This window comes from Plecotus auritus, assembly GCF_963455305.1.
Source record: "Plecotus auritus genome assembly, chromosome: 1".
NCBI lineage: Eukaryota > Metazoa > Chordata > Mammalia > Chiroptera > Vespertilionidae > Plecotus > Plecotus auritus.
In genome coordinates, this window is record NC_137770.1 from 99,862,033 (window position 1) to 100,006,211 (window position 144,179).

Below are 144,179 nucleotides of genomic sequence, written 5' to 3' on the forward strand. Positions count from 1 at the left end.
AACAAATAGCACATGAATAATTTATTAAAAGCTTTTGCTGTAAGCAGCTTTACTAACAGAAGTAATATTTATGAAATCCTACAGGACAATCTAACAATATAAATTATATGCAAAGGAGAAGAACACAAGACTAGGAATTCTTAATGAATCTTATAATATCAAAGCTATCTATATTAATAAAAGCATAATATGCCAATTAGACCAGACATCCTTCCGGACGACCTTCTGGACGAAGTTGGGGCTTCAAGGGAAGCCTGGGTCCCAGGTGCCAGAGGGAAGCCAGTGCTGGCAGCCAGGGGAAGGAAGGCCTACTCTTGCACAAATTTCGTGAATTGGGCCTCTAGTCCTATATAATAAAGAGATAATATCCAAATTGACCCTGACGCCCTCACGTCACAAGATGGCTGCCCCCACATCATCACAATATGGCCGCCACAAGATGGCCACCCCCACGTCATCACAAGATGGCCATCACAGGATGGCCACCACAAAGATGGCCACCCCCATGGCATCACAAGATGGCCACCCACACATCGTCACAAGATGGCCACCCCCACATCATCACAATATGGCCACCCCCAAGTCATCACAAGATGGCCTCCCCCTCATGGTCACAAGATGGCCTGCAGGGGAGGGCAGTTGGGGGTGATTGAGCTGGCAGGGGAGTGGTTAGGGGGCTATCAGGCTGGCAGGCAGAGTGGTTAGGGGCAATCATGCAGCCAGGCAGGAGAGTGATTAGGAGCCAGCAGTCCCGGATTGTGAGAGGGATGTCCGATCCCTGGATTGGGCCTAAACCGGCAGTCGGACATCCCCCAAGGGGTCCCAGATAGGAGAGGGTGCAGGCTGGGCTGAGGGACAACCCCCACCCCCAGTGCACAAATTTTGTGCACTGGGCCTCTAGTATATATATAAAAGGCTAATATGCTAAGTGTCCCTCCACCTGTCCAACTGGTCACTGTGATATGCACTGACCACAAGGGGCAGACGCTCAACGCAGGAGCTGCCATGACGCACACAGAGAAACTGCACCGCAGACCTGGCACCAACAAACACTCGGCTTCCCCCAGGTGGGGCACAGGCCCCACCACCACCCCAGAGTGACAGCCCACCAAATTGCAGCTGAGACCACATTGCGCAAAATGAGGCCCACAGCCCAGCCCAGCCCAGAAATGGTCACTGTGGGCACCAGGTAATGATGTCACAAAGCATAGCCCGGCTTCCTCTCCCTAGTGACTAGCCTCCTTGCAGTTTCTTCAGCCTATGAACACAACTTGCTTTACAGCCAGGTGCAAACATTTCACACTTTAACCAAATGTCTGTGAAACGTTTTGCCATGCCTCATCTCATTTGATCCTCACAGAAGTCCTGGAGTAGGTAGATAGGATACTCGATGGAATCCTATTTTCTTTTCATTAGCCAGAAAACAGAGATTTAGAAAGCTTAGAAACTTGACTGGACTGAAAAGAAGTAAGAAATGATTTCAGGTTTTCTCACTGCGCAGAATATAGTCAAACACTGCTGCAGTTAAATATTTTACCCTTTATTCTCCCTACATGATCTACAATAATAATCTGCTTCATGTTGATATTTACTGCTGTGTTACCTGAAAGAGAAGTTGGGGTGCTTCACTGGGCTGGAAAAAGTTTAGCTAAATCAGAAAGCAGGTCTAATTAAGCAAGTTTATTCTATATATCTTACTAATAAAAGCCTAGATGGTCCTCATGCCATCACAATCTATCACCAGGAGATGGGGCCCGGCGGCTTCTCTGTGAGGCCCGGAGGTAGTGCATCGGGGCAGCACTCCAGGACTCAGGTCTGTCCTGTGGCACACTGGCCCCATGGGCATGTCTCGGGACTTGGGGCCGTCCCACGGCACAGGCGGAGTCCCGGGTCTCAACCGATTTCACGTGGCATGTCACTAGTCCTATATAATAAAAGCCTAGGCAGCATCACGTCTTTATGTGACATTAATCACAAGATCACTGCGCACACAGCAGAGGCAGGGCCTGGTTGCCACTCTGCATGGTGAGGCCTGGGGGTCCCGCGGCTCTTCGTGGCACAGAGGAGGCCAGTCCTGGCGTCTCTGCCAGAGGCGGGTCGCAGCAAGGGAGGGCAGTTGGGGGCAATCAGGCCAGCAGGGGAGGGCAGTTGTGGGTGATCAGGCCAGCAGGGGAGGGCAGTTAGGCATCAATCAGGCTAGCAGGGGAGCGGTTAGGGGGCAATCAAGCTGGCAGGCAGAACCAGTTAGGGGCAATCAGGCAGGCAAGCATTTAGGAACCAGCGGTCCCAGATTGTGAGAGGGATGTCCAACTGCCGGTTTAGGCCCAATTGGAGAGGCTGGAGGCTGGGTTGAGGGACACCCCCCACCCCCATGCACAAATTTCATGCACTGGGTCTCTAGTGTATATATAAAAGGCTAAGTTGACTCACACATGCATGATACATATAAAGCTCTCACTGGCAACAATCGCATGCATGTGTTTCAATCTGTCATAGTTGATCATGAATTTGGTTGACACTTCTATTATAGAGAAAGGGCAAATAGCGATATTAAAATATTTCTTCTAATTAATTTCCTTTCAGTATGCATGAATCCATGCACCAGGCCACTAGTGTTCTATAAAGAATGTTGTACATGCACAAGCTCTCATTGCAAAATAAACATGTTTCAGAAAAAATCATGTCATAGTTCTGTTCAACTGCACAGTTAATAATGGAAATAAACTCAATTAGAAAGCTTGTTAACTCAAATCTGCATTAATTAGTTACAGACAAATTCATATTTCATTCACATATTTTGTAATCTCTTGATAACACACTTCTGATGTGACATAGTCTTGGGAGGACGGGAGACAGGAGGAGACTTCTAAAATCCAAGAAAAATGTTAATAATATCAGAAGAATAAAACACAAGCTCCCAAATACTCATAATAAAGCCATATCCTATATAATAAAAGCTTAATATGCAAATCAATCAAACAGCAGAACAACCGGTCGCTGTGACGCAGGTGACCACCAGGAGGCAGACGCTCAATGCAGGAGCTGCCCCCTGGTGGTCAGTGTGCTCCAACAGGGGGAGCACTGCTCAGCCAGAAGCCAGGCTCATGGCTGGCAAGCACAGCAGCAGTGGGGGGGACCTCTCCCGCCTCCGTGGCAGCACTAAGGCCGCAGGGAGCAGGCCTAAGCCATCAGTCAGACATCCCCTGAGGGCTCCCGGACTGCAAGAGGGCACAGGCCAGGCTGAGGGACCCGCCCCTCCCCGAGTGCACAAATTTTGTACACCTGTCCTCTAGTTAAATATATAACATCTATGCAGTTGTAAATACATTTGTGGAAGTAAATATAGTTAAAGGAGACAAGGATTCAGCTAGCTAAATAAGTCTTTTCCATATCACTATAAATTGCACTTACCATCCTCAAGACAATGAGAAATAAATGTCTGGGTTTTTTTTTAAGTTTTGTTTTTATTTTCATTTTTAAATCGTTTTTATTTTTCAATTACAGTTGACATATCATTGAATTGGTTTCAGGTGTACCCCACAGTGATTAGACATTACACAACTTACTGGGTGATCATCTCGATGAATCTCGCACCCATCTGACACCATACAGAGCTATTAAAAAATTCCACAAATGTAGAATTAGTTACTAAAATGAAATGGTCCTTAATCACTTTTAACAGATCTCAAGCTCACTCATAATAAGAGAAATGCAAATTAAAACCACACTGAGATACAATTTATTACTTATCATATTGGCAAAAATTCAAATATTTAACATATTCTGTAGGCAAAGTATAGGGGAAAAGGCTGATGGAAATGCAAAATGGTACCCACTATGAAGGAAAGTTGCAACATCTAACACAATTATATATGCATTAGCCCTTTGACTTGGCAATTCCATGTCTATGACTCTATCCCAAAGATACACTGGCCAAAATATGAAAACAGGTACAAGCAAGACTACTCACTCTAGTGCTACTTGTGAAACAATCAGGAAGCAAACTTGATGTCCATCAATAAGGGACACACTGAACAAACTATGGTACACTGACACAATGTGGTACTATGCAGTTATAAATAAGACTACAGAGCCCAGCCAGCATGGCTTAGTGGTTGAGTGTTGACCTATGAACCAGGAGGTCACAGTTCAATTCCTGGGCCCTGGTTACAGACTCGGATCCCCAGTTTGGGGTGAGAACCCCAGTGTGGGGCATGCAGGAGGCAGCCGATCAATGATTCTTTCTCATCATTGATGTTTCTCTCTCTCTCTCTCTCTTTTTCTCTCTCTCTCCCTCCCTCCCTCCCTTTCTCTCTATCTCTATCTCCCTTCCTCTCTGAAATCAATAAAAAATATTTTTAAATAAAGACTATAGAATAACTATATATTCTACCACAGAATGATCTCTAGACTGAATTAAGTAAAAAAGGAAGATTGGAGACAAGTGGGTATTTTTATCTAAGAAAGGTGGGATATTAATACACACACACAATTTTTAACCCATATTAAAAGAGAAAATATAGTTAAAGGAGAGAAGGATTCAGCTAACTATCTCTAAATAGAGCTTGTTCATAGATTTGACTTTGGGATCACGTAAATATTATACATAATTAAAAAATAAAATAAAATTTTAAATATTCCTAAAAATTAAAATAAAACCTAAATCTCTGGTTATCATAACCACAAAGACAAGAACTAGTCTAAGAGAATTTAAGAACGCAATAACCAAACTACACATAGTGGAAAATGCTTTAAGAACCAAAAGAACTGCATAAATGTTAACTATGTTAATAACCATTTTGTTGCAGTTACTATGAGATTGTGTGTGTGTGTGTGTGTGTGTGTGTGTGTGTGTGTGTGTGTTGTGGGATAAAGCAAATGAGTAATTTCATTGCCATTGTGGAGAACAAGATTCTCAATGTGGAAGAAAAGTGTTGTAGATGTTAAACCAACGAGATTAAGTAAAAACCATGTAGCCCTCAATTTTAATTGTAAACACCAGTATGAATTTATATTTTATTTATTTTTTTAAAAAATATGTGTTTCCTAGCTAACTTCACTGAAAAGGCATAGTAAAAATGACCAATCCAGTAGCAATGAGTACTTTCCATATCCAGATTTTGGCTCTAAATTTCATTTTCCGTATAAAAGAACCTTCAAAAAACTGGCTCACTCCAGGTCTGCAACTGAAACAAATATGAATCTGCAACATCTTGTTATACCAGAAAAATAATGTAATAAATTTAACATTCAAATATGTTGAATTCCATTACTTTATAATGACAAAAAAAAAACAAACACAAAACCTATTGGTCACGTTTGGAAAATGTTACAGAATCAATTCATTATGTTGAAAAATGGCATGTAATAGTGAAAAAACTAAGCATTCTTCCTAATCAAACTGTTCCTAATGACAATAAGTTGTTGATGAAAATAAGTTTCTGTTTATAGAAGTATTCCTCCTACTAATGAAGGAATGATACAATATCACCATTTGTAACCCTTAAGGAATTAACAGTTCTGAGCAATAAACATCAATGGCTCAAGGGCTGAAAAAATTTTTCTTTAAATGGGCCAGATGGTATATATGTTAGGCTTTGCAGGCTACATACAGTTTCTATCACACATTCTCCTTTGCTTTTAAACTTTTATTTTTAACATCACTTAAAAATGTAAAGCCAACATTAGCTCATAGGATGTGCAGAAACAGGCCACAGACCAGATGTGACCCACAGGCCACAGTTTACTGAACCCTGGTGGCTAGTAGCAACATTATATGCCTGTTGATGAAAGCGTGCGCCACAACCATCTATGTGGTGGTCCCACAGAATCCTGAAGTGGATTAAGCAAAAGTGCCACCAAAAATAAATGACTTAACTTAGCAAAGAGGTTTCTAAGTTATTTGTTAGATAATTATATGCTTTGCTCTTATTTTAATAGGTATCTAGAAATACAGCAGGTGAGCTTTTTTTTTAAAAAAAAAAAAAAAAGCTCTTAATTATCACCTCAACCCAACTAGAGCAGCTGACACTTGTCTAGTACCTTATTAGGTTCCTCTATTAAATAGATACCCTCTATCTCACAAAGATAAAAATGCAGTAACTAACACTGACCCACAGAACAGAAGAGGTCAGACAGCTATGTGGCCCCTCCTAAGTTACAAATGTGACTTTTATATATGAACCTTATTTAACATAAGCATAAATTCATATTTTAAAGACAAAATATTTTGCAATTATCCATATAATTTCTCTATTTGAGCAGATGGTTCAAACTTTATACACTTTTATTGAGTGATCACAAATCATGTTAAGTGTTTATTTAAATAACTTTTCTTGTAGATGCCATATGAAAGAATATAGCTCACTATGCACAAAAGCAGAATCTTTGAAGGCACCAAACACAGGGCTGAGTATAATTTTTATTTATTCACACCAGACATCTATCATGTTGGCTGTTGTCATTTTTCAATATATTTTATTGATTTTTACAGAGAGGAAGGAAGAGGGATAGAGAATTAGAAACATCGATGAGAGAGAAACATCGATCAGCTGCCTCCTGCACACCCCCAACTGGGGATGTGCCCACAACCAAGGTACATGCCCTTGACCGGGATCGAACCTGGGACCCTTCAGTCCGCAGGCCAATGCTCTATCCACTGAGCCAAACCGGTTAGGGCGCTGTTGTCATTTCTAAATTTGACAATCTAAGGAAAAAGAGATCAGTGCCCCTGCATGTTTTAAAAATTCTTGTGGCACACAGGTTGAAAATCACTGCTATAGAGAATGATTTAAAAAAATATATGAAATTATATATGTGATCTTATTATAACTATGTAATAATTATGGCATATACAGATACAAGAAGCAGAAGGTAATATGATAACCTTGTTGATTTATAATGGTGAAATGACAATGACGACTTTTAAAATTTATACAGGACATAGAACAATAAAGTTGTAATTTTAAATTAATAATAGTTACATAATTTATTAATCCTTTCTAGTTAAAAATTATAGCACCTGATAACAATCAACAGTTATCTTCATTTGTCACTGCTTTTATTAAAAATAAATAAATAAAGCCCTGGCCAGGTAGCTCAGTTGGAGTGTTGTCCCAATACACCAAGGTTGCAGGTTCAATTCCCAGTCAGGGATCATACAAGAATCAACCAATGAATGAATGGATAAGTGGAATAACAAATCTAGTATATAGATATATAGATATATAGATATATAGATATATAGATATATAGATATATAGATATATAGATATATAGATATGTAGATATGTAGATATATAGATATATAGATATATAGATATATAGATATATAGATATACAGATATACAGATATACAGATATACAGATATATAGATATATAGATATATAGATATATCCTATATAATAATAGAGGAATATGCAAATTGTCCATTACTCCATAACATCATGACCAATCTCAGGAGGCTGCCTGCGTGTGCTCAGCGGGGCGTTGCTCCAGAGACGAGGTGGAAGCAGGGAGGCGCCCAGAGAAGGCAGGGCCAGCCCTAGGCAACTCGAGGGACTGAGGGCAGGGCTTGAAGCAAACAGAGAAGGCCAGAGTGGTCGGGGGCTGGGCCAGGAGTGCTGGAGCTCTTCATGGAGAGGTTTGGGTGTCAAGGCAGGGTGGGGCCCTGCAATTTCACACACTGGGCTCCTAGTAGATATATAAATATCTATCTATCTCCCTCCCTCTCTCTCTAAAGTCAATTAAAAAATTAAAATAAATAAATATGTGCCCATCCATGGGGTTGGCACTTCTCTCAAGAGGTTATCATATTAACAAATTAGTGTAAATCCTTCCACATCCTCTCTGTGTCTCTTATTGTCTATACACACATAGAATAGGGGGTTTTATAGCATGGAGGGATCTGAAGACTATGCTAAGCGAAATAAGTCAGTCAGGAAAGACAAGTATCACATGATCTCACTTATATGTGGAATCTAATGAACAAAATAAACTGGTGGAGTAGATCCAGAGACATGGAAGCATGGAACAGACTGAGGATCCTCAGAGTGAATGAAGTTGGGGGTGGGGGTGGGGGAGGAGAGAGATTAACCAAAGAACTTATATGTATGTATGAATAACCCCTGGACACAGGCAATAAGGGGGTGATTAGATTCCACATATAAGTGAGATCATGTGATACTTGTCTTTCCTGACTGACTTATTTCACTTAGCATAGTTCTCTTCAGATCCCTCCATGCTATAAAACCCCCTATTCTATGTGTGTATAGACAATAAGAGACACAGAGAATTGTGGAGCTCGAAATTTGAACATCTTTGTGCTGATATAGAAATACTAGAGGCCTGGTGCACAAAATTTGTGCACGGGGTGGGGCATGTGTGTCCCTCAGCCCAGCTTGCACCCTCTCCAATCTGGGACCCCTCTCACAATCCAGGACTGCTGGCTCACAACTGCTCGCCTACCTGCCTGCCTGATTGCCCCTAACCGCTTCTGCCCTCCAGCCTGATCACCCCCTAACCACTCCCCTGCCAGCCTGATTGATGCCTAACTGCTCCCTTGCTGGCCCGATTGCCCCTAACTGCCCTCTTCTGCCAGCCTGGTCACCCCTAACTGCCCTCCCTTGCCGGCCTGGTCGCTCCCAACTGCCCTTCCCTGCAGGCCTGGTCCCCCCAACTACCCTCCCCTGCAGGCCTGGTTGCCCCCAACTGCTCTCCCCTGCAGGCCTGGTCCCTCCTAACTGCCCTCACCTGCTGGCCATCTTGTGGCAGCCATCTTGTGTCCACATGGGGGTAGCCATCTTTGACCACATGGGGCGGCCATCTTGTGTGTTGGAGTGATGGTCAATTTACATATTACCTCTTTATTATATAGGATTGGAGAAAAACAAATGTGAACTTAGTTCACAGCACAAGTGGTCTGCTTTGAAAGACCTGGAGAAGGAAGATATGTTGATTTTTAACACCTGGAATAGTATTCCTGACTCATATAATCAACTGAAAAAACTAGCGTTTGCTATTCTTTCCTTATTCGGGTCTACATATTTATGCAAACAATCATTTTCAAGCATGAACCTTATCAAAAGTAAATTGAGAAGTCATTTTATTGATGAGAACCTGGAATTGTGCCTAAAATTAAAAACAACAACATACAAACCTTACTTACCCAAACTTTCCAAGGAGATGCAAGTCCATTGTTCACATTAGTGTTTGTCAGTCATTGTCATGATTTAATTTTATGGATATTTAAGGTAAATTGTAAGGAATTTAATTTTATCAATAAATAATATCGTTATTAAGTATGATATCAAGTTTTATTCAACGTACCTATAGTTTAACTAAGACTTAAAACTTTAAGTAAAGTTTATTAAGTTAATTTTAGGGAATGTTGTGGAGTGAAAGAAGATGTAGTGTTGAGGATTGAGAAAGGTATGTTGAGATGGTTTGGACATATAGAGAGGATGAACGAAAGGAGATAGACGAAACAAGTATACAAAACGAGTGTGGATGAGAGAGTTGGAAGGGGTCAACCTCAGCGAATGTACCTCAATCAGATTGAGGACGTTTTTAGCAAAGGCCAGCTTAGGCGTACCCTTATTAATAACAATGTACCTACCTATATAGTTTAAGTTTAAAAAATTTGGCTCTCAAAAGAAATTTCAATTGTTGTACTGTTGATATTTGGCTCTGTTGACTAATGAGTTTGCCAACCACTGCCCCAGACTTTGCATATCACTAGCCTTTTGAAGATCCACAGCCCTTTGCTTACCTGTAAACTGCCCATTGGCATACCCTTTGGCTACTTCCCCATGTAATCTTTGTCATTCTACCCAATATAAGCAGCTGGCTTATGGAGGGGTGCAGAGAAGATTTTTGTGGATGACCTGCTGCTCTCCCATATTGCCAGCATTATTGGAATAAACACTCATATATGATTCAACCCTGTCTCTGCTTAATTGGCTCAAATAGTGATAGGCAGCATGGATCCATTGATTGTCCAGGTACAGGGGCACAATCTAGATTCTAGAGGGTTCCAACTGGGTCAGGCAGGAGGGCGTGGCTGGGGAGGGTAGTCGTGAGGGGATCGTACTGAAGGTGACCAGAAATGCCCTAGGTATTTCTGGGAATTTCCTAAGAAATGCCCCCTGAGAACCCCTCTCCTCCCTCATCTTGAGGAAGCAGCCCTGGTTTCAGACCTCAAAGCAAGACCACAGAGGCATTTTCTTCCTACTGTGGAAAAAAAGGGGTCACACGCTAACCTGACTAGCTCAGAGAAGGCCTCTATGGCAGCCTTGCAAACTCAGAAACTAAAGTAACCACAAAGGATGGTCTGAAATTAAAACTTTCTTTAATTAAAAAGCAGCTTATGATGGGTAGTCATGTCCTAGGACAGTATTTCCCTGACAAAGGTCAATCTTTACCTTAACTGAGCCTATTGTCTTTTTGCATCTACAATAACATAGCGTTGAGCCCTAACCGGTTTGGCTCAGTGGATAGAGCGTCGGTCTGAGGACTGAAGGGTCCAAGGTTTGATTCCGGTCAAGGGCATGTACCTTGGTTGCGGGCACATCCCCAGTAGGAGGTGTGCAAGAGGCAGCTGATTGATGTTTCTCTCTCATCGATGTTTCTAACTCTCTATCCCTCTCCCTTCCTCTCTGTAAAAAATCAATAAAATATATTTTTAAAATAAGTAAATAAATAACATAGCATTGGAATGTCAAAATAATTTTCCTTTTTCCAAACCACTTGTTACAGAATTTACCGGATGACTGAAAAATAACAGGAGTACTCGGAGATACAGGAAAAACCCATTTATTTCCAGATGTACTAGTACCGTGACTCAGGGGAGCCTGTTTCCAAATCCTGAGCAAGCCAACATGGAGTAAGCTTTCTCTTTATACCCTTTGGTTTCTTTGTCCCCCAAATAAGGATCAGATTTCTGGACCTTTCGTGAGCTTTGCAAAAAGCCCCGTGTGTTGGGATGGGGGACGTGAGACCACACCTAAAGGCCTGGCCTGGCACCAGCGCTGATAACCCCCTCCGGGGGTTGTGTACGGTTGATGGTTTATGGCCTCTGTAAAATGTGAGTATTTAGGTAAATAGGTCTTGCAAGACCAGATAATCAAGGAAGGGCAGTGACTCTAGACTATAGGCTAACAGGAATGTGCATTAGGGATACTGATTAACTAGGTACAGAATCAGGCTGCTAGGCCCACCCCCCCCCAAAAAAAAAGTTTTATTTTCCTCATCACACTCAGCAGAGACCACAAATTACCTCATTTTTATTGAGTTAATTGTTGACTGTTAACTATCCTGCACCCACCTAAGTAGCAGAAGTATGTCTCCATCATTTTACTTTTTATCCAATCCCAGAGGTTTCCCCACTTTGCTTTCTCCCACCTCCCTAATCTATCCACAATGGAGTTAGTGTAACCCACTTCCATCTCCTGTTTTTATTGTAATGCATTAAACAAGGTGCAAAACTGCCATTCTCTGGAGCATTATCTCATCAGTTGAGATTCTGCTTCCCACAATTGTCAATAGTTTGGCTCAAATAAACTCACAAAAATTCTTTACAGGTTTTAATGTTCCTTACGTTAACACTGTTAATGCCTCTGGGCACCACCTGGGGAAGGGAAATGAGACAGAGGCCCCAGAAGATGTCCCAGGCGCCTGCACAGGGACAGTGGCAGCAAGGAGGCTGAGCCTTGTGTCTTTGCCCTTTCACAGGCCAAAGGGTTCCCTCTCCACATCCAGGCTGGGGATGTATTTCTTTTGTTGTAGAAATTAAGGATCAGTATTTCCGGAGGCAGATACTCAGAATGTTACCTTCTTATGTATGGTTGAATATAAATTTTCAACTGCTTTATATAGTGAAGGAAAACGAAATAGGACAGATATTGTTCAGCAGCCATGGGGATGTTACCCAAAGGCAGCAAAGGCAGCTAACTTCTGAATGACACAATTTCCTCACTTGTTTAAAAGGGATAATATTGCCTATCAATAGAGCCACAACAAAAGGAAAATTTGAGAAAGTGGAATTATCAGTGGAATTACATTTTATTGTTGTTAATGGCAACAATAACAATAAAACCACATCCGCAGGTCCCATGTTAAAAATAAAGGGGTTCTCTTCACCCTCTGACCTTCCTGATTGCCGCCTGCACGGGTGGCCGTTGTCTGTAGACTAAATGACAAGGACGCTGCAGAAGGCACAGTGGCTTTTGATGGACCTATGTGAGTCAATACTTCCAGGCCAAACCAAGTCTAAAAAACAAAACTGTGAGACTGGAGGGACAGCTCTGAAAGAAGTCCATTTGCTTTGGTTACTGAGCTCTCTCCCTTGTGTAACTGCACATGTTCATTGGTTTACACACTGACCTCTTAGAGCGCAGATGCCTTACCTTGAATTGTCATCACCAAATGCTGGCTGTAACTTTTCAAGTTAACTGGAATTATTCTTACCAAAGTGGGCCATTAGCTTTCCATGTCCACATCATCGATACAGTTGTTCATTAAAGTTATTCAGTGGACATTGCCGAAACCGGTTTGGCTCAGTGGATAGAGCGTCGGCCTGCGGACTGAAGGGTCCCAGGTTCGATTCCTGTCAAGGGCATGTACCTTAGTTGTGGGCACATCCCCGGTGGAAGGTGTGCAGGAGGCAGCTGATCGATGTTTCTCTCTCATCGATGTTTCTAGCTCTCTATCCCTCTCCCTTCCTCTCTGTAAAATATCAATAAAATATATTTTTTTTAAAAAAAGTTATTCAGTGGACAAATAAGTAACCTTCCCAGCTCTGCTGTTTACACCTTTTTATTTTATTTTCTCAACTGGAAACATCTGTGGCTGAAGGGGGCCTGCATTTTCTTCCGGGCATGATTTAAAGGAACCGACGGATGAGCAAGGTCCAGAATATCATGCTGAAGTATTTCATACCTATTCTGAGGTAAGCCAGGCGGGCGGTTGGCATTGCAAACCTGAAAATGATAATTATGCACATTAAATGTGAATTAGGCTTCTAGTTACAGGTGCAGTTTTATCTATGAGACCTAACCACTGCAGAACTACTGAAACCTCTGTGGTCATTGGTGAATCCTTCATCCAAGCAACAATTTGGTTTAGACTTTTAAGAAGCGACCATAGTTTGCTATTGATATTGCGATATGCAAAGAAAGTGAAGTATATGATAAACCCTTCTGGAGATCAGATTGATAGTTGCCATCTCAGCATCATGGGTATGTCTTGTTATACATGTCTTAAGAGGTAAAGGGTGGACATGGACATCTTTAGAGAAAGAACCTAAGATTACAATTAAAAATTTTTTTAACTAAAACAATTCTGTTAATAGGAAAAGAAAGTGCATTCATAAATGGAATAACAATAATAATTTTTAAAATTATTTTCAAACCTTTCTTTCAACCAACCTTTATAATCACCACCTCCAAGTAGGAAAATTAACCTCTCCATTTTCACTTCTGTCTCTTTAACCATATTAAGAAGGGAAATTGCCAACAGATACAGAGGAAGAACAAAAAGTTTGAGATGATTTATAAATGTATCAAATCAACCCCTGAATAATAAAAAAACAAATATAGAATCCAATTTACATAACACATTATGTGTTTTTTGTTTTGTTTTTTATTGATTTCAGAGAGGAAGGGAGAGGGGGAGAGAGATAGAAACGTCAACGATGAGAGAATCATTGATCAACCAATTTACATAACACATTGTTCATTTCAGGAGTATTCATTGAGTACCTGTTGTATGTATGTATGATACTTCCAAGATATTGAGGGGAATAGAAGGAAAAAAGAGTTTCTTGCCAAACTAAAAATGGAAATCTAATTGAGAAACAAGACATATGACACAGTTTCATAACTTGATCCTAAGGTAACTTAGCCTAATTTTTCACTATTTATACACTTATTCATTTATTAATTTGATCATTTGTGGTTCAACAAATAGATAATAATACCTGCTGTGTAGAAAAGACAGAGGTGAGCACTGGGGGATGGGAAACAGAAGGTGAATAGGATACCTTCTTTACCATCCTTTGCTTTTCTTGCCTTTCCAGAAACCCTTCTGGGGATCAAATTATAGTTTTCTCACTTCTTGGAGAGACAAAGGGGAAAAGTGATTGGCTTGATGAGAGAGGAGAAAGCAAGCCAGAGCTAGAACTTAGGTCTTTTGTTTCACATTAATGATTGTAACCTTCTGCTCCTGTGTTTGCCAAGGCTTGGTGCTTTAAAAGTTATTTTTCTATGAATACCCAGTAAGTTTGACCCAAATAGAAAATTATCAAAGAGAACCAGTAGAGCCCTTCCATTTACCCAAAAGGACCTGCTTGTATCACTCTGTGGGGGGATCTGCATGAACTGGGATCCATACAAGTTACCAAAAGGCCACCAGGAGCCAGACTTCTTCAGAGGATAAAGACTAATTTCACAGCTGCCTCCAGCTCACTGAAAGGGGCCCAGTGCCTAAACATTGATCCAGTCAAAATGCATTGATATCTTTAACATTTTTTCCTAAGAAAATCAAATTGTCTGAATAAATATGAGTGCCATAAACTTGTGCAAGATTTCAATTTTCAAGTGTAATCAACAGGCAGATTGGAACAGAATGAGCTAGATATTTCATGTTGGGTTCATGCGTGAGGAAATTTGATTTCGGAAAGGAAGATGGAGATATCTGAAGTAGCTCAGTCTCTAAAATCTATAACAAAATTGTTTAGACCATGAGTACGGCATGATAGTTAATTATTTAAAAAATCAGAAATAGGGAAAATGAGGATTAGAAGAAGTACTTGATTATGGAAGAGTGATCGTAACCTCTGTGAGCTGATGCAGAACTTTCACTGGACACCTATTCTTGACTGTCTTCTTCAGGATCCTGTGAAATTTGACAGTGGAAACCCCAGTCCAGGAGATTCTTCCCTTTCTCCTCACACCCCACCCAGAAATGACAATGGGAAAGGCCCTCTGGCCTCTGGATGTAATGTGGACCCTCAGCAATGCTGTTCAGTGAGGCTAGGGCAGAGATAAATTCATGTCACATTTTGAATTAAGCTGGACCCTCAAAAGTGCTTCATTCAGGGGGTAAGATAGGAGGAATAATCAATTCTTGACTATTAAAGTCTCAATTATCTAGCTGCTTTATTCTCGCAATTGCGCTCTAACTTTATTTTAATTGTTTTCTAATTATAAAAGTTATAAATTCTTATTACAGAAAATTTTGGTAATCTAGAAAAAAAGGAAAAGTAAATTACTGATACCATACCATGATCATACCACCCAGAGAGAACTATCTAATTAATAAAAATATTCACATTTCTTTTTAATCATTTTTCCACATAAATATTTGTCTGAATAATCATACATAGATATGATTACATTGTAATTTTATCATATAACATTGACTGCTTATGGTGTCACAGGTAATATTTTGAGTACTTTAGACATATTAATTTATGTAAGTCTCATGTTCTGTAAAGTTGGTATTATTATTATGCCCATTTTACAGATGTGAAGATTGAGTGTTAGGCAGTCAGTGAGTCTATACTAGTCATCAAGCCCCAGTAGCTGGCTCCACTACACAAGGTCCAAATTACCATGCTGATGTTTCTCTTGGAAAATTTCATTTTAATGAGATGAAATTAATATAGTCTAGTTAACATAGCCATTTCCTTATTTTTATATACTTACTAGTTATAGGTTTTATTATTATAGAGTGATGATTTAGTTAACATCTTTGACCAGACAGCTTTTTACCCTTTCAGATGGTTTCTTGTTAGTACAATTCCTAGATCAAGGGTATGAGTAGTATTAATGTTGTTGATATATACTGGATTACCTAACTATTTTCCCACCAGATAGTATGAAATCCTATCCTTTCTTAGGTGGCAGACAGGAGACAAACTCTAATCACAGCCAGTTGACTTTTCATAAATAACTGAAGTTCATTAGGTGACAGGTGACACACAGAGCTAAACAAAATTTTGTCTTTCTTTGCAGTAAGATTTCTGAAGTTCTTGTGCGTTCTTCTCCTTGTTGCTGTAGCTCACTGTGAATGAGCTCTGTCACTGACCATCCTCATTCTCACCTATAGTACATGAACCCCATAATCCATGAGTTGCTTGGGGTACAGGAACATAAAAGTGCATTTATGAAGAGGGTCACTAGCACTTAGATTTTTCAAAGGTGACCCCCAAAAAAGTCAAGAGCCACTACTATAGAATATGATAGCATATCCTTAAATATAAAATTAGTTAGCCTGTATAATAAAAGGGTAATATGCAAATTGACCGAATGGTGGAATGACTGGAACGCCTGCAGCCCCTCGCCCCAGCCAGCCCCACCCACATCCCCTCCCCTCAGCCAGCCCACCCCCAATTGCCCCCATCAGGGCAGGCCGGCTGGAACCCACCAGTGCACGAATTCATGCACCAGGCCTCTAGTGTTATAATAAAGCTGACCAATATCAAATGCTTATAAAGACAAAGGTAAGTTCCTTGGGCAAAATCAATGAAGGTCTTCTTTCTTTGAGTTGCCATCATGGTAGAAAAGCCCATAATTTGTTTTTTGGATGAAACTCCTCTCTGCCTTCCCTCCTTCCCTGCCAAGGTTCAAAGAGCAACCATTAGAAATTACCATAACAACGCAATCTGTGTAGAGCAAGCATGTCAAACTCACAGCCCGTGGCCACATGAGGCCCACAATGAATATTTTTGTGGCCCAGCCAATATAACGATATAACAGTATGTAAGAAACGTTTTAATAAAATTTTCATAACTTAATTTTTACGATATCCTGTTATACATAATTATTAATAACAAACTGCAATGTTCGCTAATGACTGATTGCTATAATCGTGTTGCATTCATTTTCCTTACATGCCTTAAGCACAGGCGCACCATTTCTCACCACTAATACTAGCAGCAAATATTTTAGATGCTGATTGCCATTGGTCTTGTACTGACTTGTTTGGTGTGCACAACAGGAAATATTTCACTTTCGGATAGTAAGAAAAATAGGTTTATTTGTGTTAAGCTTATTAATTTGTATAGTTATTCAGTGTCTTGTAAGTTAATGTTCAAGAAAAAATATTAATTTTTATTAAAATGTTCTATTATTTTATGTTAATGATTACTCACTTATTTCAGGCTTTTGTATTCAGCATCTCTCTATCACATTAACCTATGTTCCTATGAAAATTGAAGCTTTTGTTTTTTTGCGGCCCATATAAACTTAAACCTTGTTTATTTGGCCTGTGTTAGCCTTTGAGTTTGACATGCTTGGTGTAGGGTGTCACAAAGAAGTATAGAAATAAATAAGTTATTTTGTAAGCTGCAAAAATAAGTTAAAGTTCTGGAGACTTATGAGAGGAAGGGGGTATCACATGAGCAAGATTTGGGCTGCTCTCTCTGTGCCTCTGTGCCAATGGTGCTGTTTAAGGAATTTTGTTTATTGAGATGACAGCAAGATGTTCCTTGCCATCTATATATATAAAAGGCTAATATGCAAAGTGCCCCTTCGGGCATTCAACTGGGAGACCAGAAGTTCAATCGCTCACTATGATGTGTGCTGACCACCAGGGATTGGCGCAGAACAAAGGAAGGCCCCGGCCGGCAGCTGGAAGACCCTGAGACCCTGATCAGCCCTGATTGGGGGCCAGGCTTAGGGACCCTACCCGTACACAAATTTCATGCACCGGACCTCTAGTTTTAATATAATTGAGAGAGTATTCCTGGTATTAATTTAAGAATTACTAGAAAAATTGCTTTCCAGACCCTTTTCTATCTTAATTTTTCAAGGAAGTTCCAAATACTTTTCAGACCTTTAACACTAGAGCACCACACAGGCTCAGAGAACAGAACTATTCCACAGAGAGGATCAGCTTTGTTCTTCTGTGGAGCCACTGGGAAAGCAGTCAGAGAGGAGGGGACTGCAGGCTTGAGGCCAGGGGCTGGGAGTCAGATAAATGTGTGTTCAGACCTCACAGCCACCACTTGTGGCCTTAGGCCAGTTCCTTCCTCCCGGGCTTCTCAGGAATCGAATGGCACAGTCTAGTCCACAGTCAGTATTCAATGCAAGTTCTCTTTGTGCCTGCTTCTGTCCTTTTCCATAGACTCTGATACACTAATGGGGATGAAACGTGCTCTGAAAGCAATCAAGTCATATGAAATAAACATTAATATTGCACCTCGCCCTTGGATGGATGTGAATTGTGTGTTTGCTCCTTCAGGTCATCATGCTGACCAGAATCACCCCAACCTGATGATTACCATGGTGAACTGCTTGGCCACCGCTGCTGGATGTCAGCTTGTTGCCGGCTATGACATTGGCGTGGCCAGTGAGAAATCCTCATTTGCCATTCCAGGTGTGAACATCGGGCTCTTCTGTTCCACCCAGGGGTGCCCTTGGAGAGAGTAGTGCTGAGAAAGGTAATCTGCCCGCCCCCCTCTCTATTTGTAACTCTCACATGCACTGGAGGGTTGGTTCCAGAATTCGCTTGTTAAAGTACCGTTTGAATCGGTACATTCTGCATGAAGCATACCTGCAGCTGTTCATCTTCAACACCTGACATTCTGGAAGGCTCCATGTTAAGAATCTATTCTCTCTTAACATAAACAGACTTTTAAAATCAAGGCTTATAATTGAGTCCTAAAAACTTAAACATTATATCATATTTGTCAAATTTTAAATTCCTTTAAAAAAGAATTTAAGAAAGAGAAGAAAGAGAAAATGTGGCAAAAACAGAACTTCAGTTCCCAGGAAACCCAGTTCTCAGGACCATGTTGCATAATTGTTCAGCAGGAGAAATTAAGGGGCAGGACCTTGTAAGATCAAAGTAACTGTTTCCTCCCACAGAAAGTTCTGGCAATGCCAGGCCCACTCAGAAGACGGGAGAGGATCTCCAGTTGTCCCACTCAGATCCCTGCTGTGTTCCTCCTGTCCTGATCCCAGGAGGCCTCTGAATCACTAGTCAGGGTAGCGTTCTTGTTTTGAAGTCTTCAGAGTTTTTTTCTATTTGTAACAGATGTCCCTGCACGTGGGGCTACTTAGAGCTACTTGGAGGCATGAGACAGAGATATGGTTTTGGATCAGTATTAATGAGCTGAAATTGTAGTGCTGATCATGGGAATTTAATGTAGTAAAGAGCCTTTTGGCACTCAAGGCCTTTGCCAGGTTTCTGGACTGCAGATCTTACCTGGGACACCATTTAGGAGGAAAACTGGGGATTCACAAAAATCTAAACCTGAACGAAACACACCTACCTGTTGTCATTGCTTGATTGCACCCACAGGAACACATTCATACACAGGCCCGTTGACTGTGTGTGCATGTTGGGCACGTGTCCCCATGCACATCCACAGGAAAGCAAACAGGTGCTTTTGCAAACTGGCCTAATTGGGAAGGTTGGCCTTTTTCATGCAGGCTAAGGCCACACATGTGGGTCACCAGTACTCTCTGCTGGTCTCCATGGGAAACTGCTCAGCTGTGCCAGAGGGCTGTAGCTGGCCCACTGGGAACAGAAATGATGGCATGAGGCCCTTGTGTTCAAGCCAGACTGAGCCTGGGCATGAATAATTTTCCACATTTGCAAAGTGTTTCTCTCCTATGACATGAGTTAAATAATGTGTCTTCATTGCACCATGTAAACAACCTGCCTGATGCAGCTGCTCCCTTCGCCTATCAGAAATGTGGAGCCAGTGTCTCAGTGAGTGGCACCCCCCATAGAGCACATGAAGATCCGAACCCCCTCATTCCTAACCAGTCATTTCTCTGCAGTAGGAACACTTGCTGCCACTGCTTACCCATGGTTACTTGTGTGTGTGTAGAATCTGATTTCTCAGTTGTGACTACCACAATGTGACTACCACACCGGAACCCGCCCAATGTGACTACCACACCAGATTCCTCCAAATGTGACCACCACATCGGATCCCTCCCAATGTGACTACCACACCGGATCCCTCCCAACGTGACTACCACACCGGATTCCCCCCATCACAACTACCACACCGGATCCCTCCCGATGTGACTACCACACCAGATTCCTCCAAACGTAACTACCACATCAGATCCTTCCCAATGTGACTACCACACCGGATCCCTCCCATTGTGACTACCAGACTGGATCCCTCCCAATGTGACTACCACACCAGATACCTCCAAACGTGACTACCACACCAGATCCCTCCCAGTGTGACTACCACACCGGATTCCCCCCATCGTGACTACCACATCGGATCCCTCCCAACGTGACTACCAGACCGGATTCCCTCCATTGTGACTACCACACCGAATTCATCCCGACGACCTGGAGAGAAAGACTGCCAGTGCACAAAGGAAACCAGTCCAAAATGGCACGTCCACAGCAACAGTTTTGCTTACCACAGAGGATTCGGAAAAGGGCAAAGTGGAACACGAAGAGCGCTGAGTCCCAGGTTTGCCATCATCCAGCTGTGTCACTGTGTGCAGGTGATGTAACCCTTTTTAGCGCTCAGTTTCCCGGTCATAACCATGGCACCACTGACACTTTCCCTCTTGGTTCTGACATTCCGACTTGTACAATACTGGGCTTGGAAACTTGCTGTGAAGCTTGAATCAGGAAGCTTTTGTTAGAAGAAAGTGCTCTTTTATGAATGCAAATATGAGCATATTATTTTTACATTGAAAACACCTGATTACATTTGAGAACGAGAAATCCATGACAGACACTTCGAGGTTTTCAGGCCACACCTGAACCTTCTGATGTCATGGCTGGGAAGACCCTCACCAGGCAAATCTCTACCAAAATGGGCAGTTACCTACCCTTGTCCAGGTGCATTACCCAGCCTGTCCCCCTCCTCGCTCCTTCCCCTGAAAACCTGCTGCGCTAGAGCATTTCCAAAGTGTGGCCTGTGGGAGGTCTGGACTGTCCAAGCGCAGACTCCCAAGCTCCTCACTAGACCTGCTGAATCATAAATTCTGGTTTGGGGGACCCCAAAATATGCATTTTAAAAAGAGATTTCCAAGTGAGTCTGCTGCACACTAAAATGCGCGAACTCCTGCACCAGGGCGGGTGTGACATATCTCTCTGGCAGTGTCTGTATTGGAGCACCGGGCCTTTGTGATGAATTGGGAGCAGTGGTGAGGCCTGGGGAGCCTGAGGAGACTTGACACTTGCAGGAGCCCTTCATCCTCCCCTTGCACGGGTTTCAGGGCCTTCCTCAGCCCTCGGTGCTCAAGCCTTTGGAAGCCCCACCTCTTGTCACATTAAACACCCAAAACACACCCATACCCCACAGTAAATATAATTCTTCTAGTTAAGGAAGGAAATAGAATTATTAGCTTTTAAAGATTTTTCAAAATATTTGATTAACGGTGATTATTTCTGGGCAATCATGAAATAGGTAAGAGTTAAATTCAACATTAATGAAGTTGACATTTTACAATTAGTAAAATGTTAAATTCCAATCAGTCTTGCAAGGGTTTTTCTTTTGCATTTTGGAGCTCAAAGCTTATTTTTCAGGTCCCAGCCAGAGCCCCCTGAAACGCTGTGCTTGCAGTGTCTCTTGACTGGAACACCAGCCCACCGGGTCCCAGTTAGGGAGGCGGCTGTCCCACAGGGACATGGGGGGAGGGGAAGTGGTGCCTGAGGGTTATGCTCCCAGCACGCAGCCTTCAGATGTCCTTACTGATTTTATGTTGATACTTCCTTCGAACCTCCCTGTCCTGCCCAGGAATGTTTAAGCACAAACCTACAAAACAATTTGCAAGTATTTTTTTACATGTTTAAGAAATATTTCCATTTTATATGTTTTCAGTATTGCTCTTACCAAATTATGTATGGAGAAGGTAATCCGCAGTTTTTAAAAATTTCTAGAAATTAGAAAAAGAGCCCTAGCTGGTTTGGCTCAGTGGATAGAGCATCAGCCTGCGGACTGAAGGGTCCCAGGTTCGATTCCGGTCAAGGGCACATGCCTGGGTTGCGGGCTTGATCCCCATTAGGGGACGTGCAGCAGGAGGCAGCCAATCAATGATTCTCTCTCATCATTGATGTTTCTATCTCTCTTTCCCTCTCCCTTCCTCTCTGAAATCAATAAAGATATATTTTTTTAAAAAAAAGAAATTAGAAAAAGACATTTGTCAAAGTAGAGTGTGACTTGGAGCTCCTGACCCTCTGTGTCAAGCACTGTGGTAAGCATTTTGCAATGAGTAATACTTTAATCCTCACAAAAGCTCCATGAGGCATGCTTTATGAACCCCTTTATACAGATGAGAAACAAAAACACAAGGTATTAAATGTCTTCACACAGCTAATGAGGAGCTGTGTTCTGCTCAGGTTTTGATCTCTCTAAAACTGATTTAGGAAATGCGGCCTGAGAATTTAAAGACCTATTGGCAGGTAGCCTGTGCAGGGAGCAGTCTGGCTCTGGACATGGGCTTGTGATTCCTGCACCAGGCCATCCTGCCACCCTCACCTGCTTGTAGGTGACTGCCACATCGCACCACTTTGCACATACATCTGTTCTGCATGGAGCACATTAAATTACTGTGTTTAATTTACAGTCCCACGTATCATCCTACCTGCCCCCCAACAAAAGTGTGCATCCCTGCAGGGCCACATCGGCCCTTATTCCTCTTACATTCTCAGAGCTGACACTGCCCAGCACCAGGCAGACTTGTTAGGTCCAGTTCAATGTGGCCAGGGTACATTCCCCCAGGCAGGCTACATAATACAGACAGTGTGTTTTTTATTCTCAGACCACATTTTCTAAATCCATTTTGAGAAGTTAAATGGCTGAGCAGAACATGAATTAAATCAGCATTTTCTCTGTAGGGCCACGGAGCTTGTAGCCATCTCTTTATAAATGTAGATCCATATTGGGAAGTGACACTGATCATTTGGATGAAATCAGATCCAGGGGTTCTCTAAAACCCGTTTGCTTTCTTTAAAGCATAGCAGGCACGTGTTTTATACCCAAATGATTGCACTTCTGGTGATAAACATTCTTTTCATGGAGAGACATGAGATATATGGTTGGTTGGCGTGGGGTGAAGATATCAAATATGTTTACTCTTCCTCGCATCTATTGAAGTGTTTAAAACATTGTTTGAACTTTAAATGGAAATTGTCTGGTTTGTTACTGTGCTGGGCACTATGGAATTGTGTAAGACAATTCTGACCCTCCAGGAACTTAGTCCAGGAGGCGAGATAAGTCATGAACCACATTAAAATTCAAATACAAAATAGTTGTCATGGGACAAGAGTCAGAAGGTTGGGTTGCCTCTGAGCCCACCTTTTATGACTAGCTCTGTGAGGTGGGGCTAATTGTTTGACCCCTTTGAGTTGTGTTTCTTCGTGGTTATAATAGGGATAATGATAACACCTACCTCCGAAGTGGCTGGGAGGATGAAACTGAACTATACATGTGGGGCAGTGTTGCTTTGACCCACCTCCCTTTCTCCTGCAGTTGTGGTGAGCGGTTTCCACAGGTAAGAGCTTCCCCGTGTTATGGACTGAATTGTGTTCCCTCAAAATTCATACGTTAGAGACCTAGCTCCCCCTACTGTGACTGTATTTGGAGAAAGGGCCTCTAAAGAGGTAATGAGGTTAAATGAGGATAGAACCCTGAATCCAACCAGACCAGTGTCCTTATAAGAAGAGGGAGGGACACCAGAGATGTATTGCACAGACGAAAGGCTATGTGGGGACAGAGAGAAGGTGGCTGTCTGCGGGCCAAGGAAAGAGACCTCAGGAGAAACCAACCCTGCCACACCTTGATCTTAGACTTTCAGCCTCCAAAACTGTGAGAAAGTAAATGTCTGTTTCAGCCTCCCAGTCTGTGGTATTTTGTTACAGCAGCTTGAGCGGCCTAAGTCACTCCCTCAAGCACTTTTGTCTCCCTGCCTCTCTGAAGGTGATTTTTGGCATCCAGGAGCTTGCTCAGCCTTCAACAGGGCAACTTAAAAACAGAGGACGCAGGGCCTCCAGAGACACCCCTCAGGTAACAGCAGGTGTGAGTCCATGGATAAATGCTCCAGCCCCCAGCGTCTGAGGGAACAATTCTCAGATGTGTTTCCTCAGAAGGCCCAGCAGAGTTGAGCCCCATTGCACACAGAACCAACCTGCTTTTTAATGCAAACCTCATCGGCTTTTCTCCTTCCCCGCCTGACCTCGGCCCATGCCCTCACCTGTGTTTCCTGGGATCACTTTCCAGATAAACAAGCTTCACACAGTCCTTGATTCGGGGTCTGCCCCTGCAAGAACCCACACTAAGTCAGGAGCAGGTTCACATTAGCCACTCAGTGAGCATCTCCTCCCCTAATGAAAAAGGGGAAATAAGATTTACTAACAGAAGACCTGCTGTCATGAAGCAATGGGATCGGTTTCTAAGTGAACACCATAGATAGTAAGTAATATGGGACGCAAGGGGAGCAATCAACTTTGACCCTTTGGTGAGCAAATGGGATCACCTACGTAAAGCTTTGGCTTTTCCAGCCGGACAGGGTCTTGGCTCTCAGTTAACTACAAACTGTGACATCACACAGACAAGGTACAAAAGATTCAAAAATATAGGCCTACCGGGTATTGGTACCAAAAACAGGATCCTCTGACCAAAAGCTGGAGCACCCTCCCTATTGATATCCCTTCAAAACCCTCAGGGTAAGCCACCCCTCTGTGTTCTAAGCTTCCCAGACATGCATTTAGCAACACTCAGGAAAAAAAGCAGGCGTGGTGTCCTAAGACTCACCTCCAGAGGCCCCTTGAGAAGGAATTTGTGAGCTGCTGCAGCTCTAGTTCCTTCCTTGACATTTATTGGCTTTTTGATGAATGTTGGAGCAATTTTTCTGTCAACAGCTTCTTATTACAGGTTTGGTGATGTCCTCGTGACCATTATTTTACTCAATACCATGCCCGGTCACTGTGAGGAGAACAGGTTCCACTCAGAAACCATCCATCTTTGCAGCAGCAAATAGCTCAGATAATCCTACTTAAATACTCCTCCTGCACTGGCAGCCGCTCGGGCACGCACAGAGAATTTAGACAATGGCCAGCCTTTAATGGATGGCTCATCTTCTGGCCTTGTGCCTCTCCATTCCTTTAGGACACAGTTCAGGCTTGATTCTCTCTGTTTCTTTTTAAAATAAATTGTGGAGAACTGGGTGAAATCAGCACTAGGACGTTTCTTAAACATAACACGTTCGCACCATGGATGACACGTGTGCCTTGGAAAGTCTGGAACTAGCAGCTGTTGGGAGAAGGCGTCCACTTTTCTTACTGGACTGTCTTCTTTGCCCTTCAAATGCACTGTCCTAGCACAGCCATGTCCCTGGACACATCTGGAGCCCCGTCATTCATAGCATCCATGCCGGTCTGCATGTGCCTCCTCCTCCTTCCTGCCGCCAGATACAGGACTCCAGCCTGGAAGAGAACCTTTCAAAGGGTTTTTATTGTGAACAGTTTCAAACATGGAGAATGTGTGATAAACTACCATGTTCACATTACTCAGCTTTAACAATTAACAATGAATGATTTATCAGTCATACTGGCCAATCTTGTGTTATCTGCCCCTTCCCACCCCAGACTATTTTTAAGTGAATCCCAGAGAAACCTTATTAGAATTTAAACCCCTTGGTGTTTTCACCCAGAAATATTAGAACAGATGCTCCTGATGCGCTTATCACTGAGGACACGACGAGGGTCTTGGGAGCCCTGCGCCAGGAGCCTGGGCAGAGGCCAATACATACACTCTCTCTTATCTCCCAGCAACACCCGTGTATGCCTTTCCCTCTGCTTCCTGTTCCTACTCCTGCTTTCTGGGATCACTCTCTGAAATAAACTACTTGCATGCAAGCCTGGGGCTCAGGTTCTGCTTTCTGGGGGAACTCGGGCTAAGATACCAGCTCAGGAGAGGGGCAGAGGGAGCCCCGAAAATGGCAGCAGAAGGCAGTCCCAGGGTGACAACGGGGCAGGAGCCAGGAGAGTATCCAGCCCAGACAGGAGAATGGAGGCCTCATGAGGGATGTGTCTCAGGGATAAGGTTGGAACGCAACAGACTTGCATCGGATGTGACTGAGCTTCTGGAAAATTGTCCTAAGAAGCTAAAAGAAGGGAACTGAACAGTACGTACCTATTTAGGTCGCATCAAAGGTCGTCACTGCTGACAAGAGGTGGTGGGAAAGTGCAAGGATGTGTTCCTGGGGCGAATAGGCAGCTCTGTAGGAGGCAAATATGGTACACGAATCAACACCCTTAAAAAATGGCTATGCCCCATACCCTCAAAAAAGAACCAGAAATTGAGAACAAATGTTATAAAAACAAAAAAACTGTGAACCAGTGTGTTGTTTGTATTAGCATTTTAAAAAAAGCAGAATTCCTTTGAGTCCAACAAACTGTGATAATTCTAGAACATTTGCTGGAAGGAGTATTATGAAGCCACTGAAAGTGATATGCTCAATGCAAAGTGGGCCCCACACTGTCAGAAAGAGGACAGCAATGGAAAACTGGTGAGATCTGAATTGAATTTGTAGTTTGATTCCCAGTATTGTGCCACTGCTCATTTCTTAGTTGTGCTGAATATGGTGCCGCAAGATGTTAACAAAGGAAGCTGCGTGGAGGAGATAAGGGAACTCTGTATTACTTTTGCAACTCTTCTGTAAATATAGAATTATTTCAAAATAAACATTTTAAGTACATGGATCTGTATTAGGGTTCTCCAGAAAACCAGAACCAATAGGATAGATGGGTGGGTGGGTGGGTGGGTGGGTGGATGGATGGATGGATGGGTGGATGGGTAGATGGGTGGATGGGTGGATGGATATCTCTAGAAAGAGCTTTGTTATAAGGAATTGCTCACGCTGTTATGGAGGCTGAGTCACTTGCAGGCTGGACATGCAGGAGAGCCAGTGGTGCAGTTCCCAGGCTGAGAGCCAATGGTGTTGACTCCAGTCCAGGAGTGGAGGCCTGGGAACCAGAAGCACTGAGGGCAGAAAATCAAGGTTCCAGTTCATACAGTCAGGCAGAGAATGAGCAGATCCTCCCTTCCTCCAGCGTTTTTTTTTTTTTTTTTTCTAGTCAGGCCCTTAACAGATTGGATGAGGCCTACACACATTGGAGAGGGCCACCCACTTTACCACTTCACTGATTCAAAGCTAATCTCTTCCAAAAACACACTCCTAGGAAATAATGTTTAACTAGCTATGAGGGCATCCTGTGATCCAGGCAAGTGGACACATAAAATTAACCACCACAGCATCCATGTTTGTATGTGTACAGCCCAGTCCTGTTAAGATACCCTCAGAATGGATAACAGTGTTTGCCTCTGGGGAGAAAAACAGGGGATGGGGTCAGGGTTAGAGGGAGACTTACTTTAGCACTGAAAACCTTTTGTACGGTTCAATTTTTTTTAAGCACGTGTACATATACTATATTCAAAAAATTAGAAGTCACAGGCACATAGGCTGTGCTCTCTAGGAGGCAGATGGTGAGAGGGAATTTGGTGAATTTGGGATGTATTCAGGAAACAGCCTCCAATGAACGCCACGGAAGGTAAGAGGGGAAGCAGGACTGGCCAGAGGCAGAAGGCCAGCCTCAGATGACCCACTGCGGAGCTCCAGAACCGACAGGCCACAGAGTTCTTCCCATTGGGCGAAGTGGCTGGGCCAGCTACCGGTCCCCGCCAGGCCCTGGATGTGGGCTGAGCTGGGAAGGCCATACCCTGGTCCAAGTGGCTCCCTGTCGCTGAGGCAATCCCTGAGGGTGGCAGCAGCTGGGGCTCCAAGTCCTCCCTGGGAAAGGGGGTCTGGGTGACACACACACATGTTCCTCACAGTAACAAAGTGTTCATTTGGACATGGGAAAATGATTATGATGTTTGGAGAGAAAAAAAATACAGGACATAAATTTCTATTTATAGCATGTAACAACTAGGCAAAACAAACAATAAAAATTTTTAAAAAACATCTTTATGTTCCTAGAAAAAGCACTGGAAGAAAACATTCCAAAATGTAAAAAGTCTTTTTTTTTTTTCCCCTGAAATGGGACTGCACATAATTTTTCTTTCTACTTCCATGTTTCTATATTTTTTTTCCAAATCTTCTATAATTTTTAAGTAATCAAAAATTTCAAGAGAGCACTCTAGGATCTGCTGCTGTTGTTTCTATCATTAAGCTTTGATACTGCTTCATAAATTAATTCTGTGCTTATAGAGAAGGATGAGGAATATTTAATCATTATCAAATAATGTCTAAAATTTTAGGGTTCTATATAAGAAATAAATTAGTTCTATAAATCAATATAAACTCAGCCTTTTTAGGCAATCACAAGTTCAAAGAAAAGTTAGTGGCCCAAACATTTGTTAAATTAAAATGACCAGGGTCAATTATTTCTTGTTCTCAGCACTTAAAGCAGCAGCCATAAACTTCTCCAGCAGAGGGCGACGGTAGCTTAGATGAAGATAGAAATCTTGGCTGCCTAACTTGCAGCTGGGTTGCAGTGGCTGGAAAATCGCCTTTGCGTTTTGGTCCCGAAAAAAAAAAATAACTTATTTAGCAGGTTACATACTAAAATTAGTTAGTTAGTTCATCTTAGGCAGTGGAGAGCAAGTAGCTCATAAATATAGTTGTTTGCTTTGTGTTTTGTCTTTAAATGAGAGTCAGCTGACCTCCTAGTGCGCTATAAAGATTGCTCCCTCATTTTTTATTCCAGCTGCCATAACGGAATACCATGGACTGGTGCTTACAAACAGACACTTATTTCTCAGTTCTGGAGCCTGGAGGACCAAGGTGAAGGTGCGGCATGATCCGGTCCTGGTGAAGACTGTCTTCCTGACCTACAGGTGGCTGCCCTCTCACTGTGTCCTCACGTGGCAGAAAGAGCCAGCTCCGGGGCCTCCTCCTCTTCTTATAAGGGCTCCAATTCTGTTAGATTAGGGCTCTACCCTTATGACCTCATTTAACCTCAACCTCCTCCTTAAAGGCCCCATCTCCAACATAGTCACATGAGGGGGTTGGAGCGTCAGTATATGAATTTGGGCATGACACAATTCAGTCCAGAGCACATGAGCTGGTCAATCAATTTATAGCTGGTATATGTTCAGTGTTTGATTGCAGGTCTGATATAAACAATCGAGGAGGAAGGGTATAATTCTCTGAGGATTCTTTCCAAAGCCTCACCTCTGCTCTGCTCTTTTGCTGCAATTAATGTGAAACACAACGATGGCATACCCTGATGTCAACCTCCCCTCTCACTGCTGAAGTTGGTGAGTTATAGGGGTTATTTCTGTTTGGAGTGAGATGAGATGTTTGGGGCTGAACGGTTTGTTTTATTGTTTTTTTCTTCTTCTTTTCTACTCTGATAACAAGAAAAGGTAGGATTCCTGCCTAGGAAGGAGGGCAATTAGTTGACAAGGAAAGAAATTCTGTCAGAAATTCTGACTATTCCATTCAGCAGCTAACATTTCTCAGTTGTCTCTGTTTACTGCTGAGCTGTATTTCTCCACATTTGACTCTAATTGAAAACTCCATTTAACAGAGATATGAGTAAGGAAATAAAGGTCATTGGAAACTTACTTCATGGAGACACAAAATTATACTGTTAATTACATTATGTTTGGTCTGGTCTTAAATTTATATTCCCTGAGCACACAGTCCTTCTCTCCTGAATGCCCCTCCTTTGGATGTTAGCATTAATGATTGACATTCAGAGCTCAGATGTTTCATCTGAGACAGCCCTTCCCTCACCACCCAACCTAGAGTCCTTCAGGCACACCATCCATCATCTTACTTCATTTCTCCTCTGGGCACCTAGAGCTCTGATCTTCTTCCTTTTCTCTTTTGTCTTCCCTTTCTCCTCCCCCTCTTCCTTGTCTATTTTCTTGCACTAGAGTAGAAGCCTCGTGAGGGCTAGGACCTGGTCTGTCTGGTTCATCTCTGTATTCCTCGTTTCGAGGACATGCCTGCTATAAAGTGAGCGCAGCCATCATTTGTGGGATGAAGAAATGAACGAAGGAGCTCTCTGCAAGGAGGCCTTTCATCATCGTTCAGCAGTTTCTGTCCTTGCATTGAGACTCTGGCATCCCCTCAGAGGAAGAAGTGCTAAGAGTTGGGGACTCTGCCCAGAGGCAGTTTGTTCTGTAGCACCCAGTGCTCCCACTCATATAAGCCAGCACAAGTCCTGGAGATGGGAGGTGGAGGGGTGGCAGAATAGGCCACCCAAAATATGCCACTTTGGTTAGTGAGTATTTTGAGCTGTAGGCATTTGAAAAATAGAAAATGCAAGGAAAGTCTTTCTCTGAACTTCCTTCATGTGCATACAAACAGATCCTCCAAAAGGAGCTCAACTGTCATAGATCCCCTGCTGAACAGTGTCAGCAACCAGGGAATTCTTCTAAGGACCCTCACCCTCCTGAAAACCATTTCCTCTCATCTAACAGCCTAAGTCCCCCTCACCTTTCCCGATTAGGGTGGTATTTAGGCTGAATCCTAAGCCACCTCGGGGAGTTCCTCATCTTCGCCTGGGTGTCTTCCACGTATGCATGAGGTCTATGTGCTAATAAACCTCTGTTTTTCTCTAGTTAATCTATTCAGAGTTCTGGGTCTAGTTATCACAGGGTCTCAGCCAAGAACTCAGAAGGGTATAGAGAAACTTATTTTTCCTCCCCTATAAGACCAATAGTGCAAGGAACCAGAGGGAGAAGGAGCAGAGGGAAATGAGACGCCAGACTGGAGAGGACAAGAGAGGCAGGCAGAGGGGGTGAGCTTCTCTGCTTTCCCTTGGGTGACCACCTAGGTTTATTTCCAGGACAAGATAGGCAAACCCCAAAGTGGCCTAAGCCATGTGGGTGCCTGGAGTGGCCGAGAGGCTCACCTGGCTGCCCTGCGGGATGGTAGGATTGCCGTGGTGGGTTGAGGTCTGACTAAGGTGAAGGACGGGGCGGGCGGGGGGGGGGGGGGGGAAGAATGTGAATGAACCAGTGAAAGACAAGGCCCTAATATTCAAAAGACTAGTGAATAAATTCAGTTGTCTTCCTGAACTTTCCAAACCTCATACATTCTGGTATTAGAGGGGATGTGTAAACTTTATTCTCCAAATAATTTTAAATGGGCAGAGAGAACAGAAAGCTGATTAATTTTAAAAAGAATAATCTAATGGTTCAGTTATAGGTTAGAGCTAACCCTATATAATTCTACCCAGCACTAACGGCAATAGATACTTTTGTTTTTCTTAGAGCCTGCTACTACGCAGCCACTTAATAACACAGTGACCTCCTGGTCCACACTCAACCACTGAACCACACCAGCCGGGACCAAAGCTGCTTTTAATAGAGGAGAGGCACTGCAGGAAATAAGAAAAAATGTGTGTGAGGGTCCTTTTTGTTAATTAGTTGGCAAGAGAGGACTTAAGTCCTTAAACTACATCTTGTCTTCCTTTGGTAGTTCAGACCCAATCATTGGTGATTGTCAGAATTTCCTCCTGGGACACCCATGTTAGAAGCACCTGGAATATTTCATACAGAAACTGCTGAAGTAGGATCTCTAGGTTTGAAGGAATGAAGGAATTTGCAACTTTAATAAGTTCCTCAATTAATTCTTATGCATTATATCAACACTGAGATATATATATATATATATATATATATATATATATATCCTTTCATCTTTCTCTATGTTTTTCTTTATGAAGTGGAAAAATTTCCCGCACAGCACAGATAAATTCACATTTAATAGCCCTCCTCCAATTTTGTGTTTGTGTTATATAGTCCCAAAGTTGCTTTAAAATATAAATATATATATATGTTTATATTAATTTCAGAGAGGAAGGGAGAAGAAGAGAGGTAGAAACATCAATAATGAGAGAGAATCATTGATTTGCTGCCTCCTGCATGCCCCCTATTGGGGATGGAGCCCACAAACTGGACAGTGAATTGAACAGTGACCTCCTGGTTCACACTCAACCACTAAACTACACCAGCAGGGCCCAAAGCTGCTTTTAATAAGGAAGTAATAATCCCAGCCAATTGAGCTTATTTGTTTTTTAAATGAAGCTTTGATTTCACAGTCAGGCTGTGTTTCTATTTCCCTTGGTGTCCTTCCAGAGAGTTTTTTAAATGTACTGGGGTGACATTGCTTTGCTTTACCACCCACATTTCAAGCATACAACTCAATAAGACATCATCTGAACACTGCATAGTGTGTCCTCCCAGAGAATGCCAACAAGAAAATGTGTCTGCTTATCCCTTCCATTTTTGAGCACAATGTCCTAGGATGTCCCCGACTTTAGAATCTGAGACTTAGAGTTACACAAAACTTTGGCTAGCCTTCATGAGTACCAGAAGAAAATAAAAAGGAAACCTCCAGGGGAAGGACACTTGGAGGAAATAGAAAGCTATAGACGTCAATTTCAGTAACAATGAAAAACCAGTTGTAGTTTCTAGATGTGTTGTATTAATGACTATTCATATGAGAGGGATGCTGTACTAATGGCTGCTCATATGAGAGGGATGGCCACTACCTCCCTGCTTAAGCTCCTGGAGGGTCTTGAAAGACATGGACATGCCTTGAAGATGAAGTCTATTCTTATGAACTGTATAGAGCACCCCAAAAAAAAAAATCCTATATAATAAAAGCCTAATATGCTAAGTGTCCAGTCATTCAGTCGGCGTTCAACCAATCAAAGCGTAATATGTTAATGATATGCTAAAGCCGCTCAACCGCTGGCTATGATGTGCACTGACCACCCCAGGGCAGACACTCTGCCTGGTAGGTTAGCTTGCTGCTGGGACTGAGCAAGATGGGCTGGTCCTTCCCCAGCTGGCCAACCTCCCTCATCCCTCCCTGGCCCCCATTGTGCACCAGTGGGGTCCCTTGGCCTGGCCTGCACCTTCTCGCAATCTGGGACCCCTTGGGGGATGTCAGAGAGCCGGTTTCAGCCCAATCCTACAGGCCAGGCCAAGGGACCCCACTGGTGCACAAATTCATGCACGGGGCCTCTAGCACATGTATAAAGCCTCATTTCTAACCCCAATCATTTGAATTCTATTCAATTCCAATGATTTTTTTGGTGTGTCAGAGGTTCTCAACCAATCAAGTATACAGAGTGGCTGTCTTCTCCCCAAAGGGAAATCAACAGCCTTAGCCTGGGGACCCAACTCCAGCTCAGCCAGTGCCATTCTGCTATGACCCCTCCCCGCCCCGCCCCCAGTTGGCGCCCTCTAGAGGGAACCCCCGCTCCCACTGCACGCTGTGCGCTCCCTGGCCTCCCCTGTCACCCTAGTCTTGGCATCCGCTCCTGTGCCCCCAGCCTGTCAATGGGACTCCGCCCATTCCGAGCCCTCCTCCCACTGTTAGCACCTGCACCTCCGCTGGAGCTTGTCCATGCCCCCACTGCAGGAGAGCGCTTCCGCCCGCTGTGCGCTCCCCGGCCCTCTGCCCCTAGCCTTTGGCGCAAGCACTTAAGCGCCCAGCGCGTCCACGCTCCACCCGCCTGCCCGCGACCCCCGCAGATGGCGCAGGCACCTGGGCCAGAGCTTGTCCACGCGCTCCCCGCACCCTGCCCTGCCCTGCTGTGGGCTCTGGTACTGACGCTCGTACTCTGGCCGCCCCGCGCCTTCTCTGGGGAGCCCTGGGCAGGCGCAGGCACAAGCGCGCGGAGGAGGTGCGGGGCAAGGTGGCGCTCAGCTTTGGGACCATTGGCCTGAGCCTGGTGGAGAGGACGAAGGTGGGTACACGCAGCTGCACACGGAGCGCGCGGTCGAAGGCCAGCTCCAGACACGACTTCACTCGGCCTTCCCGGCGGCCAGCGCCCAGCGGGGGCTTTGCAGGGGCTGGGCGCGGGGCAGCGGAGCGCTGGCAGCAGCAAGCGGGGTGGGGCGGCACCCGTGCACCCGCTCCTGTGCCGCCCGCGCTGGCCCTGGATGGCTTCGCTGGCGAAGTGCCAGGGCCACATCCACCTGCAGGAGCTGCACCTGATGCGACTGAGAGAGGCGGGCACGCCTCCCACCGGCTGCTCCGCAGAGAGAAGACTGGGGTGCAGCGCCCCTCCTGGCGTCCCAGGGCGGGCAAGGAGAAGAGGCCGCAGGGGAGGGCACACTCCAGGCCCGGACGCCCTACACAGCAGAATAGGGACCCACTCCACGGTGCAGACTCCTGCAGCGGATGGGCGCATTTGGCGCGTCCGGGCGCTCCTGCAGGTGAAGTTCTCCCCGGACTGGCCATTCTTGGGGGCGCGGGGCCCCGCCCCCGTGACGTCAATCCAGGGACTGACAGTTGAAGCTAGACCGCTGTTCTGATCGGTTGCTCGGGAGACCAGGGTACACAGAGAGGACTGGCCTCAGTCCCCAGGCCGAGGAGGCGCTGTCCAGTCCCCCGTGCGCTGTCCGCTCCTGGGACTCGCAGGCCCAGGGCACACGAGCCAGGTCACCCCGAGCTGTGGCCAGAGGAGAGCTTCAGGCACCATGAGTCAGAGGCAGGTGCTGCAAGGTAGGGGCTGGGGCGGCTGCCCCCACAGCAGTTGGCGGGAGCCAGGGGATGACTGAGCAGCTCTCTCCACCATGTCTCTCCTCGCAGTGTTCGAGCAGTACCAGAAAGCCCGAACCCAGTTCGTGCAGATGGTGGCAGAGCTGGCGACCAGACCACAAAACATCGAGACCCTGCAGAACGCGGGTGAGCCCTCACCGCACCCCTGGGGCTGTCACCTGGTGCCCTGCGCCTGCAGTCATTAGTCCGCCCTGGTCCTCAGCCCTGCCTCGCCCATCACCCGTATCCCAGGCCAGTCACTGCCTGTGTCACTGGGCTCTCCTAGCCGCGTTCCCCGCCCCCACCCTCTCCTGACCCCTGCCTCCTAGCCCACCCCTATCCCCTGCAGCTGAGTTTTGGGGAGAAGGATGGGGCTGGAGGAATGCCTCCAGGTCACTGCGAAGGTGGTAGAAGCATTCAGCCTCTTTAGCAGGCCTTTGGGGGTGAGGCTGAGCGGGTGAAGCTTACAGTTTGGTGTGAGAGGGGCCCTATTTCTATCTTTACTGCAACCAGGCAAGTGTCAGGTGGAAAGTCAAAGCCAAACGAACTACCTGCCTGGAAGTCATTTTATGTGAATGGGAATCTGCCCTAATCAGGCCCGTTTTACTGTGCGGGTGCCCGTGCATGTCACCCTGCCTTGGTCACCTTCAACTTCACACCAAAGGACTTCCAGAGCCGCTTCACATTATTTCTCATTTTGCATTAGTGAAAGAGCTTGATACGCTTGAGTCTTTTCCAGGAGATTCAAAGTCAGTAAAGATCTAGTTTTGAGAAACCCTTATAATATTCTCATTTCACCCCTCAGCCCAACTCATGCAGACTATAGAGAGGAAGAGAGTGTGTGTGTGATTTGCTTCTTATCTAGTAACAAGGAGATAATGGTGGCTCTCCTCTCCCTTCCCTTCCTTCTCTCATTAAGCAAGATGCCACCAGCATCTGAACTCAAAATAAGATAGCATCTTATCACTACTGTGTCATGAGAAACCTTCAATTTATAGGATATGATCTTTAAGACTCAAATTCACATGCAATTAAAAGGAATTTTAAAACATTAAAATTAAGGGCAAGAATGTTTAGACATAATATTTACTCTGCATTATTTTTTAGTGAAATTACTACAGCATCTAAATGGTAATTTTTATGTGTGTTTTTTGTTGTTGTTGTTGTTTGTCAGTGGGAGGGATTTTGGTGTTTATTCCTTGTAGGTTTTCATTTTGGGTCAGGAGATGTATTAAGAACGGAGAAAGTGCATTTTATAATAGTTTTTAAAACTTTTGATTTAGGGGTAATTGTAGATTCACATGTAGTTGTAAGAAATAGTACAAGATCCTGTATACCTGAAAACTGTGGGATGATATCACAACCAGGAGTTGACATGGGGAATTCACTGATTTAAATCAGGTTCTTCCCATTTGACTTGTACTGATTTGAGTGTGTTTGTGTGTGTGCTATGCAGTTTTATCCTGTGTGTTCCCATCACAATAGTCAAGATACAAACCTCTTTCATCACCCAAGGATGCCTCCCTGTGTTGCCCTCTTATAACCACACCCAGCTCCCTCTTGTCCCTTAACCCTGGGCAACTTGCACTAATCTCTTACCCACTTTTAAAATTTCATTATTTAAAAATTGATAATCTTTTGTTCTGCAGTTGTTTCATGTGGATTAATTTACTTTCTTCTGCATGTGTATGTGCTTTTATGCATGCATGTATACTCCTCAAAGTACTCAGAACAGTACTACACATACATACTGTTTCATATATACTGACTAAATAAAGTTTATTACAGCATAATTCATTTTAAAATGCACTTACACTTTAGGGTTTTTTCCCTCTCTCAGTCCTACTCAATGCCCTTTGTTAATGGACACTTAGTATTTACAAATATTTAATTTTTGGACAATATACTGCTAAACTAAAACATTTTTTAAATAGGGAAGATGAGTGACATTACATTAAAAATTTGATACAGAAATATGGAAGTATAGGTAATACTTAAAATACACAATATCATGGGTTAGTATAATAGTGGCAGGCTTTCTCTTCCCATAAGTGTACAATGTAGAATATATTATGGGATGTAGTCAATCCAAACAGGCTAAATGATCACCGAAGTATAAGTGACTTAGAGATGACATTTAATTTTTAATTATATTTTAAATTTAGAAAGGGAGGGAGAGAGAGAAACATGGATTTGTTGTTCCACTTATTTATGCATTCATTGGTTGATTCTTGTACGTGCCCTGACCAGGGATGGAACCTGCAACCTTGCCTATGGAAACCACACTCTAACCAACTGAGCACCCAGCCAGGGCTATTTGACATTTTAAACAGCCACCTATTTTCACTTATGAAGGAATGGAATGCAAAAGGAGTATAACTGCCCTAACCGGTTTTGCTCAGTGGATAGAATGTCAGCCTGCAGACTGAAGGGTCCCAGGTTCGATTCCGGTCAAGGGCATGTACCTTGGTTGCATGCACATCCCCAGTGGAGAATGTGCAAGACGCAGCTGATAGATGTTTCTCTCTCATCGATGTTTCTAACTGTCTATCTCTCTCCCTTCCTCTCTGTTAAAAATCAATAAAATATATCCTTTTTAAAAAGGAATATAACAAACAATGTCTTAAAGTTATCTGCACTTTAATAATATCTTGATGGAACACTAAGATTTTTCTTTTCCTGCGAAATTTATTTTAATGTATTTCATGTTATCTAGATTCAATGTAAGCACTTCTTTAGTTATTTTTAATTGAGACAGAAAATGATTGTTCCAATATATGTATTCTTTTAATTTAAAAAATAACCTGTAAGCTTTGTTATGAAAATTTTTATTAATAGTCAATTAAGTTAAACATTCAAATTGTTTATTAACCCTCATCGAAAGATATTTTTCCATTGATTTTTTAGAGACAGTGGAAGGAAGAGAGAGCGATAGAGAAAGAGGAGAGAAACAATGATGTGAAAGAGACACATTGATTGGTTGCCTCCCACAGGCACCCAGACCAGGATGGGGGATCCAACCTGCAACCCTTCGGTGGGTGGGCCAACGCTCTAATTACTGAGCAGCATCAGCCAGGGCCAAACAGTTTATTTTTTTTATAATCACCTGGATTTAAAAATGCTTTTGAGCCCAGCCACAGTGGCTCAGTGGTTGAGCATCGACCTATGAACCAGGAGTTCTTGATTAAATTCCCAGTCAGGGTACATGCCCAGGTTGCAGGCTCAATCCCCAGTAGGGAGCAGATAGGAGGCAGCCAATCGATGATTCTCTCTTATCATTGATGTTTCTCTCTCTCTCCCTCTCTCCCTTCCTCTCTGAGATAAGTAAAAATATACTTTTTAAAAATAATAATAAAGTAAATAAAAATGCTCTCTAATGAGCCAGTATATGTTATGTGTACATGAATTATATATTCTGTTCAAGCTTTTTTTTCAGTCATGTGACTTCATATTGGTAGCCTAAGACATAAGTGCATTTTATTCCTGACTTGGACATAATTTTTGCATACCTAGGAGGGTTTTGTTTTCTCACTTTTATAGTAATCTATTTAAATAAATACATATCATGTATTCAAAATTATGTGAAAACCATTTCCATATGCATATCATGATAAATCAGTAGTTTCCTTGTGAAGAATTTTTTAATTCATTCACTGTGAAAGGAACTTTAAGGTGAAAATCATCAATGGAGCTTTATTTCATTCTAAATCTCTGCTCTTTTTCATTGTGTTTTGGATGTGCTCATGAGAGAATTTGCCTTATTAAATATGTCCAAAGTAATTACTAAATCTAACGAAGTTTTGCAAGATATATTCTTCACAGTATTTGGACAAAAATAATTTTACTTCAAACTTGTTTCTAGGAAGAACTATATATGATGTGTCTATAACCTAGAGGTTTTTTTCTCATTGAGATTTTATTCCTTCTAAATTAAAGGAGCATACTGGTACATGAAAACATTCAAAAGTTTAATGTTTGTTATGAAGCCTCTTTATGCACGTGCAAACCCTGACTGCCTTCTCTCCAGGGCTTTTTGAGGACAGGTGAAGTGGAACACAGTGAAGGGGGAGGCACTTGATATTTATTGGTTGATTGCTGTAAACCTATAGTTAACACTTCCCCTTTTTTTCATTTAATCATACTTTATGTAAAGGACTTTTCTTCCATGTTCTTTGGTGCAGAACTTTGGGATTTCTATTGAGTAGATGTACTGCCCCTGGGAGAAATCCAGGGCCAACCCTTAAGAAGAAATTTTCCCTTGCCTTGTAGTGGGTGGGATGGCCCATCTGAACACAACCCGGACTTTCCTAATTTTCAAAGTAAAATAATGATTTGGTTTTGCCATATGGCCCATGTTTTCTATCATAAGGGTAGCTCAATTTAAAATTTATTGTTTATTCAAGTTCTGTTAAAAGTCTAGGTGAAAACAAGTACATAGCATTTGTGTTCATGTGTATGTATACATATGTCTCTAAAGGAAATGATTTCTATCCACTTTTCCATATATTTTGTCTCTGTGTCAAATTTGAATCACTATTAAGTTATGTACATTTACTGAATTATATTAGTTTTTCCTAGAAATGTCTTTGTAGAATTAGTTGAATAATATGCCCTCTTTCTTAAGATATATTTTTATTGATTTCAGAGAGGAAGGGAGAGGGAAAGATAGAAACATCAATGATGAGAGAGAATCACTGATTGACTGCCTCCTGCACGTCCCACACTGGGGATCTTTCCCGCAACCCAGGCCTGTGCCCTGGTCGGGAATCGAACCATGACCTCCTGGTTCATAGGTTGATGCTCAACCACTGAGCCACGCTGGCCAGGCTGCCCTCTTTTTAATTTTTAAATTGAGGGCCTATTTTAAAAAATAGACAATTTTCCCATAGCTTTTTAAAATCTGTCATTGAAGGTATTACCTAATTTTTTGTTAAATGTTTTTAATATAAAGATACTTTTATTTATTTATTTATTTATTTATTTATTTATTTATTTATTTATTTTGCCTGGCTGGCATGGCTCAGTGGTTGAGAAATGACCTATGAACCAGGAGGTCAAGGTTTGATTCCTGGGTAGAGCACATAACTAGGTTGCAGGCTCGATGCCCAGTGTGGGACATGTAGGAGCCGCTGATCAGTGATTCTCTTTCATTATTGATGTTTCTCTCTCTCTCTCCCTCTCTGAAATCAATAAAAATATATTTTTTAAAAAGATACATACTTTTTTATTCAACAAGTCTTTTTCTTTTTTAAATTTTTAATTGATTTGAGAGAGTGAGAGAAACATTGATTTTGCTGTTCCACTTATTTATGCATTCATGGTTAATTCTTGTATGTGCCCTGATCAGGGATTGAACCCGCAACTTTGGCATATAGGACAACATTCTAACCATCTGAGCTACCTGGCCAGATCTCAACCAATCTTTATTAACTATTATATGTCAATCTAGTTCTTGGTATGAAATTTCTGGGGAAAAAAATTGTTCCTACTTTCTTTTATTTCACAAAGTAGTTCCCCTTTTACTTTTGCTACCATTAAACTCAGTGCTATGTTCAGAACTCAACTGCAGCAATTACCTCTAACCTATATTTCTAATAGAATTGTCAGTCCCTGTCTGCACCACATGGCTCTTAATAATTATCTTTGTATACATGTATTTTAGAGTAAACTATCTAAAAAGAATTTAGAGTAGGCACAGTATGAATACAATAAAAATTAATTTCCTCTGAAGATACATTTTTTAACTGACTACCTTCCAAAATTGTCCTCTTCAATTATTACTCATGAAACCTTTTGGAACAGACAGACCTTTTAGAACTATGCTATTTATCTCTACATATTAATTTTCACAGTTTGGTCATTCATCATTCAATAAATGTTTATTGAGTGTCTAGGTGTCATATGAATGCTTGGATGCTGATCATGTAGAAACAGAAAGCCATTGAGGATCTTATTTGCTAGTGGAGAGATATAGAAAGATAAATAAAACAACCATTTCTTAAGTGTCTAGAGATAAACAGATAGAACACATATGGAGGGTACTTAACCCAAGCTTTGGGACTGAAGGGGCTCTCTATAGGAGACTTCTAGGAGGAATTCCTAGGAGTTAACTAGACCAAGAAGGGGATGGGGAAACTGCAGTCAGGTGGAGGGAGATTATGTGTAAAGAAGAGGCAAGAGAAAACGTGGTGTGTACTTGATGGAAAAGGCAAATGTTCAGGTATGGCTGGAGCATCTTGGGGTAATAGAGCAAGGGAGAGAAAAGTCAGTGGCTAGAGAGGAAAGCAGGCCTAATTATGAAGGTCCTCATCTGAAGTTTGGATATAATCCTGAAATTGATAGGAAGTCATTGAAGAGTTTTAATTAGAGGAACATTGGGATCTATTTTATGTTTTAGAAAGATGATTTTCATGGTTGTGTGGAGAACAGGTGGAGGGGATTAAAACAGGATCAGGGAGACCAGGTATCCATTTTTGCTGTACCAGTCTAGCTAGATAAGAGATATGCAGGACTTGTGATTTAGCAAAAGGGAGCAGGGGCAGGTAAGAAGAGAGAGGAGTTCAAGATGACTCCAAGGCTTCTGGCTGCTTAAGTTAGCACCATTCATTGAGGAGAAAGAGGATACAGAAGGTGGAGGAAATGGTGATTTCACTATAACAGCACTGAGGTTATAGTGTGTCTGGGATATCTATGTGCCAGTGAATATGGTGAGCAATGTGGGTATATAGGGCTCTGGAGCCCAGGAAAGCGATCATAGCTTAGATGTGTAGAACTTACATGCTCATTAAAAGTTTCGATGTGTAGAACTTACATGCTCATTTGAAAATATAGTCAAAGCTCATTTTTATATTTCTTTATCTATATATATAAAGAGCCAGGGGCCGTCACATCTGAAACAACCAAACAGATGACCAAGCAGGCTGAGTGGGATGACAAGTCCGGCAGGGGGGTTAGTGAGGGACGAGCAAACAACTGAACAGCAGGCTGCATGGGGCCACCAGGCCGGTGGAGGGCCATGAGGGGCGATCAGACCAGCAGGGGGCAGGGGCGGAAGTTAGGGGCGACCAGGCTGGTGGGGGGGGCAGTTAGGGGCGACAAGGCTGGCAGGGGGGGGGGCAGTTGGGGGCAATTAGGCTGGCAGGGGGGACAGGTGGGGGCAAACAGGCCAGCAGAGAGGGGGCAGTTGGGAGCGACCTGGCTGGCAGTGGGGGACAGTTAGGGGTGACCAGGCAGGCAAGCAGGTGAATGATTAGGAGCCAGCAGTCCAGGATTGTGAGAGGGATGTCCAACTGCTGGGTTGGGTCCAATCCCTGGGATTGGGCCTAAACTGGCAGTCAGACATCCCCCGAGGGGTCCCAGATTGGAGAGGGTGCAGGCTGGGCTGAGGGGACCCCTCCCCCATGCACGAATTTTATGCACCAGGCCTCTAGTGTAATTATAAACATGTAAGTTTCAATCATTTTATCTAAAATACATGTAAATTGAACCTGCCATAGTTGTATACTCTACATCCTCATTCAGTTCAAATCCCACATATATAGATGGTGATGGCTGTGACCTAGTCTAGAGTCAGACAGTTGCATCAGTTTAATACAGTAATCATGGAAGACAGCTACAGTGATGTTAATGGTAGAATAATATCACTTCAGCAGATTATACTCTTTGGTATGCATTCTAAACCTGGCTATAGGCCAGTTTCATTACTAAAGGATAAATGCTATATAAGTATATGTTAACTAAGTAAGTGAATGCATGCTGTGCTTCCTTGCCCTCTTAGGAGAGTTGCTAGCTTGTTCAGAGAGTCAGTGGTCTCGGTTTCATCTTCCTGTCACCTCTCCCCACACAAAAAATGATGTATCAGGTGTGGTAGCCCTACACTCATAAACAACTGAGTTAACAGTGAATCACCAAACAAAACTGAGAAGATGAAAAGATGCTAACTATAGTATTAACTACAAGGAGAATAATTGTAAAAGGAGAAAATATCTTATTTTTTATCATAATTTAAAAAAACTATACATATGTTTTGTGATTCATTCTGACCCTTTAAATAAATTATAAGACTTCATGTTATAAAGGATATAACACCTGAAATCATAATTGACTTGATAGTTATGACAGTGTAAAATTATTTCACAGAAAACAAAACAGACACGTGATACCAAAATTTATGATTTTTAATCAAATACAGGAATAGTGGCCAGAGGTATATAATCATAGAGGCTGGGGAAAAACAAATCAGGTCCTGAAAATTCTTACTCTAAAAAATGCAAGGGAGGAACACTTAAGTATTTTCAAGTAAAAAATGACCAGTGAAGGAAAATGAGTTGTAAAGTTTATTAGTGTCATGACACTTGCTTCAGTAAAAGTATAATCATGTAAATGCAATATCTCATTATAGAAATAAAGATATTAAATCTGCTAAAGTTGGTAAGTGTAGTTGGAGTTACTCTGTGATAGAACAGGTAGTGCTTACAGTAATAAAATCAAAGTGAGTGGTGGTTTTTAGAGCCAAGACTGCAAGTTTTTCAATAGGAGATAGATGTATATTCAGAACTGTGCTAGGTAATTTCAGAAACAGAAAAGTATAAAACAAGCTTGGCTCTAGAGATGCTTATTACTTTACTATGGAGGTAAGACATTTATTCACATAAAACTAGAGAACCACATAAGATGCCATGTCAAGGATGGCTGCTGTGCTTTGCATGACTTTGGGTGTACCATTTATATCATGATCAATGTGAATGGCATCCCCCGGATTTGTGCAGTACACAGCCATACATGATGGACCTGGGGTTATTCAGGCTTCATTTTTATTTATTTCACTGCAAGTAAGTAGTGTAAACAATAAAGCTCTCCGTGGCTTCCCATTTCACTTAGAGTAACATCACAAGCCCAGCAGGTGTGGCTCAGTTGTTGAGCATTGACCCAGGAACGAAGAGGTCACCGGTTTGATTCCCAGTCAGGGCACATGCCCAGGTTGCTGGCTCAATCCCCAGTATGGGGCATGCAGGAGGCAGTCGATGTTTCTATCTTTCTATATCTCTCCCTTCCTCTCTCTCTAAAAATCAGTAAAAACATATTTTTTAAAAAAGACTAACAACAAAGTGTTAATTTGACCTATAGCCATATTTGATCTGGCCCATCCAAGCTCTCCAGCTTTATCTCTTGCCCCATCACCCTCCCACTTGATATTTCAGGCTGGTCTGAATTTCTCATGGCACAATCCTGCATCCCTGTCCAAGCCAGAAACCTGGAAGTATCACCGATTCCTCCATCTTCTTCACACTAACCAGTTTCTCTCCTAAATACCTCCTTAGGCCATTCACTTTTCTCTTTCTCTTTTGCCATTGCTGTTCTCCAGGCTATCTGCACAACCTGTGTAGGTTCCTACAACAGCTTCCTCAGTGGTCTTCCTGCCCCCAACAGTGTCTATTTTCATTCTTTTCTCCCAGTGTAATCGAAGTGATCCTTCTTTACAAAGTACAAATTTAATCCTATCACTGCACTGACACTAATGTTCAGATACAATTCAAAATACTTAAAATATTTTTTGGACCCTTCAGGATTTTGGTTTATATTTTTTGGACCCTTCAGGGTTTTGGTTTATTTTAATTAGCCTTCTTTCTCCAACCTTCTCTCTCCCCTCTTGTACTGTGGTCATACTGCATTCTCAGTTTTGTCAATATATCAAACTGGTTTTGGTTTTGAGCTTCATTTATATAGTTCTTTCTGTTTGGAATACTCTCCAATCTATTTACCTCACTAATTCTTCCAATCTGCCCCCAAAAGCCTTCAGATCTCAACTTAGATGGCACTGCTCCTGGGTTGCCTTTTCTGTGTTCTTCAAAGCCTGGGCTAGATGCTCTACCATGTTTGCAGAGCACACTCTACTTACTTCATTGCCTACATCATAATGTGTTGCATTTGCTTCTCTCTCAAAGCCCCTATACAAGTTCTTTGAGGTTAAAGACAATTGTGTTTTCAACACCTTGTTTATTCTGAATAGGTAGTTATTTAATTTTCAATTACAATTTACATTCAACATTATTCTATACTAGAGGCCTGATGCATGAAATCCATGCAAGGGACTCAGCCCTCCCAGCCTTGCCTTGGCCCTTGCAGCCCCAGCTTCGTCCAGAAGGTCATTCGGAAGGACGTCCAGAAGGTGGTTTGGCTGTCCAGTCTAATTAGCATATTATGCTTTTATTATTATAGATTAGTTTCAGGTGTACAGCACAGTGACTAGAAAATCATGTATTTTACAGATTGGTTCCCCCAATATTCCAAGAACCTACCCAGCCCTGTACATAGTTATTACAATATTATTGACTATCTTCCCTAATTTACATCTCTGTGACTATTCTTTTTTTTTTCATCTGTGACTATTCTATAACTACCATTTTGTACTTCTTAATTCCTTCACCTTTTTCACCCATCCGCCCCAACCTCCCTTTCTTCTGTCAACTGACACTCTTTTCTCTATTTCTATTTTGTTTATTTTGTTCTTTAGATTCCATATATAAGTGAAATCATATGGTATTTGTCTTTCTCCAGCTGATTCATTTCACTTAGCATAATACCTTCTAGGTCTATTCATCCTGTCACAAAACGTAAGATGTCATTCTTTTTTATGGCTGAGTAGCATTCAATTGTGTATATCTACCACCACTTTTTTTTTTTAATCATCACCCAAGGACATGCTTAGAGAGAGGAAAGGAGAGAGAGAGAGGAAGAGAGAGAGAGAGAGAGAGAGAGAGAGAAACATTGATGTGAGAGAAACATCAATCTGTTGCCTTCTGTATGTGCCCCGACTAGGGATGGAGCCCACAAGCCAGGCATGTGCCCTGACCAGAAATCAAAAGGACAACCTTTCATTGTAGGGGATGATGCCCAACCAACTGAGCCACACCGCCAGGGCCCAAAATTCCACTTTAAGGTATACGGGTACAGTAAAAGGAATTGAAACCTGGGACTCAGATGGATATGTGTACACCAATGCTCATAGAAGCATTATTTACAATAACCTAAAGGTGGAAACAACTTAAATGTCCATCAACAGATGAGTGGACAAACAATATGTTGTATATACATACAATGGAATATTACTCATCTTACAAAGGTAATGAGATTCTGATACATGCTAAATTAGATGAACCTTGAAAACATGCTAAGTATGAAATAAGCCAGGAAACAAAAGGACAAATAGTATATGATTCCATTTATATGAGCTATCTACAGTAGACAAATTCAAAGAGATGGAAAGTAGAATAGAGGTTACCAGGGGCTGGGGGTATGGAGAAATGGGGAGTTGGTGTTTAATTTGTATACAGTATCTGTTAGCAATGATGAGAAAGTGCTGGAAATGACAGTGGGTGATGGTTATGCAACATAGTGACTTTACTTAATGCCACTGAATTGTACATCTAAAAATGGTTAAAATAATAAATTTTGTTATGTATAATTTACCACAATAAAAATAAATAAAATTGAAAAACAAAAAGATAAGAAGCAACCAGAAATCATTACTATGACTTAAATGGCCCAGAGGCATTTATAGACACTTGTTTTTAAATAAACAAAGTTGAGATGTTAAATATCTTTATAAACAGAAGATTGAGGTAATACATATATAAATTATATGCAATATGAGAATGAATGGGTAATTTTTTTGTCTTTGGAAATGTTTGACATTTCCTTCCTAATTTATATATGTAGTAGGCATGCAAAATCAAAGTAATTAGGCCTGTGTTGCACTGAAGGGAATTAAAGGAAAGAGCTGTGATTATTTTGAGGCTATTTTATAATCTCCACTTGATTATTAGTCCCTTGACAGTAGGAGCTGCCTTAACCCGTGTGTAGTTCTATTCCTTGTCACTTGGTAAACCCTGATCTGTTTTTTGAGTGAATGATTGTGTGCAGGACCAGCAGGGCCTGGTACATAACTGGATTGCAGTGTAGGTATTAGCAGCAATGTCTCCAGCATGGCACTAGAACAAGAAAAATAGAAAAGGAGTTCAAAGCTATAAAGTTGGGGGAGGGGGAGGGTTGTAAAGATTTATCCTATAAGTTAAATTTCAAAAATAGTTTCACACTGTTTTATCAGTTTGTATAGTGTATACTAAATTGTTTTATTATAAATATTAGAGTATAATATATGAATTATTTTTAATATTAGGTATTAGATAGATCATGTTGGCTCCTTCAGTGTAGACTCCCAATGAGGTCATTAGCTGCTCCCTAGAGACCTTGTATATCTCAATAGCAACTATTCAGACTGCTGTAATTGATGGACTCTAAATTTTCATGCATTCACTCACCAAGGATCAATTACTATGGATTCCTAATGGACAGGCAGGTAAGGAAAATTTTATTTTTATGTCATATTTACTTCTTTTCCCCTCTTCTCTCCTTCCCTTCCCTCAATCTTTCTCCTCTTCCACCCCCACCCCCTACCCTCCTCTCTTGCATCATTATCTGCATTTTTAGAACAAACCTGTAATTATAACAAAGTCTCCATGCTTAATCTGTGTAAGAGATAAAATAAAAAATCAGGCCAAAACCGGTTTGGCTCAGTGGATAGAGCGTCGGCCTGTGGACTGAAGGGTCCCAGGTTCGATTCCGGTCAAGGGCACGTAACTTCGTTGCGGGCACATCCCCAGTAGGGGGTGTGCAAGAGGCAGCTGATCGATGTTTCTCTCTCATCGATGTTTCTAACTCTCTATCCCTCTTCCTTCCTCTCTGTAAAAAATCAATAAAATATATTTAAAAAAAAAATCAGGTCCCTGGAATCTAATGATTATAAAGCACTAAGGAAAATTTAAGGAGTATAAATTTGGGGCAGTATTTTGTCTAATAAGAATGATCTTATTCAAACAAAGACATTTATTTATTTTTATTGAATTTATTTGGGTGACATTGATTAATAAATTATATAGGTTTCAAATGTACAATTCTATAACAAATTATCTGTATATTGTATTTTGTGTTCACCATCCAAAGTCTAATCTCCTTTCATCACCATTTATCCCCTGTTTACCCACTTCTACCTGCCCCACCCCCCAAAATAAATATATTTTAAATGGAAGCTTTAGATGTTACTTTTATAGGTTCAGAGGTTTAAAATTTTTCAAAATCCTTATTGTGCTACTGTCTGGACTAAGGAATATGGGGAAAATATGATAGAGCAGAAGTTTCTATGCAGAAACCTAATCTGGATATTGAATACAGTAATAGAAGGAAAGGAATTGTGTGTTCTTTTATTGACATTAGTTTTCCTGGGCCAAATGCTGTGGAAATGTGGAGGAGAAAATATATAAAGTAGAAAGTTCCTTTGATTATATCGACAAGTGAAATACCTTTGGGGGGTAAAACATTTTACTGCTAAATTTGCTAACAGAGATTTTCCAGAATTGGAGACTTTTGGTAAATTAGCTAAATACTGTAACTAATAATAAACACATAATCAAGTTAAGTACTATAAACCTGGAGAGATGAATTTATCAAATTCTTAACATAAAAGGTCAAAGTTCTTAAGAATTTAATTTAGACTATCTAGGTTGGATTGATTTTCTGATTATATTTCAAAAGACAATAAGTGACTTCCTTCACATAAATTTATCAAGTGAGGAAAAAAAGGAAATAACAGATTCAGGAAAAAAAATATGAACCACAATTATTATTCTATTTTTTTAATTGTGGTTCTTTTTAATTGTGTTCTGAGAATACTTATACTTTATGTTTTTTGCCTTATTAATGTATTTAGTATGAAACCTTAAATATATGTTTACAAATTTAGCTTTTGTTTCTTAAATGGTGCATATTTATTATCAACAATGTCAAGCTATATTCAACAAAGTGGGCAAAGGTGAGACATTTCAAGCAAAGGTGATGTAAACAAGCACATGAAAAGACATTCACCATCATTAGTGTTAGGGAAATGTAAACCAAAACCACAATGACATACCACTTCACACCTATTAGGATGCCTATTAATTTAAAACAACAGGGAAAATAAGTGGTGGTGAGGATGTGGAGAAATTTGAACCTTTGCACTTTGCTGGTGGGAATGTAAAATGGTGCAGCTTCTGTAGAAAACAGTTTAACAGCTTCTAGATGGTGGTGATGATTCCACATCATTGGAAATGTACTTAGTACCACTAAATTGGACACTAAAATTGGCTTAAGTGGTGATTTTTATGCTATGTGTATTTTACCACAATTAAGAAAAAATGAAGTAATAAAGCAAACTACAAAGAAGAGATCGACAAATAGTTTTAAACCCAACTTTCTAGGAAGAACCCATGTTAACTTGGTAGTAATTCTAATACCTTATTCTGTGCTTCAAGCTTTTTGTTGTGAGGTATTTCAGAAATTATCTCTAAGAAAAAAGAATAGATAATAATATAAGCAACACTTATGAGCATAGGCATGTGGAATTGTTTAACAGGAGCTATGGCCCAAGCATGAGCAGGAGTGCTTTGTGCCTGCAAAGTTAACCAGCCTGTGCAGGGTTTAAACTTACAACTGTGGCCTTGTAGAAGATGGTCTAACCAAGCAACTTAGACATTAAATGATCACTAAATGAAGTGGGAGGCAACGAAAAGCCACAGGTCACATCATTAAATGTCTCTGAAATAAGCATCATTACTCTCTGTTTATGTTATTTGGTAATACTATTTATCTTACTTTAGTCTAATCCTAAATGTTATTGTACCAGCAAATGTTTTTCCTTTTATTCTATTTCAAATGTTTCTGGATGTAACATTAAAAAAGAATATTGATGCCCCGGCAGGTGTATCTCGGTGTTTGAGCATCGACCTATGAACCAGGGGATCATGGTCCTATTCCTGGGTTGCAGGCTCGATCCCCAGTGGGGCGTGCAGGAGGCAGCCAATCTATGATTCTTTCTTATCATTGATGTTTCTATCTTTCTCTCCCTCTACCTTCCTCTCTGAAGTCAATAAAAATACTTTTTAAAGAATACTGGTAATATATGCTTTTATAGATCACTGGAATATGTTTTTATGGAAAAAATGTAATAACATCAGTTGAAAGCCTGATGTAAATTACATAAAGTTTAGAAAATCAAGGGGCACTTTGTTCCAGTTTGAATTCCATCATTACCTTTCTTATAACTTTAGACTAACTCAACATCATAAAGCACAAGTAGCCATTGACTATTTCACACATTTTCTAAGAAGGCAAAGTTAATATAAAGAGTTGTAATATCCAATGAAATGACCAAAATGCAATTATTATTTATCTCCCTTTCCCTACCTCCTCAATTTTAATACATATTATTTGTTTCGCAATTATAAATAAATGTCAGAATTTCTCACCTTGCTCCACCACTTATTAGTTGTGTGACAATTTTTTAAACCTTTCTCAATCTAAATGTCCTTATCTGTAAAATAGACATAGTAATAAGGCCTACATCATAGGTTTGTTATGAGAGGTCAGTGGATTAATATGGAAAACAAATCTTTAGAACAATGCATGCATACAAGTGCTCCATAAATATAAGCTACTTTTATTATTGTTGTGAGGATGATACACCTTCTCTGTATTCAGTCCTAAAATGAACATTGTGAGACCTGATAATACGATATACTTCTTAAATTAAAGATTTTATTTTTTGGAGATAATGTCAGAAATATGATTTGCAGTCCTTCATGAATGTGAGGTCCTAGCCAAATGAAAGACTTCATTGAGAGGAAATAATCTGAACTGAGCCCTGAAAGATAGAATTTGCAAAGATGAGGGGGAGGGACGTAAGCAGGGGTGGCAAATCAGCCTATACCCGTGGTCGGCAAACTGCGGCTTGCAAGCCACATGCAGCTCTTTGGCCCCTTGAGTGTGGCTCTTCCACAAAATACCACAGCCTGGGCGAGTCTATTTTGAAGAAGTGGCGTTAGAATAAGTTTAAGTTAAAAAAATTTGGCTGTCAAAAGAAATTTCAATCGTTGTACTGTTGATATTTGGCTCTGTTGACTAATGAGTTTGCCGACCACTGGCCTATACTATGTGCTTCACAACCTTTCTTTTCCTTCCTCGTGACAGCCTGTCAGGTCACAGCTAGTATTTGCCAACCAGGGATTTAAAGTCCTCGCTAGCCCCACATCCGTTCTCACTCCCACCCTATGCTGCTGCTTTGGTAATTACAGGATAACATTCTGTGTCTTGGCCAATGATATGCTTTTAAATATCCCATTAGTTTTTAGTGGCTAATTGTTTTTGCTGATTTTTTCCCTTAGTTTTCATATTTGCCAATATGACATTGTATGTTTGCTTTTTAGTTTAAGTTTTGCTGATTTATGTTCGTTCATCATTCCACTCAGGTGTAATGTCTTTACTGAGGCCTCTTCTTCTGGACGTGGTCCCAACAATTCAACAGACTGCTGCTCTGGCGCTCGGGAGACTGGCTAATTATAATGACGACCTAGCAGAAGCAGTTGTCAAGGGCGACATTCTTCCACAGCTTGTTTATTCATTGGCAGAACAGAATGTAAGAATTTTTTTAAAATAAGTTATGTTTTTTACTTTAAAAATTTGATAGTTTGGGTACATTTGCAAGATTATTAGAATTATTAAGATGTTAATGCACATTACATTCAATTATTTGAACTGAACATAATATTGTTAGAGCATTCTACTTGAGGTTTTTTTCCCCCCATTACTATTAATATAAAGAGAAAGAGATTTTAAAACTTAATGGAATTATGCAACAAGCAGTATTTCTGTGTGTGGGAGTGTTAAAATTATAGGATCAGTCTTAGATATATATAGCCTTATGCAAACAAAATATTGTTTACAGAAACCTTTAAATACAGGTGAAATTTGCTTAATGGCAACTGTAGGAAATTGCTTTAAAGAGAGGGGAGATAAGCATCCAAAAATAAGGAGAATGTATTTAATGGAAGGTTTAGTGAAGCATTTTTACCAAGTATGCAAGCATGTCAGGCCTTTTAAGGCTCTGTAGTTAGTAGTGACGATTAAAACCCAAGGAATTGTCTGTGAATTTGAAAATTCTGCAATATAAAAAGTTAAAATAGCTTAAGGTGATGATAAGAAATATATCACCATTATTTTTACACAATTATAAGAAAATCTGTAGAAAGCTACTTTAAAACTCTAGAAGTGATATGCAAATTAACCCTCACGCCCTCACAAGCAGGCTGCATGGGGCAACCAGGCCGGCAGGGGGATTAGTGAGGGATGACGAAATGACTGAACAAGCAAGCTGCGTGGGGTGAGTAGGCCAGCAGGGGTGTTAGTGAGGGACAACCAAATGACTGAACACCAGGTTGCGTGGGGTGACCAGGCCGGCAGCGGGGCAGTTAGGGGCAAACAGGCCAGCGGGGGCAGGGGGCAGTTAGGAGAAACCAGGCCAGCAGGGGGTGGGCAGTTAGGAGCAACCAGGCCAGCAGGAAGGGAGTAGTTGGGGGCAACCTGGCTGGCAGTGGGAGGCAGTTAGGGGTGATCAGGTCAGCACACAGAGGCAGTGAGGGGTGATTAGGCTGGTGGGGGAGGGGGGCAGTTAGGAGCAACCAGGCAGGCAGGCAGGTGAGCAATTAGGAGCCAGCAGTCCAGGATTGTGAGAGGGATGTCTGAGGGGTCCCAGATTGGAGAGGGTGCAGGCTGGACTGAGGGGATCCCCCCACCCCCCATGCACAAATTTCATGCACCAGGCCTCTAGTTTTTATAATAAATTAGTAACTATTTGGTTACTGACATAAAATTAGACTTTACAACAAATATTTAAATATCTACATATGTTACATTTAAGAAACTAAAGAAATACATGAAATTAAAGCATCATTACTAAGTAGCATATTTCTTTTTTTGTTTTGTTTTGTTAATCCTCACCTGAGGATATTTTTTCCATTGATTCTCAGTGGAAGGGAGAGAGGAGTGGGAGAGAGATAGAAAGGAGGGAGAGAGAGAGAGAGAGAGAGAGAGAGAGAGAGAGAGAGAGAGGGAGAGAGACTAACATCAATGTGAGAAAGTGACATCGATTGGATGCCTCCCACACGCACCCAGATCAGAACCGGAAATTGAACCTACAACTCAGGTACTTGACCCTGACCAGAGTTGAGCCTGCTGCTCTCCCCTGCTCCAGAGCTCTAACCACTTAGGACACTGGCCAGGGCCAGTATATGGCTTACATCATCAACATATACCAGGTTTTGAGCTATAATGTTAAAATTATACTTGGTATATTTTCTCTGTTATAAATTTTTTACATCTTAATATTTTAGCCTAAGTAAATGGAATGCTTTCAATGCTATGACACCCAGTCACTTTTTAGTAGTCACTGTAAAGAAAGAGAAACAGAATCTAAAATATGGGGTTAACTGGGTTCTGTTAAAAGAAGAGTTAGGAGACCATTGCTGTGTCATTATGTGCACCATAAAAGCACAGTGAGTGTTACAACTAAATATTTCCTAAACATTTAATTTTCTTAGCTATATAAAGAAAATCAAGTTTCAGTTTTATTTCTTAACCCTATAAAGTTTATATGTAGAAAATATTGTAAATATAAAGCATTCACATAATATTGTCATTTGTATTTATCTTTTTAAAAAAGCATTTCTAAAAGGGGATAAATAACATATCCCATTGTTTGACTAGTTTATTTTCCAGGAAAAGATGTGTGTTTTTTTAAATATATATACAAATATTTTAGAGATGGGGAACGGAGAGCGAGAGAGAAACATCAATGTGACAGTGAAACATTGATTGGCTGCGTCAGATATGGCCCCTACTGGGGATCGAGCCCACAACGGACTGGGAATCAAACAGCAACCTTTCAGTGCAGTGGACAACACCCAACCAACTAAACCACACCGGCTAGGGCTGCCAGAAAAAGTGTTAAATGTATCATGAATGTTTTGCCTTTAAATTTAGGACACCAGAAAGATGATTTGAGGTATGAAAGTCCTACCAGCCTTAGAGACTGAGGGCAAGTAAAGGAAACGAATTTGCCAGTTGACAGTTTAGTTTCACATGCTAACAATCCAACAGTTCACATGCGTCAAACAAATACCTTCAGTGTAATGCAGACACATGAAAATCTCAGTACTTTATGAATTTGTAGGAAATAAAATTTGCAGGAAATAAAATGTTTTATAAATGTATGTTTTAGAGTAAAACATTTGAAATGTAATATGACTTATATTGTTTTTGTTTAGTTACTGAACGAAAGCAATGGGGAACATCAACAAATCAAAATGATGTTGCAGGATGTTTTTCTTTAGTATTTAAAAGCTTTTGATCTTTATTATATTAATGTTATTAGTACGTTGGTTTTGGTGTTTTTAAACTTTCATTATGTAAGTGCTCAATTCACTTTGTGCTTTATCTATTTAATCCTTGTAGCGTTTCTACAAGAAAGCAGCTGCCTTTGTGTTGCGAGCAGTTGCTAAGCACTCTCCTCAGCTAGCTCAGGCAATTGTTGATTGTGGAGCACTGGATACACTGGTGATATGCTTGGAAGATTTTGACCCTGGAGTCAAAGAAGCTGCAGCCTGGGCTCTTGGATATATTGCAAAACATAATGCAGGTAATGGGGCATATTTTAAAGTGGGGTTATTAAAGTATATATTTACTAGGTAAATATGGTTTTGCTTAGTAAAGCATAAGTGAGGTTTCAATGATGCGTCTATACATTATGGGAGATAAGCTTTGAGTGATGCCCAAGTTATTTGAATTACAAATTCACACAAAAAATCAATACATTCCAGTCTTATCTTAGTTAGCAGAAGAGAAATTTGTAGACAGAAAGAGAAAGGGGGTGGGGTGGCAAATGGGACAAATGAGATATTAATTCTCAAAAACCTTGATAAATTGGTTCAGTTAAGAATTATTTTAGATTGTCACCCCTCAGGGTGCATTGAGTCTTCACTCTTCCTCCTAACGCAGGGTGTTCCAAATCAGTCAGGGCCATATCATATGAGTGAGTAATGTTGAAAAGACCTTGACTTAACTTTCTAGAACATGTTTGTATTCTGCCCACATTGGACAGGAAGGAGGAGAAAGAGAAGGATCACCTTCTCTTGTAAACTGACAGCTCAGTGACTGGACCTCTCATGTGAAGGCTGTGCTGACACACCTGATTAGTAAAAAATATATAGGGACCAAAATTGCCCCACCACTTTATAGAAGTTGCTAAATAACATAAACAAGTAGCACAAGAATATGCAGTTTAACTAATATGTAAAAATGATCACTTTGCTCGTTATCAAGAACTGCATATTAAAACATTGGTGCAAATGTCTTTTCCCACCTGTTATTACTTGGCGGAGAAAGAGTAAAGCAGAACTATAGGCAAGTGGTTAAGGGCACGGTGGCATTAGACAGGACCTGAGTTTGAGTCTAAGTTCTCCCACTTAGTTGCTATGTGACATTAGATATGGCTTTTAACTTTCTGAACCTTTACTTCCTCATGTGCTAAAAGAGGGTAACTACTTCAGTTATTCAAGATTTGTTGTGAGTATGAAAATACATAGTCAATACTCCATAAATGAAAGGTATTAGTATTAATACTGAAGATTAGAGAGGACTTGATAATGTGTATGCCCTACAAATTGTGTCAACATGTGGAAAGTTGTTTGGTAAAACTAATCTAAGTCACAAAAGAGTTTATGGTTACTCTAAAAAGCCTGCTTTGGGAATTCATCCTAAGGAAAGAATTCCACAGAATGAAAAACTATATTCATGCAAATCTTATTGGAGCATTATTCACAATATCAAAAAACCTCAACTATTTGGCAGGAATTTAGAGGTTAAATTATGGTAGTTTACATAATGGACTCTCATTCAACAAATTAAAAAGGCAATTGTGAATCCTACATGGTAACATGAAATGGTAATTATAATGTAAAGAAAAAAAACAAAATTGTATATTCCAGTTATAATAATCTATATATATATAAGCCTAATATGCAAAGTTGTCCCCTCTGGAGTTCAACTGATCAAAAGTTTGATCACTCGCTATGATGTGCACTGACCACCAGGGGGCGGTGTGGAACAAAAGAAGGCCCTGGCCGGCAGCTGGCAGCCACTAGAGACCCTACCCAAGCATGAATTGTGTGCCCTGGGCCTCTAGTATAAAAATAAGTTTTTATGTGGACATAAATTACAAAGAGATACATGTTTGTGTTACTAAGATGATAGAATTAAGGATTTTTTCTTCATTTTCCAGATTTTAATGTGTATACATCTATAAAATAATAGCTACCATTTATTGAGTAATTACTAAGTGCCTGGCTCTGTGTAGTATACGTCAAATACATTATCTCATTTTGACTGTGCTACCCTTAGGGTAGGTATTACTCACCTTGTTAAACAGAGGAAGAAAGTGGAGCTTAGAGAGGATGTCTGAAATTATGTTAAAGGCGGAACTGGAATTTGAGTCTAAATCTGTGTGAATCCAAGCCCATCTTAACCACTGTGCCATACAGCTTCACTGAGTACTTCGTGAAAAAGTATTGAAGAAGAAAGTCAAAACAGAAACAGTAAGAAGTTCTCCCATGGTTATGTTTAATATGGTTCTTAAAGTGGTGACACTATTGGAGACAAAAAGAAATACAGTGATATAAAAGTAAATAGAGAAAGAAAACTATTATCATGCTTAGAATGGTTCAGAATTAGTATATTAAAATTATTTCCTTCATATCTGGATTTTGGTTTCCCAGATAGGTTCACCTTAGGACTATTGCTTAATATATATTGATTGGGGAAACTAAGGCAGTGTTTTAAATCAGAAGCTGGTTATCATGGGGAAACTACACAAATATATTTAGTAATTTTTTTAAGCCAGAGGACTTAATGGCAAACAGATTGTAACATGAGTATTTCAAAGGGTGGTGCCAAAGAGTCTGGAGGCTCAGCTGTGTAGATACATTCTCAGGCAGGTGCCCATTGGTATCCTTTCCAGACCTCCCTTTTGTTGAGTTTGAGGCTAAATGATAATAAAGAAATACCTTATAATACAGGGTCTGTTGAGGGATTCCATTCCAGTTTTTTTTTGTTTTTTGTTATAACCAGCTCCCACATGGAATCCCCCCTGTAATGGTACTTAAAGGCCTGGGACCCAGAAGCTCCCCAAAGAGATTACTGCATGGACTTCTCTGAAGGAAAGGGAATTGTTATCAAGATTAAAAATGGCGGCAGAGTAGGAGGATGCTGCACAGACATGCTCCCAGGAACAAGCTGGAATTACAACTGAAATATGGAAAGGCTTCCTGAATAATCAACGGGAAACTCACAGGAGAGAACCCTGATACCCAAGGACCAAAGGTGGAGACCGCATAGAGACTGGTAGGAGGGGCAGAGGCGCAAAAGGGCTGGCCGGGAACCCACAGACAGCAAAAGTGCTCAACAGCATGAAAAAAGATATAGTAACTATGAAAAAAGAACAGTCTGAGATAAAGAATGACATAACACAAATAAAGAACACACTGGAAGAAATACACAGCCAATTAGGAGAAGCTGAGAATCAAATCAGTGAATTAGAAGACAGATTTGAAAATATCACTCAACCAGAGAACCAAAAAGAAAAAACAATGAAAAAATGGAGGAAAGCTTAAGGGAACTGTGAGACAATGTGAAATGTAACGATATTAGAATACCAGGTCTGCCAGAAGAGGCAGAAAGGCATAGAGGTGTTTGAAGAAATAATGGCAGAAAATTTCCCTAACCTGGTAAAGGAAAAAGTCACACAAATTCAGGAGGCACAGAGAACCCCAAACAAGAAAAACCCAAACAGACCCATGCCCAGACACATCATAATTAAAAAACCAAAAATTGAAGATAAAGAGATAATCTTACAGGCAGCAAGATAAAAGAAAATTCTTACCTACAAAGGAGTTCCCATAATGCTGACACCTGATTTCTCTTTAGAAACTCTACAGGCCAGAAGGGAATGGCATGACGTACTCAAGGTAATGGAAACCAAGGATCTGCGAACAAGGTTACTATATCCACCAAGGCTATCATTCAAAATAGATGGTCAAATAAAGAGCTTCCCAGACAAAAAAAAAAAAAAGGCTAAAGCCAGCATTACAAGAAATGCTAAAGAGATTGGTGTAAAGGATTGCTGAGAAGAAGAAACAGGCTATAAATAAGTATCTCTCAATAATAACCCTAAATGTAAATGGATTAAAAGGGGTACGGTAGCTGAATGGATACAAAAACATGACCCAACCATATGCTATCTACAAGACACCCACCTCAAAACAAAAGACACAGACAGGATGAAAGTGAAGGGATGGGAAAAATTTTTCCATGCAAATGAAAAAGAAAGCTGGAGTAGCAATACTCATATCCGACAAAATAGACTTTAAAATGAAAGCCATCACAAGAGACAAGAAAGGTCACTATATAATACTAAAGGGGTTGATCCAACAAGAGGATATAACCCTGGTAAACATATATGCACCCAATATAAAAGCACCTAAATATATTTTAAAAAAAACAACCTTCTAGAAGACTTCAACGGAAAGATTGACAACAATAAAGTCATAGTAGGGAATTTTAACACCCCTCTGACTTCACTGGACAGATCTTCCAGACAAAAACTTAACAAGGAAACAGAGACTCTAAAGGACACACTGGATCAGATGGATTTAATAGACATTTGTAGAACATTTTACCCCAACACAGCAGAATATACATTCTTCTCAAATGCACATGGATCATTCACAAAAATAGACCACATGTTAGGACACAAAACAAGTCTCTACAAGTTTAAGAAAATTGAAATCATATCAAGCATCTTCTCAGATCACAGTGGAATGAAATGAGAAATCAACTACAGTAAAAACACCCAAAAAGATTCAAACACATGGATGCTAAATAGTATGTTATTAAACAATGAATGGGTTACCAACGAGATCAAGAAAGAAATCAAAAACTTCCTGGAAACAACTGAAAATGAACACACAACAACCCAAAATCTCTGGGACACAGCAAAAGCAGTCCTGAGAGGGAAGTTCATAGCACTACAGGCATACCTCAAAAAACAAGAAATCAACAATAAACTATTTAACCCTACAACTTAAAGAACTAGAAAGAGAACAACAAGAAAATCCCAGAGTAAGTAGAAGGAAGGAAATAATAAAGATTGGAGCAGAAATAAATGGCATAGAGACTGAAAAAAACAATACAAAAATCAATGAAATCAAGAGCTGGTTCTTTGAAAGGACAAACAAAATTGATAAGCCACTAGTCAGACTCATCAAGAAACAAAGAGAGAGGACCCAAATAAATAAAATCAGAAACAAAAATGGAGAAGTAACCACGGACACCACAGAAACACAAAGGATTGTAAGAAAATACTATGAACAACTATATGACAGCAAGCTGGACAACGTGGATGAAATAGACAAATTCCTAGAAAAATACAATTTCCCTAAACTGAAACAGGAAGAATCAAAAAACCTGAATAGGCTAATAATAACCGATGAAATAGAAGCAGTAATCAAAACACTGCCACCAAACAAAAGCCCAGGTCAGGATGCTTCACAGGGGAGTTTTTCTAAACATTCAAAGAAGAACTAACACCTATACCCCCTCAAACTATTTCAGAAAATTCAAGAGGAAGGAACGCTTGCAAACTCTTTTTATGAGGCCAGCATTATCCTAAGTCCAAAACCAGATAAAGACACTACAAAGAAAGAGAATTACAGGCCAATATCCCTGATGAACATAGATGCTAAAATCCTCAACAAAATATTAGCAAATCACATCCAGCAATATATTGATCATACACTATGATCAAGTGGGATTTGTTCCAGGGATGCAAGGCTAGTACAATATTCCCAAATCAATAAACATAATTTATCACATAAACAAATTGAGAGACAAAAATCACATGATCATATCAATAGATGCAGAAAAAAACATTCGACAAAACCCAACACCCGTTTTTGATAAAAACTCTCAGCAAAGCTGGAATGGAGGGAGCATATCGCAACATGATAAAGGCCATATATGACAAATCTATAGCCAATGTCATACTTAATGGGCAAAAACTAAAACAGTTTCCCCTAAGAACAGGAACAAGACAGGGATGTCCACTTTTTACCACTCCTGTTCAACATGGTACTGGAAGTGCTAGCCATAGAGATCAGACAAGAAGAAGAAATAAAAGGCATCCAAATTCGAAAAGAAGAAGTAAAACTGTCGTGCTCGCTTCGGCAGCACATATACTAAAATTGGAACGATACAGAGAAGATTAGCATGGCCCCTGCGCAAGGATGACACGCAAATTCGTGAAGCGTTCCATATTTTGCACCCAACTCTGGTGGGCTGCCGGAAATCGGCTTTGGAGACCTGCTCCGGGCCTGTGCCCAGGCCTTCTGGGACTCCCACCTAAAAAAAAAAAAAAAGAAGAAGAAGAAGTAAAACTGTCAGTATTTGCAGATGACATATTGTGCATAAAAAACCCCAAAGGCTCCATAAAAAAAAAAAAAAAAAAAAAAAACTACTAGACTTAATAAATGAATTTGGCAATGTAGCAGGATACAAAATTAACACCCAGAAATCTGTGGCTTTTTTATCCACCAATAATGAACTCAGGGAAAGAGAAATGAAAAAAAAAACAATCCCATTTACCTTTGCACCAAAAAAATTAAGATACCTAGGAATAAACTTAACTAAGGAGGTAAAAGACCTATATGCAGAAAACTACAGGATACTGAAAAAAGAGATAGAGGAAGACACAAACAGATAGTAGAATATACCATGTTCATGGATTTGTAGAATCAGCATCATCTAAATGTCCATACTACCCAAAGCAATCTATAGATTCAATGCAATCCCCATTAAAATACCAACAGAATATCTCACAGACCTAAAACAAACTCTCCAAAAATTCATCTGGAATACAAAAAGACCCCGAATAGCTGCAGCAATCCTGAGAAAGAAGAACAAAGTTGGAGGGATCACAATACCAGATATCAAGCTATATTACAAAGCCACCGTTCCTCAGAACTGCCTGGTATTGGCACAAGAACAGACATATAGACCAATGGAACAGAACAGAGAACCCAGAAATCGACCCAAGTCATTATGCTCAATTAATATTTGACAAAGGAGGCAACAGCATACAAAGGAGTCAAGATAGTCTTTTCAATAAATGGTTCTGGAAAATTGGACAGATACATGCAAAAAAATTAAACTAGATCACCAACTTACACCATACACAAAAATAAACCCAAAATGGATAAAGGACTTAAACGTAAGATGGGAAACCATAAAAATCTTAGAAGAATCCATAGGCAGCAAAATAGCAGACATATGTTGTAGCAATATCTTTACCAATACAGCTCCTAGGGCAATGGAAACTACAGAGAAAATAAACAAATGAGACTACGTCAAAATAAAAAGCTTCTGCACAGCAAAATAAACCATCAACAAAACAACAAGAAAGCCCACTGCATGGGAGAACATATTTGCCAATGTTATCTCTGATAAGAGTTTAATCTCCAAAATTTACAGGGAACTCATACTACTTAACAAAAGGAAGATAAACAATCCAATCAAAAAAATGGGCAAAGGACCTAAATAGAAACTTTTTTAAAAAGGACATAAAGAAGGCCGAGAGATATATGAAAACATGCTCAAAGTCACTAATCATCCGAGAGATGCAAATCAAAACAACAATGAGGTACCATGTCACACCTGTCAGAATGGCTATCATAAACAAATCAACCAACGACAAGTGCTGGCGAGGATGTGGAGAAAAAGGAACCCTTGTGCACTGCTGGTGGGAATGCAGACTGGTGTAACTGTGAAAACAGTATGGAGTTTCCTCAAAAAATTAAAAATGGAACTCCCATTTGACCTAATAATCCCACTTCTAGGAATATATACCAAGAAACCAGAAACACCAGTCAGAAAGGACATAAGCATCCCTATGTTAATAGCAGCACAATTTACAATAGCTAAGATTTGGAAACAGCCTAAGTGCCCATCAGCAGATGAGTGGTTTAGAAAATTGTGGTACATCTACACAACGGAATGCTACGCCGCTGTAAAAAAGAAGGAACTCTTACCATTTGCAACAGCATGGATGGACCTGGAGAGCATCATGTTAAGTGAAATAAGCCAGATGGAGAAAGATAAATATCACATGATCTCACTCATTTGTGAAATATAATGAACAACATAAACTGATGAACAGAAATAGATCCAGAGGGGGGCGGAAATTAGAATATAATAGAATTAATCCTGTTATTTGCAGATTTTTAATATTTCCTACAACTTTTGTGGATATTATTATATGTAAGATCATTTTTTGAATAATTGGTGTTTATTGCATGTAACATTATATTTAAAAAGATTTTTCTTGAGATATTAATGTTTATTTCATATAACATTCTTATATTTAAGATCATTTTTCTTGAAATAAAAGAAAGGGAATTGTTATCTTGAAAGCAATAAAAGGAGTCACCATTCACATCCTGAATATCAGTGAAAACAGAGGATTTACCTCCAAATAACCTGATTTTTTTTCTTGATAATTTCCTAAAAATGGAATATATTGAAATTAATGGGAGGACATTCATTCTGTGTTTTCTTCTTAGTATTAGTGGTGAAATGTTTTATGAGACACTTTAAGAAATATAAACCTGAGGTGGAATTCTTCTCATATTGATTGTCTCTTTTTGCCACAATTACCCTCACTGCAGAATTATTCTAATTAATGTCAAATCTCTCACTATTTCTAAAGATTAGTCTTGCTTTGGAGATACAAGTAGTAAGGCGAGGACCCTGGGTGGGCTGTGAGTGAGAGCGGTGAGAAGGAAGCGTGGGGCTGGGGAGCCACAGTGCTTCTCATTGGGAGGGGCCAGAAAGGCCCTCCCCGGTGCTCCTGGCCTCGGCCCTGCGCCCACCTGGCAGCCTCGGCCGGCCTTGCTCCTGTGTGCAGCACCGCAGCGCTGCGGAGGAGTGCTTCCCGTGGACTTGTGTTAGGAGTGTGGCAGCAATTAGAGTTACTTGGCGAGCTGAGGGCAATAGCCTGGCTGGAAGTGTGAGGAAGGAGGAGCCATAGAAGAGTTTCTGGTATGAACGATCTTCCACATTTTGGCTCAAAAATGAGTTTTAAGTGTTTGTTTTGGGAGCTTTAGCTGTCTCTTGTAAACTCAATCCCTTGTAAATTTTGGCGGTTCTAAAGCCTGGCGAACAGGAATACATTAGATTAGGCATTCTAAAACATTTCAGTTATCGAAATAATTGTCATGTTATAAATGAGGAAACTACCCTCATCTATAGAGAGGTAGAAGGATGTATTCTGGTCAGAAAGCAGTTTATGGTGGAACTGTTTGGCAGTTACGCAAAACCTTTCGGATACTTTTCATTTTTATGGTGAGAAAGGAAAGTGTATGAGAGCCCATCATTCTTTGTTTTAACCTCCTTCTTTTATTTAAAAGTCTTCCCAGATACCTCTGTTTTAATCCTCGATGGCTGGTTTCCACCTGTGTGACTATTCTTCTTCCCATAGACCTGAGTTATGTCCTTAGGACCTAACTAGTCAAGCGAGGAGGTCCCATCCCAGCTCAGCAGCAGTTAGGAGAGGAGATTGCAGCGGCCAACAATGAGCAGTGCTTCCAGGAAACGGCTGGTGTGGACACTACTGAACCATTTAGTAGAGTGTATCCTGTTCACTAAATAAATAATGTAGGGAAAGAATCGGGCAGAGCTGGCCAGCCTGATTCTTTTCTTCTTTTCTCCCTTTCTCCCTTATATAGAATGATGAAAGGATTAAAGGAGAAAACAATTTTAAAATTCAGAATTTTTGCAAATATTCTTCTAATGCCATTTAATATATACATACCAATATCCTAAAATGTGTGGAACAGGCTTAGGAAGCAGTACTTAACTTTTTATTTTATAGGTTTTTGTGAATCCTCACCCAAGGATATTTGTCCGTTGGTTTTCAGAGAGTGGAAGGAAGAGGGAGAGACAGAAAGAGAGAGAAACATTAATGTGAGAAGACATATCGATTGGTTGCCTCCCACATGCGCCTCACCCAGGGCCAGGGATCAAGCCTGCAACCAAGATACATGCCCATGACCGGAATCGAACAGGAGACCCTTCAGTCCACAGGCGGACGCTCTACCCACTGAACAAAACTGGCTAGGGCAGTAATTAACTTTTTAAAAATCCGTATGTTACTAACAAATATCTGAGTAAGTAAGGATGGATGGGAAAAGGAAACAAGAGCTTGTTAATTAAAAATTATTTTAAAAGCACCACAGGCCCTGGCCAGTGATTCCCAGTCAAGGACATGGACCTGATAGCAGGTTTGATCCCCAGCCCTAGTCAGGGTGGGTGCAGGAGGCAACCAATCAATGTGTCTCTCTCACATTGATGTTTCTTTCTCTCTCTACGCGCCCCCCCACCCCCACACACAAACCTTCCACTTTTTCTAAAAATCAATGGAAAAAATGTTCTTGGGTGAGGATTAAAATAAATAAGCCCCACAGACAACTATCTTTACTGATACCTGTATATAATGTTGATTTCTGTATCATCTTATTCTTTTTTTTTAAGTTTCTCTTTTTTTAAATAAGATTTTATTGATTTTTAGAGAGAAAGGGAGAGGAATGGAAAGATAGAAACATCCATGAGAGAGAAACATCATCGATCAGCTGCCTCCTGCATGCCCCCTACTGGGGATCGAGCCAGCAACAAGGGCATGTGCCCTGCTGGGGAATGGAACTGTGACCCCTTGTTTCCTGGGTTGATGCTCAACCACTGAGCAACATTGTCAGGGCCCATTTTATCCTTTTAATATCTTGGAGGGTTTGAGAAACACATAAGCATAGAATCAAATGATGTTTATGCCATATATATATATTTGGCATAAATTATATATATATAATTTATGCCAAATATATATATATATATATATATATATATATATATATATATATATATATATATAATACTAAAGCAACCACATAGGTGGTCTGAAATTAAATCTTTCTAACTAAAAGTAAGTCATGGCTGCCCTAGCTGGTTTGGCTCAGTGGATAGAGCATTAGCCTGTGGACTGAAGAGTCCTGGGTTTGATTCCAGTCAAGGGCACATGCCTGGGTTGCCCCGGTGGGGGGCGTGAAGGAGGCAGCCAATCAATGATTCTCTTTCATCGTTGATGTTTCTATCTCTCCCCCTCTCCCTTCCTCTCTGAAATCAATAAAAATATATTTTAAAAAAGAGGGCTTAGAAGTGAGGAAGGTAAATGTGATGTGCCTGGGGGTAGGGTGGGAGGGGAAGGGAGAGGGGAAAGGTGCTGGTGTGCTCCCCGGGAGAGGTTGCTGGGTTCTCTGTCCTAAGGATATTAAGGGTGGAGATTTTAGAGAGGGTCCCAGGGGAAGATCTCAATAGAATATTCATCAGCTTTCCAGGTGTGCTCTTTCAGGATCTAGTGCAGTGGTTCCCAACATTTTTTTTGCCATGCCCCACCTAAGCATCTCTAAAATCCTGATGATTATTATTATTCAAAAAGTGAATTCCTATTCATGTGGAGGAAGCCTAAAAGGCCATTAACTTGGTCTAAACAAGCTTCCAAAGAACATGGCATCCATGAAAGAGAAAAATAAATGAAAGGACAGTTGAAGTACTGAGAAAGAAATCACTAAGAAATTGTTAAAAATAATAATAATATGAAGTGATATAGAAAAATAGCAAATAAAGTTTCAAAACATATAATAGAGAACTGAAATGCCTGGATATGTCACAATACATATATTTATATACTGTATACGAGGCCCCTAGAACCATAAAAATGCAAAAATTCACTGTTAATAACTCATTCTCAAATTGCCCCCCTTAAAAATCAAATTGCCCTGCTGTAGGGCATGTGCCCCACGTTGGGAACCACTGATCTAGTCTCTCCTGATTGGTCAGCTCAAGGGCAGGGGTCATTAGTCAATGCAGCTGGTACTGAGGTCAGCAGTGGCATCACTTGTCTGGTTGTGCTGCTTTTCTGGGCCTGGAGCTGAAATACAACTGAGGCCTAGATGTTATCTCTAGGGAGGAAAGGTCAAGGGGTCTAAACTGAATGACCAGCGATATGAAAGGTCAGGGGTCCAAACCATGTGACCAGTGATATGCTGGTGAGGAAAGGTCACCCTGGGACAAGGTCCCACCCTACAATTGTCCATTACTAGGCACCTGGGGCTTTCTACCCTAGTGACCTGTACCTGGCTCATCATCCTTGTCTGCTCATGTCTGTCTAACTGCCTACCACACTTCAATTAAGCATTTCACAAACATCTACATGAGACTTTAGCTATTAAAAACTTAGGACTTCATTAACATAAGAATTGTACTTTGACATAAGTTATGTTCATCATCTTCTCTTACCAAAATTTTTTAAATTCATGGTGTATAGGAAAATATTGCTGTATAATTACTGTTTTCTGATTAATTTGCACAGTTAATTTGGGGGCTTAGTTTTCTCTTATCTGTGATTTTAGATGAATGAACCAGCTTGCTATAAAAAAATGTTGTATACTAGTAAGTTAGTTGCATCAAAGCATTTTGCTCAAGGCCCTGGATAGGTAGCTCAGTTGGTTAGAGCATCATCCCAATACACTAAGGTTGTGGGTTCAGTCCCCAATCAGGACACATACAAGAATCAACCAACAAATGTATAAATAAGTGGAACTTTTGCAGGTGAAATTGGGTTTCTTTCATGGAATTGCAAGGTCAGCATTCCAGAGACCCACATATAGGAAGATGTACTCTGGTTGCAAGATTTATTTGGGTAGAAATAGAAGGCTGCCCTCAGTTTCCAATGTCTCTTCTCTATTCATCCTATGGTGAAAGAAGTCCAGCTTGTCCCAGAAATAGGGCCAGTGTCCAGACACTTTGGTGCCATATTAAAACTTAGTCCTCTTCAGCCCATCCCCATCTGGGTGGTTTAGTCTGTTCCTGGCTGCAATCTGGCTGGCTGTGCCCAGGCCCACACTTGGAGTCCGTGTGGCTGCTGGCCATACAACTGCTAGACCCACAGGCCTGCTGGGAGACAGAATGGGCAAATGAACAGGGCGCACACTTGTTACTGAGAGAGAGAGAGCCTCTTTGTCAAGCTTGGTTTATTATCTCGTGCTTGGGAAGGACTAGGTGCCCTTTCAAACTAACCAATTTCCCTACCTGCCATGGGCTTCTGCTGGTTCCTCCCCCTAACCAATCCATTTTCCAGATCTCCGTTGGGGGGTGTGGGGGGAGGTCTGGGGCCTTTATCCAATCCAGTCCTTTTCCCAGGCTACACTGACAGGCCTCTATGGTTGTCATCTTGTTTGCAACTATGCATCGCACAGCAGAGGAATTTCCTTTTTATTGTTCTATCCCTCCCCGCTGTGGAGTGTGTGAAGCTGTAGCTTCCTAGTAAAGCAAGTCCAATATTGAGTTCAGTTTCCCAGTTTATCAGGCTTTTTTAAAAATATATTTTTTTTATTGATTTTATTTTTTAGAAAGAGGGGAAGGGAGAGGGAGGGGGAAAGATAAACATCGATGTGAGAGTGATCCAGTGATCGGCTGCCTTCTGCAGGACCCTATCCAGGATGGAGCCTGCCACCTGGGCATGTGCTCCAACAAGGAATCGAACCAGCAATCTTTTGGTGCACGGGAATAGACCCAACCAACTGAGCCACACCAGCCTGCTGTTATGCTTCTTCATGTCCGATTCCCTTTACTCTTTTCCTTTATTAGTATCTATCTATCTAACATCAACGTTTCTCTCTCTCTAAAATAATATTTTTTTAAAAAGCATTTTGCTCAGGATAGGACCTCTAGCCTTGAATAAACATTAGCTATTTAAACATTTGTGTCATAGAATATTTCTCTATATCTCCTTTGATTTCCCACCAATGATTTAATAATATGGTAGCCACTAGTCAAATGTTACTTGAATTATGATTAGTGTACCTGAGAAACTAAATTTTTAATTTCATTTACTTTTAATTAATATAAATTTTAAATTAACTATCAATTATTGGAACACTTTTAGGCATGATTTGAACAACTTGGGTATGTGAACCTACTTTTTCAACTGTAAATTTTTTGAAATCTAAGTAGAGATTAGAGCATTCCAATGAAAATGTAGCAGATTAGTTGAGATATGCTGTAAGTACACAATACACAATGAATTTCTAATACTTGCTATGAAAAAGGAATGTGAAACCTCATTAAAAATTTTAAATATTAATTACATGTTAAAATTACAATATTTTGTATATATTATGTTAAATGATGTATGTTATTAAAATTAATTTCACCTTTCTTTTTACTTTTTAAATATAGACACTAGAAATTTTTCAATTATATATGTGGCTCACGTTCCTGTTGGAAAGTACTGACTTAGAATTACTGTGCCTATGCTTTATAGTTATTTGTTAAAGGACAATATGGTGGTTATATATGTGGAGTTATAGATGGATATATGTAGAGTTATATGTGTATGTATGTATGTCACATAGTAGCCAGCCTCCAAGATTCCCCTCAAAGATGCTGGTTCCTGAATTTCACACCCTTGTATAGTCCTCTCCCACATCGTACCAGCATGGTCTATGTGTCCACTAGAATACAGCATAAGTGATGGTATGTCACTTCTGAGAATGAGTGACCAGCTATAGGCGATCAAGTCTTCTGTCATAGGATCTCTCTCTCTCCCTCATCACTTGCTCTGGGGGAAGCCAGCTAGTATGACATGAGGTCACTCAGGCAGCCTATGGAAAGCCATGTGGCCAGCAAGAAACCGAGCTTCCCAACAACTACATGAGTGAGCTTGGGAGCAGATCCTCCCCACGTTGTGCCTTCAAATGGCTGCAACACCAACTGATAGTGTGACAGCAACTTAATGAGAAACTCGGAGCTAAGACCATCCAGCAAGGCTGCTCCTGGAATCCTGACCCGCAGGAAATGTGAGATAATAAATGATGTCATTTTAGCTGCTGAGTTTGGGTCATTTGTTTCATAGCAGTAATAACTAATACGTAATCTTAAGGCACTAAGAGGTTCACTATACTGTACTTTATAATGCCCCCCCCCAAAAAAAAACAACAATAAACAGAAATGTCCTAGAGGAGGGGAATTGTTAAGTAAATTTATGGCATATTTACTCAGTGGAATAATATTCAGTTATTAAAAAATGTTGGACTGGCTTCATCCTCAGGAATGAAAGTGGACAGTGGAAGCCCACGTGTAGCTTCAAGGAACTACTCAAAAGGAATAACACCAACAACTGCTGACCAGGGACCGCTTTTATAAAAATACCGTGTAAACTTACTAACCATCCAATGTCTCATTTCTGTCTCCCTTGTCTGTTCCTCCTTCCTTTGTGTGTCCTCGTAGAGAATTCCACCAGGGCACCAGTGGCCCTTTACCATTTAGCCTCCTCCACTGCCTGAGCTCCTTGAGGCAGGGACTTACCTAAAACTCGGCTGGAGCGAAGTGTGAATGCCAATGAACTTTGAATGATAAAATGTGCATTTTTCACTTAAGTTCTTTTAAAGCAGAATGCAAAATTGTAGATAGGGTTGCTCAGTTGGTTGGAGTGTCACCTCCTACACCAAAAGGTTGGGGTTTGATTCCTAGTCAAAGAGCATATCTACATTTCTATTTCCATCCCCAGTTAGGGCACCTACAGAAGGCAACCAATCGATGTTTCTCTCTCTCTAAAATCAATAGAAACATATCCTCCAGTGAGGATAAAAAAAAGTGTTATTTTCACAGCTGTTATTCTTGGACACACAAATAAATCAACGTATATATTCAAAAGATGTTTATTTCTGACAAATAAAATGGTTATGGTAAATTTATTGCTTTATCTAAACATTAACATTTATATATATTAGAGTATGCTGTTTAGTTGTAGATTAAAAGTATTTTTATATGTACAATAAAAATGCACCTTTTTTTTGTATAAAGTTGTGGTTTTTTTTAATCTTGGGGTTTTTTCAGAGAGAGAGGAAGGGAAAGGGAGAAAGAGAAACATGATCTAACCGAGGACCCAATCTGAAACCTGGTCATGTGCTCTCACTGGAATTGAACCGGTGACCTTCCGGTGCATGGGTAGACACACACTGGCCAGGACTTTAAAAAATCTTTTTAATACTGTAAGATGAAGAGATTTTAAAAATCGACATTATTAGCACAAGATTCATGTTAATCTTTACTCATGTAAATAGCACAAAACACTGCCTAATTAGTGTGGTTGGTAAATTTTTGGTACTTCTATTTTCTCTGTTATTGTAAACCATGTATAAAGTGCTTGCCTACTAGAAGTGCAGAAGTGTCAGAGCTTCAACAGCTGGCATCTGCGTACTCTCTTAAAAAAACAAACAAGCCATTTTAGCCAAATCTACCTCAAATGTGTTCATGTAGATGGAGGTCCATCTATTGACCTGTATTCTTTTCAGCTCCGGATTGGTCCACGTGGTTTATGAAGCAAATACAGATGTCGAGACAGTGAACTACCTCCCCTTTTTTTCTTTGCTGTATCTGTCGGGGAGAAGAATGGCTTGCAGAGGGGTCAGTCACCCATACTCACTTCCTTTTCTTGGACCCACAGAACTGTCACAAGCTGTGGTGGATGCGGGAGCAGTTCCTCTGTTAGTGCTTTGTATCCAGGAGCCAGAAATTGCTTTGAAAAGGATTGCTGCTTCGGACCTCAGTGATATTTCAAAGCATTCGCCAGAGTTAGCACAGACAGTAGTGGATGCAGGAGCTATTGCTCACTTAGCCCAGATGATTCTGAACCCTGATGCTAAATTGAAGGTATTTAAAAATAAGTTAAAAAAACAGACTTTTGTTAATCTAAGAAAATGGAAAATGTGTACAGATGAATATATTTTCAAAAATAATTTGTAAATTATCATTGAAAACAGATATGCCTATGTTATGTATTTGGTCTTTTCATATGTGAAAAATATGCTGTAAGGATTAGATAATAAAGACATGACTGGGGAAAATATGTGCAATGCTAAAAAGTAGAAGTAGCATCAGTATTAACATTAATACTAAAATAAGGAATCACAAAATGATTGAATCTCAGAGTGGGAAGGACCTAAAGGTTTTCTAGCCCACCACTATATTTAAGTTTATTATGAAAGTTGTCATATATTTATGTTTGTCTTTTTTATAGCTTCCTAAAATCTAATTTTCAGTTAATAGTCTCCAATTATACTTTTATATGCTAATAGTTATGTCTTTAAGATTTTAAAATTGTTAATGTTAACTAAGCAATAGAAAATTCTTTGAAATATTATCGGCATCATGCCAAACATAAGATGTTCGTTCTGCCTGACTTTTTTGTACTGTATTAGCACATATATTGTAAATGAACAGTTTAAGTATTACATAATTAAGAAATAGTATTTATCCAGAGGTCATATTCTTGATCATCTGTGATAGAGATTTAAATAGTCCACAGAAAACTGTGACATTTAATGTGGGAAATTAGGGAATTTAAGAAATTGAGTATTTAGGTTTAAGACTAGGATGTGAATGTCTCAAGACTCAGAAATCTTATGTTATGTTACATATGTAGTTTTTTCTTTTTATAAAGGAATTTGTATTAAGCTGCTTAAATTATATCTGATCTCTGCAGTGGACTCCATGTAATGCTTTGTTTCATTGTGGTTTTTTGCTTGATAGCGTCAGGTCCTTTCAGCTCTCAGTCAGATTGCAAAACATTCTGTGGATCTGGCTGAAATGGTGGTTGAAGCAGAGATTTTTCCAGTTGTTCTTACTTGCCTGAAGGACAAAGATGAATATGTGAAGAAAAATGCTTCTACTTTAATTCGAGAGATTGCAAAACATACACCCGAGGTAAAAAAAAAAAAAAATAGTTTTTTAAATACAATAATATTAGTTAGTTTTCGTTGTAAAGTAAAACATCAATTTGTATACAAGGCCCAGGTGCTGCACCACATGATTTGGTTAGGGCAGGGCTTCTCATCGTGAGCACTGTGCACATTTTGCACTAGATAATTCTTTGTTGTGGGGAGCTGTCCTGTCCTTTCACTAAAGTTTAAAGTCCTCATTCTTTATTTCACCTAACATCTTCACTTGCTTGAAATTTTTTATAATTGAAGTGTAATAATCAGCTAGTAACCACTGTTTGCAAAGGGGGATAATTAGGCTAAGATATTTCAAGTCTGACATTGTCATTCAGCATTCAATGAGTAACCTGCTTCATAGTCACTAATTGTGATTGGGGCTTTCAGTAGTTAGCTAATTAGGAACAAGCCCTAGGCTTATTAGTGTCTGGGTGAGAAATTTTGACTTCCATTAGAAGAGGGATAAAAGTTGTGCTATCAATGCATGAAAATTGAAGCACAGAGTAAACTCCACACAGTATATTTGTACATTCAAAATTGGATTAATTATAGATCAATGGAACAGAACAGAGAACCCAGAAATTGACCCAAGCCACTATGCTCAATTAATATTTGACAAAGGAGATAAGAGCATACATTGGAGCAGAGACAGTTTCTTCAATAAATGGTGTTGGGAAAATTGGACAGATACATGCAAAAAAATGAAACTAGACCACCAACTTACACTACTATACACGAGAATAAACTCAAAATGGATGAAAGACTTAAATGTAAGACGTGAAACCATAAAAGTCCTAGAAGAAACCATAGGCACCAAAATCTCAAACGTCTCTCATACCAATATGTTTATCAATACATCTCCTAGGATAATGGAAACTAAGGAGAAAATAAACAAATGGAACTACATGAAAATAAAAAGTTTCTGCACGGCAAAAGAAACCATCTTCAAAATAACAAGAGACCCCACTACATGGGAGAACGTATTTGCCAACGATACATCTAATAAGGGGTTAATCTCCAAATTATATAGAGAACACATACAATTCAACAAAAGGAAGACAAACAACCCAATTAAAAAATGGGCAAAGATTTAAATAGACACTTCTCCAAAGTGGACATACAGAAAGCCAAGAGACACATGAAAGCATGCACAAAGTCACTAATCATCCAAGAGCTATAAATCAAAACAACGAGATATCACCTCACACCTGTCAGAATGGCTATCATCAACAAATCAACCAACAACAAGTGTTGGAGGTTGTGGAGTAAAGGAACCCTCATACACTGCTGGTAGGAATGCAGACTGGTACAGCCACTGTGGAAAACAATATGGAGTTTCCTCTAAAAATTAAAAATGGAACTCCCATTTGACCCAGTCATCTCACTTCTAGGAATATATCCTAAGAAAACTGAAACACTCATCAGAAAGGATATATGCACCCCTATGTTCATAGCAGCACAATTTATAATAGCTAAGACTTGGAAACAGCCTAACTGCCCATTAGCAAATGAGTGGATTAGAAAACTATGGTACATCTACACAATGGAATACTATGCTGCTATAAAAAAAAGGAATTCTTACCATTTGCAGCAGCATGGATGGACTTGGAGAGCATTATGCTAAGTGAAATAAGCCAGTCAGAGAAAGATAAGTATAACATGACCTCACTCATATGTGAACTCTAATGAACCAAATAAACTGATGATCAAAAATAGACGCAGTGTCATAGAAACATGAACAGACTGTTGAACCTCAGAGGGAAGGCTGGGGAGGGTTAGTGGAAGAGATCAGCCAATGAACTTGTATGCATATAAGCATAACCCATAGACACAATGGGGTGATGAGGGCCTGGGGGGGTGGGGGAGGACGGGAGCAGGCTGGAAGAAGTTAATGGGGAAAAAAATACCTATGTAATATTTTCAACAATAAAGATTAAAAGAAAAAAAATCAATGGAAAATATCCTTGGGTGAGGATTGACACCAAAAAAAAATTGGATTATTATATTTGTATATTTTTTAATAATTATAGAAATTTCATTAAATCATATTTCAAATTTTACCAGGTGTTTTCAGGTCCTAAGTAAAAATGTTTGACAATAGTAAAGTAATGTTTAATCATCTTATGCTTCACAGTCACCTTCCTTTCCTTAGCTTTCGCAGCTGATAGTGAACGCAGGAGGAGTAGCGGCCGTGATTGACTGCATTGGGTCTTGCAAAGGAAACATACGGCTGCCTGGCATCATGATGCTTGGTTACGTGGCGGCTCATTCTGAGAACCTGGCAATGGCGGTGATCATTAGCAAGGTTTGTTCTTGCTTAGTTTTCTTCTAGTTATTGCAGTGAGATATTCTAAGATAGAACCATGATAATACTCTCCCACCGATCATAAAATGTAACTGACCAGAGAGAAAGAAACCCGAAGAATTATTCAGGGTTCATTAGTAAGTTTCCAAAAGAAATGCTTGAAGTAAAGTTTACTTTCAGGCACTTTATAGTTTTACTCAGTATTTAATATCTACAAAATATCAATACCTCTGAGTAGTAGTGTTACCTTTATTGACACATTCAGTGTACTTGTATCCTTGAAGGATTGAGTATATATTTACAAACATGTGAAGCATACTTTGACTAAAGACTATTCTTATAAATTACATGCCCAGTGGTCATGCTCCCCTTACCTGTCATTTGTGCAGGAGATGACAATGGCTAGGACATCCCTTTTTATCCACTTTCCTTCAGCTTTCATGAACTAATTTCCCTTTTTAGATGTAGGCAATTCAGAGCACATGTCAGATAGTGATGTTTTGTGTCTTTGCTCTAAGAATTTGGCCTCATTTCAATTTACAACTTGGTATTAACACACCATACAGTGTATCCCTGACACATAGTAGGTGCCCAGAAATACTGCTTAAATGAACAATTATTGATCTCCTGAGAAACACTTCAGAAGCTGTGTGCTTACAGACGCTGTGTGTCTCCAGCAACCCTCTAGGGTGCGGGTTTCTTATCAGCATAGAAAATCTGCTGCTGTGTTAAACAGAAGTGTGGATATTTTTTAATCCCTTGCTAATCCTCAGAATAAAAGGGAGCCTCAGATCTTTATTTCCTACCTATTCCTTGATAATTCTTTGCTTAACTCACTTTTTATCCTACGCTTTTCCTTTTGTTCTTCTTACCAAAGACTATGATATTGACTAGCACTGGAGTGCGGCTTTCTGAAGGGTCACTGTGGGGATAGCACTGGGATTTTTGATTCTTGGTTCTTTTGTGGATTGCAGAAAGCTTATATATAGGCAGAATGATGAAAGAAGCAGCAATTGCTTTTGCTTCCTGTATTTCTTCTCCAAACTAACCAGGAGGCACCCCGCCCCCCTCCTTTGGTGCAGGGTTGCTGCTGGCCTCGCCCACCTCATTGTCTCTCAGTTAGTTGAAGATCTCAGTTAGTTGAGAGAAACCGCACAGCTATGTGTCGTTCTTTTTCCTACATAGGACTCTAAGGACTAATAGCAGTACTTCATGTGTAAATAATACTTTATCATTTTCAAAGCACATTCATGCTTCTTATCTCGTTAGCCATTCATAACAACTGAGGCTGGGGTGGAAGAGGCTGACCTCTTCTCCTCCTGCTTCTTCAATCTTGATAGGTCCCAGAATACGGACTTTCTAGAAAGTTGCCTCATTCTGAAGACAGGTCTGACGTTTTGTATTGGCAGATAGACATTTTTAGTTGGAAAAAGAGAAGCCAATGAAGAAATATGGCAGGTCTCTTGAGAAAAATTGGTCTTAATAATCAAATTTAAAGGCAGAGGGGAAAAGTGTACATGATCATTGGGATTTTGCTATGGTAGCATGATGTTGTGACATTGACTTTAGTGGCACTAAATTTAAGGTGATAATTATTATAGTCTCAAATTAGTTAGAAAGTTATTCCAATACAGAATCTGGAATTATAATTTGATTTGGCAATTGGATTCTTCCTTAGATATAGAAACAGATCTAGGCCTTTTAGTTAATTCTGTTTTGATTATTTAGATAAAACTGAAGCCTGAAATGCAAAATGCAAGCACGCACTATTTGTGTAACAAAAGTAATAATTTCTACTTTGACATTCAGTCATGTTAAAATGGTCAAAACTATCACTTAAAAGTTGACCAAGCTCTGGTTAAGCATCATCCCATACACCAAAAGGTCACCAGTCAATTCCTGGTCAGGGCACATGCCTGGGTTGAGGGCTTAATCCCCAGTATGGGGCATGCAGGAGGCTGCCAATCTATGATTCCTCTCTCACATGGAAGTTTCTCTCTGTCTCTCTTTCTTTCTTCTCTCTCCTTTTCTCCCTCTCTAAAATAAAATAAATAAAAAAAAACATATTTAAAATAAAATAAAAGCTGGCCAAAATTAATGGACATTTATTTACTAGTTCAGGAAAGGTCTTTGTAGTGAACATATTTAATCTAAAAGTTACTTAAGTAGGATTCTAGCTCATATTGTTCATTGGATTTCAAATCTAAAGTAGTTATTTTGTTGTCGGATCTATTATACTTAGTGAAAAGTCAATTTTAAAGGATTGTAAATTAAGTTTTTTACCAAAGTAAAATAAAAGATTTTAAAATCTAAGCATTTAAATTTGTCACAGTGGAATCTGGCTTTGCCTACCTATTAATCTGTGGCATCTACTGTTTGGTTAAATACCTCTGTATTTGGTGAGTAAATGCTAGCAGAGATAATTTAGTTGGATTGCAACAGATAATTAAGGTAAATTTGTTCTAGTCATTTTATTGACTTGAAAAATGACAGCCCCTGTGCTGTGCCCATTTATTGAACCATCTAGGGAAAAAGATCAAGGCCAAATGATTTCTTCTAATGTTTGAGAGACAGGGGAGACTCTTTCATCCAGCTCTGGATTCATAACACTTGCTCTTTTGATCAACGCTGCAGGGTGTGCCCCAGCTGTCAGTCTGCTTGTCCGAAGAACCAGAAGATCACATTAAGGCTGCCACGGCCTGGGCCTTGGCACAGATCGGGAGACACACTCCGGAGCATGCACGGGCCGTCGCAGTCACAAACATTCTGCCAGTGCTGCTTTCTTTGTACATGTCGGCAGAAAGCTCTGAGGATCTTCAAGTAAAAGCAAGTGCTTAATTCTTACTGTTTCGTAAAGATGTGTTAGATTTTGACTCAATGTGTAATTTAAAATATCTTAATTTTCATTATGGACAATATTGCTTTTATGAGTCAAGAAATACAAATTTATCAGAAGAACTGAGGAGAGTCTTCTTTGAAAATGGGTTACCCTTGTCTCTTAACATCAGTGATATGTTTTAAAGAAAGATCTTTGCAGATGCAAAGTTGTTTGTAAAATGAATGTCAGGTTGTTGCCTTCTACATGCCTCTTGCTTTTTCTTATAGAATAGGCATTGAAGAATAATAGAATCTTGGAGTTAGAATTGGCTGCAGAGTAAGTCCATCTTACATTAAAAGTTGAGTCCAGCCTGGCTGGTGTGGCTCAATGATTGAGGGTCAACCTATGAACCAGGAGGTCATGGTTTGATTCCTGGTCAGGGCACATGCCCCAGTTGCAGCTCAATCCCCAGCAGGGGGCATGCAGGAGGCAGCCAATCAATGATTCTCTCATCATTGATGTTTCTCTCTTTCCCTCTCCCTTCCTCTCTGAAATCAATATAAAAATATCAATATAAACTGATATAAAAATATATATTATTTTAAAATTTGATTCCAAAAGAACTTAAGGTGCTTTCAAATGTAAATGTAACTGGGCAAGGGGTGTTCCTGAAGCCATGATCCACTTCTCCTAACTCCAAGTCTGCCTATTTTTTTAAATTATATGTCTTAAATTTGTTCCTTAAAAGAAAAATGTCCACATTATTCACTAAATTAAACATTTTAAAATATGTATTTTTTAAAATCCAGCTTTCTGAAAAAATATTACTAGCTACTAAAATGATTCACAAAACATGACTATAAAGTAGGACAGGTTATTTAATAATTATAGAATTTTAAGGAAAGAAAACACTACCTAATTCGGAAAAAGTTATTTTTTGAAAACAACTTTTAGAATTGAGTTGAATTTAAAGAAGTGCACAGAAAAGACAATAATTCAAAGTAAAATTAAGAAGTGCTAAATTATATTTAATTTTTAATTAAAATAATAAATTAACAAATAGGTGGACAAAAGTAGGTTTACAATTATAATACAAATAAATATAGTAATTAATTAATAATACAAGAATAAACTGTTTCACAGACTCACAACTATAAACCTACTTTGCCCACCCCATATACTTTATATACTACCAAGTTTATATAACTTGGCTTTAAATAAATTACAATGATATTATGATGTATAAAATCACTGGAGTAAAATATAATTTTATTGTGCTTTATTTTAACAAAGGTTGTTTTAAAGTCTATCAATCATTGTACTATTAGCAATCTTCCAAGGCTTTAAGTCAAGCATATCAAACTCAAAGGCTAACACGGGCCAAATAAACAAGGTTTAAGTTTATGTGGGCCACAAAAAAACAAAAGCTTCAATTTTCTTAGAAAAGTAGGTTTATTTTTCTAGAGACATGCTGAATACAAAGGCCTGAAATAAATGAGTAATCATTAACATAAAATAATAAAACATTTTAATAAAAATTAATATATTTTCTTGAACATTGACTTACCAGACACAGAATAACTGCACAATTAATAACTAATGCAAATAAACCTATTTTTCTTGTTCTCCAAACGCGAAATATTTCCTGTTGCACATACCAAACAAGTCAGCCCAAGTCTAATGACGTGGCAATCGGCTGCTAGTATTAGTGGACAGAAATGGTGCGCCTGCACATAAGGTGCATAAGGGTAATAAATGCAACACGATTATAGTAATCCATCATTAGCAAATGTTGTAGTTCATTATTCGTAACTAGTGGCCCGGTGCACGAAATTCATGCACGGGGGGGGGGGGGGGGGCGGTTCCTCAGCCTGGCCTGCACCCTCTTGTAATCTGGGACTGCTGGCTCCTCACCACTCACCTGCCTACCTGCCTGATTGTCCCCAACTGCCCCCCCTTCTGGTCTGATCACCCCTAACTGCCCCACCCTGCTGGCCTGCTTGCCCCCCCTGCCAGACTGCTCGCCCCCAACTGCCCCCTGCCATCCTGCTCACCCCCAACTGCCCCCCCTGCCAGCCTGATCACCCCCAGCTGCCCCCCTGCCAGCCTGCTCACCCCCAATTGCCCCCCTGCCATCCTGCTTGCGCCCAACTGCCCTCCCCTCCTGGCCTGATCACACCTAACTGCCTCTGCCTTGGCCCTGCCACCATGACTTTGTCTGGAAGGACATCCAGAAGATCTCCTGATCTAATTAGCATATTACCCTTTTATTAGTATAGATTATGTATAACAGGATATTGTAAAAATTAAGTTACGAAATTTTTATTAAAACGTTTCTTATATACTGTTAAATTGGCTGTGCCGCAAAAATATTCATTGTGGGTCGCATGCAGCCTGTAGGCTGCAAGTTTGACATGCTTGCTTTAAGTCCATCCAAATATTTTTCTTAATGTAGAGACTTGATCATCCTTTTTTCCTTCCCCAAGGTCTCTTGGATTCTATAAGTTGTTGAATGAGAGATCAAGTCTGTTTCATTTGACATTATCTCATTAGGGAAAATGCAACCAAGAGCTTCAGGAACTGTCTAATGGTATTTCTCATTTGTTACTCTGTGGCAGCTTTCAAATTATAAGGCCATGTTTAAGTTTATTTTGTCCCAAAGGCATGTTAACTTCTATAAGCATTCTCTAATTGGTTCTGATCCAAGAGAACCAATGAGCAACCCCTTGGAATTTCTTGCATATTTTCATATAGCCTTACTATCTGCCTGTACATATGTTATTTCAAATACCTGATTAAAAACTAAAAAAATACATCGTTTTAATAAGCTTACCCATATATATTTTTTAAATATTCAGGTAATTGCATTTTCATTTGTTTTGATTTAGAGGCATCCTATTGAAATGTTAGTTTTTGCATTTGAATAAGTTCATTCTATCACCTTAGTTATAAAACTATTTCTAAGATAATTATTTGATGGTTCTTCCCTTTAATTTTTAGCAGCTTTACTGAAATATAATTCATATACCATATAGTTTACCCATTGAAAGTGTACAATTCATTGGCTTTTAGTATATTCACAGAATTGTGCAACCACACCTCAGTTTAATTTTAGGACATTTTTATTCCCCCATTTGCCATCATTCCATATCTCCCCTACCTAGTCTCAGGCAACCATTAATTTACTTTCTGTCTTTGTGTATTTGTCTCTTCTGAACATTTAATTTAAATTGAATCATACAATATATGTGGCCTTTTGTGCCTGGCTTCTTTAACTTAACATAAGTTTCAAGGCTCATTCTTGGATAGCATATATCGATATTTGTTCCTTTTTATTGCAAAATAATATTCTATTGTATTGATATACCACATTGTGTTTAGCCAATAAAGTTGTTAAAAATCTTAAATCCAGAAACTGACAAGTAAACAAAATCTTAATTAATATACCAATATTCCTTTCATGCTGGACAATACAGCTGATTATTAATCATGACATACATTCCTATCTAGAAGTATATATAAACATAAATCTAGTATATTTCTTGATGAAGGATAGTAAAGCTCAGTGAACTTCTAGTGTCATTAGAAGTTCTAATCCTCCAGGGTTCTTGATTAATAACTTGACAGTGTATCACCAATTTGGAACTGTTAGAATTAGAGTAAGGCTGTCTGCATGGTGCAGTGAATGTGATCTCTGCTATACTGTTAGTATTTACCTTGTCACCAGTTAAGGTAAATATACTGACCTGCTAAAGTCGCCATGATCCTAAGATAGTTCATCACAAAGGTAACTAGGTGTGTTGAGAATTGAGAGTTTAATTCCAATTTGTTATACTACTTGTGGAAAAAATTGTGCTGCATTGTTTGCTTTTTTTTAATCTAGCTTATAAAACAATATTTGAGAACAAATATCAAGAGATAAGAGATTACAAGACTGCTTAGCTTGGATCTCAGGGAAACCATAAATTCGAGAGTTTCTTTATTTGAGAGCACAAATGTGATTAAAGTTTTTGTAGAATACATTTATCAACTATAAAATTCATGATGTGAACATCATAATGCTCTGACATTCAAGAGCATTGCTAACTGTTGAATAACAAGATTCCAGGTCAGCTAAGGTCTCAGAGAGAGAACAGGTTGATCAGAGGAAGGAGGTACTGAAGCACAAACCACAAACATACAAGCAGATGTGGATTTCCAGTGGAAAACAGCTGTAGATAAACCCAATTGTGAAGCCTTCCAAAGTGAAGGAGGCAGGCTTTCATACAAGGCAACAGAATCACAACCAGCCATGGCCTTAGAGCTGACTGCAGGGATGTGCTACAGTCACATCAGAGCTCCTCTCCAGCTTCACTTTTGGCAGGGGGCAGCACCACGTGGTGTCACCATGAAATATAGATGCTGGGGGGAGGGTGGGAAAGGGACCTGCAGGTACCTATTCTTTCGCTTGTGGGTGAGACACTCCCTATTGTTGAGAGTTCCTCTACAGTTGAGTAGATTCTGTTGTGCCTCTGTGAGTGGGGCAATTTCCACCCGTGACCTATAGCAGCATATCTGCAAGTGCTCATTAAATATTGCACACAGTAGAATATTTCTGACTCCACACCTATAAGTCATGAAGCCTTTTGGAGAATATAGAATGCCTGATAATGGCACTCTACAGTAAACTAAGTATTTTCTCATATTTGTTGATTGGAAGGAATAGGACATTAGTTATCTCACAGTTTCACATATACAAATTTTATACTTAATAAAATATAATACTTATTTTTAGTCTATAGCTTTATGATTTCTAATTTCAATTTCCTCATAGGAGTTTTAAGAGCTCAATAACACACTATACATTTTAAAATTTGGCACAAAGACAACTGGCAGGGTATCTATATATATATAAAAGCCTAAGCGACTGTTACAACAGGTCGACCAAATGACCAGTCAACCAGTCACTATGACGCGCACTGACTACCAGGGGGCAGACAACTCAATGCAGGAGCTGCCCCCTGGTGGTCAGTGCGCTCCCACAGCCAACCTCCCAAGGATGGCCAACCTCCCGTGGTCCCTCCCCACAGCTGGCCAACCTCCTGACCCCGATTGGCCCAATCGGGACTGGGTAAGATGGGCCCCGATCGACCCGAATCACTGACCAGCCCGAGGGACCCACCCATGCACGAATTCATGCACCAGGCCTCTAGTTCTATGATAAAACCAATGAAAGATAGTAGTTTTTCTGACAACTATTGTTTAGAATGAAACAACTGCAGCTTAGACCAGGAAATGGATTTTATTTTTTTTAATTCCAGAAACATGAGAAATGAAATCTGGTTAAGCTTTAATAAATTGCTTACTTTGACATGTATTTTGCTTTGTGTTTTAATAGAGTAAAAAGGCCATAAAGAGTATCTTACAGAAATGCACCTATTTACCAGCCCTGGAGCCATTTCTCTATGATGCTCCTCCCAACATTCTAAAGCATGTTGTTGGACAGTTCAGTAAGGTAAGAAGTGCTCTTAGCCTGCAAGTAGGGGAAGAAAATAAAGATGAATTAACTTGTTTTTTCTGGTGGATCAACGTTTTCTATAAGATGGGGGCAGCGTTCTCCTACTTTCATTGATTGTATTGACAGGGATGGTAACATAGATTAATAAATTCACACATACATAATCCACACTTCCTTCTTTCTCATGGTCTCTTAACCATCTTTTTTAGTGTTCTTGGGAATAAATAGTATGTCAACACATACAACCCTCATAATATAATTTATATTGGTAAGTAACTTTTAGTAATTCCCCTGGTGTCTGTTAGACTCACTCATCTGGGAACACTGCAAAGATCTTATAAAGAAAAGAAGAACGGTCTCTGAGGCACTGAAATATTCTTCCCAAAGGTCATGCAATTACCGGAGATGCTCTCAGACAGTCATTTGAAGTTAATTGAATTATTTTATGAACAATTTAAACAAATGCAGCTGTTACATTTCTTAGATTGTTACAGATTAAAAGTAGGAAGGTCAAGTTGCTAGCGGTGGGCAGCATAATCAATTCCTTCATCTGCACTGGCTCTTTCTTCTCAACACACAAACATCTGCTATCAAACCCAGTGACTTTCTTTAGTTCTTATTGGTTGCTTCTTAAAACCTTCTCTTGGGTTGATTTCTTAACTTTCCTGATTCTTCTCTCTTTAACATCTCAATTTCCTTTTCCTGCCTACTCCTTAGTATGTTCATTCCTTTGTTGAACATTAATTGAGCATCTATTAGGCACCAGGCATTAGAGAAATAAATTAATGAATAAATGTACAATTTCTGCCTTCATGACATTTATGTGTGCAGACATATAGACTGATAATTAAAATATTTTGTGGCAAGTGCATGGGGCTTAACACAATGCCATGAGAGAAGAAAAGTACCTAACATCCTGGGATAAGAGAGTAGGGATGTCTCAGAGGAAGTTTCTTAAAGGAGGTAACACCTGAGCTGAATCTTAAAAGACAAGCAAGAGTTAGCCAAGAAATGGGGGGAGGTGCGAGGAAGATGGAAGGGCATTCTAGGAGAGGGAACAGCATGGGCAAAGGCAAGAAATGGCCTGTCAATGTACCCTTCGAGATTACTGAGCAAAATTTGGGATAGAGATTGGTGGGAAAGGAAGCTGGAGAGGTATTTAGTTGCTGGGTCACGGAAGGCTTTCTGTGCCTTGTTAAGGTGTGTGCCTTTAATTCTGTAGGTAGTGGGAAAATGTTGAATGGGTGTCAGCAAAGGAGAGACAACACTTTGTTTTATGTACATGAGTGGATCTCCATTGCCTTTGCTCATATTCATTGCCTTTATTCCATATGCACAACATAAAAAGTTCATACATTTCTAAAAAGACTGAATTTTACCTTTAATCATCAGCAAATTTAGGCTCAATGTTACAGGTATGGTAGACACACATTCTCTCTTACATTTTCTCGGATATATTATTGCTTTTCAGCAGTAACACTCCAACTTGGAAAAGCAAATCTGACATCTTAATGTGCTTCACTTTTCAAGGTGCTGCCACATGACAGCAAAGCTCGACGACTCTTTGTAACAAGTGGTGGACTTAAAAAGGTTCAAGAGATAAAAGCCGAACCTGGGTCTCTTCTACAAGAATACATCAACAGCATTAACAACTGCTACCCAGAGGAAATAGTAAGGTGGGAAAAATAGACTTTGAGATGTTCAAAATTAGAATGTGGTTTTTCTGTTTTCAAATCTATATTTTATACCCACTCTGTCAAAATACTACATGAGACCAGTGCATACCTTCACCCCTGCTCTTGATCACTTTTCCCCCACAAATTAAATAATGTTCTGATTGACACACACATTTCCAAATTAAATTGGAATGGCATTTGAGACATTTCTGTACTAATTTAAGACATGCTTCACTAAAGAATACCCAAATACAGAGTTCAAATTAAATTAATCTTTAATGTGAACCTGATTTAGAAAAGGGCCTATGGATTCTGATTTTCATAGTTCCCCAGATATATTATTAAGCTCACACTTCTATTAATGGGAGTATTACAAATAGAAAAAGAGATATGTTGAGTGTCAAAAAGAAAGTTACAATCCATATTTGAAAAAAAACCTAAATAAATAATGTTGTCTATGATATGCAGGTGCTCTATAGTAATGTAGGAGGAAGAAGCTACTTTTAAGATTAATTTTTTTTAAATGAGGTTGATTTGAAGAGGATTAAACCTAAGCCTCAGATCTTATAATCCTAAAAGAGAACCATATCACTAACCCCAAAATAATTATGTGGAAAAAATGCCCACAACACTTGCAGAATTAAAGGCCATATTTTTCTTTTTTTTTATATATATATTTTATTGATTTTTTACAGAGAGGAAGAGAGAGGGATAGAGTTAGAAACATCAATGAGAGAGAAACATCGATCAGCTGCCTCCTGCACACCTCCCACTGGGGATGTGCCCGCAACCAAGGTACATGCCCTTGACCGGAATCGAACCTGGGACCTTTCAGTCCACAGGCCGACGCTCTGTCCTCTGAGCCAAACCGGTCAGGGCGAGGCCATATTTTTCTAATCCTATACTTATTTCTTACTTTCTCTAATTAATATTAGAGAATATAATTCCAATTTTAAAATTTGTTATCCTATATAATAAAAGGCTAACATGCAAACTGTCCCTCCGACCGGGAGTTCAACTGGGAATTCAACCAGGGGGCAGGGCCGGCCAGCCAACCGCCCACAGCCCCTCTGCCCAGCCAGCCCCGCCCCCAATCGGCCCCCCACCTGTACACGAATTCATGCACTGGGCCTCTAGTAACATATAAATGATTCTTCCCATTTAATATTAGTGATTCTTAATACATATAGTAACATTGATTCTAAAAACACAAAAATAATTTTAAGATTAAAATCTGTTTTCTGTTCACATATATTCTACAGATAAATTCTTTCCAAAAGAGATAAGTTTATGCACTTTTGGAGGTTTATGAGAACTCCTTGACCAAAAGAGTTCCAGTAAGTGAGCTTTGAAAATATTAGTACATATAAAATATACCCAAGGAATAGTATATCATAAAATGTATATCTACTACATATACTTTACAAATATGATATATCAAAAAGTTTATATAACACTAGAGGCCCGGTGCATGAATTCATGCACCAGTGGGGTCCCTCAGCCTGGCCTGTGGGATCGGGCTGAAACTGGCTCTCTGACATCTCCCAAGGGGTCCCGGATTGTGAGAGGGTGCAGGCCAGCCCAAGGGACCCCACTGGTGCACAATCAGGGTCAGGGAGGGACATGGGAGGTTGGCCAGCAGGGGAGGGGTCGCAGAAGGGCTCCAGGGAGTGTCCGGCCCATCTCACTCAGTCCCAATTGGCCGGACCCCAGCAGCAAGCTAGCCTACTGGTCAGAGCGTCTGTCCCCTGGTGGTCAGTGCATGTCACAGCGACTGGTCAACCGGTCAACTGTCTGCCCCCTGGTGGTCAATGCACGTCATAGCAAGAGGTTAAGCAGCCTTAGCATATCATTAGAATATTATGCTTTGATTGGTTGAATGGCCAACCGGTTGACCAGACACTTAGCATATTGGGCTTTCATTATATAGGATATATAGTATGTGTAAAACTACTAAATGGAGAAAATATAAAAATCTTTTCTCAAGAAAAAAAATAGTTAATTTTTACACATTTGCACACCCCTTTTGGAAGAATGCTATTTTATGTAAGTTTGAAATAACTTCCAATACAATTTTCTAACATAAACAAAATTATAGAAAAATAAAAACTAAAGGGCCCCCAAATGGAATGGCCTATTAGAATTAACCAATGGTAAAGAACTTTCTTGAACAGAAGTTGTCTTTCTACACTTTTCTAAGATTATTTTACAGAGCACGAAGGGAAAGAAAAACTGTCATGTTAGAATCTAATTTGGTGTTTTGTCAAAATACCATGATAAATTTTTCACTTCTAACATTCTGTGATCTGGGATTTTATTTTTAAAACTATAGGCCCGGTGTACGAAATTTGTACATGGGTAGGGTCCCTAGGCCTGGCCAGCATTCAGGGCCTATCAGGGCCTTCCAGCTGTTGGCCAGGACCTCCCTTCCCTGGCTGCCGGCTGCCATCCAGGGCCTTCCATAATTCTGCAGCACCCCTTGGTGGTCAGCACACATCAATAGTGAGTGATCAGTCTCCCGGTGAAACTCCCATGGGGACAATTTGCATATTAGGCTTTTATGTGTATAGAATTTTGGTTAGCTGACTTTTTCAAATTTCTGATATATTTTTTAAAGCATTAGGTTCTGTAAAATGGTGTTTTATAGAAATCTTTTAAACATTGTTTATGAAAAGAGACAATATAACCTTTAAATGGTTTTATTTTTACAATCATTTTCAAGAATCACTTGATGACTCCTTTAGAACTAATTCTTTACAAGACAAATTATCAATGATCACATTCTCTCTGCTCTTTTTAGCCTAAATATCTACTTTATATCGCCTTCCAATTTTATTAATCTTTAAAAATTTCTAATGAAGGTAGTTGGTATGATGAGAGAGAAGGCACCCAGGACTAGAGGTTAGATTTAAGTTCTAGTCCTTGTCCATGCCACAGCCAGAGATATTTTTGGAACTCTTTTGTCTTTTGAATCTCTGCGTAAATTAGGGAGGGGAAGATGCTTTTAGGAATCTCCTAATTTGGGGAGAGAAGCATGCATACAAGTCTTCCATTTGGCACATTTCTGATAATGGAAACTGTATAATAACCAAAATTCTACATGGATCTATGGTAAGGTTAATTCAATTATATTCTTAAAAGCCATAGAGAGCCCTAGCTGGTTTCACTCAGTGGATAGAGTGTCAGCCTGCAGACTGAAGGGTCCCAGGTTCGATTCCGGCCGAGAGCACATGCCCAGGATGTGGGCTTGATCCCCAGTAGGGGATGTGCAAGAGGCAGCCAATCAATGATTCTCTCTCATCATTGATGTTTCTATCTCTCCCTCTTCCTTCCTCTCTGAAATCAATAAAGATATCTCTTTTTTTTAAAGTTTGAACAACTATTTTTTAAAAAGCCATAGAGAAATAAATTGGAATAGCAGTGGTTGACGGGCTGAAAAAAAGGAATTTCCTGGTTTTTTGGAGGTTCATTTCAATCCCTTTATAAAGAGTATGTGGTTAGCACCTACCATACAGTAGCACGTTTTAAAGTTTGGGTTTTTATTTGTAATCTACTTCTTGCTATTGAAATTAAAAAATACCTTTCTTGTGTCTGACATATAATTTATAAGGCCTAGGAAGGTGAGGCCTACTTTAAAATTTGTGACTAACAAAGCAGTTGTGAATTCCTCAGTGTATGAATACTTTGAAGAGATCCACTTGTTGAAGGACTTTTCTAGAGTAGGAGGCTTTTAGAGAAACAGCATTCTTTAAGGTAGCTTTTTACGTTTGTCTGTATCTGTTTAACTATGGCTACCTATAAGAGCACACTATTGAGAAAATACAGCTCTGTTTCGTCCTATAACTTGACAAATTATGGAATAAATTAGTATACTCTCAATTATGAATTTTCAAGTCAAGCATCCAAGGACAAAGCAAGTCTCGAACATTAGGTTTTATCTGGAGAAAACACCTTATGAGTATTGGTTATTTTAAGTGTTTTGGAAAGTTTTAAATTACAGTTTAGTTTTGTAGTCATTTATTATATTCTAGAATGTCTGCCAAATTTTGACATATTTTATATGCATGTAAGTTCTTTCCATGGTATATAAATCATCCCACAATATATTAATCAATATATTTAATACTTTTATACTAAATCTTTTATAAAATGTTCTATTTATAAATACAAATTTATAGATGCCCAAGAACAAATGAAATCAATTGACTTCCTAGGTATGTATGATGGAATATTTGTAAAACACTTATGAAATAGTTCTGTAATATGAATTATGCTCCCCAAAATTTTTTTGTTTGACCAGACCTGATTAAAACATGCATTGCGAATAATCCCTAAGACAATCTGAATGTAGGAATTGATTAGTAATGATAGTGTTATCTAACTTATGAAAAAAAATCTATTAGTTATGATCATTAAAGCAACATCAGTCACTTGACGTAATAAAACAAGTCGCTTTAGTAAATACTATCACTGGGTCCAAGTATCTTACTTTGAAAATATCCATTCTTTGCCACTGCATTGAAAGCCCTTAAATGTTTTGTTATTTATCTAGCACAGTCTTGTGAGTTGGTGTGTGTTTTTTTTTTAATCCTCACCTGAGGATATGTTTAGAAAGAGGAAGAGAGGAAAGAAGGGAGAGAGAGAAATATCGACCGGCTGCCTCCCACATGCACCCCGACCGGGGAATCAAATCTGCAACCTAGGTATGTGCCCTGACAGGGAATCGAACCTGAAACCTTTTGGTGTATGGGATGCCACTCCAACCAACTGAGCCACATGGCCAGGGCAATGTTCTTTTTTAATATGTTTTTATTTATTTCAGAGAGGAAGGGAGAGGGAGAGATAGAAACGTCAATGAGGAGAGAGAATCATTCATCAGCTGCCTCCTGCATGCCCCCTTACTGGGGACAAGCCCTCAACCCAGGCATATGCCCTTGACTGGAATCAAACCTGGGACCCTTCAGTCCACAGGCTGATGCTCTATCCCCTGAGCCAAACCAGCTAGGGCAATGTTCTTTTCCTGATAGGCTCTAGCCTTGTGCACAAGCATTAGTGGAGCATAATTATTCAGAGGTTTGATTCTTAGAATTACTTCAGATCAATACATCCTTTTATTGAATCTTTTGTGCCTACTGGGCTAAATCTTTTCACCAGTATCTAATAAAAATTTTCTTTTTCAGGTATTATTCTCCTGGATATTCAGATACACTTTTGCAGAGAGTGGACAGCTATCAACCACTTACTAACTAAGCAAAGTTACATTTATATATTCAAATTCACAGCAGAGTAATTATGAATAATAGTTAAATAAAGGACTTTCTAATTATTTGAACTAAGTATACTCTAGATTTATTCAATGTAAAGTACATTTAGGTAATATTTTCAAATTTATGTAATACTTTAAAAAATAGTGACTCGCCCTAACCTGTTTGGCTCAGTGGATAAAGTGTCGGGCTGCGGACTGAAGGGTCCCAGGTTCGATTCCGGTCAAGGGCATGTACCTTGGTTGCGGGCACATCCCCAGTAGGAGGTGTGCAGGAGGCAGCTGAATCGATGTTTCTCTCTCATCGATGTTTCTAACTCTCTATCCCTCTCCCTTCCTCTCTGTAAAAAATCAATAAAATATATTTTTAAAAAAATAGTGACTTGACTATGTGAGAAACTATTCATGATCTCTTACAGAGGATTTACTCTAAAAGTAGATATAAAGACATTAAATAAAGGCATTTGTTATTGCTCTATTAAAAACCATACACACACACACACACACACACACACACACACACACACACCTCCAACTAGAGACAGATAAAAGATAATATTCAAAAACTCAGTTATTTTGGCCAATTCTTCATAGGCATAAGCAAGGAAAACTGGGCTTACAAATCCTACAGTAGGTTATAGAAAGGAAATAGTTGAAAGAGGAAACTGATTGACAGCAGCACAAAGGCACTAATGCTGGTGACATAAATGCATTAATCTAGCACACAGACTCTGTGAATAACCTGTCATAGATAACCTTAAGAATTTAGGAAACTCGTTTTCATCCCAAGTTTTCTAAGGTCTTTTCTTACCCTACCTAAACTGTTTCTTACCTTTCCTGACCAGAGGATAGGTCAACATTAAGCATTATGCTACTGCAGACAAACTTTCCATTTTCATAGAAAGGTTTATTCTAGCTCTGCTCATGAATAAACAAGGAAGCAGGCATGTAAAATAAGTCATCAGTATTCCTTTGTCCTAGCTTCACTTTCCCAAGTCTCAAAAGTCACATTTTCAGAGATTTAAGACATAATTTGGAAAGAACACCATCAGGCTCAGATTTTACATGCATCTTCATTCACTTAATGGAGCTAAAATGGGATGAGAGGGGAGTTCAATAAATTTTTAAGTAAAAACAGCATTAGGATTGTCCCTTTCATTTTTCCTGTCCAGTGTGCTTCAGACCTTGGGGAATATGTGATTAGACTTAGGAATCTTGGTTAGTTGGTATGTGTGTATCTTTTGATCTAAAGGAAAAGTCCTTACATTATCTCCTCTGGAAAACTGGAAAGGAGTGGATGAAAGCCTGGGAGCACCTAGGCCTCAGTGTTTCCAATCTAGCTGGCTTTCAGGTTTCTTTCTCAGACTATTTCTATTCCTTCTTTACTGGACATGCCTATAATATTTGGCCTCCCCTTTGTTCCTTTCCAGTTCATTAGTAACCAGGTTATTACAATGGTATCATTCCCCCCTGATTGGGGGGGGGGGGGGAGAACATCTCTTGTAACCTTATAAAGGAGAAACAGACAGGGTCCGTCTTCTTGTAACTGTTTCCTGCTACCAACAGGTATAAACCTATCTGTCCCAAGGTTCAGAGGTTCTCCCTGTCTGCCAGAGGCAAGGGGAAGCAAAAAGGAAAGGAGTTCTAGTGCAGAGAAGAGGAATTTTGCAAAGTCGAGGTGAGTCTGGTGTTCCCTGGGAAGTGACATGGGTGATGCCCAGGAGGATGACTCTTTGGACAAGCTGGCGTCCTTGTTGTAGTCTAGAAATGACCAATTTGACAAGGTTAAAAGGCACAATTGAAAAGTGAGAAAACTTATAACAACTAAAGGTCTAGTGAGAGGCAAAACCCATGTGATAAAGGGAAAGATTAACTTAAGTTTCCCTGATTAGGTTAGAGGAGTGGCTTCCCTGGAGGTAGGTGTGTTGTAGCTATCTGAAGTCTTTTTGTCCTCCATAGTTAATCTAAATTAAGGTAAGAAAATATACTAAGATTTCCCCCATGAGAAACTGTGGGCCTTCTCTGTCTGACTTGTTTGAACAGAAAAGGGAAAGCAGTTTCAAGTGAAGCCGATAGACCATTCATCTTTCATTGACTTAGTCCTGAGTCCAGATCGTTGAGTCTCATTTCAGAGGACGGTGATGTAGACGGTTTCTAAAGTGATGTCTATATTTTGTGAGCAAGCAATCAGGTAAATATGGACATAGACACATATTCTATGACAACAGAAGCAAGAAAGGTTAATGTACACAGCAAATCATAAACCAGTTGCAAAGATTTCCATATGCAAAGCTTTGCTGGAATGAAAGTAAGCAGTGACAATCTCATAGATTGCAGTTAGAACATCTCTGGTGGTGTCATCAGATGCTGTATGGCATACACAGACACAGACTTAAAAACAAAACTTTGAAGATAGTTAACCACTGGAGTCTAATACCCACAATTGGGCATTGTAGTTTTCATTGAAATACATTTTTCTCCCTCATGTTTGAGACTGTATCAAGTCCAGTTTTAGTTTGACTTATTATAAACACAAGAGTAGCAATTGATCAAATTTGTTTGGCTAGAATCTTACTTATTCATAAGGAATCTTTAGATTGACTTTTAGTCAGCCGTCAGTCCCTGGTGGCAGAGAAGCCAAGGACCATTTTCCACCAGCTATGCCCGGAACACCTATACATTTGGGTCAAGTCGTTACATCCTTGAGGTCCCCCAAGGTGTTTTGAGGTTCATTTATTGTTGTACTTCAGGAAAGCAACCTTCAGTCCTTCCCTGGAAAGACTGTCATGAACCATGTGACCAAGCAAGGTGTCAGGCCATTTCCGCCAGTGGCTTTTGGTTGGCTTTGATCAGTTTGAGGGTCAGTCTCAATTCTATAAGGCATTCTGGTGACATCCAGAATCCAGGCATGTCTTAGACATGTCATTCCAGTTAAAGTCTTGGTCAATAAGACCACATAGTTTGGAACTGGTCTTATTGGATTTATGCAAAGAAATGTGTTACCATGACTTACTCATTAAGCACTGCCAAATTCTGGAGGAACAGGTAGGGAGAAAAGCTAAAAATGAGTAATTAGCATTCCCTAGATTTGCAAACACATTCCATAACTTTTAGAAACACAGATTTTTTTTTTTTTTTTTTTTTTTTTTTTTTTTTTTTTTTTTTACTGCCAAACATACTGACACTTTAAGAGACATACTTCCATGGTGACAGGTATACAGCAAAATTCACTGATTCAGCAAACCACAGGTGAACTGAATTAAACTGATTGACTTAGCTAGCTCAGGCTCAGATGAGATTTGTTTCTAAGAATCTGCATTCCAACAGATGACTCAGATAAGCCTACTGGAGACTAGGTGTTAGCATTATGGAGGCAGACAGTTTTTTTTGTTTTTAGACAAACCCAGAATAAAATCCCATTTCAGAGTGGGCACTCTTGAGGAATGGAAGTTCTATTGCTGATTTCAAGGATTTTTTTTCATAATATAATAAAGAACTGAAAACAATATTACAATGATTTGTAATTTTAATTATTTGCTCCCCTCCCCAATCTCGAAATGGAAACATGCTTTAAAGGACCTGTTTCTTTAGGTAAATGTGGAGATCACTGTGAAACTCAAGCGTTGGAGTTAAGTAAAGGGTTTGTGGGTATCACTGCTTTCTGAACTTCGGAGCAAAAGACAGGCACCTACCTGCCTTACTAAACATACTGCTCTCTCTGATTGTGGGTCCATTTCCCAACTGTTTTGGGCTCCACAAAATATCAGGACTTCATCAGATAAGTCAGAATGAGATTTACAAGATTATTTTATATGAGTCACCCCAAATATAAAAGCTGGACTAAAAGGGAAAACATTTGACTTTAAGGTTGCATTAGGAATAATGTATTTATCAGATTATAGTCACTTGTGAGATTTCTCTTCACTGTGGAAGCCAGGACAACTCCATTGCCCAACTTCCTTGTCTGCGCTTGCACCGGGCTCTCTTGGCATGGGCCTCCCTGCTGGGACTGGTCCCCTGCAGTCAGTCAGCTATGTGAGTCTGGGGTCAGCTGAAGAACCTGTGCTCTCCACAGACTTCTTATCCATCATAGCAGTGACACTTGAGGGGCACTACTCCTACAGTGGATGGGCGCATTTGGCAAGTCGGGCACCCCTTTCAGTGACTTCCCTCGGAGCTTGCCATCTTTGGGAGCACTTGGGCCCATGCCTTGGCCATGACGTCACTCCCGGGACTGACCTTAGAAGCTAGCCAGCCAAAGTGCGGGCCAGTACACAGAGAGAACCGGCTCCGGTTTGAGGCCAAGGTGACATCGCAGTCACCCTGCCGGCTCCTGGGACTCGCAGGCCCAGGGCACACGAGCCAGGTCACCCCGAGCTGTGGCCAGAGGAGAGCTTCAGGCACCATGAGTCAGAGGCAGGTGCTGCAAGGTAGGGGCTGGGGCGGCTGCCCCCACGGGAGTTGGTGGGAGCCAGGGGATGTCTCTCTCCACCATGTCTCTCCTCGCAGTGTTCGAGAAGTACCAGAAAGCCCAAACCCAGTTCATGCAGATGGTGGAAGAGCTGGCGACCAGACCACAAAACATCGAGACCCTGCAGAACGCGGGTGAGCCCTCACCGCACCCCTGGGGCTGTCACCTGGTGCCCTGCGCCTGCAGTCATTAGTCCGCCCTGGTCCTCAGCCTGCCTCGCCCATCACCCGTATCCCAGGCCAGTCACTGCCTGTGTCACTGGGCTCTCCTAGCCGCGTTCCCCGCCCCCACCCTCTCCTGCCCCCTATCCCACCCCTATCCCCTGCAGCTGAGTTTTGGGGAGAAGGATGGGGCTGGAGGAATGCCTCCAGGTCACTGCGAAGGTGGTAGAAGCATTCAGCCTCTTTAGCGGGCCTTCGGGGGTGAGGCTGAGCAGGTGAAGCTTACAGTTTGGTGTGAGAGGGGCCCTATTTCTATCTTTACTGCAACCAGGCAAGTGTCAGGTGGAAAGTCAAAGCCAAACGAACTACCTGCCTGGAAGTCATTTTATGTGAATGGGAATCTGCCTAATCAGGCCCGTTTTACTGTGCGGGTGCCCGTGCATGTCACCCTGCCTTGGTCACCTTCAACTTCACACCAAAGGACTTCCAGAGCCGCTTCACATTATTTCTCATTTTGCATTAGTGAAAGAGCTTGATACACTTGAGTCTTTTCCAAGAGATGCAAAGTCGGTGAAGATCTAGTTTTGAGAAACCCTTATAATATTCTCATTTCACCCCTCAGCCCAACTCATGCAGACTATAGAGAGGAAGAGAGTGTGTGTGTGATTTGCTTCTTATCTAGTAACAAGGAGATAACGGTGGCTCTCCTCTCCCTTCCCTTCATTCTCTCATTAAGCAAGATGCCACCACCATCTGAACTCAAAGATAGCATTTTATCACTACTGTGTCATGAGAAATCTTCAATTTATAGGATATGATCTTTAAGACTCACTTAAATTCAGATGACATTAAAACATTAAACTTAAGGGCAACAATATTTAGACATAATATTTACTTTGGGATGTTTTTTTAAGGGGAATTACTACAGCACCTAGATGATAATTTTTTATGTTTGTTTTTAATATACTTTATTGATTTTTTACAGAAAGGGAGAGGGATAGTTAGAAACATCGATCAGCTGCCTCCTGCAAACCCCCCACTGAGGATTTGCCTGCAACTATGGTACATGCCCCTGACCAGAATCGAACCCAGGACCCTTCAGTCTGCAGGCCAACGCTCTATCCACTGAGCCAAACTGGTTAGGGCTATGTGTTTATTTTATTGTTGTGAGAGGGATTTTGGTGTTTATTCCTTGTATATTTTTATTTGGGGTAAAGAGATGTATTAAGAATGGAGAAAGTGCACTTTGTAACAGCTTTTAAGACTTTTTATTTAGGGATAATTGTAGATTCACATGTAGTTGCAAGAAATAGTACAAGATCGGAGGAAAATAAATGGCGGCAGAATAGATAGATGTGTCCCAAGCCTTGTCCCAGAGCAGACAGAAAGAACAGCTGAGGGTCACACGGCGAGTGTCTGTTGGTGAGTTAGGGAACAGCTATACTCCAGGAGAAGGTGGGTGACTGCTGGACGGGGCTCCCCTGACCGGGCAGTCCCCACTGCTGCTGGGTTCCCTCCTGGAGCCAGCGGCTCGAAAGTGGAGACCACGCCATCTTGAAGGGGAAAGTGGATGGTATTGGAAGCCTGAAAACCTACAACTACGGCACCCAACAAACAGCTGCAAACCCCAGAGCACCAGTCCCCAATTGGCGCAAACACACGGATTTAGAGGAGCTCTACACTCCACCACGGAAAGGTCAGATTTTGCCTGGGATTAGGAGAGAGAGAACTACATAACCAGACACCCGGAGAAGAGAGACCATGGGGAGACAAAGAAACAGCCGCATATGAAAGAAAAGCAGGCATCAACAGAAAAAGAAGTAAACGAAATGGAGGCAAGCAACCTGTCAGAGAAAGAATTCAGAGAAATGATCATAAGGTGGCTGAAAAGAATGGAAGACAAATTCGACAATATGAGTAAGAACCAAGAGGAAATGAAGAAGAACCAAGAAGAAATAAAAAATGACATCGCTGCTGTAAAGAACTCAATAGAAAGCATCAAGAGTAGATTAGAAGAAGCAGAGGACTGCATCAGTGAGCTAGAAGACAAGGCAGAAAAAAATACCCAAACAGAGCAGCTTTTAGAAAAAACAATTAAAAAGCAGGAGGAGAGCCTAAGGGAACTTTGGGACAACATGAAACAAAACAACATCCGCATAATAGGGGTTCTAGAAGAAGAGGAAACTAAGCAAGGAATAGAAAACCTGTTTGAAGAAATGACAGAAAACTTCCCTGATATAGGGAAGAAAAAACCCACACAAATCCAAGAAGCTCACAGAGTCCCACGCAAAATGAACCCCCAAAGACCGATGCCAAGGCACATTATAATAAATTGGCAAACACCAACGACAAAATAAGAATCTTAAAAGCAGCCAGAAAGAGAGACAGAAAGTTACCTACAAAGGACCCCCCATCAGACTAGCAACTGATTTCTCAACAGAAACTCATCAGGCCAGAAGGGAGTGGAATGAAATATACAAAGTCATGCAAAGGAAGGGTCTGAATCCAAGAATACTGTACCCAGCAAGGCTATCAATCAAATTTGAAGGTGAAATCAGGAGCTTCACAGACAAAAAAGAACTAAGGGAATTTATTACCACCAAACCAGCAATGCAAGAAATGCTAAAGGGTCTGCTGTAAAAAAAAAGAAAAAAGAAAAAAAAACAGGAAGCAAGGAAGGAACACAGGGGTAAAGAATAAAAATGGCAACAAATAAGTACCTATCAATAATAACTTTAAATGTAAATGGATTAAATGCCCCAATCAAAAGACATAGGGTAACGGATTGGATAAGAAAACACGACCGATACATCTGCTGTCTACAAGAAACCCACCTCAGAAAAAAAGACGCACACAGACTGAGGGTGAAGGGATGGAAAAAGGTTTTTCAGGCGAATGGAAATGAAAAAAAAGCTGGGGTAGCAATACTTATATCTGACAAATTAGATCTCAAAGTGAAGGATGTAACAAGAGATAAGGAAGGTCACTTCATAATACTACAAGGAGCAATCCAACAAGAAATAATTCTGGTAAACATATACGCACCCAATACAGGAGCACCCAAATACATAAAAAAACTCCTGGAGGATATCAAGGGAGAGATTGACAGCAATACAATCATGGTAGGAGACTTTAATACCACACTATCACCATTGGACAAATCCTCTAAACAAAAAATCAGCAAAGAAATGTCAATCCTAAATGACTCACTAGACCAGATGGAATTAATTGACATCCTCAGAACATTTCACCCCAAAGCCACAGAATATACATTTTTCTCAAGTGCACATGGGTCATTTTCAAAGATAGACCATATGTTGGGTCATAGGCAAAGTCTCTTCAAATTCAAGAAGATAGAAATCATATCAAGCATCTTCTCAGATCACAGTGGCATAAAATTGGAAATCAACTACAATAAAAACAATCCAAAAAAATCAAACACATGGAGACTAAACAGCATGCTATTAAACAATGACTGGGTTACCAGAGAGATCAAGGAAGAAATAAAAAACATCATGGCAACAAACGACAATGAAAACACAACAATCCAAAATCTATGGGACACAGCGAAAGCAGTCTTGAAAGGGAAGTTCATAGCTCTACAAGCCTACTGCAAAAAAAAACAAAAAAAAACAAAAAAAAACAAACAAACAAAAAAAAAACAAAACAAAAAAAAACAAGAAACAATGGTAATTAATTACCTAATCCTACAACTCAAAGAGAAAGAGAGCAACAAGAAAAGCCCAGTGTAAGCAGAAGGAGGGAAATAATAAAGATCACAGCAGAGATAAATGACATTGAGACCAAAAAAACAATACAAAAGATCAACAAAACCAAGAGCTGGTTCTTTGAAAGGATAAACAAGATCGATGAACCTCTAGCCAGGCTCACCAAGAAGCAAAGAGAGAGGACCCAAATAAACAAAATCAGAAATGAAAGAGGTGAAATAACAACAGACCCCACCGAAATACAAAGGATTGTTAAAAAATACTATGAACAACTCTATTCCAACAAATTGGACAACATGGAGGAAATGGACATATTCCTAGAAAAATATAACCTTCCAAAACTCAATCAGGAAGAATCTAAACATCTCAAAAGACCAATAACTATGGAAGAAACTGAAGCATCATCAAAAAGCTTCCAGCAGCCAAAACCGATTTGGCTCAGTGGATAGAGCATCGGCCTGCGGACTGAAAGGTCCCGGGTTCGATTCCAGTCAAGGGCATGTACCTTGGTTGCGGGCACATCCCCAGTGGGAGGTATGCAGGAGGCAGCTGATCGATGTTTCTCTCTCATCGATGTTTCTAGCTCTCTATCCCTCTCCCTTCCTCTCTGTGAAATATCAATAAAATATATTAAAAAAAAAAAAAGCTTCCAGCAAACAAAAGGCCAGTCTGTGAAATATGCCGTTGGTATTTTAATGGGGAGAGCATTGAAACTATAGATTGCTTTGGGTAGTATGTACATTCAAGGAAGAACTAAAACCTATCCTCCTCAGACTATTCCAAAAAATTCAAGAGGAAGGAACACTTCCAAGCTCCTTCTATGAAGCCAGCATCACTCTAATAGACTTAATAAATGATTTCGGCAATGTAGCAGGATACAAAATTAACGCCAAGAAATCTATGGCATTTCTATACACCAACAGTGAACTTACAGAAAGAGAGACTAAAAAAGCAATCCCATTTTCCATAGCACCCAAAAAATTAAGATACCTAGGAATAAACTTAACTAAGGAGGTAAAAGACCTATACGCAGAAAACTACAGGACACTGAAAAAAGAGATAGAGGAAGACATAAACAGATGGGAGAACATACCATGTTCATGGATTGGTAGAATCAACATCATTAAAATGTCCATACTACCCAAAGCAATCTATAGATTCAATGCACTCCCCATTAAAATACCAACGGCATATTTCACAGACCTAGAAAGAACTCTCCAAAAATTCATCTGGAATAAAAAAAGACCCCGAATAGCCACAGCAATCCTGAGAAAGAAGAACAAAGTAGGTGGGATCTCAATACCAGATTTCAAGCTGTATTACAAAGCCAAAACTGCCTGGTACTGGCACAAGAACAGACATATAGATCAATGGAATAGAATAGAGAACCCAGAAATCAACCCAAATCACTATGCTCAATTAATATTTGACAAAGGAGGCATGAACATACAATGGAGTCAAGACAGTCTCTTCAATAAATGGTGTTGGGAAAATTGGACAGATACATGCAAAAAAATGAAACTAGACCACCAACTTACACCATACACAAAAATAAACTCAAAATGGATCAAGGACTTAAACATAGGACGAGAAACCATAAAAATACTAGAGGAATCCACAGCCAGGAAAATCTCTGACATATGCCGAAGCAATTTCTTCACTGATACTGCTCCTAGGGCAATGGAAAGTAAAGAGAAAATAAACAAATGGGACTACATCAAAATAAAAAGCTTTTGCACAGCAAAGGAGACCATCAATAAAACAACAAGAAAGCCCTCAGCATGGGAGAACATATTTTCCAATGATATCAACGATAAGGGTTTAATCTCCAACATTTACAGGGAACTCATGCAGCTTAACAAAAAAAAGATAAAACAACCCAATCAAAAAATGGGCAACTGATCTAAATAGATACTTTTTGAAAGAAGACAGAAGGAAGGCTAAGAGACATATGAAAACCTGCTCAAAGTCACTCATCATCAGAGAGATGCAAATCAAAACAACAATGTGGTACCATCTCACACCTGTCAGAATGGCTATTATCAACAATGAACAAATGACAAGTGCTGGAGAGGATGCGGAGAAAAAGGAACCCTCGTGCACTGCTGGTGGGAATGCAGACTGGTGCAGCCACTGTGGAGAACAGTATGAAGTTTCCTCAAAAAACTAAAAATGGAACTCCCATTTGACCCAGTGATCCCACTTCTAGGAATATATCCCAAGAAACTAGAAACACGAATCAGAAAGGACATATGCACCTCTATATTCACAGCAGCACAATTCACCATAGCTAAGATTTGGAAACAGCCTAAGTGCCCATCAGCAGATGAGTGGATTAAAAAACTGTGGTACATCTACACAATGGAATACTACGCCGTGGTAAAAAAGAAGTTCTTACCATTTGCAACAACATGGATGGAGATGGAGAGCATTATGCTAAGGGAAATAAGCCAGGCAGAGAAAAATATCACATGATCTCACTCATTTGTGGAATATAATGAACAACATAAACTGATGAACAAAAATAGATCCAGAAACAGAAAAACATCACAATCAGAACGTCAAACCTCAGGGAAGGTAGGGGAGGGTGGGGGTAAGGGGGAGAGATCAACCAAAGGACTTATATGCATGCATATAAGCCTAATCAATGGACATAGACAATAGGGGGTGTGGTCATGAATGGGAGGTGGGGGGTAATGGGGGAATAAGGACACATATGTAATACCTTAATCAATAAAGAAATTTAAAAAAAAGAAAATAATACAAGATCCTGTATACCTGAAAACTGTGGGATGATATCACAACCAGGAGTTGACATGGGTAATTCACCGATTTAATTCAGGTTCTCCCAGTTCGACTTGTACTGATTTGAGTGTGTTTGTGTGTGTGCTATGCAGTTTTATCCTGTGTGTATCCATCACAATAGTCAAGATACAAACCTCTTTCATCACCCAAGGATGCCTCCCTGTGTTGCCCTTTTATAACCACACCTACCTCCCTCTTGTCCCTTAACCCTGGGCAACTTGCACTAATCTGTTTTTCATTTTTTAAATGTCATTATTTAAAAATTGATAATCTTTTGTTCTGCAGTTGTTTCATGTGAATTAATTTACTTTCTTCTGCATGTGTGTGTGTTTTTATGCATGCATGTATACTCCTCAAAGTACTCATAACAGTGCTGGAAACACAATATTTCATATATACTGACTATTTAAATTAATTTTTTTTAAATATATTTTATTGATTTTTTTACAGAGAGGAAGGGAGAGGGATAGAGAGTTAGAAACATCAATGAGAGAGAAACATCGATCAGCTGCCTCCTGCACCCTCCCTACTGGGTATGTGCCTGCAACCAAGGTACATGCCCTTGACCGGAATCGAACCTGGGACCCTTGAGTCTGCAGGCTGACGCTCTATCCACTGAGCCAAACCGGTCAGGGCTAAATTAATTTTTAAAAAATAAAACAGAATGGATAAAATAATTTAAAAAATTATAGAATCCCATGTAGTTAGGTAAGAATTGTTCCTTGAAAGTTTTTTCATATCCATATCAGAACAAAATATAAAAACGTATTTCTTACTGTGTCTGGAGCAGTGAAAAGGTAGAAAGTTACTGCACTTTGATGCAGAATGATAAAGTCTATAAAGCAACTGATTTTATATAAAATTATACAGCTACAAATCAAAAGACTGTCTTCCTACACATACACAAAGAAAAGATGTCCAGGTACACATATTCTCTTACATCATACACATGCCTGAGATATTGCAGGCTTGGTTCCAGATCACTACAATAAAGCGAGTATCGCAATAAAGCAAGCTGTAACTTTTTTGCTGGTGGAGGGTCTTTCCTTACATTTGTAAAAACACAACATCTGTGGAGCGCAACAAAGCAAGCATAATAAAACCAGGTATGCCTGTATTATGCAAGAGCACTCACCTACCTGATTATGCAAATACGCACATTATAAACCTTGAGGGGAGAGCTCAGCTTTCATGATTCAATTTTTCCTCTAAAGTGCTTAGATTTCAACATCCTAGCCTTCCTAGCATCAACTATGTATTCAACATCTAAATTACTTTTTTCAAATACTTGCATATCACTCATCTGAAAAGGTCCCTGAAGTAGAGGTAAAATTAAGTTACAAATATGGGCAAGCTTTCCCCCTTTATCAGCTAAGTAATATTCCATTTCATGAGCTCCACTTTGCTAAATATTTTTAAACTTTCATTATGAAATCTGCCTTCTACTAAACAATCCCAACTTACACTACATCATCATACACATTAATCTTACATTACACCCAGAGACCTAAAGCAGATGTGCACATAGTATGGTCCTCAGCCCATGGGATCCTTAAGATCCTTTGAGAGAGTTTGTGAGGTCAAAACTGTTTTCAGCACTCAGGTGCTATTTGCCTGTCCGCACTATGGGCACTGCACTGAGGTGAGAGCAATGGTGTCTTCTGGTGCCTTGGCAAGTATACCTAAAACACTTCTCGTTTACACGGAGGTATGATGGCTGTCCGGAGAGAAAGCGCTTGTGTGATTAAGTGGCAAATGAAATAGCTACTTTTTTTCATGGAGTATCATTTTTACATGAAAGAATAGCTACAAACTATAATAATTCAACTTCCCCAAAGTGAATAAAGTGAGCCTGCCACTTCCGGAAAACAACTGATAGTATTTGCTGCCTATGACAGAATTCCAGCTTTCAAGTGAAAATTAAAATTGTGGAGATCTTAGACCTGCCATCATGAGCTTGACGGTTTCCCAATACTTAAAGAAGTTTCTCATGACATCACCAGTGATATTAAATAAGGTGATTTTTAAAATATCTATACTAATAAAAGGGTAATATGCTAATTAGACCGGGAGACCTGACATCTTCCTACTGTCCGACTTCCTTCCGGACAAAGCCACAGTGCTGGGGGCAGAGGCAGAAGTGGTTAGGGGTGATCAGGCCGTCAGGGGAGGGCAGTTGGGGGCCATGAGGCTATCAGGGGAGGGCAGTTGGGGGCCACGAGGCCGTCAGGGGAGGGCAGTTGGGTGCCATCAGGCCAGCAGGGGAGCAGTTAGGCGGCGATCAAGCCGATAGGCAGGCAAGTGGTTAGGAGCCAGCAGTCCTGGATTGTGAGAGGGATGTCCGACTGCCGGTTTAGGCCCCACCCCTCGAATTTCCCTCTCCAGTTCCTTGGCCAAGTTTCCCCAGGCCCGGCATGGAAAACCCTGGGGATGGGGCCTAAACCATCAGTCGGACATCCCCCGAGGGGTTCCGGATTGGAGAGGGTGCACGCCGGGCTGAGGGACCGCACCCCACCCCGCCACATGAATTTTGTGTACCGGGCCTCTAGTCCCATATAATAAAAGGCTAATATGCAAATCGACTGAACTATGGAACGACTGGTCGCTGTAACACGCACTGACCACCAGGGGGCACTGACCACCAGCTGCCCCCTGGTGGTCAGTGTGCTCCCACAGGGGTGTGCAGCTCAGCCAGAAGCCCTGAGTCAGGATCATGGCTGGCGAGCACAGCGGTGGTGGTGGGAGCCTCTTCTGCCTCCATGGCAGCGCTAAGGATGTGCGACTGCTGGCTTAGGCCCGCTCCCCCTATGGGAAACTGGCCTAAGCTGTTAGTTGGACATCCCCCGAGGGTTCCCAGACTGCCAGAAGGGACAGGACCCCTCCCCCCCCGCCCCAGTGCATGAATTTCATGCACTGTCCTCTAGTAGTGTAATGAAACATATCAACATTTTGAATATCTGCATAACTCAGTTGAACCAATACTTTCAAATAATCAATGAATACATAAATACTTTTAAAGGTTGTCAGTTTTAACTTCTAATACAGTAAAACTATCGATAAACACAAACAAAAGCCCTTTGGAATCCTCAATAATTCTAAGTTATTGTTATGTAATAAAGTATGGAGATCAACTTAAGAAAGTTCCTAAATCAGGTAATTTTTACTTCCCTCTTTCTCCACTGTTTCTCCAACACGGTTTCAGCCTTCCTTTCAGAGCTGACCAACAGCTGTGTGTATTGCGGGGGATGATATAAAAAACGGGGTTTTATCAGTAGGAAGAAATCAATGATTTTTAAAAGCTAATTCTGATTCTGCCCTTTCTTTAAGTTTCAGATGGGCACAAACCCTTAGTAAAACCACGGACGTGAACGACCAGAGGAACATGGGCAGATGGGAGTGGGTATAAGTGGCAGTTTGGGAAACTGAGAGTGAATAAGGGGCAATGGGGGAAATGTTGCCAATTATCTTGAGTTTTCTGCAACTTCCCCGCTTCCTCCCTCAGGCTCCTGAGTAAGGAGTCCAGGGGAGAACCGGAGGGGCCTCTCGCTAACCCCACGCCCGCCCGCAACCCTCTCAGACCTCCTGACTCCCGGGTCCCTTTCCGCCGCCCCCCCACACCCACGCCCCGACCAAGGCTCCCACCACCAACAGGTCCCGGTCCGCCCCCAGCTGCCGCTTCCGGAAGATCTCCGCCTTCAGAACGTCCACCTCGTAGCCCGGGTTTAAGCTCGAATTTCCCTCTCCAGTTCCTTGGCCAAGTTTCCCCGGCCCGGCATGGAAAACCCACCAGAAACTGCGAGCCCAACAGGGGCCGCTTCCGGCGGAAGCTGAGGTGAGCGACAGGAGGGAAGAGAGCGCCCCGGTCGCCTGTTGTTGACGGAGCCGCCGTGGATGGGCGCCACCTGGCGGCGCCCTCCGGAAGCGCGCCTGTAGTTTCCATGACAACAGATAGAAACGAACGTGGACCAGATGAAACACGAGTCTTCTGAGTCGTGTAGAAGTCGACATGTTTCATTTTTAATGACATTATATCTGCTTGTATCGAGTAGTTCAGATCCAGAAACTGCCTCGCAGAACATCTCCATTACTGTATGTTGAATAAGGCCAGATCCTTACTTATCACATCAGAGTTTCTGAAGTTCCCTGCTTGCCAAAATTAATGTACTAGAGAGGGAGAAAATCAGAACTATACTACCAGCTCATGAATATAAAGTGGAAAGGCGGTGTTCATTGCTAGACTGTTAAATTCCCTGTAAAGTTAAGCAACTACACCCATTTAAGTCTTTTTCGGAAGTAAATTTGTCTTTCTCAGTTGTATGTAGATCGCGTACATATCTTAGTGATAATTGAACATTTACTCCAAGCTGAAATAATCTTTTTGGTTTATGTGTTCAGCAATCAAGATTTTCAGTGACATGATTGAAGACGTAATCAGAAATCCTTTTTTTTTTTTTTTTCGGTCCAATCAAAGAAGAAAAATAAATTAGGGAGAAAATTACATCAGATATTTTATGTTTAAAAGACCCTTAAATCTGTTTACAATGCATTTATTTTTGGTGGTAAGCCACTGAATCTTCCTTTAAAAATTCTACTTAAGTCATCACTGAACAATATATGACGTTTTTCCCACTCAAAAGAAAATAAATATCATTCATTTCAGTCCATTGGTAATGTATCAAAATAAAAGGTGAGATAGAATTGTTCATTTCAATTTAGTTTTTTATTGTATACGTGTGTGTGTGTGTGTGTGTGTGTGTGTGTGTTGGTTATTTTGCCTCTAAAGATATCTGACTTTTGCCAGAAATAAGTTAATTCTCTTTCTGGATTAAAATGATTTGCTAATTTTTAGAGCTTTTGGAAGCTTAAGATATTTTACAAAGAAAAATTCCTTGAACTAATAAGAATGGTAATATTCTTACATAGATATCTGTTTCCCAAGTCACTTGTAATTCAGTAAGTAAATACTTTATTAGGATTTTACTATTTAGAGATTAAAGATTATGACACAAAAACCTGAAAGGTTGACCAAAGGATCGTAATAATAAGGAAAATTACAGAGAATGCAAAGGAACAGCTGCCAGATGGGAGAAAATTAGTGCAAACAAAAGAAAATACTAGTTATCATAAGCAAGCTCCTATTAAATTCCAGACTTCCACTGATTTTAATATTTATGTAAACATGTGTATTAAATGTTGATTAAGGCCTGAGATGGAAGACATGAGAGGTGAGTACATGAACAAGCAAACGGATAAAGTAACTTTTGAATACAAAGGGGGAAATAATATGAACAGGAAAATTAAGAAACACTCAAGAGAACCAATCAATCCTGACTCTAAGGAAGAATGTATGCATTTTTAAAATATGCATCCCATTCCATCACAATAGAACTTAAAAAGTGAAATATTTCAAACAACCCAGATGTCCTAAATGGGAGAATCATTAAATAAGTTATAGTTCATAAATACAACTGAATAATGTGGAACATTAAAAACCATTTTTCAAAAAATATTCAATGATATGAGAGTGTGCATGATGTAACATTTAGTAAAAATGAAGGATTAATGAAACTAGAAATATATAGTTTCTATTGGTAAGAAAAGCATATAAACTTAGAAAAATGATTGGAAGGAAACATATCAAAATATCAGGTTATCTGTCAATAATACCACTGGAAATTTTTCTTTTCTTCTGTATACCACAATATGCTACAAATTCCATAAATTGGAATAAAATACCCTGATTGCAGTCATTTTCTGTTTTATTAAATTACTAGAGGCCGGGTGCACAGGATTCATGCACTGGTTGGGGGCGTGGCCTGCGGGGATCGGCCCGCTGTGGGAGCGCCTCTCATCCCGGTCAGCAGTGACTGTGGACCCGCCCTCTGAGTGGATGCTCCTGCTGTGGAGAGCAGCTGCTCATCCTGGTCAGCCGAGTGGCGCTCCCACTGTGAGAGTGCACTGACTACTAGGGGGAAGCTCCTGTGTTGAGCATCTGTCCCCTGGTGGTCAGTACACATCATAGTGACTGGTCGACCAGTCGTTCTGGCCATACCTCCGTTCATTCGCTGGGCTTTTATTATATAGGATTATTAAAATTCTTCATCAATTTTTCCAGCATAATTACTTTAGGAATTGTGTATGATAAGTTTTAAATAATGCCAGTAAAAGAAAACAAAGAATTAGACAAAGCATATTTTTAAAATTTTTATAATTATTCAATCAATATTTAAAGATTTTCTATGAGCTCTGTATTACCTTAGATATTGTGGCCTAAACCAAATATAAAAAATACTCCTACACTTGAGGATATGACCTGCTAACTTGAGAATCAAGAAAAGATCCTGAAAAGGTATATTAGGTAAGATAAATATAATTTAACTAGAGGCCCGGTACATGAATTCATGCATGGGTGGTGTCCAGCCAGCCTACCCCAATGGGTGCCCATTGGGCTGGGCCAGTGGGACGGAGGGGCTGCGGGTGTTTGGCCGGTTGGCCCCTCCCGTGATCGGGGTGTTGGGGACCGATCAGGGCTGGGGCCAGCTGGGGGGAGGGGCCGAGGGCAGTCGGCCGGAAGGCCCCACCCCCAATCGGGGTATTGGGGACTGATCGGGGGCCAGGCTGGCTGGATGGGGGAGCAGGCCAATTGGGACCCAGAACAGGCTGGTTGGCTGCCGCAGGGCACGTCATAGCCACCGGTCATTCTGGTCGTTCTGCCATTCCAGTTGCTGGGCTTTTATATATATAGACTAGAGGCCCAACGCATGAAATTTGTGCAAGGGGCTCGGCCCTCACAGCCGTGGCTGCTTGCCTCGGCCCAAGGCAACCATGTCAGCTGCCTCGGCCCTTGCAGAGCTGGCTTCATCCAGGAGGCCATCCGGAAGGATGTCTGTCTAATTAGCATATTAGGCTTTTATTATTATAGATAGCATATATGGGACTATAATAAAATATTCACAGAAATTAAAGAGCAGTCATTTTCTAAAAGAAGAAATAGTAAGAATCAATATATGATTGATTGTAGTATTTCTCCATTGAAGTAGCTCATTTTTTAATTTAATAAATCTTTATTGTTCAGATTATTGCAATTGTTCCTCTTTTTTCCCCCATAGCTCTCCTCCATCCTGTTCCCACCCCACTCTCTGCCCTTACCCCCCACTGTCCTCATCCATAGGTGTACAATTTTTGTCCAGTCTCTTCCCACACCCCCAACACCCCTTTCCCCCCAAGAATTGTCAGTCCACTCCCTTTCTATGCCCCTGATTCTATTATATTCACCAGTTTATTCTGTTCATCAGATTTTTTATTCACTTGATTTTTAGATTCACTTGTTGATAGATATATATTTGTTGTTCATAATTTTTATCTTTACCTTTTTCTTCTTCTTCCTCTTCTTAAAGAATACCTTTCAGCATTTCATATAATACTGGTTTGGTGGTGATGAACTTTTTTGGCTTTTTCTTATCTGTGAAGCTCTTTATCTGACCTTCAATTCTCAATGACAGCTTTGCTGGGTAGAGTAATCTTGGTTGTAGGTTCTTGCTATTCATCACTTTGAATATTTCTTGCCACTCCCTTCTGGCCTGCATAGTTTCTGTTGAGAAATCAGCTGACAATCGTATGGGTGCTCCCTTGTAGGTAACTAACTGTTTTTCTCTTGCTGCTTTTACTATTCTCTCTTTGTCTTTTGCTCTTGGCATTTTAATTATGATGTGTCTTGGTGTGGTCCTCTTTGGATTCCTTTTGTTTGGGGTTCTCTGCACCACCTTGACTTGTAAGTCTATTTCTTTCACCAAGTGGGGTAAGTTTTCAGTCATTATTTCTTCAAATAGGTTTTCAGTATCTTGCTCTCTCTCTTCTCTGGCACCCCCATAATTTGGATGTTGGTACACTTGAAGTTGTCCTAGAGGCTCCTTACACTATCTTCATATTTTTGGATTCTTTTTTCTTTTTGCTTTTTCGGTTGAGTGTTTTTTGCTTCTTTGTATTTCAAATCTTTGACTTGATTCTTGCGATCCTCTAGTCTGCTGTTAGATCTCTGTATATTTTTTATTTCAGTCAGTGTATGCTTAATTTCTAGTTGGTCCTTTTTTATATCCTCAAGGGTCTTGCTAAATTTATCGGCCTTTTCTAGAAAATTCTTGAAAAACCTTATAACCATCGTTTTGAACTCTATATCCAGTCGTTTGCTTTCCTCCATTTCTTTCATTTGTGACCTGTTTCTTTGTCTCCGCATTTTCGCTGCTTCCCTGAGTTGATAGAGTGGCTTTGTGTGCTAGGTGTCCTATAGGGCCCAGTGGCTCAGCCTCCCCAGTTACCTGAGGTGGACACTCTTGGTGCACCCCTTTGTGGGCTGTGTGCACAGTCTTGTTGTAGTTAAGCCTTGATTGTTGTTGGTATCACTGGGAGGAATTGACCTCCAGGCCAATTGGCTGTGAGGATCAGCTGTGTCTATGCTGGGAGAACTTCTGTGCTAGAGACACCCTTATGAGACAAGACTTGCAAAAGCCTCTGTGCTCAGCTTGGAGCTTGGATGGGGCGGAGTCTCAGAGCGCAGCCGACAGCATTGGTTTCCTGTCAGCCCTGCTCTAATAGGCCCCTGTGTCTCCGTGTCCCGTGGTAATCGCTGCAAGAACCCCTGAGAGAAAGCCGCCCTCGAGTTCCGCCCACTGCCAGACAGTCCAGTTTCTCCCCGAATGAATCTGGGTCCCCAGAGTCTCGCCCAGAACTGGAGTTCAGTGCAGTTGGGAACTTTTGTCTCCCTCCCACTTGAGAAAGCCAGCCATGCACTCAGTTGCCAGTCTTCTCTGTGTGCGTGTCTCAGTACCTCTGCCTCCTGCAGCTCCTCTGAGTCTCAGTGTGCTTTTCTCTTTCCTTCTAGTTGTAGAATTTCCTCTCAGCCAGCCTTCCTGTGGTTCTGGATGATGTCCGTTTTGTCTTTTAGTTGTAGTTTTGAAACTGTTGTGCGAGGCAGCAGTTTAGGTGTTTACCTATGCCATCTTGGTTTCTCCTGAAGTAGCTCATCTTAAGCGATTATTTGTCATATCTGGAGACTGGAAAAAATACCAAATTTAACAAGATAGCCTGGGTTTGCTTTCTTGCTGTCCTAAGGCAGTGGTCAGCAAACTCATTAGTCAACAGAGTGGCAAACCACGGCTCGTGAGCCGTATGTGGCTTGCAAGCCGCAGTTTGCCGACCACTGTCCTAAGGGATAGAATGAACTTGTTTTTGTGGTTTTCTTTTTAAACTATATAATCTAATACAGTGGCCCTCAATCTTCAGAATAACCTGGAGGACTTTTGAAGCCCAGACTGCTGGTCCTAATCCCCTGAGTATCTATCTCATGCAGGAGGTTTTGGGTGGGGCCCAAAAATCTGTTTTTTGAACAAATTCCCAAGTGAGGTGGCTGCTGTTGATGTAGGGGCCACACTTTGAGAACCACTGATCCATTATACTAGAGGCCCGATGCATGAAATTCATGCATGGGGGTGGGGGGTCCTTCAGCCCGGTCTGCACCCTCTCGCAACCTAGGACCCCTCACTCTTAACTGCCGCCTGCTCACTCCTTACCACTTGACTTGCCACTCCTTAGCGCTGCCACAGAGACAGGAGAGGCTCCCACCACCCCGTTGTGCTCACCAGCTGTGAGCCTGGCTTCTGGCTGAGCAGCACTCCTACTATGGGAGCGCACTGACCACCAGGGGGCAGCTCCTGCATTGAGCATCTGCCCCCTGGTGGTCAGTATGCATCATAGTGACCGTTCGTTCCGCCATAAGAGTCGCTGGGCTTTTATATATATAGATAGATTGGAATCCCTCTGGGGAGAGATGGGTGAGTCAGAGATTCACTCTTCACAGTCTTGAAAGGCAGGAGTGGAGGAGAGGGCATGTGTCTGCAGCACTGCCATGAGTGCCTCTTACAGTGCCCACCCACTCATGGTGACATTTCTATCAATTTATTTTTTATCTTTTATTTTTAGGGATGCATATATCTTTTCCGTTTCTTAAAAAAATCTTTATTGTTGAAAGTATTACAGATGCCCCCCTTTTCCCACCATTGACCCTTTCTAACCCATCCCCAACCCCCGCCCCAGGCCTTTACCACACCGTTGTCTATGTCCATGGGTTTATGCATATAAGGTCTTTGGTTTATCTCTTCCCCCTGACCCCCACCTTCCCTCTGAGATTTCACAGATGGTTCTATGCTTCTATGTCTCTGGATCTATTTTGTTCAACAGTTTATTTTATTCATTAGATTCCACATATAAGTGAGATCATGTGATACTTATCTTTCTCAGACTGGTTTATTTTGCTTAGCACAATACTCCAGGTCCCTCCATGCTGTCTCAAAGGGTAAGAGATCCTTTTTTATTGCTGCATAGTATTCCATGGTGTAAATGTACTACAGCTTTTTTGTCCACTCATCTACTGATGGGCACTTGGGTTATTTCCAGATCTTAGCTATTGTAAATTGTGCTGCTATGAACATAGGGATGCATACATTCTTTCTGATTGGTGTTTTGGGTTTCTTAGGATATATTCCTAGAAGTAGGATCACTGGATCTATCAATTTCTTAATGGAAGGGGGCAGGTTCCCTTGGGATCCACCCACATTCAAGTGCTTGTTTTGTGTGGTTACACCATGGGCAGGTACCAATGCTATCTGGGCAGTCAGAGCCAGTTCCCTAGAAATTAATAGTGGAGTTATGTCAGTGGCATGCTGGATCCAGACCAGTCCATTGTGACTTGTAAGAGCCCATTGCTAAATTTTTAAGAATTTTGTGAGTCAGCTATTAAATATAGCCATTATTAAAAGTTAAATTGTTTATTTACAATTAAACACATTACCTGTGTATAAACAAAGGTAATAAATACACAGAACCTATTACTAATTATATTACTACATTTTACTATTTTTATGCTCTTGGAGTTAAATACTATATAATATGGCTACTGCATAACTTCTACCCATTCCACACTTGAGGATGTCATACTTGAAATCAACCACAGTGGAAGAATTTGTGCCACAGAAACTGGTAAATGCTATAAATAGGGACTTGACTTATTGTTTTGTTGATTGTATAAACTTTAAAAATGTATAGAGAAAATGTTCAGAGTACAGACCAGAGTTTCTCAATCTTGGGCCAAATAATTCTTTTTTGAGGGGGAGGATGGTCCCTGACTCTATACATTAGATACTAGTAACACGCCTTCTACAGTTCTGACAACCAAAAATGTCTCTGGATATTGCCAAATGTCCCCTGAGCAGCAACATCTCTCTCTACTTGAGAATCACTGATATAAACTAAATGTGAAAGTGTTGTGTCTGTAGCTGTTACATAGCAAAGAGGACAAAGACTTGAGTGCCTGGAACCAATTCCAGCATGTAATAATTACAAGAGTTCCGTCAAAAGGTTGATGGGACTTGGGTGGCTCAACGAGGGTGAGCCACATATGTAATTTACCTCTTGGAAATGGCTAAACGGCACTTCCCCCAAACCTGAATAGGATTGTTAACCGCCAGACAGCTCAGGGCATTTTATTGCCTCCTGTTGGCCAAACACCTGAACAGTTGTAGACTATTCCCCAAACTGACAATGCTTCTGTACTCTACCCTTTGAAACCTTACCCTTTGAAGTGTATTATCTACACCTTGCCTTAGGACAAATTGTACTAATAAAAGCAGGGTCCTGAGTCAAGGAGAAGAGTCTTCAGTTCCTTTAGCTGAAGCTCCTCTGACCCCCAATGCCTTTCAAAATTATCTTTCATCTCCGGACTCTTTAATCATCTATGCACAGCCCCTTTCTCCAGAATGCTGAACCCTTTGTAAGGCTGGGAAAAGAACCCCAGCACTTGAGGAGATATTCTTCCAGGACTGGAAAACTATTATCTGATTCAGTAAAGAAGTTTCTCACATCATTGACAAGTAAGGGAAGTTCGAATATACATCTTCGTGTTTCACTTTTGTCTTATTCATTAATTTATGCAAAAATATCAACCAGTGTTCATGTTAAAGCCGGACTCATCCATCACAGATTGGCTAGGGATATGAGTTCTGCAAAAATCAGTTAGACTAGCATTTTGTGAGAATCAATTGGTTATATGGAATTTACAATAAAGATATTGTACCGCTCATTATTATTTATAAATTGTGTCCTCCATATTCTTTATATCAGTAAAAAATATATTAATATATACACATACTTATTTTCCTCCAGAGAGCAAGTTTTTAAACATTTACCTGCACAGCATTGTCCATTATCCACCTCCCATGTGGGCTTTGCTAAGTGGTTTGGCAAAGAAAGTTGGAATATCAAGACAGGAACAAAACATATTTGCAAGAAGAATCATGAATGACGGACAATGGAGAAAAACCCTGAGGCCCTCTGGGTTTCCAGTTCTCTACTCTGGTCCTTCCTGCAGTCTAGTTTGCATCTCCATACCAAAATCCACTACCGAATCCTCACACCATCTTCCTACCTTTTAAAGGTGCACTTTTTTTTCACATTTTAACGTTTCTTAATTCAGGATGCGCCTTAACAACTCATATGTTTGTAGTGGGAGCTATGATATTCTGTCCAAACACTCACTTCAGGGCCAAGGCACCCATACCCCAAGTTTTGGGTATAGGGAGCCCACCGACATTCCCTCACTAGGCATAGCCCCAAGCTCCAGGGACCTGCCTCAGAAATGGTGATGGGACCCCCACAACCAGTGGCTGCCTGACATGGAGCTTCCAAGGCCCAGGGTCATTGCTTTAACTTAGGTCAATTCTAAGTGGTCATTCTAGCTCTAGAGCTCCCCATGGGATCACAGGAGTGTCTGTTGCAACCTCATTTCAGTCCAGTTTCTCCCTCTGCCAAGTCCTGCCTTCCTCAATCTTACAAAGACATCTCCAAAAGCAGTCCCTAGGAAACCACAAACACTTGTATGCAAAGTAAAGAAGTGCTTTGACAGGTAGACATGGATATTCTGGTTCATTTGTTAGGGAACTATTCAACTGCCATTCTAGCTTTCACATCAGTCATTTTTGTGAACATAGTTAGCCAGAGTTACTCCAGAGCCTGAGCCAACCCTGTTTACACAAGCAAAATGGAATATAAGGATGTTAAAAGTTGAGAGGCAGTGCTTGGATCCCGGTGAATCTACAAATATCAATGGCCCTGTGAAGCTTGCACTGAGAGACCAACTGACAATCCTCACTGACACCTTTTTCTCTTGAACTTTCACAGTGATCCAATGAGGGAGACAGCCCCTACAGCACATCAGCCCCCGTCCTTCTTCCTTGCCATTTCTTGTCAACTGTGCTCTCCCCTTCTATTCTCTATGTCCCAAAGCTTTTACACTGTTTTATTAGTGGTATGTATAAAATGAATGAAATAAAGAGGTAGTTCAGGAGAAAAAAAAAATCAAGATGAGGAATAAGAAAAGAGAAATAACCAAGATACAAAAAGTATTTAAGGAAATATAATATATAACCTGTAAATCAATAGCAATAAATCCAGAAACCCAAAAGATGTGCTTTCCTAACAAAACCTTAATCTACAAAAATTGTTCAACAAAAAGTAGAAAACTGAAATAAGCAATTATAGCAGAGAGAAAGAAGAAGTGATTGTAGGTCTCCCTATCTAAAAGGCACCAGATCAAGATGCTTTTATTGCTGAGATCCATGTCATCTTTAAAGAACAGATAACTCAGACTTTCTGGTCTCAGAACCCCTTTCTTCTTTTAAAAAGGCTTGAGGACCTAAGAAAAGTTTCGTGTATGTGGGTGATAACTATCAATATTTACCATACTAGAAATTTTAAAAAAAATTTTAAATGATTAGTTCATTTTAAAATAATAACAAACACAGTATGTACTGATTCAAATAACACATTATTGTGAAAAAGATGTTTTCCAAAAATTTTAAAAGAACAGTGGCATTTTTAAAAAATATATTTTTATTGATTTTAGAGAGTGAGGAAGGGAAAGATAGAAACATCAACCGGCTGCCTCCTGCATGCCCCATATCTGGGAACAAGCCCACAACCCAGGCATGTGCCCTGACCAGCAATCGAACCAGTAATCTCTCGGTGCATGGGTCGACACTCAACCACTGAGTCACATCGGCTGGGCAAGAGTGGCATTCTTTTACATTATTGCAACCTCTATAATGTCTAGCCTAAATAAAAGAATCCTGGGTTCTCATGCTTCTGCATTCAATATGTTGTAACATGTTATTTTGTTTGGTGTATACAAAGAAAATCTAGCTTCACATAGATATGTAGCTGGAAAAGAGAAGAGTACCTTAATCAGATAACCGTGGACATTCTGTTTTGATACTATACCCAAACATGACAAGTGGTAGTTTTCTAAAAGTTAATCGCAATGTGGAATCTGAAACCATATCCACAAACTTTTCATACTATTACATTAAAAATCCATTGGTCTGTTTTGAACTTTGAATGGATCTTTTACCCATGCATGATTTTGTTAGGAGGGTAATAAGCTCATGGTAGTGGATACAATTTGCTAATTGTAAAGTGCCAATTTTTACTGAAAGCTCACATTTTATCACTAGCAACAAATATGGTCAGTCATTTTCTTTAAGTGACAGACTCATTTACAAGAAGACAGCTGCCAAATACCCAAGTCTAAATGACAATAATTTGTCTTGTGGCCCATTTAAAAAAAAAAAAAGAGCTACTTCAACTTGCAATTCAAACAGTCACTTGGTGCTTTCCCTAAGGCCAGGCATCATACTTTAGTATGCAGCACACGTGCTTTAAGTACACTTCCTGTTTCATCCCACAGAATATTAAAAAGATGCCTGCTCAAGTGTCAAGTTTTGATAAAATTAATAATTTTTACTCATCATTAGGAACATTTTTTAAATTTCTTTATTGATTAAGGTGTTACATATGTGTCCTTCTTCTCCCATTACCCCCTCCATTACCACCCATCCCCCCGACTCATGCCCTCAACCCCCTGTTGTCTGTGTCCACTGGTTTGGCCTATATGCATGCATACAAGTCCTGTGGTTGATCTCCCCACTTACCCCCACCCTTCCCTACCTTCCCTCCGAGGTTTGATGGTCTGATCGATGTTTCTCTGTCTCTGGAACTGTTTTTGTTCATCAGTTTATGTTGTTCATTATATTCCACAAATGAGTGAGATCATGTGATGCTTATCTTTCTCTGACTGGCTTATTTCACTTAGCATAATGCTCTCCAGTTCCATCCATGTTGTTGCAAATGGTAGGAATTCCTTCTTTTTTAGCGCAGTGTAGTATTCCATTGTGTAGATGTACCACAGTTTTTTAATCCACTCATATGCTGATGGGCACTTAGGCTGTTTCCAAATCTTAGCTATGGTGAATTGTGCTGCTATGAACATAAGGGTGCATATATCCTTTCTGATTGATGTTTCTAGCTTCTTGGGATATATTCATTAGGAACATTTTTTAAGTGAAACTGGCTGTTGTGTGTGTGAGAGAACATGGGAAGGAAGATGATGATTACTGTTACAGTTTGTGCCACTGCTTTGATTCATGCCAGTGCATCAGCAAACTTACCGTTGCTTTTGTACCTTCAGTGCAAATGTTAACTTTCCCAAAAGTGATATATAATCACTTATAATTTTTATGAAGTGGGATTTTGCAAGAGGAGAAAGTGACCTTACAGATCATAAGGAAGTACACATTTTCCATAATAGTCAGGAAATGGTGAAAACATATAGTGGATTGTTGCTTCTATCTTGAAGGAGTAACTGCTACAGGAACTCCTGTCCCACCATGAAGAACTGAAAAAAAAAAAGCAAAATATATGAAACAACTATTTTTCAGACATAGGGCAACAGGCAGCACCAGGCTATGGCTCCTAAGGGAAAGGAAACAAATGAGGTGAGCACTAGCCCTGGATTACTACCTGGAGGCAGTTTCCAGGATACAGCCTAGGTACAGGGAACCCATACAGTTGAGGGAAAAGAGATTACAGTTCAGGAGATTGAGGAAGTGACAGGTGTGGGGCAGAATACAAGAAAGGAGAAAGATGTTCCGGGGGAAATCTCAAGAGATCTGCCAGGTGGTCCTTTCAGATCACTGGCTGAGTCCTCATCTGCATATGTTTGGATGAAGGTCCTCCCCAGGCTGAGTTAAGAACTACCATAAAGCAATGGGCCATGCAATGCCCAGAACTCATGCAGGGATGGGCATATATCGAGCATGAGATAGAGTCTTCTGAAGGGAGTCATCCAAGTAGAGGGGCTAAATTATCTTTGACTGAAGGCTGCTCTGACTCACCCTAACAAAGTAGAAAAGCAAGCCTCAAAAGGATCAAACTAATTCCAACTAACTTAACTGCATATCACATCAAAGGCCAATGTTTTTTAAGAAATACAACAGAAGCCAGCACCCAACAATATAAAAATCCAGTGTCCCACAGTTCAAAAGAATTGCCATGCATGCAGAAAATATAATCAGTTTCTATCAACGAAAATCAATCAATAGAAATAAACCTAGAAATGACAGAGATGATATAAATAATAAAGCTTCTAAGCCAGCTATTATAAATGTGCTCCAGATACTCAAGAATGTAGAAGAAAATATAAACATAATAAAGACAGAAAGAAAAAAAAAAAGACCCAAGTGGAATTTCTTGAGATGAAAAATACAATATCGGAAATTAAAAATATACTGATGACATTAACAGCATATTAGACATAACAGAAAAAAATGTCAGTGACCTTGAATACTTCACAGTACTTATGATCCAAACAAGAAATAAAAAGAAAAAAAAATTTAAAAAGAAGAGAGCACCAGTGACTAGTGGGGCAATACCAAGCAATCTAATATATCTTTAATTAGAGCATCGAAAAGGTCTTTGGGGGAGGGGCAGATATTTCAAGAAATAATGGCCAAAATTTTCCCAAATTTGATGGAAACTAGAAAACACACAGATCCAAGGAGCTCATGAACCCAGCAGAAAACTACATCAAGGCACATCATAATCAAATTTCTGAGAAGCAATGATAAAGAAGTATGTTAAAAGCTTCCCCCCAAGTTATTATATAATGAACAATGAAAAGAATAACTACAGACTTTCTATTACAAATGATGCAGTCCAGAAGACAAAGGAATGACATTTTTAAAGTACTGTTTTCCACACATCACCATTTGTAATTGTTGGATTAAGTAGACAGAAAATCAGTAAGGTTATCGTAAGCTTGAACACAATCAACTAACATGACCTAATTAAAATTTATAAATCACTCCATCCTAAACTTCAGAATGCATACATGCTCTTTTAAACATGCACTAAAACAGATCTGGGACATCAAACAAATCTGAATAAATCTAAAAGTATTAGAAGCATACAGTGTATGTTCTCTGGTAACAAATAAATGGAAATAGAAACCAATCACAAAAATATCTAGAAAAATTTCCAAATGCTGGAAATTAAAAAAACAACACAATTGTAAATAACCACAGAGTCAAAGAAAAAATTACAAGGGAATTTAGAAAGTGTTTTGAACTGAATGGAAATGAAAACACAGGGTATAAAACTCTGTGAAATAAAAACCGAAATCTCCAGGCCCTGATAAACTCACTGGAGAAGTTATCAAATATTTAAAGAAGCATTGAAACAAATTCTGGACATTATCTTCCATAAAATGGAAGATGAGAAACTACTTCCCAACTTGTTTTATGAGGCCAGCATTGCCCCAAACCAGTCAAAGACTGCAAAGAAAAATTACACACTGATATTTATCATGAACTTAGACACAACATTGCTTACAAAGTATTAGCAAATTGCAACCAACAATGTATAAAAAGAATTAAATGTCACAATAAAGTGGTATGCAAGGGTGGTTCAATACCCACAAATCAATCAATATAATCCATATTAATAGGCTAAAGAAGATAAGCATGGGACCATACTAAAAAGCATTTAATAAAATCCAATACCCACAGCAAAAGACAAACTCGGAAAAAGTATTTTCAAAAAAATAAAACAACCCTATAGCTAAAATCATATTTAGTGGTGAAAGACTCAATGGTGCCCCACTGGGTTAAGGAAATAACCCAAATGTGTATCAACTAATGAGTGGATAAACAAACTGTGGTATGATACATTCAAAGGAATGCTATTCTGCAATAAGAAGGAATCAACAGCTGAGACATGCAACAGCATGAAAATGTCTCAAAACATTATGCAGGTGAAATATTCCAGACACAAAATACCACACACTGCATAATTCCACTGATACAGATTCTTCAAGTTAAAACTAGAGTGATAGAGAGCAGAGTAGTTGTTGCCAGAAGCTGGGACTTGGGCTAGAAAATGACTACAAAGGAGCAGGAAGGAACTTTGAGGGGAGAGGGTGGAAATATTTCTATATCATGAAGTGGTAAAAACAAACAAAAAAAAGATACTTACAAGCCCTCCCTAAACTTCCTATCGTTTGGTATGTTCCATACTCCTCTGACCACATCCACCCTTAGCATCCTCTACCATCCACTTCCCTGTGCTAACCACCACACCCAAATACACACTCCACTAGCATTTGGAGGAGGGTACTATTTGTGACAGCAGCTACTACAGTCCATAGCACCTGAAAGGAAGGACAAGACATCGTAGTGGGCAATAGCAATGATCATGAGAAAAGCTGGCTATGAAGAGCCCCCAAGTGTTAGAAAAATCTATCAAAATACATTTATATGCTACTTGAGGCCCGGTGCACAAAATTTATGCACGGGGGGTGGGGGTGTCTCTCAGCCCAGCCTGCACCCTCTCCAATCTGGGACCCCTAGAGGGATGTCCGACTGCCAGACAGGGATCAGGCCTAAACTGGCAGTCAGACATCCAGACATCCCTTTCACAATCCAGGACAGCTGGCTCCTAACCGCTCACCTGCCTGCCTGCCTGTTCTCCACCTAACTGCACCCCTGCCAGCCTGATTGACACCTAACAGCTCCCCCGCCAGCCCAATCGCCTCCAACTGCCTTCCCCTGCTGGCCTGGTCACCCCCAACTGCCCTCCCCTGCCGGCCTGGTCGCCCCCAACTGCCCTCCCCTGCCAGCCTGATCTCATCCCCAACTGCCCTACCCTGTAAGCCTGATCTTGCCCCCAAATTCCCTCCCCTGCAGGCCTGATCTTGCCCTCAACTGCCCTCCCCTGCTGGCTGTTCACCCCCAACTGCCCTCCCTTGCCTGCCATCTTGTGGTGACCATCTTGTGGTGGCCATCTTGTGATGACGTGGGGTGTGGCCATCTTGTGGTGGCCATCTTGTGATGACATGGGGGTGGCCATCTTGTGGCAGCCATCTTGTGACGATGTGGGGGCGGCCATCTTGTGAGGATGTTGCACGACACCACCTAGGCTTTTATTATATAGAATATTTCATCATTTTAAGATGCTTTCTTTTCACTTTAACTTCTCTGAAACAGGGTTGCATCTTTTAGTTGATGGCACCATGTAATTATCATTGGGTGTATTTCTTTTTCTTAGCAGTAATTTTTTTAAAACATTGCATCTTAGAATTAATGGTAGAATTCTTACTCTGAATTCCCACAGAGGCAATAAACTGCAGAATGACTGGACACAGGAGCCATGAGGTTTTGCTGTGGATAAGGGAGCAGAGATGAGAGCCAAGGCAGAATCCAGAGGAGCAGAACCCATGCCGGGGCTAGAGTGTCCAAGTTAACATTATAAATTAATAGCCTTGCCCACACCTATTCCTATCCTTAGTTAAGGCTGAGGAGGTACTCTGGGAAGTGATACCACAGACTTTGGAATGAGGAGTCATTCATAGAAATTGCTGGAAAAGATAGTAGTAGGGAAAGGTAACAAAGCAGTCCCATCTCCAGCAGGTGGTACCATAAACAGACAGACTAGCTTAGGACTGGTTTGCTCAGGGAGTATGGTTAACCAATTACGTTATGAAATTAGGTAACTAAGGAACTTTCCAAGTGCTACTGGTGAACTAGAGGGTAGGGACACAATACTGTAATTACTAATCTTTCTGGATTTCAGTTCTTCATCTGTGAAATGGGGGATCAAATACCTACCTAAGAGTGAGTGTGTTGATTAAAAAGAGATAACATGGCCCTCGCCAGTTTGGATCAGAGGATAGAGCATTGGCCTGCAGACTGAAGGGTCCTGGGTTCGATTCTGGTCAAGGGCACATGCCCGGGTTGTGGGCTCCATCCCCCATGTGGGAAATGCAGGAGGCAGTTGATCAATGATTCTCTCTCAACATTGATGTTTCTCTCTTTCCCTTCCTCTCTGAAATCAATAAAAATATATATTTTTTAAAAAGATAACATGTAAAAAGAACTAAAAAAAATAGTGCCTGGCATATGGTAAGTATTCAATAATTTTATGTATCATTATGGTCATTTCCATAAATATTTTTAAATTCATCCATCCATTCATTCATTCATTCTTTCAAAAAACATTTATATAACAGCTACAATGCTAGAAGCTGAATGGTTTATTGCATTTCATCACTGTTCTTTAAGTCTTACCATCCTCAATATATTTTATTTCTGTTCCATCATCCTTCCAGTTAAACAATTAGTTAACAATAGGGCCAGAGTTTTTACTCTTTATATTAAAACCAATACTATAGATTCATCATAGAAGATACCAGATGTGAGCATGCCAACAATGATCTAGAAAAACATACAGGACTGAAAAAAAAAGTAGAAAATGGCTTTGTCACTTAAGAGCTGTGATTGTAGGCCAGTCACTTGAAAATAATACTTTTTAAATTTGTTTTATATTTTAATTACAGTTGACATTCAATATTATTTTATAATAGTTTCAGTTGTAAAACATAGTGGTTAGACATTTATATAAGTTGTGAAGTGATCCCCCAGATAAGTCTAGTACCCACCTGGCACCATACATAGTTATTAAAATATTATTGACTATATTCCCTATGCTGTACTTTACATCTCACGACTATTTTGTAACTAACAATTTATATTTCTTAATCCCGCCACCTTTCTCACTCATCTCCCTAAGCCCATCCTTCATCTGTATCTATGAGTTTCTATTTTGTTTGTTCATTTATTTTATTCTTTAGATTTCACATATAAGTGAAATCATATGGTATTTGTCTTTCTCTGTCTGACTAATTTCACTAGCATAATACCCACTAGGTCCATCCATGTTGTCGGAAATGGTAAGATTTCATTCTTTTTATAGCCAAGTAATATTCCATTGTATATATGTACCACCATTTTTTAATCCATTCATCTATTGATGGGCACTTGGGATGCTTCCATATCTTGGCTGTTGTAAATAATGCTGCAACAAACATATCTTGCATGTATCTTTTCAAATTAGTGTTTTGGATTTCTTCAGATTTATATACGGAAGTGGAACTACTGGATCATGTGGTAGTTCTATTTTTAACTTTTTTTTGAAGAACCTCCATACTGATCTCCATAGTAGCCTCACCAATTTGCAATTCCATCAACAGTGCATGAGGGGTCCCTTTCTCCACATCCTCCACATCATTTGTTGATTTATTAATGATGGTCATTCGTGTGAGGTGGTATCTCATTGTGGTTTTAATTTGCATTGCTCTAATGATGATTGAACATAAAAATAATACTCAACTGGTAGAGATTTTTATGCCTTTTTTTATTTCAGAGAGGAAAGGAGAGGGAGAGAGAGATTGAAACATCAATGATGAGAGAGAATCACTGATTGGCTGCCTCTGCATGCCCCACAGTGGGAATGGAGCCCACAACACAAGTATGTGCCCTTGACCAGAATGGAACCCAGGACCCTTCAATCCATGGCCAACGCCCTATCCACTGAGCCAAACTGGCTAGGACTATATGTCATTTTTTATGGTCTTGATTAGAGAAAATTATCCAAGATGTGTTAGTGTGCCTTGATGTTACACCTAGAAGCTATCCCTCCTACTTCCCAAGTTTGCATTTCTCCCCTTGAGTTCTAAGTCCCTTAACCATTCAAAAGTGAAAACTTACATACACACCAGAGGTTTTCCAAACCTGGCTGCTCTCTAGAATTATCCGGGAGCTTTAGGAAAATACTAATGCCCAGGTCTTATTCTAGACCAACTGTACCAGAATCTCTCAATGTCATTCTAAATATTAGTCATTTTAAATCTTCCCAGATGATTCTAATGTGCATCCACCAATTAGGAATCACTAGTAGAAAATTAAACACCAGTTCTACAGTGTGAATATCACACATGTATTACAATACACTTTTCAATGTTATGTCTCCCAAAAAGAATTTTGTCAAGAATTTATACAAGGTATAGCAATAAGTGTTGACTATCATGGCATCCTTTTTCTTAAATCCCCATAACACTTCATTTATAATGTTCTTGTTGTGACCAATAGACTGTCTTATTGTGTAGCTATTTTTGTACATATTTAAGCCATCTTTCAGAATATACCTTTCTTAAAGGCAAGAAATATGACAGTGCCCTTTAATGTCAGTACTTTGTTAATTGTTTTTTAGTTGCCCACCTTATAATTTCACCTTGGAATGGCCCTGCATCCATCTTTCTAGCCTTCACTCCCATCATACACCTCCCCTCTATTACACCAATAATCTTTTCCTATTTTCAATTCTCACCTCCACACACTTTATTTTTGTTCTCATAGATTTCCATTTACCAATCATCCTCATTCTTTCAAGTGTTTTATCCACAAAATATTACTGGAACAGCTTGACAATCCTCCCTCTCCCTTCATGGTTCATCCTACTATCTCTTTGCCTCATTCCTTTCCCCTATTACTTAACCACCTTCTTCTAACTTCCCCATTAGGGTATTAGCCCTATTCAAAGGAATCAGTTGTCAAACGGGAGGGGGGGTTCAGGAGCATTGTTTCTGGTCAGTTTTGGTGAAGTGTTCAAAGAAAGCTAGACCTTGAAACAGAGCAAAGGGTGGCAGTTGGGGGAGAAGGACCTGATCATTCCACATTGAGTAAGCAGGATAGGGGATAGGCAGGGGAAGAGAATATGGGCCATTGTTAAAATGCCAAATGGAAGAGGTAAGCCAAGAATACAGCCAGCAAGTTCAAGGATCCAGCCAATAACCAGACAGGTTACAGTGAGGTACAAATAAAGAAGAAACATAGGTAACACAGTGCAGAGATCAAAGTCCATTAGCAAAACAATGAGATAAATATGTATTTATAGCTTCCTAGTTTTAATGGCACTCCACACCTCTTTTTTACTGTATCCTGTCAGCCTTAGAGTGTTCGTACTTAAATGCTTTCTGGCTGCTCTCTAGAGACCTTTCTCCAGAGTGTTACCAGATTGGACTTTGTGGGACAGAGGTGAAAGTTTCTATGAAGCTGTAGTCATTACAGTAGATAATAGGCTGGTATGTTAGTTTCTTTTTTTCTGATATGTACGTTTCTTATATGTGGCTCCTATTAACAGGGCTGGGGTAGAAATACCTGCCATTATTAGGTAATGTCAGGTGTTGTGGGGGCTGGTATGAATCAGGCAGAAGTGTCAACTCAGAGAGGTGGAAGCAGAGATAATATTAGGGGTAAATGCAAGATGCTGTGAAGATAAATCAGAAGTCCATGCCCCAAGAGAAGAGGATAGTAGGAGGTAGGGGCAGGGAATCAAGAGCCAAAGGGATCCAAACTACTTCATGCAGCAGAGTGCAATCATGAAATAAACATTCGGTACTCTAGGCTATACACAATGTATCAGAGCAGCCATCCATTTACTTTGAACATTGGACTGATGTCTGGGGGAGTTGGCCAGTTTAAAGACATAGGATCAAGTTAGTGTCCTCCAATGGATCCCTCCTATCAGACAGGATAAGTCCAGAGTTGTCCATCTGGGTTTTCTTCATGGAAGGTGGATTGCTCTTTGAGGTATATACGAGTATCCTTTGAGGATCATTCAGTGTGTGCCCCTCCCATTGGGTCAGAGTTGGAACTTGTCTTGGACGCTGTGCTACATCACCCTCACTAATTATTTATTTGGGACCTCATATAAGATTGCTGGGAGAGTCTTTAGAGTGTGTAATAGAGGACAGGTGCTGATATTTGAGGTACAACTTGTACAGAGGGAACTAAATATGGAAGGCAATCAGAGCTATAAACTTTGTAATTACAGAGGACCCTAGATTCTCTGGCAAAGACTGATGGGAAGAATGGTAAAAGGAGAACTAGGAGATCTCCCATCTGAATCATTCCCCCTTGCGATTTGATACTTAATGATGATGGCCTGGTACTGTAATTCCATTGTGGTACTAGAGGTTGTGCTGTAGGTGTTTCTGAGCAGCCAGAATTCCTACATAGATTTGACCAGCAGCTGGGTTCACAGAGGTTCTGGATAATACCAGGAAGAGGTGGTGGTAAAGCCATAAATACCACAAAAGGGAGTATTCAGAGGGGTTGAGTTCAGAGAGGTATTATAAACAAACTCAGGGGTTATTTCTAGACTATTCACTTATCTGTTCATCTTTGCTCTCATTAAGGTGGACAAAGAGTGCCACATTCCTAGCCTCCTCTGAATATTGCTGTCCTCAATAAATTCTGTAGCCCAGCCAGCATGGCTCAGTGGTTGAGCATTGACCCATGCACCAAGAGGTAACAGGTTCAGTTCTCAGGTTGCGGGCTTGATCCCCAGCAGGGGGCATGCAGGAAACAGCTGATTGATGTTGATGTTCCTCTTTCATCTATCTCTCTCCTTACTTCTCTCTCTAAAACCAATAAAAACATTAAATAAATAAATAAATAAATAAATAAATAAATAAATAAATAAATAAATAAATTCTGTAGCTACATAAGAATATTTGGGTGCTGGATGATGGTGACTTTCAAACTATCCCAGGAGAATCATTAATGTAGACAATATTTCAGAGCCCATTGAGTCACAAGACATTGAGCAAAACCCTGCCCTCACCTCCCCCGAATGTGGGGCACAGGAGCTACTCAGGGGCCAGAGCCCTTCTCCCTTAGCAGTAACTTGGTGGGGCTGAATGACAGCTCTATCAATAGCTCTTCCTTGGCCTTGTTAGAACCACCCTCCAATTCCACAAGGTAAATAACATCACCCCCTGAACAAACAGAAACATGGCATGATTAAGTAACTTGCCCACAGTCACACAACTATGAGCGGAAGACACAGAATTTGAACCCGGATATGCCTTATTTCAAAGTCTATGATCTCATCAAGTCTATTCGTATGATAGTACTGTGTCAAGGTAGGTAAAAAGAAGCACAGCTGAAGGCCAATGGTTAGGGATTTTGATTTCAATATTAATTCCCATCATGGCCAAAAGGGAAGGGAAAGTAACTTCTATAAATAGGGCACCTGGTGGCCTAGAAGGGCACTGAAGCCCAGTTATGCTAGAAATCAATATACTAAGCCCAATGTGAAGATTTTCAGTAAGTAGGTCTTCCTTAGGGTGCTTAGAAATAGATGTTTTGTTGTTGTTTGTTTGTTTTTATTTTTTCATCAGGATGAAACCTGCTATTGGTGGTTAAATAATGACTTGCTGAAAATGGCTACATTTATATTCACTCAAGGCTTATTCCAGGATCTAGGATACATTAGAATACCAATTAATTTATCAAAATAATCATTTAAATAAGAGAAGGAATTAGTCTAAATAGGAAGTTATCTCTATATATAAAACCCTACTATGCAAATAGACAGAACGGCGGAACAACCGAACAACCAGTCACTATGATGTGTGCTAACCACCAGGGGGTGCATTGCCAGGGTTCTTGTCCCAGCATTAAGAAGGGTTCATCAATCTGGAGAAAGGCTGTGCATAGATGATTAAAGAGTCCGGAGATGAAAGATAGTTTCGAGAGGCATTGGGGGTCAGGGGAGCTTCAGCTAAAGGAGCTAAAGACTCTCCTTGTCTCAGGATCCCTTGCTTTTTATTAACACAATTTGTCCTAAGGCAAGGTGGAGATAATACACTTCAAAGGGTAGGGTACAGAAGCATTGTCAGATTGGGGAATAGCCTACAGCTGTTCAGGTGTTTGGCCAACAGGAGGCAATAACATGTAGATTAAGATGCCCTGAGCTGTCTGGCAGAAAACCATCATCTTATTCAGGTTTGGGGGAAGTGCTCTTTAGCCACTCCAACAGGTAATTACATATGTGACTCAGCCCTTGTTGAGCCGCCAGTTTCATCTACCTTTTGATAAAACTCTTGTAATTATGACATGCTGGAATTGGCTCCCAGAAGCGCATGTGGAACATGGTGGGCATCGGCAGCAGGCAGCAGAGTGTGGAACATGGTGGGCACTGGCCGTGGTGGGATGGTGGAGCAGGTGAGCGGGGATGCCAGACCAAGGCGGGGCACTGGTGGCTGTCATCAGGGCGAGCCTCTGGTGGTTACTGAAAATTCTTTGCTCCCATGCACCACGGTCCAGCTGAGCGCTTGCACCTGCTGCCGGTGCCAGGCGCTGGCCTCCATCGCTCGGTGCCATCAGCGGGTGTGAGCTGCGGCTGCCAGCCCCAATCGCCCCTCAGGGCTTCTCCACCTCCACCTCCCCCTGCTCCTGAGGGGTGATATGGGCAGCAGCCACTGCTCACACATGCTGCTGGCGCCGGTCCCAATTGCTCTGTGCCATCGGCGGGTGCAAGTGGGGACAGTGCCGTCAGTGTGTGGGAGTGGCGGCAGCAGGAGTGGGGCTGCCGTCAGACAGGGAACCAGGGGCCACGGCAGGAGGGGCCAGGCGGGGGCACGGAGATTAAAACAGTAATCTGCTTTACACAGAGTTACTAATTTAAATGTTAGTCACATTGAACTACTTGTAGAAAAACCTTATAACCAAGGGGCCAAGACCCACCCCTGTTCCTCACAGCCCATAGTGCCTTCTAAGGTGCATGAATTCATGCACTGGGCCCCTAGTAATTACATAATCTTTAAAATCAATATAACTATACTATAGATATTTGGAAAACATAAAATCACACAATTCCAACTCCATCACACAATCACTGTTACCATTTGATACAATTTATGTATATATTTTATGTGCATATCTATAGACTTTATAATAAGTGTCTGCATATTATTTTGTATCCTGCTTTTTTTCTTAATATTATATCTGCACTTTCCCATTTTGATTACGTCTTCATAAGTTTGTTCACTTAGTTACATAATTTTTCATTAAGTGAGCTATAACCAAAATTTATTTAAATCATTCCCTTGCTGTTGGATATTTAGGTTGTTGAAAATTTTTAACATTATAAATTTGAACATCTTCATGCAAATAAGATTTTATTTGCATAAAATATTTTAGATCCATTACTTTTATGTTCACTACCTCTCTAGGCCAGATCGTAAGCATCACACACCTCAATTAATGGATTAACATGCTGGCCAGTCTCCCCTGCTTTTATCCTGCATAACTAAGACATTAGTAATCCTAAAATTCTACTTTCATCATGTCACTTTCATACTTAAGATATACTTATCAGCCTATCTTCCAAGTAGTATGATTTGACTACTCTTATAACCTTATAGACAAAAATGTGAAACAGTTCAGGCCCCCAAAGACTAAGCAGTGGAAATCAGAAAATAAACTGGAACTAGTGAGACTAGATTTAGGATACACCAACTGAAAAATATTGGGCCCCAAGATACATGCTATGGTGTCCACTGGACAAGAAAACTTGGGCCATTTCAAATTGGATCCACCGAGAAGGTCTCATGCGATAAGTTGAGGGTACAGCATTGATGGTCCCTGAGTAATGGTAACATACATAGTCAAGTAGAACCAAAAATTAGAGTCCGAGAGAAATTTATCCAGGTTGACCTAGACTTAGAGTAGAGTGAGCAGTGTCAGACACCCTGGGGCACATGTGCTGGGGAGTGGGAGTGGCCAGGGAGAGGTCAATGGGGGGAAAAGGAAACATATGTAATACTTTAAACAATAAAGACTTCAAAAATAAAAGAAACAAAGAGAGAACAAAATCAGGAACAAAAGAGGCAAAGTAACAACTGACACCTCAGAAATACAAAGGATCTTAAAAAAATACTATGAAACTATCTGCCAACAAGCTGGACAACCTGGATGAAATGAACAAATTCTTAGAAAAATACAATCTTCCAAACTGAATCAGGAAGATTCAGAAAACCTGAATAGGCCAATAACAACTGATGAAATCGAAGCAGTAATCAAAGGCCCTGGTCTGGATGGCTCTACAGAGGAGTTTTACCAAACATTCAAAGAACTAACACCTATACCCCTCAAACTATCCCTCAAAAAAATCCAATAGGAAGGAACACTTCCAAGCTCTTTTTTACAAGGCCAGCATTTTAATCCCAAAACCACATAAAGACACTACAAAGAAAGGGAATTACAGGTTAATATCCCTGATGAATATAGATGCTAAAACCCTCAACAAAATGTTAGCAAATTGGTTCTCCCAATATATTAAAAAGATCATACATCATGACCAAGTGGGATTTATTCCAGGGATGCAAGGCTGGTACAATATTCACAACTCAATAAACGTGATACATCACATAAATAAATTGAAAGACAAAAATCACATGATCATATCAATAGATGCAGAAAAAGCTTTTGACAAAACCCAACACTATATTTTCAGAAACACTCTAGGCAAAGTGGGAATAGAGGGATCATATCTCAACATAATAAAGGCGATATATGCCAAACCTATAGCCAATATCATACTGAATGGGCAAAAACTGAAAGCATTTCCCCTATGAACATGAGCAAGACAGGGATGTCTACTTTCAACACTCTTATTCAACATAGTACTGGAAGTCCTAGTCACAGCGATCAAACAAGAAGAAGAAATAAAAGGCATCCAAATTAGAGAGAAGAAAGTAAAACTGTCATTATTTTCAGATGACATAATATTGTACACAGAAAACCCTAAAGATTCTACCAAAAAACTACCAGGTTTAATAAATGAATTCAGCAATGTAGCAGGATACAAAATTAACATCCAGAAACCAAAGACATTTTTATACACCAATAATGAATTATCAGAAAGAGATACTAAACAAACAATCCCATTTACCATTGCAACAAAAAAATTAGGATACTTAGGAGTAAACTTAAATAAGGAGGTAAAAGACCTTTACTTGGAAAACTACAGGACATTGAAAAAAGAGATAGAGGAAGATATAAATAATTAGAAGAATATACCATGTTCATGGATTGGTAGAATTAATATCATTAAAATGTCCATACTACCCAAAGCAATCTACAGATTGAATGCAATCTCTATTAAAATATGAACAGTATATTTCAAAGATCTAGAAGAAATACTCCAAAAATTCATATGGAAACAAAAGACCCTAAACAGCAGTAGCTATCTAGTGAGAGAAGAACAAAGTTGGAGGGATCACAATACCAGATATTAATTTATACTGCTAAGCCACTGTAATCAAAACAGCCTGTATTGGCACAAGAACAGGCATATAGATCAATGGAACAGAACAAAGAACCCAGAAATTGACCCAAGCCATTGTGCTCAATTAATATTTGACAAAAGAGGCAAGAGCATACAATGGATTAGAAACAGTCTCTTCAGTAAGTGGTGTTGGGAAAATTGGACAGGTACATGAAAAAAAATGAAACTAGACCACCAACTTACAGCATACACATGAATAATCTCAAATGGATAAAAGACTTAAATGTAAGTTGTGAAAACATAAAAAAATCTTAGAAGAAACCATAGGTGGCAAAATCTCAGACGTTTCCCAAAACAATATGTGCCAATACATCTCCTAGAGCAAGGGAAACTAGAGAAAATAAACAAATGGGACTACATAAAAATAAAAAGCTTCTGTACAGCAAAAGAAACCATCAACAAAACAAAAAGGGAGCCCACTCTATGGGAGAACATATTTGCCCATGATACATATGATAAGGAGTCAATTTCCAAAATATATTAAGGAACTCATACAACTTAACAAAAGGAAGACAAACCATTCAATTTAAAAATGGACAAAGGACCTAAATAGGAACTCTCCAAGGTGGATATACCTGATGGCCAAGAGACATATGAAAAAATGCTCAAAGTCATTAATCATCAGAAAGATGCAAATTAAAACAACAATGAGGTATCACCTCACACCTGTTACAATGGCTATCATCAACAAATCAACAAATGACAAGTGCTGGCAAGGATGTGGAGAAAAAGGAACCCAAATATACTGCTGGTGGGAATGCAGACTGGTGCAGCCGCTATGAAAAACAGTGTGGAGTTTCCTCAAAAAATTAAAAATGGAACTGCCATTTGACCCAGTGATCCCATTTCTAGGAATATATCCTAAAACATCAATCAGAAAGAATATATGCACCCCTATGTTTATAGCAGCCCAATTTACAATAGTTAAGATCTGGAAGTCCAAGTGCCCATCAGTAGATGAGTGGACAAGAAAGGAATGGTACATTTACCAGTACACCATGGAATACTATCTATAATAATAAAAGGGTAATATGCTAATTAGACTGAACAGCCGAATTACCTTCAGGACAAAGCCAGGGCTGCATCGGGCCTCTAGTCTATACTGTATATATAAAGAGGTAATATGCAAATTGTCCATTACGGTGTCACAGTAACGACCAAGGCTGCATGTGCATGGAGCACCTCTAGGTCCCCGCCGCCCCCTCCCCCCGCAGGCGGCGGCGGCAGCTCCCTCCTCCCTCCCCAAGTTGCACAGCTCCCTCCCGGCTCCCGTGGGCGCTGGCGGCTTGCTCCCACCTCCCACGGAAGCGGTGTGGCTGCCTACCACCTCCTGCAGAAGTGGCGTGGCTCCCGCGGAAGCAGCACAGCTCCCTCCCGCCAGCTCCCGTGGCAGTGGTGGGCGGCCTACTGCATGTGATATCGCGCGCTGAGCCACATATATATAATCTATATATACATATAAAAGCCTAAGTGACTGGCCGACCCGTCGACTGGTAGCTATGACATGCAATGACCACCAGGGGGCAGATGCTCAATGCAGGAGCTGCCAAGCTGTGGTGACTTGGCAGCTGTAGTTCTCTGGTGATGCATCCAGAACCAGAGAGGAGAGAGCCTGATTTTGGGGTTCGTCACCTGAGAACTGCCCTCTCGCAATCTGGGATTCCCTCGGGGGATGTTAGAGAGCCAGTTTCAGCCTGATCCATACAGGCCAGGCCAAGGGACCCCACCAGTGCATGAATCCATGCACTGGGTCTCTAGTGCAGCTATAAAAAGTAAGGATCTCTTTGAGACAGTGTGGAGGACTCTGGCGAGTATTATGCTCAGTAAAATAAGCCAGTCAGATAAAGACAAGTATCACATGATCTCACTCATATGTGGATTCTAATGAACAAAATAAAGTGACAAACAAAATAGATCTAGAGACATAGAAACATGGAACAGACTGACAAATGTCAGAGGGATGGTGGGGGTGGGGTGGTGTTGGGTGGGGAGGGATTAACCAAAATATTTACATGCATATATGTATAACCAATGGACACAGACAATAGTGTGGTAAAGGCCTGGGGGATTAAGGGGCTGGGGGACATGGTGGAGGTGGTGAACGGGAAACAAAAGAGGACATCTGTAATACTTTCAAAAATAAAGATAAATTTAAAATAAATACATAACTAAATGTTAGTAACATTAAAAAAGCAACATCAAGACTAGTTTTTGACCAAACAACTGGGTACCATACCCTATACAAGTCACATTTTACAATAACTATGTTATTTATATTCATACTTATTACATATTACAGTATTATTATTAATATGTTATATCTGTTCAATTTTATAAAGTTACGAATTCATGCACATTGAAAGGAAATTAATTAGAAGAAATATCTTAATATCACTATTCACCCTTTTTTATAATAGAGGTATCAATCAAATTCATGATCGACAATGACAGATCGAAACACATGTGTGTGATTGGCACCAGTGAGAGCTTTGTATGTATCTTGCATGCACGAGTCAACTTAGCCTTTTATATATGTAGAATAAACTTGCTTAATTAGACCTGCTTTCTGATTTAGCTAAACTTTTTCCAGCCCAGTGAAGCACCCCAACTTCTCTTTCAGGTAATTGTCAACAACACAGCAGTAAATATCAACACAAAGCAGATTATTATTGTAGATCATGCAGGGAGAACAAAGGGTAAACTATTTAACTGCAGCAGTGTTTGACCATATTCTGTGCAGTGAGAAAACCTGAAGTCATTTTCAAGGTCCACCATTTCTTCTTTTCAGTCGGGTCAAGTTTCTAAACTTTCTAAATCTCCGTTTTCCAGCTAATGAAAAAAAAATAGGATTCCACCAAGTCTCCTATCTACCTACTCCAGGACTTCTGTGAGGATCAAATGAGATGAAGCACAGGAAAATGCTTCGCAGACATTTGGTTAAAGTGTGAAATGTTTGCACCTTGCTATAAAGCAAGCCGTGTTCCTGGGCTGAAGAAACTCCAAGGAGGTTAGTCGCTAGGGAGAAGAAGCCAGGTGTTGCTACTTGATGTCATTACCCAGCGCCCACAGTGACCGTTTCTGGGCTGGGCTGAGCTGTGAGCTGCATTTTGCACCATGGGGTCTCGGCAGCATTGGCTGTGATTTGGTGAGCTGTTGCTCCAGGGTGGTGGCGGGGCCTGTGTACCACTTGGGGGAAGCCGAGTGTTGCTTTGTGGGGGCCAGGTCCGCAATGCTAGTGCGCGTCATGGCAGCTCCTGTGTTGAGCATCTGTCCCCTGGTGGTCAGTGCATGTCATAATGACCAGTCGGATGGTCAGACACTTAGCATATTAGCCTTTTATAGATATAGATAATTTTATGTGTCACATAAAATTAAGCATCACAGTGAAACAAATCAAGGTCATTGAACTCTTGAGCCTGGGCAAATGATAAAGACAAATGTGTCTCCTACCAAGTCTTCCCAGATTGTGACCAAACCCAAATTTCTCATTGTTACATCTAAGGACCTAAGGATTTATTTCTCATGGCTCCTGAATACAAACCTTCACTCATCGAGTCAGGCCAGCTCTGCCTCTCTCCAGTTCACCACCACTCACCAGTGGGCCATGGCTACTCCTGCTTTATGAATCCCAATCTCTGCCTATCCAGATCTCCCACTTCTTTCAAGTATATGCTCACAGCACTGCTTCTCAACCAAGATTTTTTCCACATGTGTGCTCAAATGAGAGGTGGCATTTCCCTTCTGATTAAATGAAAAAGAAAAGATATAATGAATCATCAAAAAAAAAAAAAAAAGCCACAGTTAGAGAAATGAAACCTGGACCTGAAGTTTTTCCCTCTGCATATTAGTTAACCTGAAGAAGTCCACCTCCACAAGGGTGTACATTTGGGAGAGTCATTCTCCACCATTCATGACACTCATGAACACTGCAGCATCTCTCAAGATCAAAAACATGTATCAATAGCTGTGTTTTTTCTTAAAGAATTTTTTTTTATTTTCAATTAATAGAATATTTTAGAGCAGTTTTAGATATATAGAAAAATGAGCAAAATATTGAATTCCCATATACCCCTCTTCACTCCCTGCACTGAGTTTCCCCTATTATTAACATCTTGCATGAGTATGGTACATCTGTTAAAATTGATCAGCCACCACTGACACATTATGATTAACTAAAGTCCAAAGTTACCTTCAGTTCACTCTTTGTGTTCTACTAGTACATTCTATCTGTTTTGACAAAGTATAACAACATGTGTATACCATTACAGTATCCTACAGTATAGTTTTACTGCCCTAAGGATCCCTTATGCTCTACCTCTTCGTCCCTCCCTTCCTCCCCCTGACCTCTGGAAACTACTGAACTTGTTATTGTCTCCATAGTTTTGCCTTTCCCAGAATGTCATATAGTTGGATCATACAGTATATAGCTCTTTCCAGTTGGCCTCTTTCACTTAGCAATATGCAGTTAAGCTTCTCCCATGTCTTGTCATAGCTTCATAGCTCATTTCTATTCATTGCCGAATGTTCATTGTATGAATGTACCCCAGCCTGTTTATCTGTTCAGCTACTGAAGGACATCGTGGTTGCTTCCAAATTTTGGTAATTATGAATAAATCTACTATAAACATTCGTGTGCAGGTTTCTGTGGACATTTTTAACTCATTTGGCTAAATATCAAGGAGTTTGATTGCTGGATCTTAAGGTAAGAGTATTGTTACTTAGGTGGAGGGGGCGGGGATTGAGAACTGCCAAACTATCTTCCAAAGTAGTTGTATTTTTTGGTATTCCCACCAACAATGAAAGAGTTCCTGTTGCTTCACATCCTCACTAGCATTTGGTGTTGTCAGTGTTTTGAATGTTAGCCATTCTAATAGATGTATAGTGCTATCTTGTCTTAATTTGCAATTCCTTAAATACATTATATCAATCACCTTTTCTTATTTTTTTTTTTAATTTTTAAGAGGGAGAGGGAGGGACACGGGTAGGGGGAGGGAGAGAGGGAGACATGGGTGTGAGAAACATTGATCAGCTGCCTCTGGCATGTGCCCCAACTGGGAATGAAACTCATAATAATCTGGGTATGTGCCCTGACCAGGAATCCAACCTGCCACTTTTGGTGCATGGGACAACGGGCCAACCAACTAAGCCAAACCAGCCATGGCTTGAGCACCTTTTTTCATAATTATTTGCCATTTGTATATCTTCTTTTTGAGTTGTCTGTTCAGATCTTTTGCCCATTAAAAAAAAAAAAAGAGTTTTTTGTTTTCTTAATGTTGAGTTTCAAGAGTTCTTTAGATATTTTGCATACCAGTCCTTTATCAAATATGTATTTTGCAAAGATTTTCCTCCCAATTTGTAGCTTTATTCATTCTTTGAATGGTGTCCTTTGAAGAACAGAAGTCTTTTAATTTTAATGAAGTCCTACTTAACAGATTTTTCTTTCACAGATCATTTTTTTGGTGTTTTATCTGAAAAGTCATTACAAAAACCAAAGTCACTTTGGTTTTCTCCTAATTTATCTTCTAGGAGTTTTGTCATTTTGTACATTTAAGCCCATGATCATTTTGAGTTACTTTTTGTAAAAGGTGAGAAAGTTATGTAGATTCATATTTTTGCATGTGGATGTCCAGTTCTAGCACCATTTGTTGAAAAGACTATTCTTTCTCTATTGAGTTGCCTTTGTTTCTTTATCAAAGATCATTTAACTATATTTGTGTAGATCTATTTCATGGCTTTTTATTCTTGGACTAGAGGCCTGGTGCATGAATTTGTGCATAGGTGGGGTCCCTCGGCCTGGCTGGCGAGAGGGACCAATTAGGGGGGCTGGCCAGCTGCGGGGAGAGACCCCAGGAGGTTGGCCAGCCAGGGGGAGGGACCATGGGAGGTTGGCCAGCTGGCCTGGGGGAGGGGCTGCAGGAGGTTGGCCAGGGGGAGGGACCGCAGGAGTTTAACCAGCCATGGGAGGTTGGCTGTGGGAGTGCACTGACCACCAGGGCTAAGTGTCTGCCCCCTGGTGGTCAGTGCACATCATAGCAACCAGTCGAACGGTCGTTCGGTCGCTTAGGCTTCTATATATAGAGAGAGAGACTAGAGGCCCAGTGCCTGGTATTTGTGCACTGGTGGGGGGCATGGCCTGCGGGGGTCAGCCCGCTGTGGGAGCACCACCCATCCTGGTCAGCCAAGTGGCTGTGGACCCGCCCTCTGAGCGGCTGCTCCCTGGTCCGCATCTTCTGTGGAACTAGAGCACTTGCCTCTCCAGGGGACCCGGTCGGGGCCGGGCCCAGGGACAATAGCACTGAGAGGCAGCAGAGTAGGCCTCAGTCCCATGGCAGCCATGAACCTGCCTCCCAGCCTCCAGGGTCAGCTCTGCGAGCCCGGAGGTGGTGCTCTGTGGCCTATGAGGGTCTGGAGGAGGCGGCAGGGAGCAAGGAGGAGGACCCCAGGGCGAGGAGGCGATGATAGCAGCCCAGGTTCCTGCCCATTGGCCTGGGGTTCACAGCGGGAGCAGCTGCTCATCCCAGTCAGCTGAGCAGCACTCCTACTGTGGTAGTGCACTGACCATCAGGCGGTAGCTCCTCTGTTGAGTGTCTGCCCCCCGGTGGTCAGGTCATGTCATAGAGACTAGTTGACCGGTCATTCTGGTAGTTTCGCCATTTGGTCGCTGGGCTTTTATTATATAGGATTGGGATTGCAGTGAATCTATAGATCAAGTTGGGAAAAACTGACATCTTGACAATATTGAGTCTTCCTACCCATATGCATGGAATCTCTGTCCATTTATTTAGATCAGGGATGGGAAACCTTTTTTCTGTCAAGGGCCATTTGCATATTTATAACATAATTCACGGGCCATACAAAATTATCAACTTAAAAATTATGCCTGACCAGTGTGGTTCAGTGGTTGAGCATCGACCCATGACCCAGAGGTCAGCAGTTCAATTACCAATCAGGGCACATGCCCAGGTTGTGGGCTCAATCCCCAGTAGGGGGTGTGCAGGAGGCAGCCAACTGAAGATGTTTCTCTCCCATGAATGCTTATATCTCTCTGTACCTCTCCCTTCCTCTCTCTCTCTAAAAATCAATAAAAACATATTTTTTTAAAAATTAGCCTCCTATATTTTGTCAAACATTTAATTAATTCAACCTTAATGCATTGGCAGGGCCAGACCAAATGATTTTTTGATCCCCATATGGTTCAAGGGCCAGACGTTCCCCACCCCTGATTGAGATCTTTGATCTTTTTCATCAGAGCTTGTCATTTTCCTTGTATAAATCTTATACATATTTTCTTACACTTATATCTACTAGTATTTCTTTTTGTGTGTGTGAATGTAAATGGTACTGTGTTTTTAATTTCAAATTTCACTGTTTGTTGTTGTTACATAAAAAAACAATTGATTTTTTTATATTAACCTGGTATCCTGCAACCTTGCTATAATCACTTATCAGTTCCAGAAGTTTTTTTGTTGTTGTTAATTCCTTGGGATTTTCTACATAGGTGATCACGTCATCTGCAAGCAAAGACAGTTTTATTTCTTCTTCCTCAACCTACATTGCTATTTTTCCTTTTTCTTATCTTATTGCATTAGCTAGGACTTTTAGATGATCTTGGATAGGAATGGTGAAAGTGGACATCTTTGCCTTATTCTCAATCAAATGGGAAAAAATCTAGTTTCTCGCCATTAAGTATGATGTTAGATGTAGATTTTTTTTGTATATTCCCCCCTTATCCATGGAGGATATGTTCAAGACTCTCAGTGGGTACCTGAAACCATGTATAATACCAAACCCTCTATCTACTATGTTCTTTCCAATACATATATATCTAAGATAAAGTTTAATTTATAAATTAGGTATAGTAAAAGATGAACAATAACTAATAATAAGATAGAATTATAACATACACTGTAATAAAAGTTATTGGGGCCATTATTAGGTAAAATAAAGGTCACTTAAACACAAGCACTGCAATACTGCAACAGACAAATAATTGAGACAGCTACTAAGTGACTGACAGTTGGATATTATATATAGTTAAATAGAGGCCCTCACAGCCCTGGCTTCGTCCGGAAGGACGTCCAGTCCAATTAGCATATTATGCTTTTATTATTATACATGGAGATGCTGGACAAAGGGATGATTCATGTCCTGGGTGGGATGGAGTGGGAGGGTGAAGATTTCATCACACACTCAGAATAGCACCCAATTGAAAACTTACCAATTATTTATTTCTGGAATTTTCCATTTAATACTTTCATACCATGGTTGAACACAGGTAACTGAAACCAAGAAAAGGAAAATTGTGGAAAGAAACCACAAATAAGGTGGAAGAAACTACTCTATTCTTTATCAAGTTAAGGAAATTCCCCTCTGTTCCTACTTTGTTGAGAGATTTTATCATAAATGAGTGCTGAATTTTCTAAAAATATTTTTTCTGCATCTATTCATAGGATCATATGACTTTTCTTCTTTAGCCTACTGAGGTGATGGATTACATTAATTGATTTAAAATGTTGAACCAGCCTTGCATAGCTGCAATAAATCTTATTTGGTTGTGTTATATAATTTTTATACATTATTGGATTGGATTTGCTAATATTTTCTTGAGGAGGAATAGATTTTTAAGCAACGCTAAACAAATATTATTTTACAGTAATCCACTTGGATTCATGCAAAAAAATTCTTTCTTTTTAAACATTCTTTGCATCGGAGAATTATTAAACAGGCATGTTAAATGGGGCTATATATTTAAAAATATAAAGTAAATGGATTGTGTTTAAATGATATCTATGTATCTTTTTGTATTTTTCCCTCTTCTCCACCTAGAGCTTGTCTCTCCATGAGCTATAACTGAAATCCCTGCTCAATTCTTTCAGTTTCTAGTTGTCACTTTTCCACTGGGCACTTTGTGGTCTCCCACACTGATGCATACTACAGTGGTTAGACCAGAATATGAGCAGGGTTTATATGCATACTTGGAGACTCACCACCTCCATAGCTCCCTTCCTTCTAGGATCCCTACTTGCTTCCCAGCTGCTCTTCTAGTTCTGACCTCTGTATTCTTGATACCACCATCCAGGAAAGCTGAAACTTCATCCTGAGCTACCTAGTGGGTTGGTGAGCATCTCTGAGCAAAAACTGCAAACTAAAAAATCACCATAGTGTACTTCCAGTCTTTTAAGTGTAGATTCCTCTCTTGATTTCTGCCTGCTTTTCATCTCTGTCCAATGTGTTCAAAAAGTCGATCTGCAATATTTTTATACATACTTTACCATTATTTTCTATGGGAAGGTTAGTCCAACTAAGTTATACCACCATTACCAAAAGCCAGATTTCCCAGTATTATTATTTTGCTCCATTCTGAAATCACGCTCCCGTCTCCATCCATTTTTGTTGTTGGTGGTGTTGGTAGTAGTAGAACAAGAATTTTGTTCAAATGTCCATCCTCCTCCCACATACCTCTGGGAATAAATCCTGATTAATCTATGTCAGTGCTGTAACTCATTTCCCTTGCATCAATGATATGTTTAGGAAGGGTCATCAGTCAGGGAACCAGAAACTACTCTTTACAGTCAGGATAGAAAAGGCCTTAGGGAGCAATGGTCAGAAAAATCACCATTGACCTTCTCAACTGGAAGCGCTCAACCAGGCTGTTCTCAAAACTCACCTTGAAGTTCCTAGGAGTGTCACATCCACTCATGATTCTGGCTCCAATTAACTAGAGAATAATGATCTCTCCAGCAGACTGGCTCAAGGTTGTCTCTCATCAACACACTGTAGCCTGAAACCATACGACAAAGGGAATTCTGGCAAAAGCTCCTAGCTTTTCCTCTTCAAAGCAAAAGACCTTCTCTTAACGCTGTGACCTAAAATTGAAGTTCTCCATAGGATGTAATAGACACTCTCAATAGTTTCTATTTTATCCTGAAGAGATATATGATTTAGCTACTCATATCAGTGATTAGTGAGGTAGGAAAGTAAATAAATTTTCCAAGTTAAAAAAAAAAAAAAAAAAGCAAAGGAGACCTTAGAAGGGGTAGTGGTGATGCCAACTCAACACTGATAATCTAACACAGGGCATGTCACCCAAATTAGCCAAGGGCACAGGAGGGGAAGCAGCTGGAGAGCCTCTGAAGATTTATTTGCTGATAAACTAAATAAAACAAAGACTCACAAGAACAGTCGCTCTTCTTCCACTGGATTTTTCTTCCATGTGACTCTTGGAACCAAATCATGAATCTTGTGATTGAGAGGAGCCTGCTGAGATAGAGGCAAACACAGTCTGAAGCCTGTCCAATCTGGACTTATTATGTGAGAATAAGTGCTATTACTTAAGTCATTTTCAATAGTTTTTTTTCAAGTACAGCATATTATTTAGATCATGGAGGTAAATCTCAGAAGAAACCATTTAAAGGAGTGAAAGTAGGAGCCTTTAAGAAGTAAGAGTGGGGATAATGAGATGTGTTTATTCACCTTTTGCTATTTTACATTGTCCAGATATATGCACTACTCAAATAAAAAAATTAAATTAGAAAAGAGACAATCTTACAACTCAGTTCCATCCCCACAACATGCTTTTCTTGATTTACTCTGACCTATAGTACAAAAAGAAATGGCAGTAAAAGCAACAGTTCTTCCTCACCCTTATTTCAGGCAATCATCAATTCTAGCTGCCTCCTGAAGAGTTCCTAAGTGAAGCACATCCTCTTCCCCTTGATCTACTGTCTGTCATCAAAATAATCATTCCAAAAGGGCAAATATGATTGCATCCTCTTCTGCTTAAAATACTTACTTGGACTCAATGGTCTCTACAAAACCCAATCCAAATTCCATAGGATGGTATCCAAGGCTCTTTGTGATCTGGCCCCTGACACTCTCTCATGTATATATTCCAGATATTCGGAAACTCTTGCTTTTCTCCATATACCACACTCCTTCGCAAACACTGTTTCTTTGGTGAATGTCCTTCCGCACTAATCCCTTTTCAGCTCCCTCTTCTGTGAAGATTTCTTACTCCCCTAGTCCTTCTACTATCTCTCCAGATACGTATCGGGTACCTAAAGCCTCCATCAGCACAAATTATATTACATATCAAAAATCACTTACTGGAGTCTGAATTCCAGAAAAATCTATGAAAACTAAAATATTTTTGGTAACTCATTTGATGGCAAAACCAGAATGGAACCATTTAGATTTGTAATTTGAATTTATTCTACTTTGTGTGAATGTTCATTAATTTTGTTGCAGAAATATTAATGGGTTTCATTACAGAGTGAAGCCTCAGACCCATAGGTGGTATTATGTAAATGTAGCATATGCACCTGTGGCCCATTCCAAAAATGGCTACTGCAATATTTCTCATCCCAGAAATTCTAGAACTTTAACTACTCATCGAGTAAGGTCTGTATCTCTTTGAAACTGGGAGTGACTTTATAACTGCCCAGATGAACAAAACCAGCTTTTTAAATGACTTTTTATAACTTCCAAGGCAAAGTCATAAAAGGTGGTATGCCTGTTTTCCTTTCTTTCTCAAAATGCTTGCCCTGGGAACCCAGTCACAATGTTGTGAGGAAGCCTGGCCACATGGTGAGACCACATGTAAGTGTTCTGGCCCACATCCCCACTAAGGCCTCAACCACCAGCCAGCATCAATCACCAACCAGCATCAACTGCCTGATGTGCAGCTGAGTGATGCCTTTAGGTGATGCCTGCGCTCAGCATTCAAGAGCCCCAATTGCTGTCCGAGTGGAGCAAAGACAAGCTGGTGCAAGCAAGCTCTGCCCAAAATGCAGATTTATTAGAAAAAAATATTGTTTTGTCTTAAGGCAATAGGTTTTGGGTTCTGCTGCCATAGAAACCTAAAATTTCATCATGTAACCTTGCAAAAAATGTGAACTATCATGAATTCCAAAACCCATCAAAGGTTTCATATAAGATATGTATACTCTACTTGTGCATCTATATATCAATTTTTCAACAGAATTGGAAGTTCTTTGAGTACTTTGAGAACTAAGTCTTTTCATATGATATTCTCAGAGCCAATGTCTAAGATTGGGTGAGCCTTCAAGGCCTGCCTATTGAATTAATGTTGAATGAATAAGTAAATAGTTATATTTTGAAAGACTATAGTTTCATTCTACTCATGATTGCTCAAAAATCACTTAGAATGACTTATTTTTATAATTATCTTCAGTTGATGAGCTATATGAGCTATATAAAAATTTCATTAATTTTCCTTTCTTTAACTGGGTGTTTCTGTTTGATTTTCCCCCTAGATCTTGTAACCCTAATTTATCACCATCAGTGAGAGGACTATCAACCTTAGGCTTGCAAATGGGAATTATTAGGTATATACTGAGTCTGGGAGTTACCCACAAACAATTTACCCAAAACACTAAAACACCAAAAAAGCAGTCTCTGAATCAGCAGGATGAGACAGAAGCAGTCCGGAGCATTAAGATGCTTAAGTAGCTAAAGTGTTCTATTGGTTTACTATAGACAGAGACCAAGCCAGCTTGTCCTTGAAGAGTCTGTGGTTCTATAGCCACATGGACATTTACTTGTCAGTACACCCCGTATAGATGGGAAAAATATGTTCTCAGTTCCTGGAGAGTTGGGAATTTTAAAGTAAAGTGTTTATAGGAATGTTTAAAACTCAGAAGGAAATCTGCATTGCCAAATTGAAAAAAAACATAGATCAAAGATCCCACAATAAAATGTAACTACACTACCTGGAAAACTTAAAGAGGGGTGAGGGTAGGCATCAGTCAAAGTGCTTATTTCCCCCCCTACCCCGCCGTGCCAAAAAAAAGTCACGGGGATGTAATGCACAGCATAAGAAATATAGTCGCCCTAACCAGTTTGGATAGTGTGTCGGCCTGCGGACTTAAGGGTCCCAGGTTCGATTCCGGTCAAGGGCATGTACCTTGGTTGCGGGCACATCCCCAGTAAGGGATGTGCAGGAGGCAGCTGATTGATGTTTCTCTCTCATCGATGTTTCTAACTCTCTCTCTCTTCCTCTCTGTGAAAAATCAATGATATACTAATATAATATTATATGTCAACTATAATTTTAAAATAAATTAGTTTAAAAAAAACCTCATACTTCTTTTTCTTAAAAAACACTAATACAGATTGAGTGGAAAAGTGAAAATCTGAAGTGCTAAATGCAGTCTAATCTAGCTAATTCTCACTTTCTTACCTTCAATCCTGATCATTCTCATAAAAAAAAAGTAGGAATCTCACCCTAATTCTTCACAGATGGAAACAATTGTAGTATTGTGTAACTTCATAGGACTAAATCATTATTCTAACAGACAATGTGGAATATATTTACATTTTATTTGTTATATAACTAGAAAACATCAGTTATATTAGTAAAAATTGTTAAAAGTACATAACAAATGGTTTGGGTCGATTTCTAGATTCTCTATTCTATCCCATTGGTCTATATGTCTGTTTTTGTGCCAATACCAGGCCGTTTTGAGAACAGCAGCTTTGTAATACAGCTTGAGATCTGATATTGAGATCCCTCCTACTTTGTTCTTCTTTCTCAGGATTGCTGCAGCTATTTGGGGTCTTTTTTTTTTTTTATCCCAGATGGATTTTTGGAGAGTTCATTCTAGGTCTGTGAAATATGCCGTTGGTATTTTAATGGGGATTGCACTGAACCTATAGATTGCTTTGGGTAGTATGGACATTTTAGTGATGTTGGTTCTACCAGTCCATGAACACGGTATGTTCTTCCATCTGTTTATGTCTTCCTCTATCTCTTTTTTCAGTGTCCTGTAATTTTCCGAGTATAGATCTTTTACCTCCTTAGTTAAGTTTATTCCTAGGTATCTTAATTTTTTTGGTGTGATGGTAAATGGGATTGTTTTTTAAATCTCTCTTTCTGTAAGTTCACTATTAGTGTATAAAAATGCCATAGATTTCTTGGCATTAATTTTGTATCCTGCTACATTGCCAAATTCATTTATTAAGTCTAATAATTTTTTGATGGAGTCTTTAGGATTTTCTATGTACAGTATCATGTCATCTGCCAATAATAACAGTTTTATGTCTTCTTTTCTAATTTGGCTACCTTTTATTTCTTCTTCTTGTCTAATTGCTATGGCTAGCACTTCCAGAATGCAGACTAGTGCAGCCACTGTGGAAAACGGTATGGAGTTTCCTCAAAAAACTAAAAATGGAACTCTCATTTGACCCAGTGATCCCACTTTTAGGGATATATCCCAAGAAACTAGAAACACCCATCAGAAAGGATATATGCACCCCTATGTTCATAGCAGCACAATTTACCATAGTTAAGATTTGGAAACAGCCTAAGTGCCCATCAGCAGATGAGTGGATTAAAAAATGGTGGTACATCTACATAATGGAATACTACGCTGTGGTAAAAAAGAAGGAATTCTTACCATTTGCAGCAGCATGGATGGAACGGGAGAGCATTATGGTAAGTGAAATAAGCCAGTCAGAGAAAGATAAATATCACATGATCTCACTCATTTGTGGAATATAATGAACAACATAAACTGATGAACAAAAACAGATCTAGAGACAGAGAAGCAAACCTCAAACCTCAGAGGGCAGGTAGGGGAGGGTGGGGGCAAGGGGGAGAGATCAACCAAAGGACTTGTATGCATGCATATAAGCCTAACCAATGGACACAGACACC

The 144,179-nt window shown here is 40.3% G+C and overlaps 1 protein-coding gene across 6 annotated transcripts; it reads left to right on the top strand.

The window, feature by feature from the left end:
- The first annotated feature begins 33,618 nt into the window (after nt 1–33,618).
- Nucleotides 33,619–89,294, top strand: LOC308247949 (sperm-associated antigen 6). 6 transcript variants are annotated; one of them, XM_080667824.1, is made up of 12 exons: nt 34,256–34,470; nt 34,558–34,653; nt 46,831–46,864; nt 50,847–51,013; nt 53,887–54,070; nt 70,097–70,302; nt 71,182–71,355; nt 73,519–73,671; nt 76,306–76,497; nt 81,867–81,983; nt 83,517–83,662; nt 88,843–89,294. In XM_080667824.1, the coding sequence occupies exons 4-12, from the start codon at nt 50,852–50,854 to the stop codon at nt 88,910–88,912; spliced, it is 1,404 nt and encodes a 467-aa protein (XP_080523950.1). In that variant the 5' UTR covers nt 34,256–34,470; nt 34,558–34,653; nt 46,831–46,864; nt 50,847–50,851; the 3' UTR covers nt 88,913–89,294. The 6 variants fall into 6 exon arrangements, with proteins under 6 accessions (XP_080523949.1, XP_080523951.1, XP_080523950.1 ...); XM_080667821.1 differs by having other exon boundaries at nt 34,327–34,460; XM_080667823.1 differs by lacking the exons at nt 34,256–34,470; nt 46,831–46,864 and adding an exon at nt 33,619–33,709.
- Nucleotides 89,295–144,179: the final 54,885 nt, after the last annotated feature.

Bases quoted from the DNA above. Each gene is read 5' to 3' on its own strand.
- LOC308247949 (XM_080667820.1), top strand. From the start codon at position 34,519: ATGACTGAGCAGCTCTCTCCACCATGTCTCTCCTCGCAGTGTTCGAGC. The intron at 51,014-53,886 runs GTAAGAATTTTT...TAATCCTTGTAG, and splicing joins ATTCATTGGCAGAACAGAAT to CGTTTCTACAAGAAAGCAGC. The intron at 71,356-73,518 runs GTAAAAAAAAAA...TCCTTTCCTTAG, and splicing joins TTGCAAAACATACACCCGAG to CTTTCGCAGCTGATAGTGAA.